Genomic DNA, 144,179 nt, shown 5'->3' on the forward strand with positions numbered 1-144,179 from the left:
TTGCGGTATCTCCTACAGGGAAAGTGCCAGGAGGGAATTGCGGAGCTTGTTCTCAGTGTCTCTGAGAATTGCTCTGATTATCTGTGTGACCTCTTTGCTAAGACGCTCCAGAGAGCCGTCCTCAAAACCAACACACATCTTGACATATCTCCCACATTGATCGCAGTGTCTCCAGAAACGGCATTCAAGGAGCCAGGAGGTTTTCTCCCTACACTGTCCATTGAGTTGTCCTCAAAACCAATATACATCCTGCTATATCTCCCACATGGAAAGTGCCAGGAGGGAGAAGTGGGGATTATGTTTAGACTTTCTCGGAACTGCTTCAAATCAACTAGATATCTTTGTGCTGTAAATCTCCCAACAGCCAAACGCAAAAGCAGCAAACATCTCGCTGTATGTCCCACATCCAAAGTGCCAAGAGAGAGCTTGCTCTCCCTGTCTTTGAGTACTGTTTTCACTGTCCCGGTTACCTCTTTGCTAACATTCTCTTCAGAGCTGCAGTGAAACCAGGAACCACGTGGAGAAGGCACCCACACTGAAAGTGCCTGGAGGGAACATTGGGGCTTCTTCTCAGTGTCTCTGACATAGGGTTTCACTGTCCCGGGAAAGTCTCTGCTAACACCGTGCAGAGCGCTGTGCCCAATATACGGAAACGTCTTGCGGTATCTCCTACAGGGAAAGTGCCAGGAGGGAATTGCGGAGCTTGTTCTCAGTGTCTCTGAGAATTGCTCTGATTATCTGTGTGACCTCTTTGCTAAGACGCTCCAGAGAGCCGTCCTCAAAACAAACACACATCTTGACATATCTCCCACATTGATCGCAGTGTCTCCAGAAACGGCATTCAAGGAGCCAGGAGGTTTTCTCCCTACACTGTCCATTGAGTTGTCCTCAAAACCAATATACATCCTGCTATATCTCCCACATGGAAAGTGCCAGGAGGGAGAAGTGGGGATTATGTTTAGACTTTCTCGGAACTGCTTCAAATCAACTAGATATCTTTGTGCTGTAAATCTCCCAACAGCCAAACGCAAAAGCAGCAAACATCTCGCTGTATGTCCCACATCCAAAGTGCCAAGAGAGAGCTTGCTCTCCCTGTCTTTGAGTACTGTTTTCACTGTCCCGGTTACCTCTTTGCTAACATTCTCTTCAGAGCTGCAGTGAAACCAGGAACCACGTGGAGAAGGCACCCACACTGAAAGTGCCTGGAGGGAACATTGGGGCTTCTTCTCAGTGTCTCTGACATAGGGTTTCACTGTCCCGGGAAAGTCTCTGCTAACACCGTGCAGAGCGCTGTGCCCAATATACAGAAACGTCTTGCGGTATCTCCTACAGGGAAAGTGCCAGGAGGGAATTGCGGAGCTTGTTCTCAGTGTCTCTGAGAATTGCTCTGATTATCTGTGTGACCTCTTTGCTAAGACTCTCCAGAGAGACGTCCTCAAAACCAACACACATCTTGACATATCTCCCACATTGATCGCAGTGTCTCCAGAAACGGCATTCAAGGAGCCAGGAGGTTTTCTCCCTACACTGTCCATTGAGTTGTCCTCAAAACCAATATACATCCTGCTATATCTCCCACATGGAAAGTGCCAGGAGGGAGAAGTGGGGATTATGTTTAGACTTTCTCGGAACTGCTTCAAATCAACTAGATATCTTTGTGCTGTAAATCTCCCAACAGCCAAACGCAAAAGCAGCAAACATCTCGCTGTATGTCCCACATCCAAAGTGCCAAGAGAGAGCTTGCTCTCCCTGTCTTTGAGTACTGTTTTCACTGTCCCGGTTACCTCTTTGCTAACATTCTCTTCAGAGCTGCAGTGAAACCAGGAACCACGTGGAGAAGGCACCCACACTGAAAGTGCCTGGAGGGAACATTGGGGCTTCTTCTCAGTGTCTCTGACATAGGGTTTCACTGTCCCGGGAAAGTCTCTGCTAACACCGTGCAGAGCGCTGTGCCCAATATACAGAAACGTCTTGCGGTATCTCCTACAGGGAAAGTGCCAGGAGGGAATTGTGGAGCTTGTTCTCAGTGTCTCTGAGAATTGCTCTGATTATCTGTGTGACCTCTTTGCTAAGACGCTCCAGAGAGCCGTCCTCAAAACCAACACACATCTTGACATATCTCCCACATTGATCGCAGTGTCTCCAGAAACGGCATTCAAGGAGCCAGGAGGTTTTCTCCCTACACTGTCCATTGAGTTGTCCTCAAAACCAATATACATCCTGCTATATCTCCCACATGGAAAGTGCCAGGAGGGAGAAGTGGGGATTATGTTTAGACTTTCTCGGAACTGCTTCAAATCAACTAGATATCTTTGTGCTGTAAATCTCCCAACAGCCAAACGCAAAAGCAGCAAACATCTCGCTGTATGTCCCACATCCAAAGTGCCAAGAGAGAGCTTGCTCTCCCTGTCTTTGAGTACTGTTTTCACTGTCCCGGTTACCTCTTTGCTAACATTCTCTTCAGAGCTGCAGTGAAACCAGGAACCACGTGGAGAAGGCACCCACACTGAAAGTGCCTGGAGGGAACATTGGGGCTTCTTCTCAGTGTCTCTGACATAGGGTTTCACTGTCCCGGGAAAGTCTCTGCTAACACCGTGCAGAGCGCTGTGCCCAATATACAGAAACGTCTTGCGGTATCTCCTACAGGGAAAGTGCCAGGAGGGAATTGTCGAGCTTGTTCTCAGTGTCTCTGAGAATTGCTCTGATTATCTGTGTGACCTCTTTGCTAAGACGCTCCAGAGAGCCGTCCTCAAAACCAACACACATCTTGACATATCTCCCACATTGATCGCAGTGTCTCCAGAAACGGCATTCAAGGAGCCAGGAGGTTTTCTCCCTACACTGTCCATTGAGTTGTCCTCAAAACCAATATACATCCTGCTATATCTCCCACATGGAAAGTGCCAGGAGGGAGAAGTGGGGATTATGTTTAGACTTTCTCGGAACTGCTTCAAATCAACTAGATATCTTTGTGCTGTAAATCTCCCAACAGCCAAACGCAAAAGCAGCAAACATCTCGCTGTATGTCCCACATCCAAAGTGCCAAGAGAGAGCTTGCTCTCCCTGTCTTTGAGTACTGTTTTCACTGTCCCGGTTACCTCTTTGCTAACATTCTCTTCAGAGCTGCAGTGAAACCAGGAACCACGTGGAGAAGGCACCCACACTGAAAGTGCCTGGAGGGAACATTGGGGCTTCTTCTCAGTGTCTCTGACATAGGGTTTCACTGTCCCGGGAAAGTCTCTGCTAACACCGTGCAGAGCGCTGTGCCCAATATACAGAAACGTCTTGCGGTATCTCCTACAGGGAAAGTGCCAGGAGGGAATTGTCGAGCTTGTTCTCAGTGTCTCTGAGAATTGCGCTGATTATCTGTGTGACCTCTTTGCTAAGACGCTCCAGAGAGCCGTCCTCAAAACCAACACACATCTTGACATATCTCCCACATTGATCGCAGTGTCTCCAGAAACGGCATTCAAGGAGCCAGGAGGTTTTCTCCCTACACTGTCCATTGAGTTGTCCTCAAAACCAATATACATCCTGCTATATCTCCCACATGGAAAGTGCCAGGAGGGAGAAGTGGGGATTATGTTTAGACTTTCTCGGAACTGCTTCAAATCAACTAGATATCTTTGTGCTGTAAATCTCCCAACAGCCAAACGCAAAAGCAGCAAACATCTCGCTGTATGTCCCACATCCAAAGTGCCAAGAGAGAGCTTGCTCTCCCTGTCTTTGAGTACTGTTTTCACTGTCCCGGTTACCTCTTTGCTAACATTCTCTTCAGAGCTGCAGTGAAACCAGGAACCACGTGGAGAAGGCACCCACACTGAAAGTGCCTGGAGGGAACATTGGGGCTTCTTCTCAGTGTCTCTGACATAGGGTTTCACTGTCCCGGGAAAGTCTCTGCTAACACCGTGCAGAGCGCTGTGCCCAATATACAGAAACGTCTTGCGGTATCTCCTACAGGGAAAGTGCCAGGAGGGAATTGTCGAGCTTGTTCTCAGTGTCTCTGAGAATTGCTCTGATTATCTGTGTGACCTCTTTGCTAAGACGCTCCAGAGAGCCGTCCTCAAAACCAACACACATCTTGACATATCTCCCACATTGATCGCAGTGTCTCCAGAAACGGCATTCAAGGAGCCAGGAGGTTTTCTCCCTACACTGTCCATTGAGTTGTCCTCAAAACCAATATACATCCTGCTATATCTCCCACATGGAAAGTGCCAGGAGGGAGAAGTGGGGATTATGTTTAGACTTTCTCGGAACTGCTTCAAATCAACTAGATATCTTTGTGCTGTAAATCTCCCAACAGCCAAACGCAAAAGCAGCAAACATCTCGCTGTATGTCCCACATCCAAAGTGCCAAGAGAGAGCTTGCTCTCCCTGTCTTTGAGTACTGTTTTCACTGTCCCGGTTACCTCTTTGCTAACATTCTCTTCAGAGCTGCAGTGAAACCAGGAACCACGTGGAGAAGGCACCCACACTGAAAGTGCCTGGAGGGAACATTGGGGCTTCTTCTCAGTGTCTCTGACATAGGGTTTCACTGTCCCGGGAAAGTCTCTGCTAACACCGTGCAGAGCGCTGTGCCCAATATACAGAAACGTCTTGCGGTATCTCCTACAGGGAAAGTGCCAGGAGGGAATTGTCGAGCTTGTTCTCAGTGTCTCTGAGAATTGCGCTGATTATCTGTGTGACCTCTTTGCTAAGACGCTCCAGAGAGCCGTCCTCAAAACCAACACACATCTTGACATATCTCCCACATTGATCGCAGTGTCTCCAGAAACGGCATTCAAGGAGCCAGGAGGTTTTCTCCCTACACTGTCCATTGAGTTGTCCTCAAAACCAATATACATCCTGCTATATCTCCCACATGGAAAGTGCCAGGAGGGAGAAGTGGGGATTATGTTTAGACTTTCTCGGAACTGCTTCAAATCAACTCGATATCTTTGTGCTGTAAATCTCCCAACAGCCAAACGCAAAAGCAGCAAACATCTCGCTGTATGTCCCACATCCAAAGTGCCAAGAGAGAGCTTGCTCTCCCTGTCTTTGAGTACTGTTTTCACTGTCCCGGTTACCTCTTTGCTAACATTCTCTTCAGAGCTGCAGTGAAACCAGGAACCACGTGGAGAAAGCACCCACACTGAAAGTGCCTGGAGGGAACATTGGGGCTTCTTCTCAGTGTCTCTGACATAGGGTTTCACTGTCCCGGGAAAGTCTCTGCTAACACCGTGCAGAGCGCTGTGCCCAATATACAGAAACGTCTTGCGGTATCTCCTACAGGGAAAGTGCCAGGAGGGAATTGCGGAGCTTGTTCTCAGTGTCTCTGAGAATTGCTCTGATTATCCCTGTGACCTCTTTGCTAAGACGCTCCAGAGAGCCGTCCTCAAAACAAACACACATCTTGACATATCTCCCACATTGATCGCAGTGTCTCCAGAAACGGCATTCAAGGAGCCAGGAGGTTTTCTCCCTACACTGTCCATTGAGTTGTCCTCAAAACCAATATACATCCTGCTATATCTCCCACATGGAAAGTGCCAGGAGGGAGAAGTGGGGATTATGTTTAGACTTTCTCGGAACTGCTTCAAATCAACTAGATATCTTTGTGCTGTAAATCTCCCAACAGCCAAACACAAAAGCAGCAAACATCTCGCTGTATGTCCCACATCCAAAGTGCCAAGAGAGAGCTTGCTCTCCCTGTCTTTGAGTACTGTTTTCACTGTCCCGGTTACCTCTTTGCTAACATTCTCTTCAGAGCTGCAGTGAAACCAGGAACCACGTGGAGAAGGCACCCACACTGAAAGTGCCTGGAGGGAACATTGGGGCTTCTTCTCAGTGTCTCTGACATAGGGTTTCACTGTCCCGGGAAAGTCTCTGCTAACACCGTGCAGAGCGCTGTGCCCAATATACAGAAACGTCTTGCGGTATCTCCTACAGGGAAAGTGCCAGGAGGGAATTGTCGAGCTTGTTCTCAGTGTCTCTGAGAATTGCTCTGATTATCTGTGTGACCTCTTTGCTAAGACGCTCCAGAGAGCCGTCCTCAAAACCAACACACATCTTGACATATCTCCCACATTGATCGCAGTGTCTCCAGAAACGGCATTCAAGGAGCCAGGAGGTTTTCTCCCTACACTGTCCATTGAGTTGTCCTCAAAACCAATATACATCCTGCTATATCTCCCACATGGAAAGTGCCAGGAGGGAGAAGTGGGGATTATGTTTAGACTTTCTCGGAACTGCTTCAAATCAACTAGATATCTTTGTGCTGTAAATCTCCCAACAGCCAAACGCAAAAGCAGCAAACATCTCGCTGTATGTCCCACATCCAAAGTGCCAAGAGAGAGCTTGCTCTCCCTGTCTTTGAGTACTGTTTTCACTGTCCCGGTTACCTCTTTGCTAACATTCTCTTCAGAGCTGCAGTGAAACCAGGAACCACGTGGAGAAGGCACCCACACTGAAAGTGCCTGGAGGGAACATTGGGGCTTCTTCTCAGTGTCTCTGACATAGGGTTTCACTGTCCCGGGAAAGTCTCTGCTAACACCGTGCAGAGCGCTGTGCCCAATATACAGAAACGTCTTGCGGTATCTCCTACAGGGAAAGTGCCAGGAGGGAATTGTCGAGCTTGTTCTCAGTGTCTCTGAGAATTGCGCTGATTATCTGTGTGACCTCTTTGCTAAGACGCTCCAGAGAGCCGTCCTCAAAACCAACACACATCTTGACATATCTCCCACATTGATCGCAGTGTCTCCAGAAACGGCATTCAAGGAGCCAGGAGGTTTTCTCCCTACACTGTCCATTGAGTTGTCCTCAAAACCAATATACATCCTGCTATATCTCCCACATGGAAAGTGCCAGGAGGGAGAAGTGGGGATTATGTTTAGACTTTCTCGGAACTGCTTCAAATCAACTAGATATCTTTGTGCTGTAAATCTCCCAACAGCCAAACGCAAAAGCAGCAAACATCTCGCTGTATGTCCCACATCCAAAGTGCCAAGAGAGAGCTTGCTCTCCCTGTCTTTGAGTACTGTTTTCACTGTCCCGGTTACCTCTTTGCTAACATTCTCTTCAGAGCTGCAGTGAAACCAGGAACCACGTGGAGAAGGCACCCACACTGAAAGTGCCTGGAGGGAACATTGGGGCTTCTTCTCAGTGTCTCTGACATAGGGTTTCACTGTCCCGGGAAAGTCTCTGCTAACACCGTGCAGAGCGCTGTGCCCAATATACAGAAACGTCTTGCGGTATCTCCTACAGGGAAAGTGCCAGGAGGGAATTGTCGAGCTTGTTCTCAGTGTCTCTGAGAATTGCTCTGATTATCTGTGTGACCTCTTTGCTAAGACGCTCCAGAGAGCCGTCCTCAAAACCAACACACATCTTGACATATCTCCCACATTGATCGCAGTGTCTCCAGAAACGGCATTCAAGGAGCCAGGAGGTTTTCTCCCTACACTGTCCATTGAGTTGTCCTCAAAACCAATATACATCCTGCTATATCTCCCACATGGAAAGTGCCAGGAGGGAGAAGTGGGGATTATGTTTAGACTTTCTCGGAACTGCTTCAAATCAACTAGATATCTTTGTGCTGTAAATCTCCCAACAGCCAAACGCAAAAGCAGCAAACATCTCGCTGTATGTCCCACATCCAAAGTGCCAAGAGAGAGCTTGCTCTCCCTGTCTTTGAGTACTGTTTTCACTGTCCCGGTTACCTCTTTGCTAACATTCTCTTCAGAGCTGCAGTGAAACCAGGAACCACGTGGAGAAGGCACCCACACTGAAAGTGCCTGGAGGGAACATTGGGGCTTCTTCTCAGTGTCTCTGACATAGGGTTTCACTGTCCCGGGAAAGTCTCTGCTAACACCGTGCAGAGCGCTGTGCCCAATATACAGAAACGTCTTGCGGTATCTCCTACAGGGAAAGTGCCAGGAGGGAATTGTCGAGCTTGTTCTCAGTGTCTCTGAGAATTGCGCTGATTATCTGTGTGACCTCTTTGCTAAGACGCTCCAGAGAGCCGTCCTCAAAACCAACACACATCTTGACATATCTCCCACATTGATCGCAGTGTCTCCAGAAACGGCATTCAAGGAGCCAGGAGGTTTTCTCCCTACACTGTCCATTGAGTTGTCCTCAAAACCAATATACATCCTGCTATATCTCCCACATGGAAAGTGCCAGGAGGGAGAAGTGGGGATTATGTTTAGACTTTCTCGGAACTGCTTCAAATCAACTCGATATCTTTGTGCTGTAAATCTCCCAACAGCCAAACGCAAAAGCAGCAAACATCTCGCTGTATGTCCCACATCCAAAGTGCCAAGAGAGAGCTTGCTCTCCCTGTCTTTGAGTACTGTTTTCACTGTCCCGGTTACCTCTTTGCTAACATTCTCTTCAGAGCTGCAGTGAAACCAGGAACCACGTGGAGAAAGCACCCACACTGAAAGTGCCTGGAGGGAACATTGGGGCTTCTTCTCAGTGTCTCTGACATAGGGTTTCACTGTCCCGGGAAAGTCTCTGCTAACACCGTGCAGAGCGCTGTGCCCAATATACAGAAACGTCTTGCGGTATCTCCTACAGGGAAAGTGCCAGGAGGGAATTGCGGAGCTTGTTCTCAGTGTCTCTGAGAATTGCTCTGATTATCCCTGTGACCTCTTTGCTAAGACGCTCCAGAGAGCCGTCCTCAAAACAAACACACATCTTGACATATCTCCCACATTGATCGCAGTGTCTCCAGAAACGGCATTCAAGGAGCCAGGAGGTTTTCTCCCTACACTGTCCATTGAGTTGTCCTCAAAACCAATATACATCCTGCTATATCTCCCACATGGAAAGTGCCAGGAGGGAGAAGTGGGGATTATGTTTAGACTTTCTCGGAACTGCTTCAAATCAACTAGATATCTTTGTGCTGTAAATCTCCCAACAGCCAAACACAAAAGCAGCAAACATCTCGCTGTATGTCCCACATCCAAAGTGCCAAGAGAGAGCTTGCTCTCCCTGTCTTTGAGTACTGTTTTCACTGTCCCGGTTACCTCTTTGCTAACATTCTCTTCAGAGCTGCAGTGAAACCAGGAACCACGTGGAGAAGGCACCCACACTGAAAGTGCCTGGAGGGAACATTGGGGCTTCTTCTCAGTGTCTCTGACATAGGGTTTCACTGTCCCGGGGAAGTCTCTGCTAACACCGTGCAGAGCGCTGTGCCCAATATACAGAAACGTCTTGCGGTATCTCCTACAGGGAAAGTGCCAGGAGGGAATTGCGGAGCTTGTTCTCAGTGTCTCTGAGAATTGCTCTGATTATCTGTGTGACCTCTTTGCTAAGACGCTCCAGAGAGCCGTCCTCAAAACCAACACACATCTTGACATATCTCCCACATTGATCGCAGTGTCTCCAGAAACGGCATTCAAGGAGCCAGGAGGTTTTCTCCCTACACTGTCCATTGAGTTGTCCTCAAAACCAATATACATCCTGCTATATCTCCCACATGGAAAGTGCCAGGAGGGAGAAGTGGGGATTATGTTTAGACTTTCTCGGAACTGCTTCAAATCAACTAGATATCTTTGTGCTGTAAATCTCCCAACAGCCAAACGCAAAAGCAGCAAACATCTCGCTGTATGTCCCACATCCAAAGTGCCAAGAGAGAGCTTGCTCTCCCTGTCTTTGAGTACTGTTTTCACTGTCCCGGTTACCTCTTTGCTAACATTCTCTTCAGAGCTGCAGTGAAACCAGGAACCACGTGGAGAAAGCACCCACACTGAAAGTGCCTGGAGGGAACATTGGGGCTTCTTCTCAGTGTCTCTGACATAGGGTTTCACTGTCCCGGGAAAGTCTCTGCTAACACCGTGCAGAGCGCTGTGCCCAATATACAGAAACGTCTTGCGGTATCTCCTACAGGGAAAGTGCCAGGAGGGAATTGTCGAGCTTGTTCTCAGTGTCTCTGAGAATTGCTCTGATTATCTGTGTGACCTCTTTGCTAAGACGCTCCAGAGAGACGTCCTCAAAACCAACACACATCTTGACATATCTCCCACATTGATCGCAGTGTCTCCAGAAACGGCATTCAAGGAGCCAGGACCTTTTCTCCCTACACTGTCCATTGAGTTGTCCTCAAAACCAATATACATCCTGCTATATCTCCCACATGGAAAGTGCCAGGAGGGAGAAGTGGGGATTATGTTTAGACTTTCTCGGAACTGCTTCAAATCAACTAGATATCTTTGTGCTGTAAATCTCCCAACAGCCAAACGCAAAAGCAGCAAACATCTCGCTGTATGTCCCACATCCAAAGTGCCAAGAGAGAGCTTGCTCTCCCTGTCTTTGAGTACTGTTTTCACTGTCCCGGTTACCTCTTTGCTAACATTCTCTTCAGAGCTGCAGTGAAACCAGGAACCACGTGGAGAAGGCACCCACACTGAAAGTGCCTGGAGGGAACATTGGGGCTTCTTCTCAGTGTCTCTGACATAGGGTTTCACTGTCCCGGGAAAGTCTCTGCTAACACCGTGCAGAGCGCTGTGCCCAATATACGGAAACGTCTTGCGGTATCTCCTACAGGGAAAGTGCCAGGAGGGAATTGCGGAGCTTGTTCTCAGTGTCTCTGAGAATTGCTCTGATTATCTGTGTGACCTCTTTGCTAAGACTCTCCAGAGAGCCGTCCTCAAAACAAACACACATCTTGACATATCTCCCACATTGATCGCAGTGTCTCCAGAAACGGCATTCAAGGAGCCAGGAGGTTTTCTCCCTACACTGTCCATTGAGTTGTCCTCAAAACCAATATACATCCTGCTATATCTCCCACATGGAAAGTGCCAGGAGGGAGAAGTGGGGATTATGTTTAGACTTTCTCGGAACTGCTTCAAATCAACTAGATATCTTTGTGCTGTAAATCTCCCAACAGCCAAACGCAAAAGCAGCAAACATCTCGCTGTATGTCCCACATCCAAAGTGCCAAGAGAGAGCTTGCTCTCCCTGTCTTTGAGTACTGTTTTCACTGTCCCGGTTACCTCTTTGCTAACATTCTCTTCAGAGCTGCAGTGAAACCAGGAACCACGTGGAGAAGGCACCCACACTGAAAGTGCCTGGAGGGAACATTGGGGCTTCTTCTCAGTGTCTCTGACATAGGGTTTCACTGTCCCGGGAAAGTCTCTGCTAACACCGTGCAGAGCGCTGTGCCCAATATACAGAAATGTCTTGCGGTATCTCCTACAGGGAAAGTGCCAGGAGGGAATTGTCGAGCTTGTTCTCAGTGTCTCTGAGAATTGCTCTGATTATCTGTGTGACCTCTTTGCTAAGACGCTCCAGAGAGCCGTCCTCAAAACAAACACACATCTTGACATATCTCCCACATTGATCGCAGTGTCTCCAGAAACGGCATTCAAGGAGCCAGGACCTTTTCTCCCTACACTGTCCATTGAGTTGTCCTCAAAACCAATATACATCCTGCTATATCTCCCACATGGAAAGTGCCAGGAGGGAGAAGTGGGGATTATGTTTAGACTTTCTCGGAACTGCTTCAAATCAACTCGATATCTTTGTGCTGTAAATCTCCCAACAGCCAAACGCAAAAGCAGCAAACATCTCGCTGTATGTCCCACATCCAAAGTGCCAAGAGAGAGCTTGCTCTCCCTGTCTTTGAGTACTGTTTTCACTGTCCCGGTTACCTCTTTGCTAACATTCTCTTCAGAGCTGCAGTGAAACCAGGAACCACGTGGAGAAGGCACCCACACTGAAAGTGCCTGGAGGGAACATTGGGGCTTCTTCTCAGTGTCTCTGACATAGGGTTTCACTGTCCCGGGAAAGTCTCTGCTAACACCGTGCAGAGCGCTGTGCCCAATATACAGAAACGTCTTGCGGTATCTCCTACAGGGAAAGTGCCAGGAGGGAATTGTCGAGCTTATTCTCAGTGTCTCTGAGAATTGCTCTGATTATCTGTGTGACCTCTTTGCTAAGACGCTCCAGAGAGCCGTCCTCAAAACCAACACACATCTTGACATATCTCCCACATTGATCGCAGTGTCTCCAGAAACGGCATTCAAGGAGCCAGGAGGTTTTCTCCCTACACTGTCCATTGAGTTGTCCTCAAAACCAATATACATCCTGCTATATCTCCCACATGGAAAGTGCCAGGAGGGAGAAGTGGGGATTATGTTTAGACTTTCTCGGAACTGCTTCAAATCAACTAGATATCTTTGTGCTGTAAATCTCCCAACAGCCAAACGCAAAAGCAGCAAACATCTCGCTGTATGTCCCACATCCAAAGTGCCAAGAGAGAGCTTGCTCTCCCTGTCTTTGAGTACTGTTTTCACTGTCCCGGTTACCTCTTTGCTAACATTCTCTTCAGAGCTGCAGTGAAACCAGGAACCACGTGGAGAAGGCACCCACACTGAAAGTGCCTGGAGGGAACATTGGGGCTTCTTCTCAGTGTCTCTGACATAGGGTTTCACTGTCCCGGGAAAGTCTCTGCTAACACCGTGCAGAGCGCTGTGCCCAATATACAGAAACGTCTTGCGGTATCTCCTACAGGGAAAGTGCCAGGAGGGAATTGTCGAGCTTGTTCTCAGTGTCTCTGAGAATTGCGCTGATTATCTGTGTGACCTCTTTGCTAAGACGCTCCAGAGAGCCGTCCTCAAAACCAACACACATCTTGACATATCTCCCACATTGATCGCAGTGTCTCCAGAAACGGCATTCAAGGAGCCAGGAGGTTTTCTCCCTACACTGTCCATTGAGTTGTCCTCAAAACCAATATACATCCTGCTATATCTCCCACATGGAAAGTGCCAGGAGGGAGAAGTGGGGATTATGTTTAGACTTTCTCGGAACTGCTTCAAATCAACTCGATATCTTTGTGCTGTAAATCTCCCAACAGCCAAACGCAAAAGCAGCAAACATCTCGCTGTATGTCCCACATCCAAAGTGCCAAGAGAGAGCTTGCTCTCCCTGTCTTTGAGTACTGTTTTCACTGTCCCGGTTACCTCTTTGCTAACATTCTCTTCAGAGCTGCAGTGAAACCAGGAACCACGTGGAGAAGGCACCCACACTGAAAGTGCCTGGAGGGAACATTGGGGCTTCTTCTCAGTGTCTCTGACATAGGGTTTCACTGTCCCGGGAAAGTCTCTGCTAACACCGTGCAGAGCGCTGTGCCCAATATACAGAAACGTCTTGCGGTATCTCCTACAGGGAAAGTGCCAGGAGGGAATTGTCGAGCTTGTTCTCAGTGTCTCTGAGAATTGCTCTGATTATCTGTGTGACCTCTTTGCTAAGACGCTCCAGAGAGCCGTCCTCAAAACCAACACACATCTTGACATATCTCCCACATTGATCGCAGTGTCTCCAGAAACGGCATTCAAGGAGCCAGGAGGTTTTCTCCCTACACTGTCCATTGAGTTGTCCTCAAAACCAATATACATCCTGCTATATCTCCCACATGGAAAGTGCCAGGAGGGAGAAGTGGGGATTATGTTTAGACTTTCTCGGAACTGCTTCAAATCAACTAGATATCTTTGTGCTGTAAATCTCCCAACAGCCAAACGCAAAAGCAGCAAACATCTCGCTGTATGTCCCACATCCAAAGTGCCAAGAGAGAGCTTGCTCTCCCTGTCTTTGAGTACTGTTTTCACTGTCCCGGTTACCTCTTTGCTAACATTCTCTTCAGAGCTGCAGTGAAACCAGGAACCACGTGGAGAAGGCACCCACACTGAAAGTGCCTGGAGGGAACATTGGGGCTTCTTCTCAGTGTCTCTGACATAGGGTTTCACTGTCCCGGGAAAGTCTCTGCTAACACCGTGCAGAGCGCTGTGCCCAATATACAGAAACGTCTTGCGGTATCTCCTACAGGGAAAGTGCCAGGAGGGAATTGTCGAGCTTGTTCTCAGTGTCTCTGAGAATTGCGCTGATTATCTGTGTGACCTCTTTGCTAAGACGCTCCAGAGAGCCGTCCTCAAAACCAACACACATCTTGACATATCTCCCACATTGATCGCAGTGTCTCCAGAAACGGCATTCAAGGAGCCAGGAGGTTTTCTCCCTACACTGTCCATTGAGTTGTCCTCAAAACCAATATACATCCTGCTATATCTCCCACATGGAAAGTGCCAGGAGGGAGAAGTGGGGATTATGTTTAGACTTTCTCGGAACTGCTTCAAATCAACTCGATATCTTTGTGCTGTAAATCTCCCAACAGCCAAACGCAAAAGCAGCAAACATCTCGCTGTATGTCCCACATCCAAAGTGCCAAGAGAGAGCTTGCTCTCCCTGTCTTTGAGTACTGTTTTCACTGTCCCGGTTACCTCTTTGCTAACATTCTCTTCAGAGCTGCAGTGAAACCAGGAACCACGTGGAGAAGGCACCCACACTGAAAGTGCCTGGAGGGAACATTGGGGCTTCTTCTCAGTGTCTCTGACATAGGGTTTCACTGTCCCGGGGAAGTCTCTGCTAACACCGTGCAGAGCGCTGTGCCCAATATACAGAAACGTCTTGCGGTATCTCCTACAGGGAAAGCGCCAGGAGGGAATTGCGGAGCTTGTTCTCAGTGTCTCTGAGAATTGCTCTGATTATCTGTGTGACCTCTTTGCTAAGACGCTCCAGAGAGCCGTCCTCAAAACCAACACACATCTTGACATATCTCCCACATTGATCGCAGTGTCTCCAGAAACGGCATTCAAGGAGCCAGGAGGTTTTCTCCCTACACTGTCCATTGAGTTGTCCTCAAAACCAATATACATCCTGCTATATCTCCCACATGGAAAGTGCCAGGAGGGAGAAGTGGGGATTATGTTTAGACTTTCTCGGAACTGCTTCAAATCAACTAGATATCTTTGTGCTGTAAATCTCCCAACAGCCAAACGCAAAAGCAGCAAACATCTCGCTGTATGTCCCACATCCAAAGTGCCAAGAGAGAGCTTGCTCTCCCTGTCTTTGAGTACTGTTTTCACTGTCCCGGTTACCTCTTTGCTAACATTCTCTTCAGAGCTGCAGTGAAACCAGGAACCACGTGGAGAAAGCACCCACACTGAAAGTGCCTGGAGGGAACATTGGGGCTTCTTCTCAGTGTCTCTGACATAGGGTTTCACTGTCCCGGGAAAGTCTCTGCTAACACCGTGCAGAGCGCTGTGCCCAATATACAGAAACGTCTTGCGGTATCTCCTACAGGGAAAGTGCCAGGAGGGAATTGTCGAGCTTGTTCTCAGTGTCTCTGAGAATTGCTCTGATTATCTGTGTGACCTCTTTGCTAAGACGCTCCAGAGAGCCGTCCTCAAAACCAACACACATCTTGACATATCTCCCACATTGATCGCAGTGTCTCCAGAAACGGCATTCAAGGAGCCAGGAGGTTTTCTCCCTACACTGTCCATTGAGTTGTCCTCAAAACCAATATACATCCTGCTATATCTCCCACATGGAAAGTGCCAGGAGGGAGAAGTGGGGATTATGTTTAGACTTTCTCGGAACTGCTTCAAATCAACTAGATATCTTTGTGCTGTAAATCTCCCAACAGCCAAACGCAAAAGCAGCAAACATCTCGCTGTATGTCCCACATCCAAAGTGCCAAGAGAGAGCTTGCTCTCCCTGTCTTTGAGTACTGTTTTCACTGTCCCGGTTACCTCTTTGCTAACATTCTCTTCAGAGCTGCAGTGAAACCAGGAACCACGTGGAGAAGGCACCCACACTGAAAGTGCCTGGAGGGAACATTGGGGCTTCTTCTCAGTGTCTCTGACATAGGGTTTCACTGTCCCGGGAAAGTCTCTGCTAACACCGTGCAGAGCGCTGTGCCCAATATACAGAAACGTCTTGCGGTATCTCCTACAGGGAAAGTGCCAGGAGGGAATTGTCGAGCTTGTTCTCAGTGTCTCTGAGAATTGCGCTGATTATCTGTGTGACCTCTTTGCTAAGACGCTCCAGAGAGCCGTCCTCAAAACCAACACACATCTTGACATATCTCCCACATTGATCGCAGTGTCTCCAGAAACGGCATTCAAGGAGCCAGGAGGTTTTCTCCCTACACTGTCCATTGAGTTGTCCTCAAAACCAATATACATCCTGCTATATCTCCCACATGGAAAGTGCCAGGAGGGAGAAGTGGGGATTATGTTTAGACTTTCTCGGAACTGCTTCAAATCAACTCGATATCTTTGTGCTGTAAATCTCCCAACAGCCAAACGCAAAAGCAGCAAACATCTCGCTGTATGTCCCACATCCAAAGTGCCAAGAGAGAGCTTGCTCTCCCTGTCTTTGAGTACTGTTTTCACTGTCCCGGTTACCTCTTTGCTAACATTCTCTTCAGAGCTGCAGTGAAACCAGGAACCACGTGGAGAAGGCACCCACACTGAAAGTGCCTGGAGGGAACATTGGGGCTTCTTCTCAGTGTCTCTGACATAGGGTTTCACTGTCCCGGGGAAGTCTCTGCTAACACCGTGCAGAGCGCTGTGCCCAATATACAGAAACGTCTTGCGGTATCTCCTACAGGGAAAGCGCCAGGAGGGAATTGCGGAGCTTGTTCTCAGTGTCTCTGAGAATTGCTCTGATTATCTGTGTGACCTCTTTGCTAAGACGCTCCAGAGAGCCGTCCTCAAAACCAACACACATCTTGACATATCTCCCACATTGATCGCAGTGTCTCCAGAAACGGCATTCAAGGAGCCAGGAGGTTTTCTCCCTACACTGTCCATTGAGTTGTCCTCAAAACCAATATACATCCTGCTATATCTCCCACATGGAAAGTGCCAGGAGGGAGAAGTGGGGATTATGTTTAGACTTTCTCGGAACTGCTTCAAATCAACTAGATATCTTTGTGCTGTAAATCTCCCAACAGCCAAACGCAAAAGCAGCAAACATCTCGCTGTATGTCCCACATCCAAAGTGCCAAGAGAGAGCTTGCTCTCCCTGTCTTTGAGTACTGTTTTCACTGTCCCGGTTACCTCTTTGCTAACATTCTCTTCAGAGCTGCAGTGAAACCAGGAACCACGTGGAGAAAGCACCCACACTGAAAGTGCCTGGAGGGAACATTGGGGCTTCTTCTCAGTGTCTCTGACATAGGGTTTCACTGTCCCGGGAAAGTCTCTGCTAACACCGTGCAGAGCGCTGTGCCCAATATACAGAAACGTCTTGCGGTATCTCCTACAGGGAAAGTGCCAGGAGGGAATTGTCGAGCTTGTTCTCAGTGTCTCTGAGAATTGCTCTGATTATCTGTGTGACCTCTTTGCTAAGACGCTCCAGAGAGCCGTCCTCAAAACCAACACACATCTTGACATATCTCCCACATTGATCGCAGTGTCTCCAGAAACGGCATTCAAGGAGCCAGGAGGTTTTCTCCCTACACTGTCCATTGAGTTGTCCTCAAAACCAATATACATCCTGCTATATCTCCCACATGGAAAGTGCCAGGAGGGAGAAGTGGGGATTATGTTTAGACTTTCTCGGAACTGCTTCAAATCAACTAGATATCTTTGTGCTGTAAATCTCCCAACAGCCAAACGCAAAAGCAGCAAACATCTCGCTGTATGTCCCACATCCAAAGTGCCAAGAGAGAGCTTGCTCTCCCTGTCTTTGAGTACTGTTTTCACTGTCCCGGTTACCTCTTTGCTAACATTCTCTTCAGAGCTGCAGTGAAACCAGGAACCACGTGGAGAAGGCACCCACACTGAAAGTGCCTGGAGGGAACATTGGGGCTTCTTCTCAGTGTCTCTGACATAGGGTTTCACTGTCCCGGGAAAGTCTCTGCTAACACCGTGCAGAGCGCTGTGCCCAATATACAGAAACGTCTTGCGGTATCTCCTACAGGGAAAGTGCCAGGAGGGAATTGTCGAGCTTGTTCTCAGTGTCTCTGAGAATTGCGCTGATTATCTGTGTGACCTCTTTGCTAAGACGCTCCAGAGAGCCGTCCTCAAAACCAACACACATCTTGACATATCTCCCACATTGATCGCAGTGTCTCCAGAAACGGCATTCAAGGAGCCAGGAGGTTTTCTCCCTACACTGTCCATTGAGTTGTCCTCAAAACCAATATACATCCTGCTATATCTCCCACATGGAAAGTGCCAGGAGGGAGAAGTGGGGATTATGTTTAGACTTTCTCGGAACTGCTTCAAATCAACTCGATATCTTTGTGCTGTAAATCTCCCAACAGCCAAACGCAAAAGCAGCAAACATCTCGCTGTATGTCCCACATCCAAAGTGCCAAGAGAGAGCTTGCTCTCCCTGTCTTTGAGTACTGTTTTCACTGTCCCGGTTACCTCTTTGCTAACATTCTCTTCAGAGCTGCAGTGAAACCAGGAACCACGTGGAGAAGGCACCCACACTGAAAGTGCCTGGAGGGAACATTGGGGCTTCTTCTCAGTGTCTCTGACATAGGGTTTCACTGTCCCGGGGAAGTCTCTGCTAACACCGTGCAGAGCGCTGTGCCCAATATACAGAAACGTCTTGCGGTATCTCCTACAGGGAAAGCGCCAGGAGGGAATTGCGGAGCTTGTTCTCAGTGTCTCTGAGAATTGCTCTGATTATCTGTGTGACCTCTTTGCTAAGACGCTCCAGAGAGCCGTCCTCAAAACCAACACACATCTTGACATATCTCCCACATTGATCGCAGTGTCTCCAGAAACGGCATTCAAGGAGCCAGGAGGTTTTCTCCCTACACTGTCCATTGAGTTGTCCTCAAAACCAATATACATCCTGCTATATCTCCCACATGGAAAGTGCCAGGAGGGAGAAGTGGGGATTATGTTTAGACTTTCTCGGAACTGCTTCAAATCAACTAGATATCTTTGTGCTGTAAATCTCCCAACAGCCAAACGCAAAAGCAGCAAACATCTCGCTGTATGTCCCACATCCAAAGTGCCAAGAGAGAGCTTGCTCTCCCTGTCTTTGAGTACTGTTTTCACTGTCCCGGTTACCTCTTTGCTAACATTCTCTTCAGAGCTGCAGTGAAACCAGGAACCACGTGGAGAAGGCACCCACACTGAAAGTGCCTGGAGGGAACATTGGGGCTTCTTCTCAGTGTCTCTGACATAGGGTTTCACTGTCCCGGGAAAGTCTCTGCTAACACCGTGCAGAGCGCTGTGCCCAATATACGGAAACGTCTTGCGGTATCTCCTACAGGGAAAGTGCCAGGAGGGAATTGCGGAGCTTGTTCTCAGTGTCTCTGAGAATTGCTCTGATTATCTGTGTGACCTCTTTGCTAAGACTCTCCAGAGAGCCGTCCTCAAAACAAACACACATCTTGACATATCTCCCACATTGATCGCAGTGTCTCCAGAAACGGCATTCAAGGAGCCAGGAGGTTTTCTCCCTACACTGTCCATTGAGTTGTCCTCAAAACCAATATACATCCTGCTATATCTCCCACATGGAAAGTGCCAGGAGGGAGAAGTGGGGATTATGTTTAGACTTTCTCGGAACTGCTTCAAATCAACTAGATATCTTTGTGCTGTAAATCTCCCAACAGCCAAACGCAAAAGCAGCAAACATCTCGCTGTATGTCCCACATCCAAAGTGCCAAGAGAGAGCTTGCTCTCCCTGTCTTTGAGTACTGTTTTCACTGTCCCGGTTACCTCTTTGCTAACATTCTCTTCAGAGCTGCAGTGAAACCAGGAACCACGTGGAGAAGGCACCCACACTGAAAGTGCCTGGAGGGAACATTGGGGCTTCTTCTCAGTGTCTCTGACATAGGGTTTCACTGTCCCGGGAAAGTCTCTGCTAACACCGTGCAGAGCGCTGTGCCCAATATACAGAAACGTCTTGCGGTATCTCCTACAGGGAAAGTGCCAGGAGGGAATTGTCGAGCTTGTTCTCAGTGTCTCTGAGAATTGCTCTGATTATCTGTGTGACCTCTTTGCTAAGACGCTCCAGAGAGCCGTCCTCAAAACCAACACACATCTTGACATATCTCCCACATTGATCGCAGTGTCTCCAGAAACGGCATTCAAGGAGCCAGGAGGTTTTCTCCCTACACTGTCCATTGAGTTGTCCTCAAAACCAATATACATCCTGCTATATCTCCCACATGGAAAGTGCCAGGAGGGAGAAGTGGGGATTATGTTTAGACTTTCTCGGAACTGCTTCAAATCAACTAGATATCTTTGTGCTGTAAATCTCCCAACAGCCAAACGCAAAAGCAGCAAACATCTCGCTGTATGTCCCACATCCAAAGTGCCAAGAGAGAGCTTGCTCTCCCTGTCTTTGAGTACTGTTTTCACTGTCCCGGTTACCTCTTTGCTAACATTCTCTTCAGAGCTGCAGTGAAACCAGGAACCACGTGGAGAAGGCACCCACACTGAAAGTGCCTGGAGGGAACATTGGGGCTTCTTCTCAGTGTCTCTGACATAGGGTTTCACTGTCCCGGGAAAGTCTCTGCTAACACCGTGCAGAGCGCTGTGCCCAATATACAGAAATGTCTTGCGGTATCTCCTACAGGGAAAGTGCCAGGAGGGAATTGTCGAGCTTGTTCTCAGTGTCTCTGAGAATTGCTCTGATTATCTGTGTGACCTCTTTGCTAAGACGCTCCAGAGAGCCGTCCTCAAAACAAACACACATCTTGACATATCTCCCACATTGATCGCAGTGTCTCCAGAAACGGCATTCAAGGAGCCAGGACCTTTTCTCCCTACACTGTCCATTGAGTTGTCCTCAAAACCAATATACATCCTGCTATATCTCCCACATGGAAAGTGCCAGGAGGGAGAAGTGGGGATTATGTTTAGACTTTCTCGGAACTGCTTCAAATCAACTCGATATCTTTGTGCTGTAAATCTCCCAACAGCCAAACGCAAAAGCAGCAAACATCTCGCTGTATGTCCCACATCCAAAGTGCCAAGAGAGAGCTTGCTCTCCCTGTCTTTGAGTACTGTTTTCACTGTCCCGGTTACCTCTTTGCTAACATTCTCTTCAGAGCTGCAGTGAAACCAGGAACCACGTGGAGAAGGCACCCACACTGAAAGTGCCTGGAGGGAACATTGGGGCTTCTTCTCAGTGTCTCTGACATAGGGTTTCACTGTCCCGGGAAAGTCTCTGCTAACACCGTGCAGAGCGCTGTGCCCAATATACAGAAACGTCTTGCGGTATCTCCTACAGGGAAAGTGCCAGGAGGGAATTGCGGAGCTTGTTCTCAGTGTCTCTGAGAATTGCTCTGATTATCTGTGTGACCTCTTTGCTAAGACGCTCCAGAGAGCCGTCCTCAAAACCAACACACATCTTGACATATCTCCCACATTGATCGCAGTGTCTCCAGAAACGGCATTCAAGGAGCCAGGAGGTTTTCTCCCTACACTGTCCATTGAGTTGTCCTCAAAACCAATAGACATCCTGCTATATCTCCCACATGGAAAGTGCCAGGAGGGAGAAGTGGGGATTATGTTTAGACTTTCTCGGAACTGCTTCAAATCAACTAGATATCTTTGTGCTGTAAATCTCCCAACAGCCAAACGCAAAAGCAGCAAACATCTCGCTGTATGTCCCACATCCAAAGTGCCAAGAGAGAGCTTGCTCTCCCTGTCTTTGAGTACTGTTTTCACTGTCCCGGTTACCTCTTTGCTAACATTCTCTTCAGAGCTGCAGTGAAACCAGGAACCACGTGGAGAAGGCACCCACACTGAAAGTGCCTGGAGGGAACATTGGGGCTTCTTCTCAGTGTCTCTGACATAGGGTTTCACTGTCCCGGGAAAGTCTCTGCTAACACCGTGCAGAGCGCTGTGCCCAATATACAGAAATGTCTTGCGGTATCTCCTACAGGGAAAGTGCCAGGAGGGAATTGTCGAGCTTGTTCTCAGTGTCTCTGAGAATTGCTCTGATTATCTGTGTGACCTCTTTGCTAAGACGCTCCAGAGAGCCGTCCTCAAAACAAACACACATCTTGACATATCTCCCACATTGATCGCAGTGTCTCCAGAAACGGCATTCAAGGAGCCAGGACCTTTTCTCCCTACACTGTCCATTGAGTTGTCCTCAAAACCAATATACATCCTGCTATATCTCCCACATGGAAAGTGCCAGGAGGGAGAAGTGGGGATTATGTTTAGACTTTCTCGGAACTGCTTCAAATCAACTCGATATCTTTGTGCTGTAAATCTCCCAACAGCCAAACGCAAAAGCAGCAAACATCTCGCTGTATGTCCCACATCCAAAGTGCCAAGAGAGAGCTTGCTCTCCCTGTCTTTGAGTACTGTTTTCACTGTCCCGGTTACCTCTTTGCTAACATTCTCTTCAGAGCTGCAGTGAAACCAGGAACCACGTGGAGAAAGCACCCACACTGAAAGTGCCTGGAGGGAACATTGGGGCTTCTTCTCAGTGTCTCTGACATAGGGTTTCACTGTCCCGGGAAAGTCTCTGCTAACACCCTGCAGAGCGCTGTGCCCAATATACAGAAACGTCTTGCGGTATCTCCTACAGGGAAAGTGCCAGGAGGGAATTGCGGAGCTTGTTCTCAGTGTCTCTGAGAATTGCTCTGATTATCTGTGTGACCTCTTTGCTAAGACGCTCCAGAGAGCCGTCCTCAAAACAAACACACATCTTGACATATCTCCCACATTGATCGCAGTGTCTCCAGAAACGGCATTCAAGGAGCCAGGAGGTTTTCTCCCTACACTGTCCATTGAGTTGTCCTCAAAACCAATAGACATCCTGCTATATCTCCCACATGGAAAGTGCCAGGAGGGAGAAGTGGGGATTATGTTTAGACTTTCTCGGAACTGCTTCAAATCAACTAGATATCTTTGTGCTGTAAATCTCCCAACAGCCAAACGCAAAAGCAGCAAACATCTCGCTGTATGTCCCACATCCAAAGTGCCAAGAGAGAGCTTGCTCTCCCTGTCTTTGAGTACTGTTTTCACTGTCCCGGTTACCTCTTTGCTAACATTCTCTTCAGAGCTGCAGTGAAACCAGGAACCACGTGGAGAAGGCACCCACACTGAAAGTGCCTGGAGGGAACATTGGGGCTTCTTCTCAGTGTCTCTGACATAGGGTTTCACTGTCCCGGGAAAGTCTCTGCTAACACCGTGCAGAGCGCTGTGCCCAATATACAGAAACGTCTTGCGGTATCTCCTACAGGGAAAGTGCCAGGAGGGAATTGCGGAGCTTGTTCTCAGTGTCTCTGAGAATTGCTCTGATTATCTGTGTGACCTCTTTGCTAAGACGCTCCAGAGAGCCGTCCTCAAAACCAACACACATCTTGACATATCTCCCACATTGATCGCAGTGTCTCCAGAAACGGCATTCAAGGAGCCAGGAGGTTTTCTCCCTACACTGTCCATTGAGTTGTCCTCAAAACCAATATACATCCTGCTATATCTCCCACATGGAAAGTGCCAGGAGGGAGAAGTGGGGATTATGTTTAGACTTTCTCGGAACTGCTTCAAATCAACTAGATATCTTTGTGCTGTAAATCTCCCAACAGCCAAACGCAAAAGCAGCAAACATCTCGCTGTATGTCCCACATCCAAAGTGCCAAGAGAGAGCTTGCTCTCCCTGTCTTTGAGTACTGTTTTCACTGTCCCGGTTACCTCTTTGCTAACATTCTCTTCAGAGCTGCAGTGAAACCAGGAACCACGTGGAGAAGGCACCCACACTGAAAGTGCCTGGAGGGAACATTGGGGCTTCTTCTCAGTGTCTCTGACATAGGGTTTCACTGTCCCGGGAAAGTCTCTGCTAACACCGTGCAGAGCGCTGTGCCCAATATACAGAAACGTCTTGCGGTATCTCCTACAGGGAAAGTGCCAGGAGGGAATTGTCGAGCTTGTTCTCAGTGTCTCTGAGAATTGCTCTGATTATCTGTGTGACCTCTTTGCTAAGACGCTCCAGAGAGCCGTCCTCAAAACCAACACACATCTTGACATATCTCCCACATTGATCGCAGTGTCTCCAGAAACGGCATTCAAGGAGCCAGGAGGTTTTCTCCCTACACTGTCCATTGAGTTGTCCTCAAAACCAATATACATCCTGCTATATCTCCCACATGGAAAGTGCCAGGAGGGAGAAGTGGGGATTATGTTTAGACTTTCTCGGAACTGCTTCAAATCAACTAGATATCTTTGTGCTGTAAATCTCCCAACAGCCAAACGCAAAAGCAGCAAACATCTCGCTGTATGTCCCACATCCAAAGTGCCAAGAGAGAGCTTGCTCTCCCTGTCTTTGAGTACTGTTTTCACTGTCCCGGTTACCTCTTTGCTAACATTCTCTTCAGAGCTGCAGTGAAACCAGGAACCACGTGGAGAAAGCACCCACACTGAAAGTGCCTGGAGGGAACATTGGGGCTTCTTCTCAGTGTCTCTGACATAGGGTTTCACTGTCCCGGGAAAGTCTCTGCTAACACCGTGCAGAGCGCTGTGCCCAATATACAGAAACGTCTTGCGGTATCTCCTACAGGGAAAGTGCCAGGAGGGAATTGTCGAGCTTGTTCTCAGTGTCTCTGAGAATTGCTCTGATTATCTGTGTGACCTCTTTGCTAAGACGCTCCAGAGAGACGTCCTCAAAACCAACACACATCTTGACATATCTCCCACATTGATCGCAGTGTCTCCAGAAACGGCATTCAAGGAGCCAGGACCTTTTCTCCCTACACTGTCCATTGAGTTGTCCTCAAAACCAATATACATCCTGCTATATCTCCCACATGGAAAGTGCCAGGAGGGAGAAGTGGGGATTATGTTTAGACTTTCTCGGAACTGCTTCAAATCAACTAGATATCTTTGTGCTGTAAATCTCCCAACAGCCAAACGCAAAAGCAGCAAACATCTCGCTGTATGTCCCACATCCAAAGTGCCAAGAGAGAGCTTGCTCTCCCTGTCTTTGAGTACTGTTTTCACTGTCCCGGTTACCTCTTTGCTAACATTCTCTTCAGAGCTGCAGTGAAACCAGGAACCACGTGGAGAAGGCACCCACACTGAAAGTGCCTGGAGGGAACATTGGGGCTTCTTCTCAGTGTCTCTGACATAGGGTTTCACTGTCCCGGGAAAGTCTCTGCTAACACCGTGCAGAGCGCTGTGCCCAATATACGGAAACGTCTTGCGGTATCTCCTACAGGGAAAGTGCCAGGAGGGAATTGCGGAGCTTGTTCTCAGTGTCTCTGAGAATTGCTCTGATTATCTGTGTGACCTCTTTGCTAAGACTCTCCAGAGAGCCGTCCTCAAAACAAACACACATCTTGACATATCTCCCACATTGATCGCAGTGTCTCCAGAAACGGCATTCAAGGAGCCAGGAGGTTTTCTCCCTACACTGTCCATTGAGTTGTCCTCAAAACCAATATACATCCTGCTATATCTCCCACATGGAAAGTGCCAGGAGGGAGAAGTGGGGATTATGTTTAGACTTTCTCGGAACTGCTTCAAATCAACTAGATATCTTTGTGCTGTAAATCTCCCAACAGCCAAACGCAAAAGCAGCAAACATCTCGCTGTATGTCCCACATCCAAAGTGCCAAGAGAGAGCTTGCTCTCCCTGTCTTTGAGTACTGTTTTCACTGTCCCGGTTACCTCTTTGCTAACATTCTCTTCAGAGCTGCAGTGAAACCAGGAACCACGTGGAGAAGGCACCCACACTGAAAGTGCCTGGAGGGAACATTGGGGCTTCTTCTCAGTGTCTCTGACATAGGGTTTCACTGTCCCGGGAAAGTCTCTGCTAACACCGTGCAGAGCGCTGTGCCCAATATACAGAAACGTCTTGCGGTATCTCCTACAGGGAAAGTGCCAGGAGGGAATTGTCGAGCTTGTTCTCAGTGTCTCTGAGAATTGCTCTGATTATCTGTGTGACCTCTTTGCTAAGACGCTCCAGAGAGCCGTCCTCAAAACCAACACACATCTTGACATATCTCCCACATTGATCGCAGTGTCTCCAGAAACGGCATTCAAGGAGCCAGGACCTTTTCTCCCTACACTGTCCATTGAGTTGTCCTCAAAACCAATATACATCCTGCTATATCTCCCACATGGAAAGTGCCAGGAGGGAGAAGTGGGGATTATGTTTAGACTTTCTCGGAACTGCTTCAAATCAACTCGATATCTTTGTGCTGTAAATCTCCCAACAGCCAAACGCAAAAGCAGCAAACATCTCGCTGTATGTCCCACATCCAAAGTGCCAAGAGAGAGCTTGCTCTCCCTGTCTTTGAGTACTGTTTTCACTGTCCCGGTTACCTCTTTGCTAACATTCTCTTCAGAGCTGCAGTGAAACCAGGAACCACGTGGAGAAAGCACCCACACTGAAAGTGCCTGGAGGGAACATTGGGGCTTCTTCTCAGTGTCTCTGACATAGGGTTTCACTGTCCCGGGAAAGTCTCTGCTAACACCGTGCAGAGCGCTGTGCCCAATATACAGAAACGTCTTGCGGTATCTCCTACAGGGAAAGTGCCAGGAGGGAATTGCGGAGCTTGTTCTCAGTGTCTCTGAGAATTGCTCTGATTATCTGTGTGACCTCTTTGCTAAGACGCTCCAGAGAGCCGTCCTCAAAACAAACACACATCTTGACATATCTCCCACATTGATCGCAGTGTCTCCAGAAACGGCATTCAAGGAGCCAGGAGGTTTTCTCCCTACACTGTCCATTGAGTTGTCCTCAAAACCAATATACATCCTGCTATATCTCCCACATGGAAAGTGCCAGGAGGGAGAAGTGGGGATTATGTTTAGACTTTCTCGGAACTGCTTCAAATCAACTAGATATCTTTGTGCTGTAAATCTCCCAACAGCCAAACGCAAAAGCAGCAAACATCTCGCTGTATGTCCCACATCCAAAGTGCCAAGAGAGAGCTTGCTCTCCCTGTCTTTGAGTACTGTTTTCACTGTCCCGGTTACCTCTTTGCTAACATTCTCTTCAGAGCTGCAGTGAAACCAGGAACCACGTGGAGAAGGCACCCACACTGAAAGTGCCTGGAGGGAACATTGGGGCTTCTTCTCAGTGTCTCTGACATAGGGTTTCACTGTCCCGGGAAAGTCTCTGCTAACACCGTGCAGAGCGCTGTGCCCAATATACAGAAACGTCTTGCGGTATCTCCTACAGGGAAAGTGCCAGGAGGGAATTGCGGAGCTTGTTCTCAGTGTCTCTGAGAATTGCTCTGATTATCTGTGTGACCTCTTTGCTAAGACGCTCCAGAGAGCCGTCCTCAAAACCAACACACATCTTGACATATCTCCCACATTGATCGCAGTGTCTCCAGAAACGGCATTCAAGGAGCCAGGAGGTTTTCTCCCTACACTGTCCATTGAGTTGTCCTCAAAACCAATATACATCCTGCTATATCTCCCACATGGAAAGTGCCAGGAGGGAGAAGTGGGGATTATGTTTAGACTTTCTCGGAACTGCTTCAAATCAACTAGATATCTTTGTGCTGTAAATCTCCCAACAGCCAAACGCAAAAGCAGCAAACATCTCGCTGTATGTCCCACATCCAAAGTGCCAAGAGAGAGCTTGCTCTCCCTGTCTTTGAGTACTGTTTTCACTGTCCCGGTTACCTCTTTGCTAACATTCTCTTCAGAGCTGCAGTGAAACCAGGAACCACGTGGAGAAAGCACCCACACTGAAAGTGCCTGGAGGGAACATTGGGGCTTCTTCTCAGTGTCTCTGACATAGGGTTTCACTGTCCCGGGAAAGTCTCTGCTAACACCGTGCAGAGCGCTGTGCCCAATATACAGAAACGTCTTGCGGTATCTCCTACAGGGAAAGTGCCAGGAGGGAATTGTCGAGCTTGTTCTCAGTGTCTCTGAGAATTGCTCTGATTATCTGTGTGACCTCTTTGCTAAGACGCTCCAGAGAGACGTCCTCAAAACCAACACACATCTTGACATATCTCCCACATTGATCGCAGTGTCTCCAGAAACGGCATTCAAGGAGCCAGGACCTTTTCTCCCTACACTGTCCATTGAGTTGTCCTCAAAACCAATATACATCCTGCTATATCTCCCACATGGAAAGTGCCAGGAGGGAGAAGTGGGGATTATGTTTAGACTTTCTCGGAACTGCTTCAAATCAACTAGATATCTTTGTGCTGTAAATCTCCCAACAGCCAAACGCAAAAGCAGCAAACATCTCGCTGTATGTCCCACATCCAAAGTGCCAAGAGAGAGCTTGCTCTCCCTGTCTTTGAGTACTGTTTTCACTGTCCCGGTTACCTCTTTGCTAACATTCTCTTCAGAGCTGCAGTGAAACCAGGAACCACGTGGAGAAGGCACCCACACTGAAAGTGCCTGGAGGGAACATTGGGGCTTCTTCTCAGTGTCTCTGACATAGGGTTTCACTGTCCCGGGAAAGTCTCTGCTAACACCGTGCAGAGCGCTGTGCCCAATATACAGAAACGTCTTGCGGTATCTCCTACAGGGAAAGTGCCAGGAGGGAATTGTCGAGCTTGTTCTCAGTGTCTCTGAGAATTGCTCTGATTATCTGTGTGACCTCTTTGCTAAGACGCTCCAGAGAGCCGTCCTCAAAACCAACACACATCTTGACATATCTCCCACATTGATCGCAGTGTCTCCAGAAACGGCATTCAAGGAGCCAGGAGGTTTTCTCCCTACACTGTCCATTGAGTTGTCCTCAAAACCAATATACATCCTGCTATATCTCCCACATGGAAAGTGCCAGGAGGGAGAAGTGGGGATTATGTTTAGACTTTCTCGGAACTGCTTCAAATCAACTCGATATCTTTGTGCTGTAAATCTCCCAACAGCCAAACGCAAAAGCAGCAAACATCTCGCTGTATGTCCCACATCCAAAGTGCCAAGAGAGAGCTTGCTCTCCCTGTCTTTGAGTACTGTTTTCACTGTCCCGGTTACCTCTTTGCTAACATTCTCTTCAGAGCTGCAGTGAAACCAGGAACCACGTGGAGAAGGCACCCACACTGAAAGTGCCTGGAGGGAACATTGGGGCTTCTTCTCAGTGTCTCTGACATAGGGTTTCACTGTCCCGGGAAAGTCTCTGCTAACACCGTGCAGAGCGCTGTGCCCAATATACAGAAACGTCTTGCGGTATCTCCTACAGGGAAAGTGCCAGGAGGGAATTGCGGAGCTTGTTCTCAGTGTCTCTGAGAATTGCTCTGATTATCTGTGTGACCTCTTTGCTAAGACGCTCCAGAGAGCCGTCCTCAAAACCAACACACATCTTGACATATCTCCCACATTGATCGCAGTGTCTCCAGAAACGGCATTCAAGGAGCCAGGAGGTTTTCTCCCTACACTGTCCATTGAGTTGTCCTCAAAACCAATATACATCCTGCTATATCTCCCACATGGAAAGTGCCAGGAGGGAGAAGTGGGGATTATGTTTAGACTTTCTCGGAACTGCTTCAAATCAACTAGATATCTTTGTGCTGTAAATCTCCCAACAGCCAAACGCAAAAGCAGCAAACATCTCGCTGTATGTCCCACATCCAAAGTGCCAAGAGAGAGCTTGCTCTCCCTGTCTTTGAGTACTGTTTTCACTGTCCCGGTTACCTCTTTGCTAACATTCTCTTCAGAGCTGCAGTGAAACCAGGAACCACGTGGAGAAAGCACCCACACTGAAAGTGCCTGGAGGGAACATTGGGGCTTCTTCTCAGTGTCTCTGACATAGGGTTTCACTGTCCCGGGAAAGTCTCTGCTAACACCGTGCAGAGCGCTGTGCCCAATATACAGAAACGTCTTGCGGTATCTCCTACAGGGAAAGTGCCAGGAGGGAATTGTCGAGCTTGTTCTCAGTGTCTCTGAGAATTGCTCTGATTATCTGTGTGACCTCTTTGCTAAGACGCTCCAGAGAGACGTCCTCAAAACCAACACACATCTTGACATATCTCCCACATTGATCGCAGTGTCTCCAGAAACGGCATTCAAGGAGCCAGGACCTTTTCTCCCTACACTGTCCATTGAGTTGTCCTCAAAACCAATATACATCCTGCTATATCTCCCACATGGAAAGTGCCAGGAGGGAGAAGTGGGGATTATGTTTAGACTTTCTCGGAACTGCTTCAAATCAACTAGATATCTTTGTGCTGTAAATCTCCCAACAGCCAAACGCAAAAGCAGCAAACATCTCGCTGTATGTCCCACATCCAAAGTGCCAAGAGAGAGCTTGCTCTCCCTGTCTTTGAGTACTGTTTTCACTGTCCCGGTTACCTCTTTGCTAACATTCTCTTCAGAGCTGCAGTGAAACCAGGAACCACGTGGAGAAGGCACCCACACTGAAAGTGCCTGGAGGGAACATTGGGGCTTCTTCTCAGTGTCTCTGACATAGGGTTTCACTGTCCCGGGAAAGTCTCTGCTAACACCGTGCAGAGCGCTGTGCCCAATATACAGAAACGTCTTGCGGTATCTCCTACAGGGAAAGTGCCAGGAGGGAATTGCGGAGCTTGTTCTCAGTGTCTCTGAGAATTGCTCTGATTATCTGTGTGACCTCTTTGCTAAGACTCTCCAGAGAGCCGTCCTCAAAACAAACACACATCTTGACATATCTCCCACATTGATCGCAGTGTCTCCAGAAACGGCATTCAAGGAGCCAGGAGGTTTTCTCCCTACACTGTCCATTGAGTTGTCCTCAAAACCAATAGACATCCTGCTATATCTCCCACATGGAAAGTGCCAGGAGGGAGAAGTGGGGATTATGTTTAGACTTTCTCGGAACTGCTTCAAATCAACTCGATATCTTTGTGCTGTAAATCTCCCAACAGCCAAACGCAAAAGCAGCAAACATCTCGCTGTATGTCCCACATCCAAAGTGCCAAGAGAGAGCTTGCTCTCCCTGTCTTTGAGTACTGTTTTCACTGTCCCGGTTACCTCTTTGCTAACATTCTCTTCAGAGCTGCAGTGAAACCAGGAACCACGTGGAGAAGGCACCCACACTGAAAGTGCCTGGAGGGAACATTGGGGCTTCTTCTCAGTGTCTCTGACATAGGGTTTCACTGTCCCGGGAAAGTCTCTGCTAACACCGTGCAGAGCGCTGTGCCCAATATACAGAAACGTCTTGCGGTATCTCCTACAGGGAAAGTGCCAGGAGGGAATTGTCGAGCTTGTTCTCAGTGTCTCTGAGAATTGCTCTGATTATCTGTGTGACCTCTTTGCTAAGACGCTCCAGAGAGCCGTCCTCAAAACCAACACACATCTTGACATATCTCCCACATTGATCGCAGTGTCTCCAGAAACGGCATTCAAGGAGCCAGGAGGTTTTCTCCCTACACTGTCCATTGAGTTGTCCTCAAAACCAATATACATCCTGCTATATCTCCCACATGGAAAGTGCCAGGAGGGAGAAGTGGGGATTATGTTTAGACTTTCTCGGAACTGCTTCAAATCAACTCGATATCTTTGTGCTGTAAATCTCCCAACAGCCAAACGCAAAAGCAGCAAACATCTCGCTGTATGTCCCACATCCAAAGTGCCAAGAGAGAGCTTGCTCTCCCTGTCTTTGAGTACTGTTTTCACTGTCCCGGTTACCTCTTTGCTAACATTCTCTTCAGAGCTGCAGTGAAACCAGGAACCACGTGGAGAAGGCACCCACACTGAAAGTGCCTGGAGGGAACATTGGGGCTTCTTCTCAGTGTCTCTGACATAGGGTTTCACTGTCCCGGGAAAGTCTCTGCTAACACCGTGCAGAGCGCTGTGCCCAATATACAGAAACGTCTTGCGGTATCTCCTACAGGGAAAGTGCCAGGAGGGAATTGCGGAGCTTGTTCTCAGTGTCTCTGAGAATTGCTCTGATTATCTGTGTGACCTCTTTGCTAAGACTCTCCAGAGAGCCGTCCTCAAAACAAACACACATCTTGACATATCTCCCACATTGATCGCAGTGTCTCCAGAAACGGCATTCAAGGAGCCAGGAGGTTTTCTCCCTACACTGTCCATTGAGTTGTCCTCAAAACCAATAGACATCCTGCTATATCTCCCACATGGAAAGTGCCAGGAGGGAGAAGTGGGGATTATGTTTAGACTTTCTCGGAACTGCTTCAAATCAACTCGATATCTTTGTGCTGTAAATCTCCCAACAGCCAAACGCAAAAGCAGCAAACATCTCGCTGTATGTCCCACATCCAAAGTGCCAAGAGAGAGCTTGCTCTCCCTGTCTTTGAGTACTGTTTTCACTGTCCCGGTTACCTCTTTGCTAACATTCTCTTCAGAGCTGCAGTGAAACCAGGAACCACGTGGAGAAGGCACCCACACTGAAAGTGCCTGGAGGGAACATTGGGGCTTCTTCTCAGTGTCTCTGACATAGGGTTTCACTGTCCCGGGAAAGTCTCTGCTAACACCGTGCAGAGCGCTGTGCCCAATATACAGAAACGTCTTGCGGTATCTCCTACAGGGAAAGTGCCAGGAGGGAATTGCGGAGCTTGTTCTCAGTGTCTCTGAGAATTGCTCTGATTATCTGTGTGACCTCTTTGCTAAGACGCTCCAGAGAGCCGTCCTCAAAACCAACACACATCTTGACATATCTCCCACATTGATCGCAGTGTCTCCAGAAACGGCATTCAAGGAGCCAGGAGGTTTTCTCCCTACACTGTCCATTGAGTTGTCCTCAAAACCAATAGACATCCTGCTATATCTCCCACATGGAAAGTGCCAGGAGGGAGAAGTGGGGATTATGTTTAGACTTTCTCGGAACTGCTTCAAATCAACTCGATATCTTTGTGCTGTAAATCTCCCAACAGCCAAACGCAAAAGCAGCAAACATCTCGCTGTATGTCCCACATCCAAAGTGCCAAGAGAGAGCTTGCTCTCCCTGTCTTTGAGTACTGTTTTCACTGTCCCGGTTACCTCTTTGCTAACATTCTCTTCAGAGCTGCAGTGAAACCAGGAACCACGTGGAGAAGGCACCCACACTGAAAGTGCCTGGAGGGAACATTGGGGCTTCTTCTCAGTGTCTCTGACATAGGGTTTCACTGTCCCGGGGAAGTCTCTGCTAACACCGTGCAGAGCGCTGTGCCCAATATACAGAAATGTCTTGCGGTATCTCCTACAGGGAAAGTGCCAGGAGGGAATTGCGGAGCTTGTTCTCAGTGTCTCTGAGAATTGCTCTGATTATCTGTGTGACCTCTTTGCTAAGACGCTCCAGAGAGCCGTCCTCAAAACCAACACACATCTTGACATATCTCCCACATTGATCGCAGTGTCTCCAGAAACGGCATTCAAGGAGCCAGGAGGTTTTCTCCCTACACTGTCCATTGAGTTGTCCTCAAAACCAATATACATCCTGCTATATCTCCCACATGGAAAGTGCCAGGAGGGAGAAGTGGGGATTATGTTTAGACTTTCTCGGAACTGCTTCAAATCAACTCGATATCTTTGTGCTGTAAATCTCCCAACAGCCAAACGCAAAAGCAGCAAACATCTCGCTGTATGTCCCACATCCAAAGTGCCAAGAGAGAGCTTGCTCTCCCTGTCTTTGAGTACTGTTTTCACTGTCCCGGTTACCTCTTTGCTAACATTCTCTTCAGAGCTGCAGTGAAACCAGGAACCACGTGGAGAAGGCACCCACACTGAAAGTGCCTGGAGGGAACATTGGGGCTTCTTCTCAGTGTCTCTGACATAGGGTTTCACTGTCCCGGGAAAGTCTCTGCTAACACCGTGCAGAGCGCTGTGCCCAATATACAGAAACGTCTTGCGGTATCTCCTACAGGGAAAGTGCCAGGAGGGAATTGCGGAGCTTGTTCTCAGTGTCTCTGAGAATTGCTCTGATTATCTGTGTGACCTCTTTGCTAAGACGCTCCAGAGAGCCGTCCTCAAAACAAACACACATCTTGACATATCTCCCACATTGATCGCAGTGTCTCCAGAAACGGCATTCAAGGAGCCAGGAGGTTTTCTCCCTACACTGTCCATTGAGTTGTCCTCAAAACCAATAGACATCCTGCTATATCTCCCACATGGAAAGTGCCAGGAGGGAGAAGTGGGGATTATGTTTAGACTTTCTCGGAACTGCTTCAAATCAACTCGATATCTTTGTGCTGTAAATCTCCCAACAGCCAAACGCAAAAGCAGCAAACATCTCGCTGTATGTCCCACATCCAAAGTGCCAAGAGAGAGCTTGCTCTCCCTGTCTTTGAGTACTGTTTTCACTGTCCCGGTTACCTCTTTGCTAACATTCTCTTCAGAGCTGCAGTGAAACCAGGAACCACGTGGAGAAGGCACCCACACTGAAAGTGCCTGGAGGGAACATTGGGGCTTCTTCTCAGTGTCTCTGACATAGGGTTTCACTGTCCCGGGAAAGTCTCTGCTAACACCGTGCAGAGCGCTGTGCCCAATATACAGAAACGTCTTGCGGTATCTCCTACAGGGAAAGTGCCAGGAGGGAATTGCGGAGCTTGTTCTCAGTGTCTCTGAGAATTGCTCTGATTATCTGTGTGACCTCTTTGCTAAGACGCTCCAGAGAGCCGTCCTCAAAACCAACACACATCTTGACATATCTCCCACATTGATCGCAGTGTCTCCAGAAACGGCATTCAAGGAGCCAGGAGGTTTTCTCCCTACACTGTCCATTGAGTTGTCCTCAAAACCAATATACATCCTGCTATATCTCCCACATGGAAAGTGCCAGGAGGGAGAAGTGGGGATTATGTTTAGACTTTCTCGGAACTGCTTCAAATCAACTCGATATCTTTGTGCTGTAAATCTCCCAACAGCCAAACGCAAAAGCAGCAAACATCTCGCTGTATGTCCCACATCCAAAGTGCCAAGAGAGAGCTTGCTCTCCCTGTCTTTGAGTACTGTTTTCACTGTCCCGGTTACCTCTTTGCTAACATTCTCTTCAGAGCTGCAGTGAAACCAGGAACCACGTGGAGAAGGCACCCACACTGAAAGTGCCTGGAGGGAACATTGGGGCTTCTTCTCAGTGTCTCTGACATAGGGTTTCACTGTCCCGGGAAAGTCTCTGCTAACACCGTGCAGAGCGCTGTGCCCAATATACAGAAACGTCTTGCGGTATCTCCTACAGGGAAAGTGCCAGGATTGAATTGTCGAGCTTGTTCTCAGTGTCTCTGAGAATTGCTCTGATTATCTGTGTGACCTCTTTGCTAAGACGCTCCAGAGAGCCGTCCTCAAAACCAACACACATCTTGACATATCTCCCACATTGATCGCAGTGTCTCCAGAAACGGCATTCAAGGAGCCAGGACCTTTTCTCCCTACACTGTCCATTGAGTTGTCCTCAAAACCAATATACATCCTGCTATATCTCCCACATGGAAAGTGCCAGGAGGGAGAAGTGGGGATTATGTTTAGACTTTCTCGGAACTGCTTCAAATCAACTCGATATCTTTGTGCTGTAAATCTCCCAACAGCCAAACGCAAAAGGAGCAAACATCTCGCTGTATGTCCCACATCCAAAGTGCCAAGAGAGAGCTTGCTCTCCCTGTCTTTGAGTACTGTTTTCACTGTCCCGGTTACCTCTTTGCTAACATTCTCTTCAGAGCTGCAGTGAAACCAGGAACCACGTGGAGAAGGCACCCACACTGAAAGTGCCTGGAGGGAACATTGGGGCTTCTTCTCAGTGTCTCTGACATAGGGTTTCACTGTCCCGGGAAAGTCTCTGCTAACACCGTGCAGAGCGCTGTGCCCAATATACAGAAACGTCTTGCGGTATCTCCTACAGGGAAAGTGCCAGGAGGGAATTGCGGAGCTTGTTCTCAGTGTCTCTGAGAATTGCTCTGATTATCTGTGTGACCTCTTTGCTAAGACGCTCCAGAGAGCCGTCCTCAAAACCAACACACATCTTGACATATCTCCCACATTGATCGCAGTGTCTCCAGAAACGGCATTCAAGGAGCCAGGACCTTTTCTCCCTACACTGTCCATTGAGTTGTCCTCAAAACCAATAGACATCCTGCTATATCTCCCACATGGAAAGTGCCAGGAGGGAGAAGTGGGGATTATGTTTAGACTTTCTCGGAACTGCTTCAAATCAACTAGATATCTTTGTGCTGTACATCTCCCAACAGCCAAACGCAAAAGCAGCAAACATCTCGCTGTATGTCCCACATCCAAAGTGCCAAGAGAGAGCTTGCTCTCCCTGTCTTTGAGTACTGTTTTCACTGTCCCGGTTACCTCTTTGCTAACATTCTCTTCAGAGCTGCAGTGAAACCAGGAACCACGTGGAGAAGGCACCCACACTGAAAGTGCCTGGAGGGAACATTGGGGCTTCTTCTCAGTGTCTCTGACATAGGGTTTCACTGTCCCGGGAAAGTCTCTGCTAACACCGTGCAGAGCGCTGTGCCCAATATACAGAAACGTCTTGCGGTATCTCCTACAGGGAAAGTGCCAGGAGGGAATTGCGGAGCTTGTTCTCAGTGTCTCTGAGAATTGCTCTGATTATCTGTGTGACCTCTTTGCTAAGACGCTCCAGAGAGCCGTCCTCAAAACAAACACACATCTTGACATATCTCCCACATTGATCGCAGTGTCTCCAGAAACGGCATTCAAGGAGCCAGGAGGTTTTCTCCCTACAATGTCCATTGAGTTGTCCTCAAAACCAATATACATCCTGCTATATCTCCCACATGGAAAGTGCCAGGAGGGAGAAGTGGGGATTATGTTTAGACTTTCTCGGAACTGCTTCAAATCAACTCGATATCTTTGTGCTGTAAATCTCCCAACAGCCAAACGCAAAAGCAGCAAACATCTCGCTGTATGTCCCACATCCAAAGTGCCAAGAGAGAGCTTGCTCTCCCTGTCTTTGAGTACTGTTTTCACTGTCCCGGTTACCTCTTTGCTAACATTCTCTTCAGAGCTGCAGTGAAACCAGGAACCACGTGGAGAAGGCACCCACACTGAAAGTGCCTGGAGGGAACATTGGGGCTTCTTCTCAGTGTCTCTGACATAGGGTTTCACTGTCCCGGGAAAGTCTCTGCTAACACCGTGCAGAGCGCTGTGCCCAATATACAGAAACGTCTTGCGGTATCTCCTACAGGGAAAGTGCCAGGAGGGAATTGCGGAGCTTGTTCTCAGTGTCTCTGAGAATTGCTCTCATTACCTGTGTGACCTCTTTGCTAAGACGCTCCAGAGAGCCGTCCTCAAAACCAACACACATCTTGACATATCTCCCACATTGATCGCAGTGTCTCCAGAAACGGCATTCAAGGAGCCAGGAGGTTTTCTCCCTACACTGTCCATTGAGTTGTCCTCAAAACCAATATACATCCTGCTATATCTCCCACATGGAAAGTGCCAGGAGGGAGAAGTGGGGATTATGTTTAGACTTTCTCGGAACTGCTTCAAATCAACTAGATATCTTTGTGCTGTAAATCTCCCAACAGCCAAACGCAAAAGCAGCAAACATCTCGCTGTATGTCCCACATCCAAAGTGCCAAGAGAGAGCTTGCTCTCCCTGTCTTTGAGTACTGTTTTCACTGTCCCGGTTACCTCTTTGCTAACATTCTCTTCAGAGCTGCAGTGAAACCAGGAACCACGTGGAGAAGGCACCCACACTGAAAGTGCCTGGAGGGAACATTGGGGCTTCTTCTCAGTGTCTCTGACATAGGGTTTCACTGTCCCGGGAAAGTCTCTGCTAACACCGTGCAGAGCGCTGTGCCCAATATACAGAAACGTCTTGCGGTATCTCCTACAGGGAAAGTGCCAGGAGGGAATTGCGGAGCTTGTTCTCAGTGTCTCTGAGAATTGCTCTCATTATCTGTGTGACCTCTTTGCTAAGACGCTCCAGAGAGACGTCCTCAAAACAAACACACATCTTGACATATCTCCCACATTGATCGCAGTGTCTCCAGAAACGGCATTCAAGGAGCCAGGAGGTTTTCTCCCTACACTGTCCATTGAGTTGTCCTCAAAACCAATATACATCCTGCTATATCTCCCACATGGAAAGTGCCAGGAGGGAGAAGTGGGGATTATGTTTAGACTTTCTCGGAACTGCTTCAAATCAACTCGATATCTTTGTGCTGTAAATCTCCCAACAGCCAAACGCAAAAGCAGCAAACATCTCGCTGTATGTCCCACATCCAAAGTGCCAAGAGAGAGCTTGCTCTCCCTGTCTTTGAGTACTGTTTTCACTGTCCCGGTTACCTCTTTGCTAACATTCTCTTCAGAGCTGCAGTGAAACCAGGAACCACGTGGAGAAGGCACCCACACTGAAAGTGCCTGGAGGGAACATTGGGGCTTCTTCTCAGTGTCTCTGACATAGGGTTTCACTGTCCCGGGGAAGTCTCTGCTAACACCGTGCAGAGCGCTGTGCCCAATATACAGAAACGTCTTGCGGTATCTCCTACAGGGAAAGTGCCAGGAGGGAATTGGTAGCTTGTTCTCAGTGTCTCTGAGAATTGCTCTGATTATCTGTGTGACCTCTTTGCTAAGACTCTCCAGAGAGCCGTCCTCAAAACCAACACACATCTTGACATATCTCCCACATTGATCGCAGTGTCTCCAGAAACGGCATTCAAGGAGCCAGGAGGTTTTCTCCCTACACTGTCCATTGAGTTGTCCTCAAAACCAATATACATCCTGCTATATCTCCCACATGGAAAGTGCCAGGAGGGAGAAGTGGGGATTATGTTTAGACTTTCTCGGAACTGCTTCAAATCAACTAGATATCTTTGTGCTGTAAATCTCCCAACAGCCAAACGCAAAAGCAGCAAACATCTCGCTGTATGTCCCACATCCAAAGTGCCAAGAGAGAGCTTGCTCTCCCTGTCTTTGAGTACTGTTTTCACTGTCCCGGTTACCTCTTTGCTAACATTCTCTTCAGAGCTGCAGTGAAACCAGGAACCACGTGGAGAAGGCACCCACACTGAAAGTGCCTGGAGGGAACATTGGGGCTTCTTCTCAGTGTCTCTGACATAGGGTTTCACTGTCCCGGGAAAGTCTCTGCTAACACCGTGCAGAGCGCTGTGCCCAATATACAGAAACGTCTTGCGGTATCTCCTACAGGGAAAGTGCCAGGAGGGAATTGCGGAGCTTGTTCTCAGTGTCTCTGAGAATTGCTCTCATTATCTGTGTGACCTCTTTGCTAAGACGCTCCAGAGAGCCGTCCTCAAAACCAACACACATCTTGACATATCTCCCACATTGATCGCAGTGTCTCCAGAAACGGCATTCAAGGAGCCAGGAGGTTTTCTCCCTACACTGTCCATTGAGTTGTCCTCAAAACCAATATACATCCTGCTATATCTCCCACATGGAAAGTGCCAGGAGGGAGAAGTGGGGATTATGTTTAGACTTTCTCGGAACTGCTTCAAATCAACTAGATATCTTTGTGCTGTAAATCTCCCAACAGCCAAACGCAAAAGCAGCAAACATCTCGCTGTATGTCCCACATCCAAAGTGCCAAGAGAGAGCTTGCTCTCCCTGTCTTTGAGTACTGTTTTCACTGTCCCGGTTACCTCTTTGCTAACATTCTCTTCAGAGCTGCAGTGAAACCAGGAACCACGTGGAGAAGGCACCCACACTGAAAGTGCCTGGAGGGAACATTGGGGCTTCTTCTCAGTGTCTCTGACATAGGGTTTCACTGTCCCGGGGAAGTCTCTGCTAACACCGTGCAGAGCGCTGTGCCCAATATACAGAAACGTCTTGCGGTATCTCCTACAGGGAAAGTGCCAGGAGGGAATTGGTAGCTTGTTCTCAGTGTCTCTGAGAATTGCTCTGATTATCTGTGTGACCTCTTTGCTAAGACTCTCCAGAGAGCCGTCCTCAAAACCAACACACATCTTGACATATCTCCCACATTGATCGCAGTGTCTCCAGAAACGGCATTCAAGGAGCCAGGAGGTTTTCTCCCTACACTGTCCATTGAGTTGTCCTCAAAACCAATATACATCCTGCTATATCTCCCACATGGAAAGTGCCAGGAGGGAGAAGTGGGGATTATGTTTAGACTTTCTCGGAACTGCTTCAAATCAACTAGATATCTTTGTGCTGTAAATCTCCCAACAGCCAAACGCAAAAGCAGCAAACATCTCGCTGTATGTCCCACATCCAAAGTGCCAAGAGAGAGCTTGCTCTCCCTGTCTTTGAGTACTGTTTTCACTGTCCCGGTTACCTCTTTGCTAACATTCTCTTCAGAGCTGCAGTGAAACCAGGAACCACGTGGAGAAGGCACCCACACTGAAAGTGCCTGGAGGGAACATTGGGGCTTCTTCTCAGTGTCTCTGACATAGGGTTTCACTGTCCCGGGAAAGTCTCTGCTAACACCGTGCAGAGCGCTGTGCCCAATATACAGAAACGTCTTGCGGTATCTCCTACAGGGAAAGTGCCAGGAGGGAATTGCGGAGCTTGTTCTCAGTGTCTCTGAGAATTGCTCTGATTATCTGTGTGACCTCTTTGCTAAGACGCTCCAGAGAGACGTCCTCAAAACAAACACACATCTTGACATATCTCCCACATTGATCGCAGTGTCTCCAGAAACGGCATTCAAGGAGCCAGGAGGTTTTCTCCCTACACTGTCCATTGAGTTGTCCTCAAAACCAATATACATCCTGCTATATCTCCCACATGGAAAGTGCCAGGAGGGAGAAGTGGGGATTATGTTTAGACTTTCTCGGAACTGCTTCAAATCAACTAGATATCTTTGTGCTGTAAATCTCCCAACAGCCAAACGCAAAAGCAGCAAACATCTCGCTGTATGTCCCACATCCAAAGTGCCAAGAGAGAGCTTGCTCTCCCTGTCTTTGAGTACTGTTTTCACTGTCCCGGTTACCTCTTTGCTAACATTCTCTTCAGAGCTGCAGTGAAACCAGGAACCACGTGGAGAAGGCACCCACACTGAAAGTGCCTGGAGGGAACATTGGGGCTTCTTCTCAGTGTCTCTGACATAGGGTTTCACTGTCCCGGGAAAGTCTCTGCTAACACCGTGCAGAGCGCTGTGCCCAATATACAGACACGTCTTGCGGTATCTCCTACAGGGAAAGTGCCAGGAGGGAATTGCGGAGCTTGTTCTCAGTGTCTCTGAGAATTGCTCTCATTATCTGTGTGACCTCTTTGCTAAGACGCTCCAGAGAGCCGTCCTCAAAACCAACACACATCTTGACATATCTCCCACATTGATCGCAGTGTCTCCAGAAACGGCATTCAAGGAGCCAGGAGGTTTTCTCCCTACACTGTCCATTGAGTTGTCCTCAAAACCAATATACATCCTGCTATATCTCCCACATGGAAAGTGCCAGGAGGGAGAAGTGGGGATTATGTTTAGACTTTCTCGGAACTGCTTCAAATCAACTAGATATCTTTGTGCTGTAAATCTCCCAACAGCCAAACGCAAAAGCAGCAAACATCTCGCTGTATGTCCCACATCCAAAGTGCCAAGAGAGAGCTTGCTCTCCCTGTCTTTGAGTACTGTTTTCACTGTCCCGGTTACCTCTTTGCTAACATTCTCTTCAGAGCTGCAGTGAAACCAGGAACCACGTGGAGAAAGCACCCACACTGAAAGTGCCTGGAGGGAACATTGGGGCTTCTTCTCAGTGTCTCTGACATAGGGTTTCACTGTCCCGGGAAAGTCTCTGCTAACACCGTGCAGAGCGCTGTGCCCAATATACAGAAACGTCTTGCGGTATCTCCTACAGGGAAAGTGCCAGGAGGGAATTGCGGAGCTTGTTCTCAGTGTCTCTGAGAATTGCTCTGATTATCTGTGTGACCTCTTTGCTAAGACGCTCCAGAGAGACGTCCTCAAAACAAACACACATCTTGACATATCTCCCACATTGATCGCAGTGTCTCCAGAAACGGCATTCAAGGAGCCAGGAGGTTTTCTCCCTACACTGTCCATTGAGTTGTCCTCAAAACCAATAGACATCCTGCTATATCTCCCACATGGAAAGTGCCAGGAGGGAGAAGTGGGGATTATGTTTAGACTTTCTCGGAACTGCTTCAAATCAACTCGATATCTTTGTGCTGTAAATCTCCCAACAGCCAAACGCAAAAGCAGCAAACATCTCGCTGTATGTCCCACATCCAAAGTGCCAAGAGAGAGCTTGCTCTCCCTGTCTTTGAGTACTGTTTTCACTGTCCCGGTTACCTCTTTGCTAACATTCTCTTCAGAGCCGCAGTGAAACCAGGAACCACGTGGAGAAGGCACCCACACTGAAAGTGCCTGGAGGGAACATTGGGGCTTCTTCTCAGTGTCTCTGACATAGGGTTTCACTGTCCCGGGAAAGTCTCTGCTAACACCGTGCAGAGCGCTGTGCCCAATATACAGAAACGTCTTGCGGTATCTCCTACAGGGAAAGTGCCAGGAGGGAATTGCGGAGCTTGTTCTCAGTGTCTCTGAGAATTGCTCTGATTATCTGTGTGACCTCTTTGCTAAGACGCTCCAGAGAGCCGTCCTCAAAACCAACACACATCTTGACATATCTCCCACATTGATCGCAGTGTCTCCAGAAACGGCATTCAAGGAGCCAGGACCTTTTCTCCCTACACTGTCCATTGAGTTGTCCTCAAAACCAATATACATCCTGCTATATCTCCCACATGGAAAGTGCCAGGAGGGAGAAGTGGGGATTATGTTTAGACTTTCTCGGAACTGCTTCAAATCAACTAGATATCTTTGTGCTGTAAATCTCCCAACAGCCAAACGCAAAAGCAGCAAACATCTCGCTGTATGTCCCACATCCAAAGTGCCAAGAGAGAGCTTGCTCTCCCTGTCTTTGAGTACTGTTTTCACTGTCCCGGTTACCTCTTTGCTAACATTCTCTTCAGAGCTGCAGTGAAACCAGGAACCACGTGGAGAAGGCACCCACACTGAAAGTGCCTGGAGGGAACATTGGGGCTTCTTCTCAGTGTCTCTGACATAGGGTTTCACTGTCCCGGGAAAGTCTCTGCTAACACCGTGCAGAGCGCTGTGCCCAATATACAGAAACGTCTTGCGGTATCTCCTACAGGGAAAGTGCCAGGAGGGAATTGCGGAGCTTGTTCTCAGTGTCTCTGAGAATTGCTCTGATTATCTGTGTGACCTCTTTGCTAAGACGCTCCAGAGAGACGTCCTCAAAACAAACACACATCTTGACATATCTCCCACATTGATCGCAGTGTCTCCAGAAACGGCATTCAAGGAGCCAGGAGGTTTTCTCCCTACACTGTCCATTGAGTTGTCCTCAAAACCAATATACATCCTGCTATATCTCCCACATGGAAAGTGCCAGGAGGGAGAAGTGGGGATTATGTTTAGACTTTCTCGGAACTGCTTCAAATCAACTCGATATCTTTGTGCTGTAAATCTCCCAACAGCCAAACGCAAAAGCAGCAAACATCTCGCTGTATGTCCCACATCCAAAGTGCCAAGAGAGAGCTTGCTCTCCCTGTCTTTGAGTACTGTTTTCACTGTCCCGGTTACCTCTTTGCTAACATTCTCTTCAGAGCCGCAGTGAAACCAGGAACCACGTGGAGAAGGCACCCACACTGAAAGTGCCTGGAGGGAACATTGGGGCTTCTTCTCAGTGTCTCTGACATAGGGTTTCACTGTCCCGGGAAAGTCTCTGCTAACACCGTGCAGAGCGCTGTGCCCAATATACAGAAACGTCTTGCGGTATCTCCTACAGGGAAAGTGCCAGGAGGGAATTGCGGAGCTTGTTCTCAGTGTCTCTGAGAATTGCTCTGATTATCTGTGTGACCTCTTTGCTAAGACTCTCCAAAGAGCCGTCCTCAAAACCAACACACATCTTGACATATCTCCCACATTGATCGCAGTGTCTCCAGAAACGGCATTCAAGGAGCCAGGAGGTTTTCTCCCTACACTGTCCATTGAGTTGTCCTCAAAACCAATATACATCCTGCTATATCTCCCACATGGAAAGTGCCAGGAGGGAGAAGTGGGGATTATGTTTAGACTTTCTCGGAACTGCTTCAAATCAACTAGATATCTTTGTGCTGTAAATCTCCCAACAGCCAAACGCAAAAGCAGCAAACATCTCGCTGTATGTCCCACATCCAAAGTGCCAAGAGAGAGCTTGCTCTCCCTGTCTTTGAGTACTGTTTTCACTGTCCCGGTTACCTCTTTGCTAACATTCTCTTCAGAGCTGCAGTGAAACCAGGAACCACGTGGAGAAAGCACCCACACTGACAGTGCCTGGAGGGAACATTGGGGCTTCTTCTCAGTGTCTCTGACATAGGGTTTCACTGTCCCGGGAAAGTCTCTGCTAACACCGTGCAGAGCGCTGTGCCCAATATACAGAAACGTCTTGCGGTATCTCCTACAGGGAAAGTGCCAGGAGGGAATTGCGGAGCTTGTTCTCAGTGTCTCTGAGAATTGCTCTGATTATCTGTGTGACCTCTTTGCTAAGACTCTCCAGAGAGCCGTCCTCAAAACAAACACACATCTTGACATATCTCCCACATTGATCGCAGTGTCTCCAGAAACGGCATTCAAGGAGCCAGGAGGTTTTCTCCCTACACTGTCCATTGAGTTGTCCTCAAAACCAATAGACATCCTGCTATATCTCCCACATGGAAAGTGCCAGGAGGGAGAAGTGGGGATTATGTTTAGACTTTCTCGGAACTGCTTCAAATCAACTCGATATCTTTGTGCTGTAAATCTCCCAACAGCCAAACGCAAAAGCAGCAAACATCTCGCTGTATGTCCCACATCCAAAGTGCCAAGAGAGAGCTTGCTCTCCCTGTCTTTGAGTACTGTTTTCACTGTCCCGGTTACCTCTTTGCTAACATTCTCTTCAGAGCCGCAGTGAAACCAGGAACCACGTGGAGAAAGCACCCACACTGAAAGTGCCTGGAGGGAACATTGGGGCTTCTTCTCAGTGTCTCTGACATAGGGTTTCGCTGTCCCGGGAAAGTCTCTGCTAACACCGTGCAGAGCGCTGTGCCCAATATACAGAAACGTCTTGCGGTATCTCCTACAGGGAAAGTGCCAGGAGGGAATTGCGGAGCTTGTTCTCAGTGTCTCTGAGAATTGCTCTGATTATCTGTGTGACCTCTTTGCTAAGACTCTCCAGAGAGCCGTCCTCAAAACAAACACACATCTTGACATATCTCCCACATTGATCGCAGTGTCTCCAGAAACGACATTCAAGGAGCCAGGAGGTTTTCTCCCTACACTGTCCATTGAGTTGTCCTCAAAACCAATAGACATCCTGCTATATCTCCCACATGGAAAGTGCCAGGAGGGAGAAGTGGGGATTATGTTTAGACTTTCTCGGAACTGCTTCAAATCAACTAGATATCTTTGTGCTGTAAATCTCCCAACAGCCAAACGCAAAAGCAGCAAACATCTCGCTGTATGTCCCACATCCAAAGTGCCAAGAGAGAGCTTGCTCTCCCTGTCTTTGAGTACTGTTTTCACTGTCCCGGTTACCTCTTTGCTAACATTCTCTTCAGAGCTGCAGTGAAACCAGGAACCACGTGGAGAAAGCACCCACACTGAAAGTGCCTGGAGGGAACATTGGGGCTTCTTCTCAGTGTCTCTGACATAGGGTTTCACTGTCCCGGGAAAGTCTCTGCTAACACCGTGCAGAGCGCTGTGCCCAATATACAGAAACGTCTTGCGGTATCTCCTACAGGGAAAGTGCCAGGAGGGAATTGTGGAGCTTGTTCTCAGTGTCTCTGAGAATTGCTCTGATTATCTGTGTGACCTCTTTGCTAAGACTCTCCAGAGAGCCGTCCTCAAAACAAACACACATCTTGACATATCTCCCACATTGATCGCAGTGTCTCCAGAAACGGCATTCAAGGAGCCAGGAGGTTTTCTCCCTACACTGTCCATTGAGTTGTCCTCAAAACCAAGATACATCCTGCTATATCTCCCACATGGAAAGTGCCAGGAGGGAGAAGTGGGGATTATGTTTAGACTTTCTCGGAACTGCTTCAAATCAACTAGATATCTTTGTGCTGTAAATCTCCCAACAGCCAAACGCAAAAGCAGCAAACATCTCGCTGTATGTCCCACATCCAAAGTGCCAAGAGAGAGCTTGCTCTCCCTGTCTTTGAGTACTGTTTTCACTGTCCCGGTTACCTCTTTGCTAACATTCTCTTCAGAGCTGCAGTGAAACCAGGAACCACGTGGAGAAAGCACCCACACTGACAGTGCCTGGAGGGAACATTGGGGCTTCTTCTCAGTGTCTCTGACATAGGGTTTCACTGTCCCGGGAAAGTCTCTGCTAACACCGTGCAGAGCGCTGTGCCCAATATACAGAAACGTCTTGCGGTATCTCCTACAGGGAAAGTGCCAGGAGGGAATTGCGGAGCTTGTTCTCAGTGTCTCTGAGAATTGCTCTCATTATCTGTGTGACCTCTTTGCTAAGACTCTCCAGAGAGCCGTCCTCAAAACAAACACACATCTTGACATATCTCCCACATTGATCGCAGTGTCTCCAGAAACGGCATTCAAGGAGCCAGGAGGTTTTCTCCCTACACTGTCCATTGAGTTGTCCTCAAAACCAATAGACATCCTGCTATATCTCCCACATGGAAAGTGCCAGGAGGGAGAAGTGGGGATTATGTTTAGACTTTCTCGGAACTGCTTCAAATCAACTAGATATCTTTGTGCTGTAAATCTCCCAACAGCCAAACGCAAAAGCAGCAAACATCTCGCTGTATGTCCCACATCCAAAGTGCCAAGAGAGAGCTTGCTCTCCCTGTCTTTGAGTACTGTTTTCACTGTCCCGGTTACCTCTTTGCTAACATTCTCTTCAGAGCCGCAGTGAAACCAGGAACCACGTGGAGAAAGCACCCACACTGAAAGTGCCTGGAGGGAACATTGGGGCTTCTTCTCAGTGTCTCTGACATAGGGTTTCACTGTCCCGGGAAAGTCTCTGCTAACACCGTGCAGAGCGCTGTGCCCAATATACAGAAACGTCTTGCGGTATCTCCTACAGGGAAAGTGCCAGGAGGGAATTGTGGAGCTTGTTCTCAGTGTCTCTGAGAATTGCTCTGATTATCCCTGTGACCTCTTTGCTAAGACTCTCCAGAGAGCCGTCCTCAAAACAAACACACATCTTGACATATCTCCCACATTGATCGCAGTGTCTCCAGAAACGGCATTCAAGGAGCCAGGAGGTTTTCTCCCTACACTGTCCATTGAGTTGTCCTCAAAACCAATAGACATCCTGCTATATCTCCCACATGGAAAGTGCCAGGAGGGAGAAGTGGGGATTATGTTTAGACTTTCTCGGAACTGCTTCAAATCAACTAGATATCTTTGTGCTGTAAATCTCCCAACAGCCAAACGCAAAAGCAGCAAACATCTCGCTGTATGTCCCACATCCAAAGTGCCAAGAGAGAGCTTGCTCTCCCTGTCTTTGAGTACTGTTTTCACTGTCCCGGTTACCTCTTTGCTAACATTCTCTTCAGAGCCGCAGTGAAACCAGGAACCACGTGGAGAAAGCACCCACACTGAAAGTGCCTGGAGGGAACATTGGGGCTTCTTCTCAGTGTCTCTGACATAGGGTTTCACTGTCCCGGGAAAGTCTCTGCTAACACCGTGCAGAGCGCTGTGCCCAATATACAGAAACGTCTTGCGGTATCTCCTACAGGGAAAGTGCCAGGAGGGAATTGTGGAGCTTGTTCTCAGTGTCTCTGAGAATTGCTCTGATTATCTGTGTGACCTCTTTGCTAAGACTCTCCAGAGAGCCGTCCTCAAAACAAACACACATCTTGACATATCTCCCGCATTGATCGCAGTGTCTCCAGAAACGGCATTCAAGGAGCCAGGAGGTTTTCTCCCTACACTGTCCATTGAGTTGTCCTCAAAACCAATATACATCCTGCTATATCTCCCACATGGAAAGTGCCAGGAGGGAGAAGTGGGGATTATGTTTAGACTTTCTCGGAACTGCTTCAAATCAACTAGATATCTTTGTGCTGTAAATCTCCCAACAGCCAAACGCAAAAGCAGCAAACATCTCGCTGTATGTCCCACATCCAAAGTGCCAAGAGAGAGCTTGCTCTCCCTGTCTTTGAGTACTGTTTTCACTGTCCCGGTTACCTCTTTGCTAACATTCTCTTCAGAGCTGCAGTGAAACCAGGAACCACGTGGAGAAAGCACCCACACTGAAAGTGCCTGGAGGGAACATTGGGGCTTCTTCTCAGTGTCTCTGACATAGGGTTTCACTGTCCCGGGAAAGTCTCTGCTAACACCGTGCAGAGCGCTGTGCCCAATATACAGAAACGTCTTGCGGTATCTCCTACAGGGAAAGTGCCAGGAGGGAATTGTGGAGCTTGTTCTCAGTGTCTCTGAGAATTGCTCTGATTATCCCTGTGACCTCTTTGCTAAGACTCTCCAGAGAGCCGTCCTCAAAACAAACACACATCTTGACATATCTCCCACATTGATCGCAGTGTCTCCAGAAACGGCATTCAAGGAGCCAGGAGGTTTTCTCCCTACACTGTCCATTGAGTTGTCCTCAAAACCAAGATACATCCTGCTATATCTCCCACATGGAAAGTGCCAGGAGGGAGAAGTGGGGATTATGTTTAGACTTTCTCGGAACTGCTTCAAATCAACTAGATATCTTTGTGCTGTAAATCTCCCAACAGCCAAACGCAAAAGCAGCAAACATCTCGCTGTATGTCCCACATCCAAAGTGCCAAGAGAGAGCTTGCTCTCCCTGTCTTTGAGTACTGTTTTCACTGTCCCGGTTACCTCTTTGCTAACATTCTCTTCAGAGCTGCAGTGAAACCAGGAACCACGTGGAGAAAGCACCCACACTGACAGTGCCTGGAGGGAACATTGGGGCTTCTTCTCAGTGTCTCTGACATAGGGTTTCACTGTCCCGGGAAAGTCTCTGCTAACACCCTGCAGAGCGCTGTGCCCAATATACAGAAACGTCTTGCGGTATCTCCTACAGGGAAAGTGCCAGGAGGGAATTGCGGAGCTTGTTCTCAGTGTCTCTGAGAATTGCTCTCATTATCTGTGTGACCTCTTTGCTAAGACTCTCCAGAGAGCCGTCCTCAAAACAAACACACATCTTGACATATCTCCCACATTGATCGCAGTGTCTCCAGAAACGGCATTCAAGGAGCCAGGAGGTTTTCTCCCTACACTGTCCATTGAGTTGTCCTCAAAACCAATATACATCCTGCTATATCTCCCACATGGAAAGTGCCAGGAGGGAGAAGTGGGGATTATGTTTAGACTTTCTCGGAACTGCTTCAAATCAACTAGATATCTTTGTGCTGTAAATCTCCCAACAGCCAAACGCAAAAGCAGCAAACATCTCGCTGTATGTCCCACATCCAAAGTGCCAAGAGAGAGCTTGCTCTCCCTGTCTTTGAGTACTGTTTTCACTGTCCCGGTTACCTCTTTGCTAACATTCTCTTTAGAGCTGCAGTGAAACCAGGAACCACGTGGAGAAGGCACCCACACTGAAAGTGCCTGGAGGGAACATTGGGGCTTCTTCTCAGTGTCTCTGACATAGGGTTTCACTGTCCCGGGAAAGTCTCTGCTAACACCGTGCAGAGCGCTGTGCCCAATATACAGAAACGTCTTGCGGTATCTCCTACAGGGAAAGTGCCAGGAGGGAATTGTGGAGCTTGTTCTCAGTGTCTCTGAGAATTGCTCTGATTATCCCTGTGACCTCTTTGCTAAGACTCTCCAGAGAGCCGTCCTCAAAACAAACACACATCTTGACATATCTCCCACATTGATCGCAGTGTCTCCAGAAACGGCATTCAAGGAGCCAGGAGGTTTTCTCCCTACACTGTCCATTGAGTTGTCCTCAAAACCAATAGACATCCTGCTATATCTCCCACATGGAAAGTGCCAGGAGGGAGAAGTGGGGATTATGTTTAGACTTTCTCGGAACTGCTTCAAATCAACTAGATATCTTTGTGCTGTAAATCTCCCAACAGCCAAACGCAAAAGCAGCAAACATCTCGCTGTATGTCCCACATCCAAAGTGCCAAGAGAGAGCTTGCTCTCCCTGTCTTTGAGTACTGTTTTCACTGTCCCGGTTACCTCTTTGCTAACATTCTCTTCAGAGCCGCAGTGAAACCAGGAACCACGTGGAGAAAGCACCCACACTGAAAGTGCCTGGAGGGAACATTGGGGCTTCTTCTCAGTGTCTCTGACATAGGGTTTCACTGTCCCGGGAAAGTCTCTGCTAACACCGTGCAGAGCGCTGTGCCCAATATACAGAAACGTCTTGCGGTATCTCCTACAGGGAAAGTGCCAGGAGGGAATTGTGGAGCTTGTTCTCAGTGTCTCTGAGAATTGCTCTGATTATCTGTGTGACCTCTTTGCTAAGACTCTCCAGAGAGCCGTCCTCAAAACAAACACACATCTTGACATATCTCCCACATTGATCGCAGTGTCTCCAGAAACGGCATTCAAGGAGCCAGGAGGTTTTCTCCCTACACTGTCCATTGAGTTGTCCTCAAAACCAATATACATCCTGCTATATCTCCCACATGGAAAGTGCCAGGAGGGAGAAGTGGGGATTATGTTTAGACTTTCTCGGAACTGCTTCAAATCAACTAGATATCTTTGTGCTGTAAATCTCCCAACAGCCAAACGCAAAAGCAGCAAACATCTCGCTGTATGTCCCACATCCAAAGTGCCAAGAGAGAGCTTGCTCTCCCTGTCTTTGAGTACTGTTTTCACTGTCCCGGTTACCTCTTTGCTAACATTCTCTTCAGAGCTGCAGTGAAACCAGGAACCACGTGGAGAAGGCACCCACACTGAAAGTGCCTGGAGGGAACATTGGGGCTTCTTCTCAGTGTCTCTGACATAGGGTTTCACTGTCCCGGGAAAGTCTCTGCTAACACCGTGCAGAGCGCTGTGCCCAATATACAGAAACGTCTTGCGGTATCTCCTACAGGGAAAGTGCCAGGAGGGAATTGTGGAGCTTGTTCTCAGTGTCTCTGAGAATTGCTCTGATTATCTGTGTGACCTCTTTGCTAAGACTCTCCAGAGAGCCGTCCTCAAAACAAACACACATCTTGACATATCTCCCACATTGATCGCAGTGTCTCCAGAAACGGCATTCAAGGAGCCAGGAGGTTTTCTCCCTACACTGTCCATTGAGTTGTCCTCAAAACCAATATACATCCTGCTATATCTCCCACATGGAAAGTGCCAGGAGGGAGAAGTGGGGATTATGTTTAGACTTTCTCGGAACTGCTTCAAATCAACTCGATATCTTTGTGCTGTAAATCTCCCAACAGCCAAACGCAAAAGCAGCAAACATCTCGCTGTATGTCCCACATCCAAAGTGCCAAGAGAGAGCTTGCTCTCCCTGTCTTTGAGTACTGTTTTCACTGTCCCGGTTACCTCTTTGCTAACATTCTCTTCAGAGCTGCAGTGAAACCAGGAACCACGTGGAGAAAGCACCCACACTGAAAGTGCCTGGAGGGAACATTGGGGCTTCTTCTCAGTGTCTCTGACATAGGGTTTCGCTGTCCCGGGAAAGTCTCTGCTAACACCGTGCAGAGCGCTGTGCCCAATATACAGAAACGTCTTGCGGTATCTCCTACAGGGAAAGTGCCAGGAGGGAATTGCGGAGCTTGTTCTCAGTGTCTCTGAGAATTGCTCTGATTATCTGTGTGACCTCTTTGCTAAGACGCTCCAGAGAGCCGTCCTCAAAACAAACACACATCTTGACATATCTCCCACATTGATCGCAGTGTCTCCAGAAACGGCATTCAAGGAGCCAGGAGGTTTTCTCCCTACACTGTCCATTGAGTTGTCCTCAAAACCAATAGACATCCTGCTATATCTCCCACATGGAAAGTGCCAGGAGGGAGAAGTGGGGATTATGTTTAGACTTTCTCGGAACTGCTTCAAATCAACTAGATATCTTTGTGCTGTAAATCTCCCAACAGCCAAACGCAAAAGCAGCAAACATCTCGCTGTATGTCCCACATTGAAAGTGCCAAGAGAGAGCTTGCTCTCCCTGTCTTTGAGTACTGTTTTCACTGTCCCGGTTACCTCTTTGCTAACATTCTCTTCAGAGCTGCAGTGAAACCAGGAACCACGTGGAGAAAGCACCCACACTGAAAGTGCCTGGAGGGAACATTGGGGCTTCTTCTCAGTGTCTCTGACATAGGGTTTCACTGTCCCGGGAAAGTCTCTGCTAACACCGTGCAGAGCGCTGTGCCCAATATACAGAAACGTCTTGCGGTATCTCCTACAGGGAAAGTGCCAGGAGGGAATTGCGGAGCTTGTTCTCAGTGTCTCTGAGAATTGCTCTGATTATCTGTGTGACCTCTTTGCTAAGACTCTCCAGAGAGCCGTCCTCAAAACAAACACACATCTTGACATATCTCCCACATTGATCGCAGTGTCTCCAGAAACGGCATTCAAGGAGCCAGGAGGTTTTCTCCCTACACTGTCCATTGAGTTGTCCTCAAAACCAATAGACATCCTGCTATATCTCCCACATGGAAAGTGCCAGGAGGGAGAAGTGGGGATTATGTTTAGACTTTCTCGGAACTGCTTCAAATCAACTAGATATCTTTGTGCTGTAAATCTCCCAACAGCCAAACGCAAAAGCAGCAAACATCTCGCTGTATGTCCCACATCCAAAGTGCCAAGAGAGAGCTTGCTCTCCCTGTCTTTGAGTACTGTTTTCACTGTCCCGGTTACCTCTTTGCTAACATTCTCTTCAGAGCCGCAGTGAAACCAGGAACCACGTGGAGAAAGCACCCACACTGAAAGTGCCTGGAGGGAACATTGGGGCTTCTTCTCAGTGTCTCTGACATAGGGTTTCACTGTCCCGGGAAAGTCTCTGCTAACACCGTGCAGAGCGCTGTGCCCAATATACAGAAACGTCTTGCGGTATCTCCTACAGGGAAAGTGCCAGGAGGGAATTGCGGAGCTTGTTCTCAGTGTCTCTGAGAATTGCTCTGATTATCTGTGTGACCTCTTTGCTAAGACTCTCCAGAGAGCCGTCCTCAAAACAAACACACATCTTGACATATCTCCCACATTGATCGCAGTGTCTCCAGAAACGGCATTCAAGGAGCCAGGAGGTTTTCTCCCTACACTGTCCATTGAGTTGTCCTCAAAACCAATATACATCCTGCTATATCTCCCACATGGAAAGTGCCAGGAGGGAGAAGTGGGGATTATGTTTAGACTTTCTCGGAACTGCTTCAAATCAACTCGATATCTTTGTGCTGTAAATCTCCCAACAGCCAAACGCAAAAGCAGCAAACATCTCGCTGTATGTCCCACATCCAAAGTGCCAAGAGAGAGCTTGCTCTCCCTGTCTTTGAGTACTGTTTTCACTGTCCCGGTTACCTCTTTGCTAACATTCTCTTCAGAGCTGCAGTGAAACCAGGAACCACGTGGAGAAGGCACCCACACTGAAAGTGCCTGGAGGGAACATTGGGGCTTCTTCTCAGTGTCTCTGACATAGGGTTTCACTGTCCCGGGAAAGTCTCTGCTAACACCGTGCAGAGCGCTGTGCCCAATATACAGAAACGTCTTGCGGTATCTCCTACAGGGAAAGTGCCAGGAGGGAATTGTGGAGCTTGTTCTCAGTGTCTCTGAGAATTGCTCTGATTATCTGTGTGACCTCTTTGCTAAGACTCTCCAGAGAGCCGTCCTCAAAACAAACACACATCTTGACATATCTCCCACATTGATCGCAGTGTCTCCAGAAACGGCATTCAAGGAGCCAGGAGGTTTTCTCCCTACACTGTCCATTGAGTTGTCCTCAAAACCAATAGACATCCTGCTATATCTCCCACATGGAAAGTGCCAGGAGGGAGAAGTGGGGATTATGTTTAGACTTTCTCGGAACTGCTTCAAATCAACTAGATATCTTTGTGCTGTAAATCTCCCAACAGCCAAACGCAAAAGCAGCAAACATCTCGCTGTATGTCCCACATCCAAAGTGCCAAGAGAGAGCTTGCTCTCCCTGTCTTTGAGTACTGTTTTCACTGTCCCGGTTACCTCTTTGCTAACATTCTCTTCAGAGCTGCAGTGAAACCAGGAACCACGTGGAGAAAGCACCCACACTGAAAGTGCCTGGAGGGAACATTGGGGCTTCTTCTCAGTGTCTCTGACATAGGGTTTCGCTGTCCCGGGAAAGTCTCTGCTAACACCGTGCAGAGCGCTGTGCCCAATATACAGAAACGTCTTGCGGTATCTCCTACAGGGAAAGTGCCAGGAGGGAATTGCGGAGCTTGTTCTCAGTGTCTCTGAGAATTGCTCTGATTATCTGTGTGACCTCTTTGCTAAGACTCTCCAGAGAGCCGTCCTCAAAACAAACACACATCTTGACATATCTCCCACATTGATCGCAGTGTCTCCAGAAACGGCATTCAAGGAGCCAGGAGGTTTTCTCCCTACACTGTCCATTGAGTTGTCCTCAAAACCAATATACATCCTGCTATATCTCCCACATGGAAAGTGCCAGGAGGGAGAAGTGGGGATTATGTTTAGACTTTCTCGGAACTGCTTCAAATCAACTAGATATCTTTGTGCTGTAAATCTCCCAACAGCCAAACGCAAAAGCAGCAAACATCTCGCTGTATATCCCACATCCAAAGTGCCAAGAGAGAGCTTGCTCTCCCTGTCTTTGAGTACTGTTTTCACTGTCCCGGTTACCTCTTTGCTAACATTCTCTTCAGAGCTGCAGTGAAACCAGGAACCACGTGGAGAAGGCACCCACACTGAAAGTGCCTGGAGGGAACATTGGGGCTTCTTCTCAGTGTCTCTGACATAGGGTTTCACTGTCCCGGGAAAGTCTCTGCTAACACCCTGCAGAGCGCTGTGCCCAATATACAGAAACGTCTTGCGGTATCTCCTACAGGGAAAGTGCCAGGAGGGAATTGTGGAGCTTGTTCTCAGTGTCTCTGAGAATTGCTCTGATTATCTGTGTGACCTCTTTGCTAAGACTCTCCAGAGAGCCGTCCTCAAAACAAACACACATCTTGACATATCTCCCACATTGATCGCAGTGTCTCCAGAAACGGCATTCAAGGAGCCAGGAGGTTTTCTCCCTACACTGTCCATTGAGTTGTCCTCAAAACCAATATACATCCTGCTATATCTCCCACATGGAAAGTGCCAGGAGGGAGAAGTGGGGATTATGTTTAGACTTTCTCGGAACTGCTTCAAATCAACTAGATATCTTTGTGCTGTAAATCTCCCAACAGCCAAACGCAAAAGCAGCAAACATCTCGCTGTATGTCCCACATCCAAAGTGCCAAGAGAGAGCTTGCTCTCCCTGTCTTTGAGTACTGTTTTCACTGTCCCGGTTACCTCTTTGCTAACATTCTCTTCAGAGCTGCAGTGAAACCAGGAACCACGTGGAGAAAGCACCCACACTGAAAGTGCCTGGAGGGAACATTGGGGCTTCTTCTCAGTGTCTCTGACATAGGGTTTCACTGTCCCGGGGAAGTCTCTGCTAACACCGTGCAGAGCGCTGTGCCCAATGTACAGAAACGTCTTGCGGTATCTCCTACAGGGAAAGTGCCAGGAGGGAATTGTCGAGCTTGTTCTCAGTGTCTCTGAGAATTGCTCTGATTATCTGTGTGACCTCTTTGCTAAGACGCTCCAGAGAGCCGTCCTCAAAACCAACACACATCTTGACATATCTCCCACATTGATCGCAGTGTCTCCAGAAACGGCATTCAAGGAGCCAGGAGGTTTTCTCCCTACACTGTCCATTGAGTTGTCCTCAAAACCAATATACATCCTGCTATATCTCCCACATGGAAAGTGCCAGGAGGGAGAAGTGGGGATTATGTTTAGACTTTCTCGGAACTGCTTCAAATCAACTAGATATCTTTGTGCTGTAAATCTCCCAACAGCCAAACGCAAAAGCAGCAAACATCTCGCTGTATGTCCCACATCCAAAGTGCCAAGAGAGAGCTTGCTCTCCCTGTCTTTGAGTACTGTTTTCACTGTCCCGGTTACCTCTTTGCTAACATTCTCTTCAGAGCTGCAGTGAAACCAGGAACCACGTGGAGAAGGCACCCACACTGAAAGTGCCTGGAGGGAACATTGGGGCTTCTTCTCAGTGTCTCTGACATAGGGTTTCACTGTCCCGGGAAAGTCTCTGCTAACACCGTGCAGAGCGCTGTGCCCAATATACAGAAACGTCTTGCGGTATCTCCTACAGGGAAAGTGCCAGGAGGGAATTGTGGAGCTTGTTCTCAGTGTCTCTGAGAATTGCTCTGATTATCTGTGTGACCTCTTTGCTAAGACTCTCCAGAGAGCCGTCCTCAAAACAAACACACATCTTGACATATCTCCCACATTGATCGCAGTGTCTCCAGAAACGGCATTCAAGGAGCCAGGAGGTTTTCTCCCTACACTGTCCATTGAGTTGTCCTCAAAACCAATATACATCCTGCTATATCTCCCACATGGAAAGTGCCAGGAGGGAGAAGTGGGGATTATGTTTAGACTTTCTCGGAACTGCTTCAAATCAACTAGATATCTTTGTGCTGTAAATCTCCCAACAGCCAAACGCAAAAGCAGCAAACATCTCGCTGTATGTCCCACATCCAAAGTGCCAAGAGAGAGCTTGCTCTCCCTGTCTTTGAGTACTGTTTTCACTGTCCCGGTTACCTCTTTGCTAACATTCTCTTCAGAGCTGCAGTGAAACCAGGAACCACGTGGAGAAAGCACCCACACTGAAAGTGCCTGGAGGGAACATTGGGGCTTCTTCTCAGTGTCTCTGACATAGGGTTTCACTGTCCCGGGAAAGTCTCTGCTAACACCCTGCAGAGCGCTGTGCCCAATATACAGAAACGTCTTGCGGTATCTCCTACAGGGAAAGTGCCAGGAGGGAATTGTGGAGCTTGTTCTCAGTGTCTCTGAGAATTGCTCTGATTATCTGTGTGACCTCTTTGCTAAGACGCTCCAGAGAGCCGTCCTCAAAACAAACACACATCTTGACATATCTCCCACATTGATCGCAGTGTCTCCAGAAACGGCATTCAAGGAGCCAGGAGGTTTTCTCCCTACACTGTCCATTGAGTTGTCCTCAAAACCAATATACATCCTGCTATATCTCCCACATGGAAAGTGCCAGGAGGGAGAAGTGGGGATTATGTTTAGACTTTCTCGGAACTGCTTCAAATCAACTAGATATCTTTGTGCTGTAAATCTCCCAACAGCCAAACGCAAAAGCAGCAAACATCTCGCTGTATGTCCCACATCCAAAGTGCCAAGAGAGAGCTTGCTCTCCCTGTCTTTGAGTACTGTTTTCACTGTCCCGGTTACCTCTTTGCTAACATTCTCTTTAGAGCTGCAGTGAAACCAGGAACCACGTGGAGAAGGCACCCACACTGAAAGTGCCTGGAGGGAACATTGGGGCTTCTTCTCAGTGTCTCTGACATAGGGTTTCACTGTCCCGGGAAAGTCTCTGCTAACACCGTGCAGAGCGCTGTGCCCAATATACAGAAACGTCTTGCGGTATCTCCTACAGGGAAAGTGCCAGGAGGGAATTGCGGAGCTTGTTCTCAGTGTCTCTGAGAATTGCTCTGATTATCTGTGTGACCTCTTTGCTAAGACGCTCCAGAGAGCCGTCCTCAAAACAAACACACATCTTGACATATCTCCCACATTGATCGCAGTGTCTCCAGAAACGGCATTCAAGGAGCCAGGAGGTTTTCTCCCTACACTGTCCATTGAGTTGTCCTCAAAACCAATAGACATCCTGCTATATCTCCCACATGGAAAGTGCCAGGAGGGAGAAGTGGGGATTATGTTTAGACTTTCTCGGAACTGCTTCAAATCAACTAGATATCTTTGTGCTGTAAATCTCCCAACAGCCAAACGCAAAAGCAGCAAACATCTCACTGTATGTCCCACATCCAAAGTGCCAAGAGAGAGCTTGCTCTCCCTGTCTTTGAGTACTGTTTTCACTGTCCCGGTTACCTCTTTGCTAACATTCTCTTCAGAGCTGCAGTGAAACCAGGAACCACGTGGAGAAGGCACCCACACTGAAAGTGCCTGGAGGGAACATTGGGGCTTCTTCTCAGTGTCTCTGACATAGGGTTTCACTGTCCCGGGGAAGTCTCTGCTAACACCGTGCAGAGCGCTGTGCCCAATGTACAGAAACGTCTTGCGGTATCTCCTACAGGGAAAGTGCCAGGAGGGAATTGTCGAGCTTGTTCTCAGTGTCTCTGAGAATTGCTCTGATTATCTGTGTGACCTCTTTGCTAAGACGCTCCAGAGAGCCGTCCTCAAAACCAACACACATCTTGACATATCTCCCACATTGATCGCAGTGTCTCCAGAAACGGCATTCAAGGAGCCAGGAGGTTTTCTCCCTACACTGTCCATTGAGTTGTCCTCAAAACCAATATACATCCTGCTATATCTCCCACATGGAAAGTGCCAGGAGGGAGAAGTGGGGATTATGTTTAGACTTTCTCGGAACTGCTTCAAATCAACTAGATATCTTTGTGCTGTAAATCTCCCAACAGCCAAACGCAAAAGCAGCAAACATCTCGCTGTATGTCCCACATCCAAAGTGCCAAGAGAGAGCTTGCTCTCCCTGTCTTTGAGTACTGTTTTCACTGTCCCGGTTACCTCTTTGCTAACATTCTCTTCAGAGCTGCAGTGAAACCAGGAACCACGTGGAGAAGGCACCCACACTGAAAGTGCCTGGAGGGAACATTGGGGCTTCTTCTCAGTGTCTCTGACATAGGGTTTCACTGTCCCGGGAAAGTCTCTGCTAACACCCTGCAGAGCGCTGTGCCCAATATACAGAAACGTCTTGCGGTATCTCCTACAGGGAAAGTGCCAGGAGGGAATTGTGGAGCTTGTTCTCAGTGTCTCTGAGAATTGCTCTGATTATCTGTGTGACCTCTTTGCTAAGACTCTCCAGAGAGCCGTCCTCAAAACAAACACACATCTTGACATATCTCCCACATTGATCGCAGTGTCTCCAGAAACGGCATTCAAGGAGCCAGGAGGTTTTCTCCCTACACTGTCCATTGAGTTGTCCTCAAAACCAATATACATCCTGCTATATCTCCCACATGGAAAGTGCCAGGAGGGAGAAGTGGGGATTATGTTTAGACTTTCTCGGAACTGCTTCAAATCAACTAGATATCTTTGTGCTGTAAATCTCCCAACAGCCAAACGCAAAAGCAGCAAACATCTCGCTGTATGTCCCACATCCAAAGTGCCAAGAGAGAGCTTGCTCTCCCTGTCTTTGAGTACTGTTTTCACTGTCCCGGTTACCTCTTTGCTAACATTCTCTTCAGAGCTGCAGTGAAACCAGGAACCACGTGGAGAAAGCACCCACACTGAAAGTGCCTGGAGGGAACATTGGGGCTTCTTCTCAGTGTCTCTGACATAGGGTTTCACTGTCCCGGGGAAGTCTCTGCTAACACCGTGCAGAGCGCTGTGCCCAATGTACAGAAACGTCTTGCGGTATCTCCTACAGGGAAAGTGCCAGGAGGGAATTGTCGAGCTTGTTCTCAGTGTCTCTGAGAATTGCTCTGATTATCTGTGTGACCTCTTTGCTAAGACGCTCCAGAGAGCCGTCCTCAAAACCAACACACATCTTGACATATCTCCCACATTGATCGCAGTGTCTCCAGAAACGGCATTCAAGGAGCCAGGAGGTTTTCTCCCTACACTGTCCATTGAGTTGTCCTCAAAACCAATATACATCCTGCTATATCTCCCACATGGAAAGTGCCAGGAGGGAGAAGTGGGGATTATGTTTAGACTTTCTCGGAACTGCTTCAAATCAACTAGATATCTTTGTGCTGTAAATCTCCCAACAGCCAAACGCAAAAGCAGCAAACATCTCGCTGTATGTCCCACATCCAAAGTGCCAAGAGAGAGCTTGCTCTCCCTGTCTTTGAGTACTGTTTTCACTGTCCCGGTTACCTCTTTGCTAACATTCTCTTCAGAGCTGCAGTGAAACCAGGAACCACGTGGAGAAGGCACCCACACTGAAAGTGCCTGGAGGGAACATTGGGGCTTCTTCTCAGTGTCTCTGACATAGGGTTTCACTGTCCCGGGAAAGTCTCTGCTAACACCGTGCAGAGCGCTGTGCCCAATATACAGAAACGTCTTGCGGTATCTCCTACAGGGAAAGTGCCAGGAGGGAATTGTGGAGCTTGTTCTCAGTGTCTCTGAGAATTGCTCTGATTATCTGTGTGACCTCTTTGCTAAGACTCTCCAGAGAGCCGTCCTCAAAACAAACACACATCTTGACATATCTCCCACATTGATCGCAGTGTCTCCAGAAACGGCATTCAAGGAGCCAGGAGGTTTTCTCCCTACACTGTCCATTGAGTTGTCCTCAAAACCAATATACATCCTGCTATATCTCCCACATGGAAAGTGCCAGGAGGGAGAAGTGGGGATTATGTTTAGACTTTCTCGGAACTGCTTCAAATCAACTAGATATCTTTGTGCTGTAAATCTCCCAACAGCCAAACGCAAAAGCAGCAAACATCTCGCTGTATGTCCCACATCCAAAGTGCCAAGAGAGAGCTTGCTCTCCCTGTCTTTGAGTACTGTTTTCACTGTCCCGGTTACCTCTTTGCTAACATTCTCTTCAGAGCTGCAGTGAAACCAGGAACCACGTGGAGAAAGCACCCACACTGAAAGTGCCTGGAGGGAACATTGGGGCTTCTTCTCAGTGTCTCTGACATAGGGTTTCACTGTCCCGGGAAAGTCTCTGCTAACACCCTGCAGAGCGCTGTGCCCAATATACAGAAACGTCTTGCGGTATCTCCTACAGGGAAAGTGCCAGGAGGGAATTGTGGAGCTTGTTCTCAGTGTCTCTGAGAATTGCTCTGATTATCTGTGTGACCTCTTTGCTAAGACGCTCCAGAGAGCCGTCCTCAAAACAAACACACATCTTGACATATCTCCCACATTGATCGCAGTGTCTCCAGAAACGGCATTCAAGGAGCCAGGAGGTTTTCTCCCTACACTGTCCATTGAGTTGTCCTCAAAACCAATATACATCCTGCTATATCTCCCACATGGAAAGTGCCAGGAGGGAGAAGTGGGGATTATGTTTAGACTTTCTCGGAACTGCTTCAAATCAACTAGATATCTTTGTGCTGTAAATCTCCCAACAGCCAAACGCAAAAGCAGCAAACATCTCGCTGTATGTCCCACATCCAAAGTGCCAAGAGAGAGCTTGCTCTCCCTGTCTTTGAGTACTGTTTTCACTGTCCCGGTTACCTCTTTGCTAACATTCTCTTTAGAGCTGCAGTGAAACCAGGAACCACGTGGAGAAGGCACCCACACTGAAAGTGCCTGGAGGGAACATTGGGGCTTCTTCTCAGTGTCTCTGACATAGGGTTTCACTGTCCCGGGAAAGTCTCTGCTAACACCGTGCAGAGCGCTGTGCCCAATATACAGAAACGTCTTGCGGTATCTCCTACAGGGAAAGTGCCAGGAGGGAATTGCGGAGCTTGTTCTCAGTGTCTCTGAGAATTGCTCTGATTATCTGTGTGACCTCTTTGCTAAGACGCTCCAGAGAGCCGTCCTCAAAACAAACACACATCTTGACATATCTCCCACATTGATCGCAGTGTCTCCAGAAACGGCATTCAAGGAGCCAGGAGGTTTTCTCCCTACACTGTCCATTGAGTTGTCCTCAAAACCAATAGACATCCTGCTATATCTCCCACATGGAAAGTGCCAGGAGGGAGAAGTGGGGATTATGTTTAGACTTTCTCGGAACTGCTTCAAATCAACTAGATATCTTTGTGCTGTAAATCTCCCAACAGCCAAACGCAAAAGCAGCAAACATCTCACTGTATGTCCCACATCCAAAGTGCCAAGAGAGAGCTTGCTCTCCCTGTCTTTGAGTACTGTTTTCACTGTCCCGGTTACCTCTTTGCTAACATTCTCTTCAGAGCTGCAGTGAAACCAGGAACCACGTGGAGAAGGCACCCACACTGAAAGTGCCTGGAGGGAACATTGGGGCTTCTTCTCAGTGTCTCTGACATAGGGTTTCACTGTCCCGGGGAAGTCTCTGCTAACACCGTGCAGAGCGCTGTGCCCAATGTACAGAAACGTCTTGCGGTATCTCCTACAGGGAAAGTGCCAGGAGGGAATTGTCGAGCTTGTTCTCAGTGTCTCTGGGAATTGCTCTGATTATCTGTGTGACCTCTTTGCTAAGACGCTCCAGAGAGCCGTCCTCAAAACCAACACACATCTTGACATATCTCCCACATTGATCGCAGTGTCTCCAGAAACGGCATTCAAGGAGCCAGGAGGTTTTCTCCCTACACTGTCCATTGAGTTGTCCTCAAAACCAATATACATCCTGCTATATCTCCCACATGGAAAGTGCCAGGAGGGAGAAGTGGGGATTATGTTTAGACTTTCTCGGAACTGCTTCAAATCAACTAGATATCTTTGTGCTGTAAATCTCCCAACAGCCAAACGCAAAAGCAGCAAACATCTCGCTGTATGTCCCACATCCAAAGTGCCAAGAGAGAGCTTGCTCTCCCTGTCTTTGAGTACTGTTTTCACTGTCCCGGTTACCTCTTTGCTAACATTCTCTTCAGAGCTGCAGTGAAACCAGGAACCACGTGGAGAAGGCACCCACACTGAAAGTGCCTGGAGGGAACATTGGGGCTTCTTCTCAGTGTCTCTGACATAGGGTTTCACTGTCCCGGGAAAGTCTCTGCTAACACCCTGCAGAGCGCTGTGCCCAATATACAGAAACGTCTTGCGGTATCTCCTACAGGGAAAGTGCCAGGAGGGAATTGTGGAGCTTGTTCTCAGTGTCTCTGAGAATTGCTCTGATTATCTGTGTGACCTCTTTGCTAAGACTCTCCAGAGAGCCGTCCTCAAAACAAACACACATCTTGACATATCTCCCACATTGATCGCAGTGTCTCCAGAAACGGCATTCAAGGAGCCAGGAGGTTTTCTCCCTACACTGTCCATTGAGTTGTCCTCAAAACCAATATACATCCTGCTATATCTCCCACATGGAAAGTGCCAGGAGGGAGAAGTGGGGATTATGTTTAGACTTTCTCGGAACTGCTTCAAATCAACTAGATATCTTTGTGCTGTAAATCTCCCAACAGCCAAACGCAAAAGCAGCAAACATCTCGCTGTATGTCCCACATCCAAAGTGCCAAGAGAGAGCTTGCTCTCCCTGTCTTTGAGTACTGTTTTCACTGTCCCGGTTACCTCTTTGCTAACATTCTCTTCAGAGCTGCAGTGAAACCAGGAACCACGTGGAGAAAGCACCCACACTGAAAGTGCCTGGAGGGAACATTGGGGCTTCTTCTCAGTGTCTCTGACATAGGGTTTCACTGTCCCGGGGAAGTCTCTGCTAACACCGTGCAGAGCGCTGTGCCCAATGTACAGAAACGTCTTGCGGTATCTCCTACAGGGAAAGTGCCAGGAGGGAATTGTCGAGCTTGTTCTCAGTGTCTCTGAGAATTGCTCTGATTATCTGTGTGACCTCTTTGCTAAGACGCTCCAGAGAGCCGTCCTCAAAACCAACACACATCTTGACATATCTCCCACATTGATCGCAGTGTCTCCAGAAACGGCATTCAAGGAGCCAGGAGGTTTTCTCCCTACACTGTCCATTGAGTTGTCCTCAAAACCAATCTACATCCTGCTATATCTCCCACATGGAAAGTGCCAGGAGGGAGAAGTGGGGATTATGTTTAGACTTTCTCGGAACTGCTTCAAATCAACTAGATATCTTTGTGCTGTAAATCTCCCAACAGCCAAACGCAAAAGCAGCAAACATCTCGCTGTATGTCCCACATCCAAAGTGCCAAGAGAGAGCTTGCTCTCCCTGTCTTTGAGTACTGTTTTCACTGTCCCGGTTACCTCTTTGCTAACATTCTCTTCAGAGCTGCAGTGAAACCAGGAACCACGTGGAGAAGGCACCCACACTGAAAGTGCCTGGAGGGAACATTGGGGCTTCTTCTCAGTGTCTCTGACATAGGGTTTCACTGTCCCGGGAAAGTCTCTGCTAACACCGTGCAGAGCGCTGTGCCCAATATACAGAAACGTCTTGCGGTATCTCCTACAGGGAAAGTGCCAGGAGGGAATTGTGGAGCTTGTTCTCAGTGTCTCTGAGAATTGCTCTGATTATCTGTGTGACCTCTTTGCTAAGACTCTCCAGAGAGCCGTCCTCAAAACAAACACACATCTTGACATATCTCCCACATTGATCGCAGTGTCTCCAGAAACGGCATTCAAGGAGCCAGGAGGTTTTCTCCCTACACTGTCCATTGAGTTGTCCTCAAAACCAATATACATCCTGCTATATCTCCCACATGGAAAGTGCCAGGAGGGAGAAGTGGGGATTATGTTTAGACTTTCTCGGAACTGCTTCAAATCAACTAGATATCTTTGTGCTGTAAATCTCCCAACAGCCAAACGCAAAAGCAGCAAACATCTCGCTGTATGTCCCACATCCAAAGTGCCAAGAGAGAGCTTGCTCTCCCTGTCTTTGAGTACTGTTTTCACTGTCCCGGTTACCTCTTTGCTAACATTCTCTTCAGAGCTGCAGTGAAACCAGGAACCACGTGGAGAAAGCACCCACACTGAAAGTGCCTGGAGGGAACATTGGGGCTTCTTCTCAGTGTCTCTGACATAGGGTTTCACTGTCCCGGGAAAGTCTCTGCTAACACCCTGCAGAGCGCTGTGCCCAATATACAGAAACGTCTTGCGGTATCTCCTACAGGGAAAGTGCCAGGAGGGAATTGTGGAGCTTGTTCTCAGTGTCTCTGAGAATTGCTCTGATTATCTGTGTGACCTCTTTGCTAAGACGCTCCAGAGAGCCGTCCTCAAAACCAACACACATCTTGACATATCTCCCACATTGATCGCAGTGTCTCCAGAAACGGCATTCAAGGAGCCAGGAGGTTTTCTCCCTACACTGTCCATTGAGTTGTCCTCAAAACCAATATACATCCTGCTATATCTCCCACATGGAAAGTGCCAGGAGGGAGAAGTGGGGATTATGTTTAGACTTTCTCGGAACTGCTTCAAATCAACTAGATATCTTTGTGCTGTAAATCTCCCAACAGCCAAACGCAAAAGCAGCAAACATCTCGCTGTATGTCCCACATCCAAAGTGCCAAGAGAGAGCTTGCTCTCCCTGTCTTTGAGTACTGTTTTCACTGTCCCGGTTACCTCTTTGCTAACATTCTCTTTAGAGCTGCAGTGAAACCAGGAACCACGTGGAGAAGGCACCCACACTGAAAGTGCCTGGAGGGAACATTGGGGCTTCTTCTCAGTGTCTCTGACATAGGGTTTCACTGTCCCGGGAAAGTCTCTGCTAACACCGTGCAGAGCGCTGTGCCCAATATACAGAAACGTCTTGCGGTATCTCCTACAGGGAAAGTGCCAGGAGGGAATTGCGGAGCTTGTTCTCAGTGTCTCTGAGAATTGCTCTGATTATCTGTGTGACCTCTTTGCTAAGACGCTCCAGAGAGCCGTCCTCAAAACAAACACACATCTTGACATATCTCCCACATTGATCGCAGTGTCTCCAGAAACGGCATTCAAGGAGCCAGGAGGTTTTCTCCCTACACTGTCCATTGAGTTGTCCTCAAAACCAATAGACATCCTGCTATATCTCCCACATGGAAAGTGCCAGGAGGGAGAAGTGGGGATTATGTTTAGACTTTCTCGGAACTGCTTCAAATCAACTAGATATCTTTGTGCTGTAAATCTCCCAACAGCCAAACGCAAAAGCAGCAAACATCTCACTGTATGTCCCACATCCAAAGTGCCAAGAGAGAGCTTGCTCTCCCTGTCTTTGAGTACTGTTTTCACTGTCCCGGTTACCTCTTTGCTAACATTCTCTTCAGAGCTGCAGTGAAACCAGGAACCACGTGGAGAAGGCACCCACACTGAAAGTGCCTGGAGGGAACATTGGGGCTTCTTCTCAGTGTCTCTGACATAGGGTTTCACTGTCCCGGGGAAGTCTCTGCTAACACCGTGCAGAGCGCTGTGCCCAATGTACAGAAACGTCTTGCGGTATCTCCTACAGGGAAAGTGCCAGGAGGGAATTGTCGAGCTTGTTCTCAGTGTCTCTGAGAATTGCTCTGATTATCTGTGTGACCTCTTTGCTAAGACGCTCCAGAGAGCCGTCCTCAAAACCAACACACATCTTGACATATCTCCCACATTGATCGCAGTGTCTCCAGAAACGGCATTCAAGGAGCCAGGAGGTTTTCTCCCTACACTGTCCATTGAGTTGTCCTCAAAACCAATATACATCCTGCTATATCTCCCACATGGAAAGTGCCAGGAGGGAGAAGTGGGGATTATGTTTAGACTTTCTCGGAACTGCTTCAAATCAACTAGATATCTTTGTGCTGTAAATCTCCCAACAGCCAAACGCAAAAGCAGCAAACATCTCGCTGTATGTCCCACATCCAAAGTGCCAAGAGAGAGCTTGCTCTCCCTGTCTTTGAGTACTGTTTTCACTGTCCCGGTTACCTCTTTGCTAACATTCTCTTCAGAGCTGCAGTGAAACCAGGAACCACGTGGAGAAAGCACCCACACTGAAAGTGCCTGGAGGGAACATTGGGGCTTCTTCTCAGTGTCTCTGACATAGGGTTTCACTGTCCCGGGAAAGTCTCTGCTAACACCCTGCAGAGCGCTGTGCCCAATATACAGAAACGTCTTGCGGTATCTCCTACAGGGAAAGTGCCAGGAGGGAATTGTGGAGCTTGTTCTCAGTGTCTCTGAGAATTGCTCTGATTATCTGTGTGACCTCTTTGCTAAGACGCTCCAGAGAGCCGTCCTCAAAACAAACACACATCTTGACATATCTCCCACATTGATCGCAGTGTCTCCAGAAACGGCATTCAAGGAGCCAGGAGGTTTTCTCCCTACACTGTCCATTGAGTTGTCCTCAAAACCAATATACATCCTGCTATATCTCCCACATGGAAAGTGCCAGGAGGGAGAAGTGGGGATTATGTTTAGACTTTCTCGGAACTGCTTCAAATCAACTAGATATCTTTGTGCTGTAAATCTCCCAACAGCCAAACGCAAAAGCAGCAAACATCTCGCTGTATGTCCCACATCCAAAGTGCCAAGAGAGAGCTTGCTCTCCCTGTCTTTGAGTACTGTTTTCACTGTCCCGGTTACCTCTTTGCTAACATTCTCTTTAGAGCTGCAGTGAAACCAGGAACCACGTGGAGAAGGCACCCACACTGAAAGTGCCTGGAGGGAACATTGGGGCTTCTTCTCAGTGTCTCTGACATAGGGTTTCACTGTCCCGGGAAAGTCTCTGCTAACACCGTGCAGAGCGCTGTGCCCAATATACAGAAACGTCTTGCGGTATCTCCTACAGGGAAAGTGCCAGGAGGGAATTGCGGAGCTTGTTCTCAGTGTCTCTGAGAATTGCTCTGATTATCTGTGTGACCTCTTTGCTAAGACGCTCCAGAGAGCCGTCCTCAAAACAAACACACATCTTGACATATCTCCCACATTGATCGCAGTGTCTCCAGAAACGGCATTCAAGGAGCCAGGAGGTTTTCTCCCTACACTGTCCATTGAGTTGTCCTCAAAACCAATAGACATCCTGCTATATCTCCCACATGGAAAGTGCCAGGAGGGAGAAGTGGGGATTATGTTTAGACTTTCTCGGAACTGCTTCAAATCAACTAGATATCTTTGTGCTGTAAATCTCCCAACAGCCAAACGCAAAAGCAGCAAACATCTCACTGTATGTCCAACATCCAAAGTGCCAAGAGAGAGCTTGCTCTCCCTGTCTTTGAGTACTGTTTTCACTGTCCCGGTTACCTCTTTGCTAACATTCTCTTCAGAGCTGCAGTGAAACCAGGAACCACGTGGAGAAGGCACCCACACTGAAAGTGCCTGGAGGGAACATTGGGGCTTCTTCTCAGTGTCTCTGACATAGGGTTTCACTGTCCCGGGGAAGTCTCTGCTAACACCGTGCAGAGCGCTGTGCCCAATGTACAGAAACGTCTTGCGGTATCTCCTACAGGGAAAGTGCCAGGAGGGAATTGTCGAGCTTGTTCTCAGTGTCTCTGAGAATTGCTCTGATTATCTGTGTGACCTCTTTGCTAAGACGCTCCAGAGAGCCGTCCTCAAAACCAACACACATCTTGACATATCTCCCACATTGATCGCAGTGTCTCCAGAAACGGCATTCAAGGAGCCAGGAGGTTTTCTCCCTACACTGTCCATTGAGTTGTCCTCAAAACCAATATACATCCTGCTATATCTCCCACATGGAAAGTGCCAGGAGGGAGAAGTGGGGATTATGTTTAGACTTTCTCGGAACTGCTTCAAATCAACTCGATATCTTTGTGCTGTAAATCTCCCAACAGCCAAACGCAAAAGCAGCAAACATCTCGCTGTATGTCCCACATCCAAAGTGCCAAGAGAGAGCTTGCTCTCCCTGTCTTTGAGTACTGTTTTCACTGTCCCGGTTACCTCTTTGCTAACATTCTCTTCAGAGCTGCAGTGAAACCAGGAACCACGTGGAGAAGGCACCCACACTGAAAGTGCCTGGAGGGAACATTGGGGCTTCTTCTCAGTGTCTCTGACATAGGGTTTCACTGTCCCGGGAAAGTCTCTGCTAACACCGTGCAGAGCGCTGTGCCCAATATACAGAAACGTCTTGCGGTATCTCCTACAGGGAAAGTGCCAGGAGGGAATTGTGGAGCTTGTTCTCAGTGTCTCTGAGAATTGCTCTGATTATCTGTGTGACCTCTTTGCTAAGACTCTCCAGAGAGCCGTCCTCAAAACAAACACACATCTTGACATATCTCCCACATTGATCGCAGTGTCTCCAGAAACGGCATTCAAGGAGCCAGGAGGTTTTCTCCCTACACTGTCCATTGAGTTGTCCTCAAAACCAATAGACATCCTGCTATATCTCCCACATGGAAAGTGCCAGGAGGGAGAAGTGGGGATTATGTTTAGACTTTCTCGGAACTGCTTCAAATCAACTCGATATCTTTGTGCTGTAAATCTCCCAACAGCCAAACGCAAAAGCAGCAAACATCTCGCTGTATGTCCCACATCCAAAGTGCCAAGAGAGAGCTTGCTCTCCCTGTCTTTGAGTACTGTTTTCACTGTCCCGGTTACCTCTTTGCTAACATTCTCTTCAGAGCTGCAGTGAAACCAGGAACCACGTGGAGAAAGCACCCACACTGAAAGTGCCTGGAGGGAACATTGGGGCTTCTTCTCAGTGTCTCTGACATAGGGTTTCACTGTCCCGGGAAAGTCTCTGCTAACACCGTGCAGAGCGCTGTGCCCAATATACAGAAACGTCTTGCGGTATCTCCTACAGGGAAAGTGCCAGGAGGGAATTGTGGAGCTTGTTCTCAGTGTCTCTGAGAATTGCTCTGATTATCTGTGTGACCTCTTTGCTAAGACTCTCCAGAGAGCCGTCCTCAAAACAAACACACATCTTGACATATCTCCCACATTGATCGCAGTGTCTCCAGAAACGGCATTCAAGGAGCCAGGAGGTTTTCTCCCTACACTGTCCATTGAGTTGTCCTCAAAACCAATATACATCCTGCTATATCTCCCACATGGAAAGTGCCAGGAGGGAGAAGTGGGGATTATGTTTAGACTTTCTCGGAACTGCTTCAAATCAACTAGATATCTTTGTGCTGTAAATCTCCCAACAGCCAAACGCAAAAGCAGCAAACATCTCGCTGTATGTCCCACATCCAAAGTGCCAAGAGAGAGCTTGCTCTCCCTGTCTTTGAGTACTGTTTTCACTGTCCCGGTTACCTCTTTGCTAACATTCTCTTCAGAGCCGCAGTGAAACCAGGAACCACGTGGAGAAAGCACCCACACTGAAAGTGCCTGGAGGGAACATTGGGGCTTCTTCTCAGTGTCTCTGACATAGGGTTTCGCTGTCCCGGGAAAGTCTCTGCTAACACCGTGCAGAGCGCTGTGCCCAATGTACAGAAACCTCTTGCGGTATCTCCTACAGGGAAAGTGCCAGGAGGGAATTGCGGAGCTTGTTCTCAGTGTCTCTGAGAATTGCTCTGATTATCTGTGTGACCTCTTTGCTAAGACTCTCCAGAGAGCCGTCCTCAAAACAAACACACATCTTGACATATCTCCCACATTGATCGCAGTGTCTCCAGAAACGGCATTCAAGGAGCCAGGAGGTTTTCTCCCTACACTGTCCATTGAGTTGTCCTCAAAACCAATATACATCCTGCTATATCTCCCACATGGAAAGTGCCAGGAGGGAGAAGTGGGGATTATGTTTAGACTTTCTCGGAACTGCTTCAAATCAACTAGATATCTTTGTGCTGTAAATCTCCCAACAGCCAAACGCAAAAGCAGCAAACATCTCGCTGTATGTCCCACATTGAAAGTGCCAAGAGAGAGCTTGCTCTCCCTGTCTTTGAGTACTGTTTTCACTGTCCCGGTTACCTCTTTGCTAACATTCTCTTCAGAGCTGCAGTGAAACCAGGAACCACGTGGAGAAAGCACCCACACTGAAAGTGCCTGGAGGGAACATTGGGGCTTCTTCTCAGTGTCTCTGACATAGGGTCTCACTGTCCCGGGAAAGTCTCTGCTAACACCGTGCAGAGCGCTGTGCCCAATATACAGAAACGTCTTGCGGTATCTCCTACAGGGAAAGTGCCAGGAGGGAATTGCGGAGCTTGTTCTCAGTGTCTCTGAGAATTGCTCTGATTATCTGTGTGACCTCTTTGCTAAGACGCTCCAGAGAGCCGTCCTCAAAACAAACACACATCTTGACATATCTCCCACATTGATCGCAGTGTCTCCAGAAACGGCATTCAAGGAGCCAGGAGGTTTTCTCCCTACACTGTCCATTGAGTTGTCCTCAAAACCAATATACATCCTGCTATATCTCCCACATGGAAAGTGCCAGGAGGGAGAAGTGGGGATTATGTTTAGACTTTCTCGGAACTGCTTCAAATCAACTAGATATCTTTGTGCTGTAAATCTCCCAACAGCCAAACGCAAAAGCAGCAAACATCTCGCTGTATGTCCCACATCCAAAGTGCCAAGAGAGAGGTTGCTCTCCCTGTCTTTGAGTACTGTTTTCAGTGTCCCGGTTACCTCTTTGCTAACATTCTCTTCAGAGCTGCAGTGAAACCAGGAACCACGTGGAGAAGGCACCCACACTGAAAGTGCCTGGAGGGAACATTGGGGCTTCTTCTCAGTGTCTCTGACATAGGGTTTCACTGTCCCGGGAAAGTCTCTGCTAACACCGTGCAGAGCGCTGTGCCCAATATACAGAAACGTCTTGCGGTATCTCCTACAGGGAAAGTGCCAGGAGGGAATTGTGGAGCTTGTTCTCAGTGTCTCTGAGAATTGCTCTGATTATCTGTGTGACCTCTTTGCTAAGACTCTCCAGAGAGCCGTCCTCAAAACAAACACACATCTTGACATATCTCCCACATTGATCGCAGTGTCTCCAGAAACGGCATTCAAGGAGCCAGGACCTTTTCTCCCTACACTGTCCATTGAGTTGTCCTCAAAACCAATATACATCCTGCTATATCTCCCACATGGAAAGTGCCAGGAGGGAGAAGTGGGGATTATGTTTAGACTTTCTCGGAACTGCTTCAAATCAACTAGATATCTTTGTGCTGTAAATCTCCCAACAGCCAAACGCAAAAGCAGCAAACATCTCGCTGTATGTCCCACATCCAAAGTGCCAAGAGAGAGCTTGCTCTCCCTGTCTTTGAGTACTGTTTTCACTGTCCCGGTTACCTCTTTGCTAACATTCTCTTCAGAGCTGCAGTGAAACCAGGAACCACGTGGAGAAAGCACCCACACTGAAAGTGCCTGGAGGGAACATTGGGGCTTCTTCTCAGTGTCTCTGACATAGGGTTTCACTGTCCCGGGAAAGTCTCTGCTAACACCGTGCAGAGCGCTGTGCCCAATATACAGAAACGTCTTGCGGTATCTCCTACAGGGAAAGTGCCAGGAGGGAATTGTGGAGCTTGTTCTCAGTGTCTCTGAGAATTGCTCTGATTATCCCTGTGACCTCTTTGCTAAGACGCTCCAGAGAGCCGTCCTCAAAACAAACACACATCTTGACATATCTCCCACATTGATCGCAGTGTCTCCAGAAACGGCATTCAAGGAGCCAGGAGGTTTTCTCCCTACACTGTCCATTGAGTTGTCCTCAAAACCAATATACATCCTGCTATATCTCCCACATGGAAAGTGCCAGGAGGGAGAAGTGGGGATTATGTTTAGACTTTCTCGGAACTGCTTCAAATCAACTAGATATCTTTGTGCTGTAAATCTCCCAACAGCCAAACGCAAAAGCAGCAAACATCTCGCTGTATGTCCCACATCCAAAGTGCCAAGAGAGAGCTTGCTCTCCCTGTCTTTGAGTACTGTTTTCACTGTCCCGGTTACCTCTTTGCTAACATTCTCTTCAGAGCTGCAGTGAAACCAGGAACCACGTGGAGAAAGCACCCACACTGAAAGTGCCTGGAGGGAACATTGGGGCTTCTTCTCAGTGTCTCTGACATAGGGTTTCACTGTCCCGGGAAAGTCTCTGCTAACACCGTGCAGAGCGCTGTGCCCAATATACAGAAACGTCTTGCGGTATCTCCTACAGGGAAAGTGCCAGGAGGGAATTGTGGAGCTTGTTCTCAGTGTCTCTGAGAATTGCTCTGATTATCTGTGTGACCTCTTTGCTAAGACTCTCCAGAGAGCCGTCCTCAAAACAAACACACATCTTGACATATCTCCCACATTGATCGCAGTGTCTCCAGAAACGGCATTCAAGGAGCCAGGACCTTTTCTCCCTACACTGTCCATTGAGTTGTCCTCAAAACCAATATACATCCTGCTATATCTCCCACATGGAAAGTGCCAGGAGGGAGAAGTGGGGATTATGTTTAGACTTTCTCGGAACTGCTTCAAATCAACTAGATATCTTTGTGCTGTAAATCTCCCAACAGCCAAACGCAAAAGCAGCAAACATCTCGCTGTATGTCCCACATCCAAAGTGCCAAGAGAGAGCTTGCTCTCCCTGTCTTTGAGTACTGTTTTCACTGTCCCAGTTACCTCTTTGCTAACATTCTCTTCAGAGCCGCAGTGAAACCAGGAACCACGTGGAGAAAGCACCCACACTGAAAGTGCCTGGAGGGAACATTGGGGCTTCTTCTCAGTGTCTCTGACATAGGGTTTCGCTGTCCCGGGAAAGTCTCTGCTAACACCGTGCAGAGCGCTGTGCCCAATATACAGAAACGTCTTGCGGTATCTCCTACAGGGAAAGTGCCAGGAGGGAATTGCGGAGCTTGTTCTCAGTGTCTCTGAGAATTGCTCTGATTATCTGTGTGACCTCTTTGCTAAGACTCTCCAGAGAGCCGTCCTCAAAACAAACACACATCTTGACATATCTCCCACATTGATCGCAGTGTCTCCAGAAACGGCATTCAAGGAGCCAGGAGGTTTTCTCCCTACACTGTCCATTGAGTTGTCCTCAAAACCAATATACATCCTGCTATATCTCCCACATGGAAAGTGCCAGGAGGGAGAAGTGGGGATTATGTTTAGACTTTCTCGGAACTGCTTCAAATCAACTAGATATCTTTGTGCTGTAAATCTCCCAACAGCCAAACGGAAAAGCAGCAAACATCTCGCTGTATGTCCCACATTGAAAGTGCCAAGAGAGAGCTTGCTCTCCCTGTCTTTGAGTACTGTTTTCACTGTCCCGGTTACCTCTTTGCTAACATTCTCTTCAGAGCTGCAGTGAAACCAGGAACCACGTGGAGAAAGCACCCACACTGAAAGTGCCTGGAGGGAACATTGGGGCTTCTTCTCAGTGTCTCTGACATAGGGTTTCACTGTCCCGGGAAAGTCTCTGCTAACACCGTGCAGAGCGCTGTGCCCAATATACAGAAACGTCTTGCGGTATCTCCTACAGGGAAAGTGCCAGGAGGGAATTGTCGAGCTTGTTCTCAGTGTCTCTGAGAATTGCTCTGATTATCTGTGTGACCTCTTTGCTAAGACGCTCCAGAGAGCCGTCCTCAAAACCAACACACATCTTGACATATCTCCCACATTGATCGCAGTGTCTCCAGAAACGGCATTCAAGGAGCCAGGAGGTTTTCTCCCTACACTGTCCATTGAGTTGTCCTCAAAACCAATATACATCCTGCTATATCTCCCACATGGAAAGTGCCAGGAGGGAGAAGTGGGGATTATGTTTAGACTTTCTCGGAACTGCTTCAAATCAACTAGATATCTTTGTGCTGTAAATCTCCCAACAGCCAAACGCAAAAGCAGCAAACATCTCGCTGTATGTCCCACATCCAAAGTGCCAAGAGAGAGCTTGCTCTCCCTGTCTTTGAGTACTGTTTTCACTGTCCCGGTTACCTCTTTGCTAACATTCTCTTCAGAGCTGCAGTGAAACCAGGAACCACGTGGAGAAGGCACCCACACTGAAAGTGCCTGGAGGGAACATTGGGGCTTCTTCTCAGTGTCTCTGACATAGGGTTTCACTGTCCCGGGAAAGTCTCTGCTAACACCGTGCAGAGCGCTGTGCCCAATATACAGAAACGTCTTGCGGTATCTCCTACAGGGAAAGTGCCAGGAGGGAATTGTGGAGCTTGTTCTCAGTGTCTCTGAGAATTGCTCTGATTATCTGTGTGACCTCTTTGCTAAGACTCTCCAGAGAGCCGTCCTCAAAACAAACACACATCTTGACATATCTCCCACATTGATCGCAGTGTCTCCAGAAACGGCATTCAAGGAGCCAGGAGGTTTTCTCCCTACACTGTCCATTGAGTTGTCCTCAAAACCAATAGACATCCTGCTATATCTCCCACATGGAAAGTGCCAGGAGGGAGAAGTGGGGATTATGTTTAGACTTTCTCGGAACTGCTTCAAATCAACTAGATATCTTTGTGCTGTAAATCTCCCAACAGCCAAACGCAAAAGCAGCAAACATCTCGCTGTATGTCCCACATCCAAAGTGCCAAGAGAGAGCTTGCTCTCCCTGTCTTTGAGTACTGTTTTCACTGTCCCGGTTACCTCTTTGCTAACATTCTCTTCAGAGCCGCAGTGAAACCAGGAACCACGTGGAGAAAGCACCCACACTGAAAGTGCCTGGAGGGAACATTGGGGCTTCTTCTCAGTGTCTCTGACATAGGGTTTCGCTGTCCCGGGAAAGTCTCTGCTAACACCGTGCAGAGCGCTGTGCCCAATATACAGAAACGTCTTGCGGTATCTCCTACAGGGAAAGTGCCAGGAGGGAATTGCGGAGCTTGTTCTCAGTGTCTCTGAGAATTGCTCTGAGTATCTGTGTGACCTCTTTGCTAAGACTCTCCAGAGAGCCGTCCTCAAAACAAACACACATCTTGACATATCTCCCACATTGATCGCAGTGTCTCCAGAAACGGCATTCAAGGAGCCAGGAGGTTTTCTCCCTACACTGTCCATTGAGTTGTCCTCAAAACCAATATACATCCTGCTATATCTCCCACATGGAAAGTGCCAGGAGGGAGAAGTGGGGATTATGTTTAGACTTTCTCGGAACTGCTTCAAATCAACTAGATATCTTTGTGCTGTAAATCTCCCAACAGCCAAACGGAAAAGCAGCAAACATCTCGCTGTATGTCCCACATTGAAAGTGCCAAGAGAGAGCTTGCTCTCCCTGTCTTTGAGTACTGTTTTCACTGTCCCGGTTACCTCTTTGCTAACATTCTCTTCAGAGCTGCAGTGAAACCAGGAACCACGTGGAGAAAGCACCCACACTGAAAGTGCCTGGAGGGAACATTGGGGCTTCTTCTCAGTGTCTCTGACATAGGGTCTCACTGTCCCGGGAAAGTCTCTGCTAACACCGTGCAGAGCGCTGTGCCCAATATACAGAAACGTCTTGCGGTATCTCCTACAGGGAAAGTGCCAGGAGGGAATTGCGGAGCTTGTTCTCAGTGTCTCTGAGAATTGCTCTGATTATCTGTGTGACCTCTTTGCTAAGACGCTCCAGAGAGCCGTCCTCAAAACCAACACACATCTTGACATATCTCCCACATTGATCGCAGTGTCTCCAGAAACGGCATTCAAGGAGCCAGGAGGTTTTCTCCCTACACTGTCCATTGAGTTGTCCTCAAAACCAATATACATCCTGCTATATCTCCCACATGGAAAGTGCCAGGAGGGAGAAGTGGGGATTATGTTTAGACTTTCTCGGAACTGCTTCAAATCAACTAGATATCTTTGTGCTGTAAATCTCCCAACAGCCAAACGCAAAAGCAGCAAACATCTCGCTGTATGTCCCACATCCAAAGTGCCAAGAGAGAGCTTGCTCTCCCTGTCTTTGAGTACTGTTTTCACTGTCCCGGTTACCTCTTTGCTAACATTCTCTTCAGAGCTGCAGTGAAACCAGGAACCACGTGGAGAAGGCACCCACACTGAAAGTGCCTGGAGGGAACATTGGGGCTTCTTCTCAGTGTCTCTGACATAGGGTTTCACTGTCCCGGGAAAGTCTCTGCTAACACCGTGCAGAGCGCTGTGCCCAATATACAGAAACGTCTTGCGGTATCTCCTACAGGGAAAGTGCCAGGAGGGAATTGTGGAGCTTGTTCTCAGTGTCTCTGAGAATTGCTCTGATTATCTGTGTGACCTCTTTGCTAAGACGCTCCAGAGAGCCGTCCTCAAAACAAACACACATCTTGACATATCTCCCACATTGATCGCAGTGTCTCCAGAAACGGCATTCAAGGAGCCAGGACCTTTTCTCCCTACACTGTCCATTGAGTTGTCCTCAAAACCAATATACATCCTGCTATATCTCCCACATGGAAAGTGCCAGGAGGGAGAAGTGGGGATTATGTTTAGACTTTCTCGGAACTGCTTCAAATCAACTAGATATCTTTGTGCTGTAAATCTCCCAACAGCCAAACGCAAAAGCAGCAAACATCTCGCTGTATGTCCCACATCCAAAGTGCCAAGAGAGAGCTTGCTCTCCCTGTCTTTGAGTACTGTTTTCACTGTCCCGGTTACCTCTTTGCTAACATTCTCTTCAGAGCCGCAGTGAAACCAGGAACCACGTGGAGAAAGCACCCACACTGAAAGTGCCTGGAGGGAACATTGGGGCTTCTTCTCAGTGTCTCTGACATAGGGTTTCGCTGTCCCGGGAAAGTCTCTGCTAACACCGTGCAGAGCGCTGTGCCCAATATACAGAAACGTCTTGCGGTATCTCCTACAGGGAAAGTGCCAGGAGGGAATTGCGGAGCTTGTTCTCAGTGTCTCTGAGAATTGCTCTGATTATCTGTGTGACCTCTTTGCTAAGACTCTCCAGAGAGCCGTCCTCAAAACAAACACACATCTTGACATATCTCCCACATTGATCGCAGTGTCTCCAGAAACGGCATTCAAGGAGCCAGGAGGTTTTCTCCCTACACTGTCCATTGAGTTGTCCTCAAAACCAATAGACATCCTGCTATATCTCCCACATGGAAAGTGCCAGGAGGGAGAAGTGGGGATTATGTTTAGACTTTCTCGGAACTGCTTCAAATCAACTAGATATCTTTGTGCTGTAAATCTCCCAACAGCCAAACGGAAAAGCAGCAAACATCTCGCTGTATGTCCCACATTGAAAGTGCCAAGAGAGAGCTTGCTCTCCCTGTCTTTGAGTACTGTTTTCACTGTCCCGGTTACCTCTTTGCTAACATTCTCTTCAGAGCTGCAGTGAAACCAGGAACCACGTGGAGAAAGCACCCACACTGAAAGTGCCTGGAGGGAACATTGGGGCTTCTTCTCAGTGTCTCTGACATAGGGTTTCGCTGTCCCGGGAAAGTCTCTGCTAACACCGTGCAGAGCGCTGTGCCCAATGTACAGAAACGTCTTGCGGTATCTCCTACAGGGAAAGTGCCAGGAGGGAATTGTCGAGCTTGTTCTCAGTGTCTCTGAGAATTGCTCTGATTATCTGTGTGACCTCTTTGCTAAGACGCTCCAGAGAGCCGTCCTCAAAACCAACACACATCTTGACATATCTCCCACATTGATCGCAGTGTCTCCAGAAACGGCATTCAAGGAGCCAGGAGGTTTTCTCCCTACACTGTCCATTGAGTTGTCCTCAAAACCAATATACATCCTGCTATATCTCCCACATGGAAAGTGCCAGGAGGGAGAAGTGGGGATTATGTTTAGACTTTCTCGGAACTGCTTCAAATCAACTAGATATCTTTGTGCTGTAAATCTCCCAACAGCCAAACGCAAAAGCAGCAAACATCTCGCTGTATGTCCCACATCCAAAGTGCCAAGAGAGAGCTTGCTCTCCCTGTCTTTGAGTACTGTTTTCACTGTCCCGGTTACCTCTTTGCTAACATTCTCTTCAGAGCTGCATTGAAACCAGGAACCACGTGGAGAAGGCACCCACACTGAAAGTGCCTGGAGGGAACATTGGGGCTTCTTCTCAGTGTCTCTGACATAGGGTTTCACTGTCCCGGGAAAGTCTCTGCTAACACCGTGCAGAGCGCTGTGCCCAATATACAGAAACGTCTTGCGGTATCTCCTACAGGGAAAGTGCCAGGAGGGAATTGTGGAGCTTGTTCTCAGTGTCTCTGAGAATTGCTCTGATTATCTGTGTGACCTCTTTGCTAAGACTCTCCAGAGAGCCGTCCTCAAAACAAACACACATCTTGACATATCTCCCACATTGATTGCAGTGTCTCCAGAAACGGCATTCAAGGAGCCAGGACTTTTTCTCCCTACACTGTCCATTGAGTTGTCCTCAAAACCAATAGACATCCTGCTATATCTCCCACATGGAAAGTGCCAGGAGGGAGAAGTGGGGATTATGTTTAGACTTTCTCGGAACTGCTTCAAATCAACTAGATATCTTTGTGCTGTAAATCTCCCAACAGCCAAACGCAAAAGCAGCAAACATCTCGCTGTATGTCCCACATCCAAAGTGCCAAGAGAGAGCTTGCTCTCCCTGTCTTTGAGTACTGTTTTCACTGTCCCGGTTACCTCTTTGCTAACATTCTCTTCAGAGCTGCAGTGAAACCAGGAACCACGTGGAGAAGGCACCCACACTGAAAGTGCCTGGAGGGAACATTGGGGCTTCTTCTCAGTGTCTCTGACATAGGGTTTCACTGTCCCGGGAAAGTCTCTGCTAACACCGTGCAGAGCGCTGTGCCCAATATACAGAAACGTCTTGCGGTATCTCCTACAGGGAAAGTGCCAGGAGGGAATTGTCGAGCTTGTTCTCAGTGTCTCTGAGAATTGCTCTGATTATCTGTGTGACCTCTTTGCTAAGACGCTCCAGAGAGCCGTCCTCAAAACAAACACACATCTTGACATATCTCCCACATTGATCGCAGTGTCTCCAGAAACGGCATTCAAGGAGCCAGGAGGTTTTCTCCCTACACTGTCCATTGAGTTGTCCTCAAAACCAATATACATCCTGCTATATCTCCCACATGGAAAGTGCCAGGAGGGAGAAGTGGGGATTATGTTTAGACTTTCTCGGAACTGCTTCAAATCAACTAGATATCTTTGTGCTGTAAATCTCCCAACAGCCAAACGCAAAAGCAGCAAACATCTCGCTGTATGTCCCATATCGAAAGTGCCAAGAGAGAGGTTGCTCTCCCTGTCTTTGAGTACTGTTTTCACTGTCCCGGTTACCTCTTTGCTAACATTCTCTTCAGAGCTGCAGTGAAACCAGGAACCACGTGGAGAAAGCACCCACACTGAAAGTGCCTGGAGGGAACATTGGGGCTTCTTCTCAGTGTCTCTGACATAGGGTTTCACTGTCCCGGGGAAGTCTCTGCTAACACCGTGCAGAGCGCTGTGCCCAATATACAGAAACGTCTTGCGGTATCTCCTACAGGGAAAGTGCCAGGAGGGAATTGCGGAGCTTGTTCTCAGTGTCTCTGAGAATTGCTCTGATTATCTGTGTGACCTCTTTGCTAAGACTCTCCAGAGAGCCGTCCTCAAAACAAACACACATCTTGACATATCTCCCACATTGATTGCAGTGTCTCCAGAAACGGCATTCAAGGAGCCAGGACTTTTTCTCCCTACACTGTCCATTGAGTTGTCCTCAAAACCAATAGACATCCTGCTATATCTCCCACATGGAAAGTGCCAGGAGGGAGAAGTGGGGATTATGTTTAGACTTTCTCGGAACTGCTTCAAATCAACTAGATATCTTTGTGCTGTAAATCTCCCAACAGCCAAACGCAAAAGCAGCAAACATCTCGCTGTATGTCCCACATCCAAAGTGCCAAGAGAGAGCTTGCTCTCCCTGTCTTTGAGTACTGTTTTCACTGTCCCGGTTACCTCTTTGCTAACATTCTCTTCAGAGCTGCAGTGAAACCAGGAACCACGTGGAGAAGGCACCCACACTGAAAGTGCCTGGAGGGAACATTGGGGCTTCTTCTCAGTGTCTCTGACATAGGGTTTCACTGTCCCGGGAAAGTCTCTGCTAACACCGTGCAGAGCGCTGTGCCCAATATACAGAAACGTCTTGCGGTATCTCCTACAGGGAAAGTGCCAGGAGGGAATTGCGGAGCTTGTTCTCAGTGTCTCTGAGAATTGCTCTGATTATCTGTGTGACCTCTTTGCTAAGACTCTCCAGAGAGCCGTCCTCAAAACAAACACACATCTTGACATATCTCCCACATTGATTGCAGTGTCTCCAGAAACGGCATTCAAGGAGCCAGGACTTTTTCTCCCTACACTGTCCATTGAGTTGTCCTCAAAACCAATAGACATCCTGCTATATCTCCCACATGGAAAGTGCCAGGAGGGAGAAGTGGGGATTATGTTTAGACTTTCTCGGAACTGCTTCAAATCAACTAGATATCTTTGTGCTGTAAATCTCCCAACAGCCAAACGCAAAAGCAGCAAACATCTCGCTGTATGTCCCACATCCAAAGTGCCAAGAGAGAGCTTGCTCTCCCTGTCTTTGAGTACTGTTTTCACTGTCCCGGTTACCTCTTTGCTAACATTCTCTTCAGAGCTGCAGTGAAACCAGGAACCACGTGGAGAAGGCACCCACACTGAAAGTGCCTGGAGGGAACATTGGGGCTTCTTCTCAGTGTCTCTGACATAGGGTTTCACTGTCCCGGGGAAGTCTCTGCTAACACCGTGCAGAGCGCTGTGCCCAATGTACAGAAACGTCTTGCGGTATCTCCTACAGGGAAAGTGCCAGGAGGGAATTGTCGAGCTTGTTCTCAGTGTCTCTGAGAATTGCTCTGATTATCTGTGTGACCTCTTTGCTAAGACGCTCCAGAGAGCCGTCCTCAAAACCAACACACATCTTGACATATCTCCCACATTGATCGCAGTGTCTCCAGAAACGGCATTCAAGGAGCCAGGAGGTTTTCTCCCTACACTGTCCATTGAGTTGTCCTCAAAACCAATATACATCCTGCTATATCTCCCACATGGAAAGTGCCAGGAGGGAGAAGTGGGGATTATGTTTAGACTTTCTCGGAACTGCTTCAAATCAACTAGATATCTTTGTGCTGTAAATCTCCCAACAGCCAAACGCAAAAGCAGCAAACATCTCGCTGTATGTCCCACATCCAAAGTGCCAAGAGAGAGCTTGCTCTCCCTGTCTTTGAGTACTGTTTTCACTGTCCCGGTTACCTCTTTGCTAACATTCTCTTCAGAGCTGCAGTGAAACCAGGAACCACGTGGAGAAGGCACCCACACTGAAAGTGCCTGGAGGGAACATTGGGGCTTCTTCTCAGTGTCTCTGACATAGGGTTTCACTGTCCCGGGAAAGTCTCTGCTAACACCGTGCAGAGCGCTGTGCCCAATATACAGAAACGTCTTGCGGTATCTCCTACAGGGAAAGTGCCAGGAGGGAATTGTCGAGCTTGTTCTCAGTGTCTCTGAGAATTGCTCTGATTATCTGTGTGACCTCTTTGCTAAGACGCTCCAGAGAGCCGTCCTCAAAACAAACACACATCTTGACATATCTCCCACATTGATCGCAGTGTCTCCAGAAACGGCATTCAAGGAGCCAGGAGGTTTTCTCCCTACACTGTCCATTGAGTTGTCCTCAAAACCAATATACATCCTGCTATATCTCCCACATGGAAAGTGCCAGGAGGGAGAAGTGGGGATTATGTTTAGACTTTCTCGGAACTGCTTCAAATCAACTAGATATCTTTGTGCTGTAAATCTCCCAACAGCCAAACGCAAAAGCAGCAAACATCTCGCTGTATGTCCCATATCCAAAGTGCCAAGAGAGAGGTTGCTCTCCCTGTCTTTGAGTACTGTTTTCACTGTCCCGGTTACCTCTTTGCTAACATTCTCTTCAGAGCTGCAGTGAAACCAGGAACCACGTGGAGAAAGCACCCACACTGAAAGTGCCTGGAGGGAACATTGGGGCTTCTTCTCAGTGTCTCTGACATAGGGTTTCACTGTCCCGGGAAAGTCTCTGCTAACACCGTGCAGAGCGCTGTGCCCAATGTACAGAAACGTCTTGCGGTATCTCCTACAGGGAAAGTGCCAGGAGGGAATTGTCGAGCTTGTTCTCAGTGTCTCTGAGAATTGCTCTGATTATCTGTGTGACCTCTTTGCTAAGACGCTCCAGAGAGCCGTCCTCAAAACCAACACACATCTTGACATATCTCCCACATTGATCGCAGTGTCTCCAGAAACGGCATTCAAGGAGCCAGGAGGTTTTCTCCCTACACTGTCCATTGAGTTGTCCTCAAAACCAATATACATCCTGCTATATCTCCCACATGGAAAGTGCCAGGAGGGAGAAGTGGGGATTATGTTTAGACTTTCTCGGAACTGCTTCAAATCAACTAGATATCTTTGTGCTGTAAATCTCCCAACAGCCAAACGCAAAAGCAGCAAACATCTCGCTGTATGTCCCACATCCAAAGTGCCAAGAGAGAGCTTGCTCTCCCTGTCTTTGAGTACTGTTTTCACTGTCCCGGTTACCTCTTTGCTAACATTCTCTTCAGAGCTGCAGTGAAACCAGGAACCACGTGGAGAAGGCACCCACACTGAAAGTGCCTGGAGGGAACATTGGGGCTTCTTCTCAGTGTCTCTGACATAGGGTTTCACTGTCCCGGGAAAGTCTCTGCTAACACCGTGCAGAGCGCTGTGCCCAATATACAGAAACGTCTTGCGGTATCTCCTACAGGGAAAGTGCCAGGAGGGAATTGTGGAGCTTGTTCTCAGTGTCTCTGAGAATTGCTCTGATTATCTGTGTGACCTCTTTGCTAAGACTCTCCAGAGAGCCGTCCTCAAAACAAACACACATCTTGACATATCTCCCACATTGATCGCAGTGTCTCCAGAAACGGCATTCAAGGAGCCAGGAGGTTTTCTCCCTACACTGTCCATTGAGTTGTCCTCAAAACCAATAGACATCCTGCTATATCTCCCACATGGAAAGTGCCAGGAGGGAGAAGTGGGGATTATGTTTAGACTTTCTCGGAACTGCTTCAAATCAACTAGATATCTTTGTGCTGTAAATCTCCCAACAGCCAAACGCAAAAGCAGCAAACATCTCGCTGTATGTCCCACATCCAAAGTGCCAAGAGAGAGGTTGCTCTCCCTGTCTTTGAGTACTGTTTTCAGTGTCCCGGTTACCTCTTTGCTAACATTCTCTTCAGAGCTGCAGTGAAACCAGGAACCACGTGGAGAAGGCACCCACACTGAAAGTGCCTGGAGGGAACATTGGGGCTTCTTCTCAGTGTCTCTGACATAGGGTTTCACTGTCCCGGGAAAGTCTCTGCTAACACCGTGCAGAGCGCTGTGCCCAATATACAGAAACGTCTTGCGGTATCTCCTACAGGGAAAGTGCCAGGAGGGAATTGTCGAGCTTGTTCTCAGTGTCTCTGAGAATTGCTCTGATTATCTGTGTGACCTCTTTGCTAAGACTCTCCAGAGAGCCGTCCTCAAAACAAACACACATCTTGACATATCTCCCACATTGATTGCAGTGTCTCCAGAAACGGCATTCAAGGAGCCAGGAGGTTTTCTCCCTACACTGTCCATTGAGTTGTCCTCAAAACCAATATACATCCTGCTATATCTCCCACATGGAAAGTGCCAGGAGGGAGAAGTGGGGATTATGTTTAGACTTTCTCGGAACTGCTTCAAATCAACTAGATATCTTTGTGCTGTAAATCTCCCAACAGCCAAACGCAAAAGCAGCAAACATCTCGCTGTATGTCCCACATCCAAAGTGCCAAGAGAGAGCTTGCTCTCCCTGTCTTTGAGTACTGTTTTCACTGTCCCGGTTACCTCTTTGCTAACATTCTCTTCAGAGCTGCAGTGAAACCAGGAACCACGTGGAGAAAGCACCCACACTGAAAGTGCCTGGAGGGAACATTGGGGCTTCTTCTCAGTGTCTCTGACATAGGGTTTCACTGTCCCGGGAAAGTCTCTGCTAACACCCTGCAGAGCGCTGTGCCCAATATACAGAAACGTCTTGCGGTATCTCCTACAGGGAAAGTGCCAGGAGGGAATTGTGGAGCTTGTTCTCAGTGTCTCTGAGAATTGCTCTCATTATCTGTGTGACCTCTTTGCTAAGACGCTCCAGAGAGCCGTCCTCAAAACCAACACACATCTTGACATATCTCCCACATTGATCGCAGTGTCTCCAGAAACGGCATTCAAGGAGCCAGGAGGTTTTCTCCCTACACTGTCCATTGAGTTGTCCTCAAAACCAATATACATCCTGCTATATCTCCCACATGGAAAGTGCCAGGAGGGAGAAGTGGGGATTATGTTTAGACTTTCTCGGAACTGCTTCAAATCAACTAGATATCTTTGTGCTGTAAATCTCCCAACAGCCAAACGCAAAAGCAGCAAACATCTCGCTGTATGTCCCACATCCAAAGTGCCAAGAGAGAGCTTGCTCTCCCTGTCTTTGAGTACTGTTTTCACTGTCCCGGTTACCTCTTTGCTAACATTCTCTTCAGAGCTGCAGTGAAACCAGGAACCACGTGGAGAAGGCACCCACACTGAAAGTGCCTGGAGGGAACATTGGGGCTTCTTCTCAGTGTCTCTGACATAGGGTTTCACTGTCCCGGGGAAGTCTCTGCTAACACCGTGCAGAGCGCTGTGCCCAATGTACAGAAACGTCTTGCGGTATCTCCTACAGGGAAAGTGCCAGGAGGGAATTGCGGAGCTTGTTCTCAGTGTCTCTGAGAATTGCTCTGATTATCTGTGTGACCTCTTTGCTAAGACGCTCCAGAGAGACGTCCTCAAAACAAACACACATCTTGACATATCTCCCACATTGATTGCAGTGTCTCCAGAAACGGCATTCAAGGAGCCAGGAGGTTTTCTCCCTACACTGTCCATTGAGTTGTCCTCAAAACCAATATACATCCTGCTATATCTCCCACATGGAAAGTGCCAGGAGGGAGAAGTGGGGATTATGTTTAGACTTTCTCGGAACTGCTTCAAATCAACTAGATATCTTTGTGCTGTAAATCTCCCAACAGCCAAACGCAAAAGCAGCAAACATCTCGCTGTATGTCCCACATCCAAAGTGCCAAGAGAGAGGTTGCTCTCCCTGTCTTTGAGTACTGTTTTCAGTGTCCCGGTTACCTCTTTGCTAACATTCTCTTCAGAGCTGCAGTGAAACCAGGAACCACGTGGAGAAGGCACCCACACTGAAAGTGCCTGGAGGGAACATTGGGGCTTCTTCTCAGTGTCTCTGACATAGGGTTTCACTGTCCCGGGAAAGTCTCTGCTAACACCGTGCAGAGCGCTGTGCCCAATATACAGAAACGTCTTGCGGTATCTCCTACAGGGAAAGTGCCAGGAGGGAATTGTGGAGCTTGTTCTCAGTGTCTCTGAGAATTGCTCTGATTATCTGTGTGACCTCTTTGCTAAGACTCTCCAGAGAGCCGTCCTCAAAACAAACACACATCTTGACATATCTCCCACATTGATTGCAGTGTCTCCAGAAACGGCATTCAAGGAGCCAGGACCTTTTCTCCCTACACTGTCCATTGAGTTGTCCTCAAAACCAATATACATCCTGCTATATCTCCCACATGGAAAGTGCCAGGAGGGAGAAGTGGGGATTATGTTTAGACTTTCTCGGAACTGCTTCAAATCAACTAGATATCTTTGTGCTGTAAATCTCCCAACAGCCAAACGCAAAAGCAGCAAACATCTCGCTGTATGTCCCACATCCAAAGTGCCAAGAGAGAGCTTGCTCTCCCTGTCTTTGAGTACTGTTTTCACTGTCCCGGTTACCTCTTTGCTAACATTCTCTTCAGAGCTGCAGTGAAACCAGGAACCACGTGGAGAAAGCACCCACACTGAAAGTGCCTGGAGGGAACATTGGGGCTTCTTCTCAGTGTCTCTGACATAGGGTTTCGCTGTCCCGGGAAAGTCTCTGCTAACACCGTGCAGAGCGCTGTGCCCAATATACAGAAACGTCTTGCGGTATCTCCTACAGGGAAAGTGCCAGGAGGGAATTGTGGAGCTTGTTCTCAGTGTCTCTGAGAATTGCTCTGATTATCTGTGTGACCTCTTTGCTAAGACGCTCCAGAGAGCCGTCCTCAAAACAAACACACATCTTGACATATCTCCCACATTGATCGCAGTGTCTCCAGAAACGGCATTCAAGGAGCCAGGACCTTTTCTCCCTACACTGTCCATTGAGTTGTCCTCAAAACCAATATACATCCTGCTATATCTCCCACATGGAAAGTGCCAGGAGGGAGAAGTGGGGATTATGTTTAGACTTTCTCGGAACTGCTTCAAATCAACTAGATATCTTTGTGCTGTAAATCTCCCAACAGCCAAACGCAAAAGCAGCAAACATCTCGCTGTATGTCCCACATCCAAAGTGCCAAGAGAGAGCTTGCTCTCCCTGTCTTTGAGTACTGTTTTCACTGTCCCGGTTACCTCTTTGCTAACATTCTCTTCAGAGCTGCAGTGAAACCAGGAACCACGTGGAGAAAGCACCCACACTGAAAGTGCCTGGAGGGAACATTGGGGCTTCTTCTCAGTGTCTCTGACACAGGGTTTCACTGTCCCGGGAAAGTCTCTGCTAACACCCTGCAGAGCGCTGTGCCCAATATACAGAAACGTCTTGCGGTATCTCCTACAGGGAAAGTGCCAGGAGGGAATTGTGGAGCTTGTTCTCAGTGTCTCTGAGAATTGCTCTGATTATCTGTGTGACCTCTTTGCTAAGACGCTCCAGAGAGACGTCCTCAAAACCAACACACATCTTGACATATCTCCCACATTGATCGCAGTGTCTCCAGAAACGGCATTCAAGGAGCCAGGAGGTTTTCTCCCTACACTGTCCATTGAGTTGTCCTCAAAACCAATATACATCCTGCTATATCTCCCACATGGAAAGTGCCAGGAGGGAGAAGTGGGGATTATGTTTAGACTTTCTCGGAACTGCTTCAAATCAACTAGATATCTTTGTGCTGTAAATCTCCCAACAGCCAAACGCAAAAGCAGCAAACATCTCGCTGTATGTCCCACATCCAAAGTGCCAAGAGAGAGCTTGCTCTCCCTGTCTTTGAGTACTGTTTTCACTGTCCCGGTTACCTCTTTGCTAACATTCTCTTCAGAGCTGCAGTGAAACCAGGAACCACGTGGAGAAGGCACCCACACTGAAAGTGCCTGGAGGGAACATTGGGGCTTCTTCTCAGTGTCTCTGACATAGGGTTTCACTGTCCCGGGGAAGTCTCTGCTAACACCGTGCAGAGCGCTGTGCCCAATATACAGAAACGTCTTGCGGTATCTCCTACAGGGAAAGTGCCAGGAGGGAATTGTGGAGCTTGTTCTCAGTGTCTCTGAGAATTGCTCTGATTATCTGTGTGACCTCTTTGCTAAGACTCTCCAGAGAGCCGTCCTCAAAACAAACACACATCTTGACATATCTCCCACATTGATCGCAGTGTCTCCAGAAACGGCATTCAAGGAGCCAGGAGGTTTTCTCCCTACACTGTCCATTGAGTTGTCCTCAAAACCAATATACATCCTGCTATATCTCCCACATGGAAAGTGCCAGGAGGGAGAAGTGGGGATTATGTTTAGACTTTCTCGGAACTGCTTCAAATCAACTAGATATCTTTGTGCTGTAAATCTCCCAACAGCCAAACGCAAAAGCAGCAAACATCTCGCTGTATGTCCCACATCCAAAGTGCCAAGAGAGAGCTTGCTCTCCCTGTCTTTGAGTACTGTTTTCACTGTCCCGGTTACCTCTTTGCTAACATTCTCTTTAGAGCTGCAGTGAAACCAGGAACCACGTGGAGAAGGCACCCACACTGAAAGTGCCTGGAGGGAACATTGGGGCTTCTTCTCAGTGTCTCTGACATAGGGTTTCACTGTCCCGGGAAAGTCTCTGCTAACACCGTGCAGAGCGCTGTGCCCAATATACAGAAACGTCTTGCGGTATCTCCTACAGGGAAAGTGCCAGGAGGGAATTGTGGAGCTTGTTCTCAGTGTCTCTGAGAATTGCTCTGATTATCTGTGTGACCTCTTTGCTAAGACTCTCCAGAGAGCCGTCCTCAAAACAAACACACATCTTGACATATCTCCCACATTGATCGCAGTGTCTCCAGAAACGGCATTCAAGGAGCCAGGAGGTTTTCTCCCTACACTGTCGGTTGAGTTGTCCTCAAAACCAATATACATCCTGCTATATCTCCCACATGGAAAGTGCCAGGAGGGAGAAGTGGGGATTATGTTTAGACTTTCTCGGAACTGCTTCAAATCAACTAGATATCTTTGTGCTGTAAATCTCCCAACAGCCAAACGCAAAAGCAGCAAACATCTCGCTGTATGTCCCATATCGAAAGTGCCAAGAGAGAGGTTGCTCTCCCTGTCTTTGAGTACTGTTTTCACTGTCCCGGTTACCTCTTTGCTAACATTCTCTTCAGAGCTGCAGTGAAACCAGGAACCACGTGGAGAAAGCACCCACACTGAAAGTGCCTGGAGGGAACATTGGGGCTTCTTCTCAGTGTCTCTGACATAGGGTTTCACTGTCCCGGGGAAGTCTCTGCTAACACCGTGCAGAGCGCTGTGCCCAATATACAGAAACGTCTTGTGGTATCTCCTACAGGGAAAGTGCCAGGAGGGAATTGCGGAGCTTGTTCTCAGTGTCTCTGAGAATTGCTCTGATTATCTGTGTGACCTCTTTGCTAAGACTCTCCAGAGAGACGTCCTCAAAACAAACACACATCTTGACATATCTCCCACATTGATCGCAGTGTCTCCAGAAACGGCATTCAAGGAGCCAGGACCTTTTCTCCCTACACTGTCCATTGAGTTGTCCTCAAAACCAATATACATCCTGCTATATCTCCCACATGGAAAGTGCCAGGAGGGAGAAGTGGGGATTATGTTTAGACTTTCTCGGAACTGCTTCAAATCAACTAGATATCTTTGTGCTGTAAATCTCCCAACAGCCAAACGCAAAAGCAGCAAACATCTCGCTGTATGTCCCACATCCAAAGTGCCAAGAGAGAGCTTGCTCTCCCTGTCTTTGAGTACTGTTTTCACTGTCCCGGTTACCTCTTTGCTAACATTCTCTTCAGAGCTGCATTGAAACCAGGAACCACGTGGAGAAGGCACCCACACTGAAAGTGCCTGGAGGGAACATTGGGGCTTCTTCTCAGTGTCTCTGACATAGGGTTTCACTGTCCCGGGAAAGTCTCTGCTAACACCGTGCAGAGCGCTGTGCCCAATATACAGAAACGTCTTGCGGTATCTCCTACAGGGAAAGTGCCAGGAGGGAATTGTGGAGCTTGTTCTCAGTGTCTCTGAGAATTGCTCTGATTATCTGTGTGACCTCTTTGCTAAGACTCTCCAGAGAGCCGTCCTCAAAACAAACACACATCTTGACATATCTCCCACATTGATTGCAGTGTCTCCAGAAACGGCATTCAAGGAGCCAGGACTTTTTCTCCCTACACTGTCCATTGAGTTGTCCTCAAAACCAATAGACATCCTGCTATATCTCCCACATGGAAAGTGCCAGGAGGGAGAAGTGGGGATTATGTTTAGACTTTCTCGGAACTGCTTCAAATCAACTAGATATCTTTGTGCTGTAAATCTCCCAACAGCCAAACGCAAAAGCAGCAAACATCTCGCTGTATGTCCCACATCCAAAGTGCCAAGAGAGAGCTTGCTCTCCCTGTCTTTGAGTACTGTTTTCACTGTCCCGGTTACCTCTTTGCTAACATTCTCTTCAGAGCTGCAGTGAAACCAGGAACCACGTGGAGAAGGCACCCACACTGAAAGTGCCTGGAGGGAACATTGGGGCTTCTTCTCAGTGTCTCTGACATAGGGTTTCGCTGTCCCGGGAAAGTCTCTGCTAACACCGTGCAGAGCGCTGTGCCCAATATACAGAAACGTCTTGCGGTATCTCCTACAGGGAAAGTGCCAGGAGGGAATTGTGGAGCTTGTTCTCAGTGTCTCTGAGAATTGCTCTGATTATCTGTGTGACCTCTTTGCTAAGACGCTCCAGAGAGCCGTCCTCAAAACAAACACACATCTTGACATATCTCCCACATTGATCGCAGTGTCTCCAGAAACGGCATTCAAGGAGCCAGGACCTTTTCTCCCTACACTGTCCATTGAGTTGTCCTCAAAACCAATATACATCCTGCTATATCTCCCACATGGAAAGTGCCAGGAGGGAGAAGTGGGGATTATGTTTAGACTTTCTCGGAACTGCTTCAAATCAACTAGATATCTTTGTGCTGTAAATCTCCCAACAGCCAAACGCAAAAGCAGCAAACATCTCGCTGTATGTCCCACATCCAAAGTGCCAAGAGAGAGCTTGCTCTCCCTGTCTTTGAGTACTGTTTTCACTGTCCCGGTTACCTCTTTGCTAACATTCTCTTCAGAGCTGCAGTGAAACCAGGAACCACGTGGAGAAAGCACCCACACTGAAAGTGCCTGGAGGGAACATTGGGGCTTCTTCTCAGTGTCTCTGACATAGGGTTTCACTGTCCCGGGAAAGTCTCTGCTAACACCCTGCAGAGCGCTGTGCCCAATATACAGAAACGTCTTGCGGTATCTCCTACAGGGAAAGTGCCAGGAGGGAATTGTGGAGCTTGTTCTCAGTGTCTCTGAGAATTGCTCTGATTATCTGTGTGACCTCTTTGCTAAGACGCTCCAGAGAGACGTCCTCAAAACCAACACACATCTTGACATATCTCCCACATTGATCGCAGTGTCTCCAGAAACGGCATTCAAGGAGCCAGGAGGTTTTCTCCCTACACTGTCCATTGAGTTGTCCTCAAAACCAATATACATCCTGCTATATCTCCCACATGGAAAGTGCCAGGAGGGAGAAGTGGGGATTATGTTTAGACTTTCTCGGAACTGCTTCAAATCAACTAGATATCTTTGTGCTGTAAATCTCCCAACAGCCAAACGCAAAAGCAGCAAACATCTCGCTGTATGTCCCACATCCAAAGTGCCAAGAGAGAGCTTGCTCTCCCTGTCTTTGAGTACTGTTTTCACTGTCCCGGTTACCTCTTTGCTAACATTCTCTTCAGAGCTGCAGTGAAACCAGGAACCACGTGGAGAAGGCACCCACACTGAAAGTGCCTGGAGGGAACATTGGGGCTTCTTCTCAGTGTCTCTGACATAGGGTTTCACTGTCCCGGGGAAGTCTCTGCTAACACCGTGCAGAGCGCTGTGCCCAATATACAGAAACGTCTTGCGGTATCTCCTACAGGGAAAGTGCCAGGAGGGAATTGTGGAGCTTGTTCTCAGTGTCTCTGAGAATTGCTCTGATTATCTGTGTGACCTCTTTGCTAAGACTCTCCAGAGAGCCGTCCTCAAAACAAACACACATCTTGACATATCTCCCACATTGATCGCAGTGTCTCCAGAAACGGCATTCAAGGAGCCAGGAGGTTTTCTCCCTACACTGTCCATTGAGTTGTCCTCAAAACCAATATACATCCTGCTATATCTCCCACATGGAAAGTGCCAGGAGGGAGAAGTGGGGATTATGTTTAGACTTTCTCGGAACTGCTTCAAATCAACTAGATATCTTTGTGCTGTAAATCTCCCAACAGCCAAACGCAAAAGCAGCAAACATCTCGCTGTATGTCCCACATCCAAAGTGCCAAGAGAGAGCTTGCTCTCCCTGTCTTTGAGTACTGTTTTCACTGTCCCGGTTACCTCTTTGCTAACATTCTCTTTAGAGCTGCAGTGAAACCAGGAACCACGTGGAGAAGGCACCCACACTGAAAGTGCCTGGAGGGAACATTGGGGCTTCTTCTCAGTGTCTCTGACATAGGGTTTCACTGTCCCGGGAAAGTCTCTGCTAACACCGTGCAGAGCGCTGTGCCCAATATACAGAAACGTCTTGCGGTATCTCCTACAGGGAAAGTGCCAGGAGGGAATTGTGGAGCTTGTTCTCAGTGTCTCTGAGAATTGCTCTGATTATCTGTGTGACCTCTTTGCTAAGACTCTCCAGAGAGACGTCCTCAAAACAAACACACATCTTGACATATCTCCCACATTGATCGCAGTGTCTCCAGAAACGGCATTCAAGGAGCCAGGAGGTTTTCTCCCTACACTGTCGGTTGAGTTGTCCTCAAAACCAATATACATCCTGCTATATCTCCCACATGGAAAGTGCCAGGAGGGAGAAGTGGGGATTATGTTTAGACTTTCTCGGAACTGCTTCAAATCAACTAGATATCTTTGTGCTGTAAATCTCCCAACAGCCAAATGCAAAAGCAGCAAACATCTCGCTGTATGTCCCACATCCAAAGTGCCAAGAGAGAGCTTGCTCTCCCTGTCTTTGAGTACTGTTTTCACTGTCCCGGTTACCTCTTTGCTAACATTCTCTTCAGAGCTGCAGTGAAACCAGGAACCACGTGGAGAAGGCACCCACACTGAAAGTGCCTGGAGGGAACATTGGGGCTTCTTCTCAGTGTCTCTGACATAGGGTTTCACTGTCCCGGGAAAGTCTCTGCTAACACCCTGCAGAGCGCTGTGCCCAATATACAGAAACGTCTTGCGGTATCTCCTACAGGGAAAGTGCCAGGAGGGAATTGTGGAGCTTGTTCTCAGTGTCTCTGAGAATTGCTCTGATTATCCCTGTGACCTCTTTGCTAAGACTCTCCAGAGAGACGTCCTCAAAACAAACACACATCTTGACATATCTCCCGCATTGATCGCAGTGTCTCCAGAAACGGCATTCAAGGAGCCAGGACCTTTTCTCCCTACACTGTCCATTGAGTTGTCCTCAAAACCAATATACATCCTGCTATATCTCCCACATGGAAAGTGCCAGGAGGGAGAAGTGGGGATTATGTTTAGACTTTCTCGGAACTGCTTCAAATCAACTAGATATCTTTGTGCTGTAAATCTCCCAACAGCCAAACGCAAAAGCAGCAAACATCTCGCTGTATGTCCCATATCGAAAGTGCCAAGAGAGAGGTTGCTCTCCCTGTCTTTGAGTACTGTTTTCACTGTCCCGGTTACCTCTTTGCTAACATTCTCTTCAGAGCTGCAGTGAAACCAGGAACCACGTGGAGAAAGCACCCACACTGAAAGTGCCTGGAGGGAACATTGGGGCTTCTTCTCAGTGTCTCTGACATAGGGTTTCACTGTCCCGGGGAAGTCTCTGCTAACACCGTGCAGAGCGCTGTGCCCAATATACAGAAACGTCTTGTGGTATCTCCTACAGGGAAAGTGCCAGGAGGGAATTGCGGAGCTTGTTCTCAGTGTCTCTGAGAATTGCTCTGATTATCTGTGTGACCTCTTTGCTAAGACTCTCCAGAGAGACGTCCTCAAAACAAACACACATCTTGACATATCTCCCACATTGATCGCAGTGTCTCCAGAAACGGCATTCAAGGAGCCAGGACCTTTTCTCCCTACACTGTCCATTGAGTTGTCCTCAAAACCAATATACATCCTGCTATATCTCCCACATGGAAAGTGCCAGGAGGGAGAAGTGGGGATTATGTTTAGACTTTCTCGGAACTGCTTCAAATCAACTAGATATCTTTGTGCTGTAAATCTCCCAACAGCCAAACGCAAAAGCAGCAAACATCTCGCTGTATGTCCCACATCCAAAGTGCCAAGAGAGAGCTTGCTCTCCCTGTCTTTGAGTACTGTTTTCACTGTCCCGGTTACCTCTTTGCTAACATTCTCTTCAGAGCTGCATTGAAACCAGGAACCACGTGGAGAAGGCACCCACACTGAAAGTGCCTGGAGGGAACATTGGGGCTTCTTCTCAGTGTCTCTGACATAGGGTTTCACTGTCCCGGGAAAGTCTCTGCTAACACCGTGCAGAGCGCTGTGCCCAATATACAGAAACGTCTTGCGGTATCTCCTACAGGGAAAGTGCCAGGAGGGAATTGTGGAGCTTGTTCTCAGTGTCTCTGAGAATTGCTCTGATTATCTGTGTGACCTCTTTGCTAAGACTCTCCAGAGAGCCGTCCTCAAAACAAACACACATCTTGACATATCTCCCACATTGATTGCAGTGTCTCCAGAAACGGCATTCAAGGAGCCAGGACTTTTTCTCCCTACACTGTCCATTGAGTTGTCCTCAAAACCAATAGACATCCTGCTATATCTCCCACATGGAAAGTGCCAGGAGGGAGAAGTGGGGATTATGTTTAGACTTTCTCGGAACTGCTTCAAATCAACTAGATATCTTTGTGCTGTAAATCTCCCAACAGCCAAACGCAAAAGCAGCAAACATCTCGCTGTATGTCCCACATCCAAAGTGCCAAGAGAGAGCTTGCTCTCCCTGTCTTTGAGTACTGTTTTCACTGTCCCGGTTACCTCTTTGCTAACATTCTCTTCAGAGCTGCAGTGAAACCAGGAACCACGTGGAGAAAGCACCCACACTGAAAGTGCCTGGAGGGAACATTGGGGCTTCTTCTCAGTGTCTCTGACATAGGGTTTCACTGTCCCGGGAAAGTCTCTGCTAACACCGTGCAGAGCGCTGTGCCCAATATACAGAAACGTCTTGCGGTATCTCCTACAGGGAAAGTGCCAGGAGGGAATTGTGGAGCTTGTTCTCAGTGTCTCTGAGAATTGCTCTGATTATCTGTGTGACCTCTTTGCTAAGACTCTCCAGAGAGCCGTCCTCAAAACCAACACACATCTTGACATATCTCCCACATTGATCGCAGTGTCTCCAGAAACGGCATTCAAGGAGCCAGGAGGTTTTCTCCCTACACTGTCCATTGAGTTGTCCTCAAAACCAATAGACATCCTGCTATATCTCCCACATGGAAAGTGCCAGGAGGGAGAAGTGGGGATTATGTTTAGACTTTCTCGGAACTGCTTCAAATCAACTAGATATCTTTGTGCTGTAAATCTCCCAACAGCCAAACGCAAAAGCAGCAAACATCTCGCTGTATGTCCCACATCCAAAGTGCCAAGAGAGAGCTTGCTCTCCCTGTCTTTGAGTACTGTTTTCACTGTCCCGGTTACCTCTTTGCTAACATTCTCTTCAGAGCTGCAGTGAAACCAGGAACCACGTGGAGAAAGCACCCACACTGAAAGTGCCTGGAGGGAACATTGGGGCTTCTTCTCAGTGTCTCTGACATAGGGTTTCACTGTCCCGGGAAAGTCTCTGCTAACACCCTGCAGAGCGCTGTGCCCAATATACAGAAACGTCTTGCGGTATCTCCTACAGGGAAAGTGCCAGGAGGGAATTGTGGAGCTTGTTCTCAGTGTCTCTGAGAATTGCTCTGATTATCTGTGTGACCTCTTTGCTAAGACGCTCCAGAGAGACGTCCTCAAAACAAACACACATCTTGACATATCTCCCACATTGATCGCAGTGTCTCCAGAAACGGCATTCAAGGAGCCAGGACCTTTTCTCCCTACACTGTCCATTGAGTTGTCCTCAAAACCAATATACATCCTGCTATATCTCCCACATGGAAAGTGCCAGGAGGGAGAAGTGGGGATTATGTTTAGACTTTCTCGGAACTGCTTCAAATCAACTAGATATCTTTGTGCTGTAAATCTCCCAACAGCCAAACGCAAAAGCAGCAAACATCTCGCTGTATGTCCCACATCCAAAGTGCCAAGAGAGAGCTTGCTCTCCCTGTCTTTGAGTACTGTTTTCACTGTCCCGGTTACCTCTTTGCTAACATTCTCTTCAGAGCTGCAGTGAAACCAGGAACCACGTGGAGAAAGCACCCACACTGAAAGTGCCTGGAGGGAACATTGGGGCTTCTTCTCAGTGTCTCTGACATAGGGTTTCACTGTCCCGGGAAAGTCTCTGCTAACACCGTGCAGAGCGCTGTGCCCAATATACAGAAACGTCTTGCGGTATCTCCTACAGGGAAAGTGCCAGGAGGGAATTGTGGAGCTTGTTCTCAGTGTCTCTGAGAATTGCTCTGATTATCTGTGTGACCTCTTTGCTAAGACGCTCCAGAGAGACGTCCTCAAAACAAACACACATCTTGACATATCTCCCACATTGATCGCAGTGTCTCCAGAAACGGCATTCAAGGAGCCAGGAGGTTTTCTCCCTACACTGTCCATTGAGTTGTCCTCAAAACCAATAGACATCCTGCTATATCTCCCACATGGAAAGTGCCAGGAGGGAGAAGTGGGGATTATGTTTAGACTTTCTCGGAACTGCTTCAAATCAACTAGATATCTTTGTGCTGTAAATCTCCCAACAGCCAAATGCAAAAGCAGCAAACATCTCGCTGTATGTCCCACATCCAAAGTGCCAAGAGAGAGCTTGCTCTCCCTGTCTTTGAGTACTGTTTTCACTGTCCCGGTTACCTCTTTGCTAACATTCTCTTTAGAGCTGCAGTGAAACCAGGAACCACGTGGAGAAGGCACCCACACTGAAAGTGCCTGGAGGGAACATTGGGGCTTCTTCTCAGTGTCTCTGACATAGGGTTTCACTGTCCCGGGAAAGTCTCTGCTAACACCGTGCAGAGCGCTGTGCCCAATATACAGAAACGTCTTGCGGTATCTCCTACAGGGAAAGTGCCAGGAGGGAATTGTGGAGCTTGTTCTCAGTGTCTCTGAGAATTGCTCTGATTATCTGTGTGACCTCTTTGCTAAGACTCTCCAGAGAGCCGTCCTCAAAACAAACACACATCTTGACATATCTCCCACATTGATCGCAGTGTCTCCAGAAACGGCATTCAAGGAGCCAGGAGGTTTTCTCCCTACACTGTCCATTGAGTTGTCCTCAAAACCAATAGACATCCTGCTATATCTCCCACATGGAAAGTGCCAGGAGGGAGAAGTGGGGATTATGTTTAGACTTTCTCGGAACTGCTTCAAATCAACTAGATATCTTTGTGCTGTAAATCTCCCAACAGCCAAACGCAAAAGCAGCAAACATCTCGCTGTATGTCCCACATCCAAAGTGCCAAGAGAGAGCTTGCTCTCCCTGTCTTTGAGTACTGTTTTCACTGTCCCGGTTACCTCTTTGCTAACATTCTCTTCAGAGCTGCAGTGAAACCAGGAACCACGTGGAGAAAGCACCCACACTGAAAGTGCCTGGAGGGAACATTGGGGCTTCTTCTCAGTGTCTCTGACATAGGGTTTCACTGTCCCGGGAAAGTCTCTGCTAACACCGTGCAGAGCGCTGTGCCCAATATACAGAAACGTCTTGCGGTATCTCCTACAGGGAAAGTGCCAGGAGGGAATTGCGGAGCTTGTTCTCAGTGTCTCTGAGAATTGCTCTGATTATCTGTGTGACCTCTTTGCTAAGACTCTCCAGAGAGACGTCCTCAAAACAAACACACATCTTGACATATCTCCCACATTGATCGCAGTGTCTCCAGAAACGGCATTCAAGGAGCCAGGAGGTTTTCTCCCTACACTGTCCATTGAGTTGTCCTCAAAACCAATATACATCCTGCTATATCTCCCACATGGAAAGTGCCAGGAGGGAGAAGTGGGGATTATGTTTAGACTTTCTCGGAACTGCTTCAAATCAACTAGATATCTTTGTGCTGTAAATCTCCCAACAGCCAAACGCAAAAGCAGCAAACATCTCGCTGTATGTCCCACATCCAAAGTGCCAAGAGAGAGCTTGCTCTCCCTGTCTTTGAGTACTGTTTTCACTGTCCCGGTTACCTCTTTGCTAACATTCTCTTCAGAGCTGCAGTGAAACCAGGAACCACGTGGAGAAGGCACCCACACTGAAAGTGCCTGGAGGGAACATTGGGGCTTCTTCTCAGTGTCTCTGACATAGGGTTTCACTGTCCCGGGAAAGTCTCTGCTAACACCGTGCAGAGCGCTGTGCCCAATATACAGAAACGTCTTGCGGTATCTCCTACAGGGAAAGTGCCAGGAGGGAATTGTGGAGCTTGTTCTCAGTGTCTCTGAGAATTGCTCTGATTATCTGTGTGACCTCTTTGCTAAGACGCTCCAGAGAGACGTCCTCAAAACAAACACACATCTTGACATATCTCCCACATTGATCGCAGTGTCTCCAGAAACGGCATTCAAGGAGCCAGGAGGTTTTCTCCCTACACTGTCCATTGAGTTGTCCTCAAAACCAATAGACATCCTGCTATATCTCCCACATGGAAAGTGCCAGGAGGGAGAAGTGGGGATTATGTTTAGACTTTCTCGGAACTGCTTCAAATCAACTAGATATCTTTGTGCTGTAAATCTCCCAACAGCCAAATGCAAAAGCAGCAAACATCTCGCTGTATGTCCCACATCCAAAGTGCCAAGAGAGAGCTTGCTCTCCCTGTCTTTGAGTACTGTTTTCACTGTCCCGGTTACCTCTTTGCTAACATTCTCTTTAGAGCTGCAGTGAAACCAGGAACCACGTGGAGAAGGCACCCACACTGAAAGTGCCTGGAGGGAACATTGGGGCTTCTTCTCAGTGTCTCTGACATAGGGTTTCACTGTCCCGGGAAAGTCTCTGCTAACACCGTGCAGAGCGCTGTGCCCAATATACAGAAACGTCTTGCGGTATCTCCTACAGGGAAAGTGCCAGGAGGGAATTGTGGAGCTTGTTCTCAGTGTCTCTGAGAATTGCTCTGATTATCTGTGTGACCTCTTTGCTAAGACTCTCCAGAGAGCCGTCCTCAAAACAAACACACATCTTGACATATCTCCCACATTGATCGCAGTGTCTCCAGAAACGGCATTCAAGGAGCCAGGAGGTTTTCTCCCTACACTGTCCATTGAGTTGTCCTCAAAACCAATAGACATCCTGCTATATCTCCCACATGGAAAGTGCCAGGAGGGAGAAGTGGGGATTATGTTTAGACTTTCTCGGAACTGCTTCAAATCAACTAGATATCTTTGTGCTGTAAATCTCCCAACAGCCAAACGCAAAAGCAGCAAACATCTCGCTGTATGTCCCACATCCAAAGTGCCAAGAGAGACCTTGCTCTCCCTGTCTTTGAGTACTGTTTTCACTGTCCCGGTTACCTCTTTGCTAACATTCTCTTCAGAGCTGCAGTGAAACCAGGAACCACGTGGAGAAAGCACCCACACTGAAAGTGCCTGGAGGGAACATTGGGGCTTCTTCTCAGTGTCTCTGACATAGGGTTTCACTGTCCCGGGAAAGTCTCTGCTAACACCGTGCAGAGCGCTGTGCCCAATATACAGAAACGTCTTGCGGTATCTCCTACAGGGAAAGTGCCAGGAGGGAATTGCGGAGCTTGTTCTCAGTGTCTCTGAGAATTGCTCTGATTATCTGTGTGACCTCTTTGCTAAGACTCTCCAGAGAGACGTCCTCAAAACAAACACACATCTTGACATATCTCCCACATTGATCGCAGTGTCTCCAGAAACGGCATTCAAGGAGCCAGGAGGTTTTCTCCCTACACTGTCCATTGAGTTGTCCTCAAAACCAATATACATCCTGCTATATCTCCCACATGGAAAGTGCCAGGAGGGAGAAGTGGGGATTATGTTTAGACTTTCTCGGAACTGCTTCAAATCAACTAGATATCTTTGTGCTGTAAATCTCCCAACAGCCAAACGCAAAAGCAGCAAACATCTCGCTGTATGTCCCACATCCAAAGTGCCAAGAGAGAGCTTGCTCTCCCTGTCTTTGAGTACTGTTTTCACTGTCCCGGTTACCTCTTTGCTAACATTCTCTTCAGAGCTGCAGTGAAACCAGGAACCACGTGGAGAAGGCACCCACACTGAAAGTGCCTGGAGGGAACATTGGGGCTTCTTCTCAGTGTCTCTGACATAGGGTTTCACTGTCCCGGGGAAGTCTCTGCTAACACCGTGCAGAGCGCTGTGCCCAATATACAGAAACGTCTTGCGGTATCTCCTACAGGGAAAGTGCCAGGAGGGAATTGCGGAGCTTGTTCTCAGTGTCTCTGAGAATTGCTCTGATTATCTGTGTGACCTCTTTGCTAAGACTCTCCAGAGAGCCGTCCTCAAAACAAACACACATCTTGACATATCTCCCACATTGATCGCAGTGTCTCCAGAAACGGCATTCAAGGAGCCAGGAGGTTTTCTCCCTACACTGTCCATTGAGTTGTCCTCAAAACCAATAGACATCCTGCTATATCTCCCACATGGAAAGTGCCAGGAGGGAGAAGTGGGGATTATGTTTAGACTTTCTCGGAACTGCTTCAAATCAACTAGATATCTTTGTGCTGTAAATCTCCCAACAGCCAAATGCAAAAGCAGCAAACATCTCGCTGTATGTCCCACATCCAAAGTGCCAAGAGAGAGCTTGCTCTCCCTGTCTTTGAGTACTGTTTTCACTGTCCCGGTTACCTCTTGGCTAACATTCTCTTTAGAGCTGCAGTGAAACCAGGAACCACGTGGAGAAGGCACCCACACTGAAAGTGCCTGGAGGGAACATTGCGGCTTCTTCTCAGTGTCTCTGACATAGGGTTTCACTGTCCCGGGAAAGTCTCTGCTAACACCGTGCAGAGCGCTGTGCCCAATATACAGAAACGTCTTGCGGTATCTCCTACAGGGAAAGTGCCAGGAGGGAATTGTGGAGCTTGTTCTCAGTGTCTCTGAGAATTGCTCTGATTATCTGTGTGACCTCTTTGCTAAGACTCTCCAGAGAGCCGTCCTCAAAACAAACACACATCTTGACATATCTCCCACATTGATCGCAGTGTCTCCAGAAACGGCATTCAAGGAGCCAGGAGGTTTTCTCCCTACACTGTCCATTGAGTTGTCCTCAAAACCAATAGACATCCTGCTATATCTCCCACATGGAAAGTGCCAGGAGGGAGAAGTGGGGATTATGTTTAGACTTTCTCGGAACTGCTTCAAATCAACTAGATATCTTTGTGCTGTAAATCTCCCAACAGCCAAACGCAAAAGCAGCAAACATCTCGCTGTATGTCCCACATCCAAAGTGCCAAGAGAGAGCTTGCTCTCCCTGTCTTTGAGTACTGTTTTCACTGTCCCGGTTACCTCTTTGCTAACATTCTCTTCAGAGCTGCAGTGAAACCAGGAACCACGTGGAGAAGGCACCCACACTGAAAGTGCCTGGAGGGAACATTGGGGCTTCTTCTCAGTGTCTCTGACATAGGGTTTCACTGTCCCGGGAAAGTCTCTGCTAACACCGTGCAGAGCGCTGTGCCCAATATACAGAAACGTCTTGCGGTATCTCCTACAGGGAAAGTGCCAGGAGGGAATTGTGGAGCTTGTTCTCAGTGTCTCTGAGAATTGCTCTGATTATCTGTGTGACCTCTTTGCTAAGACTCTCCAGAGAGCCGTCCTCAAAACAAACACACATCTTGACATATCTCCCACATTGATCGCAGTGTCTCCAGAAACGGCATTCAAGGAGCCAGGAGGTTTTCTCCCTACACTGTCCATTGAGTTGTCCTCAAAACCAATAGACATCCTGCTATATCTCCCACATGGAAAGTGCCAGGAGGGAGAAGTGGGGATTATGTTTAGACTTTCTCGGAACTGCTTCAAATCAACTAGATATCTTTGTGCTGTAAATCTCCCAACAGCCAAACGCAAAAGCAGCAAACATCTCGCTGTATGTCCCACATCCAAAGTGCCAAGAGAGAGCTTGCTCTCCCTGTCTTTGAGTACTGTTTTCACTGTCCCGGTTACCTCTTTGCTAACATTCTCTTCAGAGCTGCAGTGAAACCAGGAACCACGTGGAGAAGGCACCCACACTGAAAGTGCCTGGAGGGAACATTGGGGCTTCTTCTCAGTGTCTCTGACATAGGGTTTCACTGTCCCGGGAAAGTCTCTGCTAACACCGTGCAGAGCGCTGTGCCCAATATACAGAAACGTCTTGCGGTATCTCCTACAGGGAAAGTGCCAGGAGGGAATTGTGGAGCTTGTTCTCAGTGTCTCTGAGAATTGCTCTGATTATCTGTGTGACCTCTTTGCTAAGACGCTCCAGAGAGACGTCCTCAAAACAAACACACATCTTGACATATCTCCCACATTGATCGCAGTGTCTCCAGAAACGGCATTCAAGGAGCCAGGAGGTTTTCTCCCTACACTGTCCATTGAGTTGTCCTCAAAACCAATAGACATCCTGCTATATCTCCCACATGGAAAGTGCCAGGAGGGAGAAGTGGGGATTATGTTTAGACTTTCTCGGAACTGCTTCAAATCAACTAGATATCTTTGTGCTGTAAATCTCCCAACAGCCAAATGCAAAAGCAGCAAACATCTCGCTGTATGTCCCACATCCAAAGTGCCAAGAGAGAGCTTGCTCTCCCTGTCTTTGAGTACTGTTTTCACTGTCCCGGTTACCTCTTTGCTAACATTCTCTTTAGAGCTGCAGTGAAACCAGGAACCACGTGGAGAAGGCACCCACACTGAAAGTGCCTGGAGGGAACATTGGGGCTTCTTCTCAGTGTCTCTGACATAGGGTTTCACTGTCCCGGGAAAGTCTCTGCTAACACCGTGCAGAGCGCTGTGCCCAATATACAGAAACGTCTTGCGGTATCTCCTACAGGGAAAGTGCCAGGAGGGAATTGCGGAGCTTGTTCTCAGTGTCTCTGAGAATTGCTCTGATTATCTGTGTGACCTCTTTGCTAAGACTCTCCAGAGAGCCGTCCTCAAAACAAACACACATCTTGACATATCTCCCACATTGATCGCAGTGTCTCCAGAAACGGCATTCAAGGAGCCAGGAGGTTTTCTCCCTACACTGTCCATTGAGTTGTCCTCAAAACCAATAGACATCCTGCTATATCTCCCACATGGAAAGTGCCAGGAGGGAGAAGTGGGGATTATGTTTAGACTTTCTCGGAACTGCTTCAAATCAACTAGATATCTTTGTGCTGTAAATCTCCCAACAGCCAAACGCAAAAGCAGCAAACATCTCGCTGTATGTCCCACATCCAAAGTGCCAAGAGAGACCTTGCTCTCCCTGTCTTTGAGTACTGTTTTCACTGTCCCGGTTACCTCTTTGCTAACATTCTCTTCAGAGCTGCAGTGAAACCAGGAACCACGTGGAGAAAGCACCCACACTGAAAGTGCCTGGAGGGAACATTGGGGCTTCTTCTCAGTGTCTCTGACATAGGGTTTCACTGTCCCGGGAAAGTCTCTGCTAACACCGTGCAGAGCGCTGTGCCCAATATACAGAAACGTCTTGCGGTATCTCCTACAGGGAAAGTGCCAGGAGGGAATTGCGGAGCTTGTTCTCAGTGTCTCTGAGAATTGCTCTGATTATCTGTGTGACCTCTTTGCTAAGACTCTCCAGAGAGACGTCCTCAAAACAAACACACATCTTGACATATCTCCCACATTGATCGCAGTGTCTCCAGAAACGGCATTCAAGGAGCCAGGAGGTTTTCTCCCTACACTGTCCATTGAGTTGTCCTCAAAACCAATAGACATCCTGCTATATCTCCCACATGGAAAGTGCCAGGAGGGAGAAGTGGGGATTATGTTTAGACTTTCTCGGAACTGCTTCAAATCAACTAGATATCTTTGTGCTGTAAATCTCCCAACAGCCAAACGCAAAAGCAGCAAACATCTCGCTGTATGTCCCACATCCAAAGTGCCAAGAGAGAGCTTGCTCTCCCTGTCTTTGAGTACTGTTTTCACTGTCCCGGTTACCTCTTTGCTAACATTCTCTTCAGAGCTGCAGTGAAACCAGGAACCACGTGGAGAAGGCACCCACACTGAAAGTGCCTGGAGGGAACATTGGGGCTTCTTCTCAGTGTCTCTGACATAGGGTTTCACTGTCCCGGGGAAGTCTCTGCTAACACCGTGCAGAGCGCTGTGCCCAATATACAGAAACGTCTTGCGGTATCTCCTACAGGGAAAGTGCCAGGAGGGAATTGCGGAGCTTGTTCTCAGTGTCTCTGAGAATTGCTCTGATTATCTGTGTGACCTCTTTGCTAAGACTCTCCAGAGAGACGTCCTCAAAACAAACACACATCTTGACATATCTCCCACATTGATCGCAGTGTCTCCAGAAACGGCATTCAAGGAGCCAGGAGGTTTTCTCCCTACACTGTCCATTGAGTTGTCCTCAAAACCAATAGACATCCTGCTATATCTCCCACATGGAAAGTGCCAGGAGGGAGAAGTGGGGATTATGTTTAGACTTTCTCGGAACTGCTTCAAATCAACTAGATATCTTTGTGCTGTAAATCTCCCAACAGCCAAATGCAAAAGCAGCAAACATCTCGCTGTATGTCCCACATCCAAAGTGCCAAGAGAGAGCTTGCTCTCCCTGTCTTTGAGTACTGTTTTCACTGTCCCGGTTACCTCTTTGCTAACATTCTCTTTAGAGCTGCAGTGAAACCAGGAACCACGTGGAGAAGGCACCCACACTGAAAGTGCCTGGAGGGAACATTGGGGCTTCTTCTCAGTGTCTCTGACATAGGGTTTCACTGTCCCGGGAAAGTCTCTGCTAACACCGTGCAGAGCGCTGTGCCCAATATACAGAAACGTCTTGCGGTATCTCCTACAGGGAAAGTGCCAGGAGGGAATTGTGGAGCTTGTTCTCAGTGTCTCTGAGAATTGCTCTGATTATCTGTGTGACCTCTTTGCTAAGACTCTCCAGAGAGCCGTCCTCAAAACAAACACACATCTTGACATATCTCCCACATTGATCGCAGTGTCTCCAGAAACGGCATTCAAGGAGCCAGGAGGTTTTCTCCCTACACTGTCCATTGAGTTGTCCTCAAAACCAATAGACATCCTGCTATATCTCCCACATGGAAAGTGCCAGGAGGGAGAAGTGGGGATTATGTTTAGACTTTCTCGGAACTGCTTCAAATCAACTAGATATCTTTGTGCTGTAAATCTCCCAACAGCCAAACGCAAAAGCAGCAAACATCTCGCTGTATGTCCCACATCCAAAGTGCCAAGAGAGAGCTTGCTCTCCCTGTCTTTGAGTACTGTTTTCACTGTCCCGGTTACCTCTTTGCTAACATTCTCTTCAGAGCTGCAGTGAAACCAGGAACCACGTGGAGAAAGCACCCACACTGAAAGTGCCTGGAGGGAACATTGGGGCTTCTTCTCAGTGTCTCTGACATAGGGTTTCACTGTCCCGGGAAAGTCTCTGCTAACACCGTGCAGAGCGCTGTGCCCAATATACAGAAACGTCTTGCGGTATCTCCTACAGGGAAAGTGCCAGGAGGGAATTGCGGAGCTTGTTCTCAGTGTCTCTGAGAATTGCTCTGATTATCTGTGTGACCTCTTTGCTAAGACTCTCCAGAGAGACGTCCTCAAAACAAACACACATCTTGACATATCTCCCACATTGATCGCAGTGTCTCCAGAAACGGCATTCAAGGAGCCAGGAGGTTTTCTCCCTACACTGTCCATTGAGTTGTCCTCAAAACCAATAGACATCCTGCTATATCTCCCACATGGAAAGTGCCAGGAGGGAGAAGTGGGGATTATGTTTAGACTTTCTCGGAACTGCTTCAAATCAACTAGATATCTTTGTGCTGTAAATCTCCCAACAGCCAAACGCAAAAGCAGCAAACATCTCGCTGTATGTCCCACATCCAAAGTGCCAAGAGAGACCTTGCTCTCCCTGTCTTTGAGTACTGTTTTCACTGTCCCGGTTACCTCTTTGCTAACATTCTCTTCAGAGCTGCAGTGAAACCAGGAACCACGTGGAGAAAGCACCCACACTGAAAGTGCCTGGAGGGAACATTGGGGCTTCTTCTCAGTGTCTCTGACATAGGGTTTCACTGTCCCGGGAAAGTCTCTGCTAACACCGTGCAGAGCGCTGTGCCCAATATACAGAAACGTCTTGCGGTATCTCCTACAGGGAAAGTGCCAGGAGGGAATTGCGGAGCTTGTTCTCAGTGTCTCTGAGAATTGCTCTGATTATCTGTGTGACCTCTTTGCTAAGACTCTCCAGAGAGACGTCCTCAAAACAAACACACATCTTGACATATCTCCCACATTGATCGCAGTGTCTCCAGAAACGGCATTCAAGGAGCCAGGAGGTTTTCTCCCTACACTGTCCATTGAGTTGTCCTCAAAACCAATAGACATCCTGCTATATCTCCCACATGGAAAGTGCCAGGAGGGAGAAGTGGGGATTATGTTTAGACTTTCTCGGAACTGCTTCAAATCAACTAGATATCTTTGTGCTGTAAATCTCCCAACAGCCAAACGCAAAAGCAGCAAACATCTCGCTGTATGTCCCACATCCAAAGTGCCAAGAGAGAGCTTGCTCTCCCTGTCTTTGAGTACTGTTTTCACTGTCCCGGTTACCTCTTTGCTAACATTCTCTTCAGAGCTGCAGTGAAACCAGGAACCACGTGGAGAAGGCACCCACACTGAAAGTGCCTGGAGGGAACATTGGGGCTTCTTCTCAGTGTCTCTGACATAGGGTTTCACTGTCCCGGGGAAGTCTCTGCTAACACCGTGCAGAGCGCTGTGCCCAATATACAGAAACGTCTTGCGGTATCTCCTACAGGGAAAGTGCCAGGAGGGAATTGCGGAGCTTGTTCTCAGTGTCTCTGAGAATTGCTCTGATTATCTGTGTGACCTCTTTGCTAAGACTCTCCAGAGAGACGTCCTCAAAACAAACACACATCTTGACATATCTCCCACATTGATCGCAGTGTCTCCAGAAACGGCATTCAAGGAGCCAGGAGGTTTTCTCCCTACACTGTCCATTGAGTTGTCCTCAAAACCAATAGACATCCTGCTATATCTCCCACATGGAAAGTGCCAGGAGGGAGAAGTGGGGATTATGTTTAGACTTTCTCGGAACTGCTTCAAATCAACTAGATATCTTTGTGCTGTAAATCTCCCAACAGCCAAATGCAAAAGCAGCAAACATCTCGCTGTATGTCCCACATCCAAAGTGCCAAGAGAGAGCTTGCTCTCCCTGTCTTTGAGTACTGTTTTCACTGTCCCGGTTACCTCTTTGCTAACATTCTCTTTAGAGCTGCAGTGAAACCAGGAACCACGTGGAGAAGGCACCCACACTGAAAGTGCCTGGAGGGAACATTGGGGCTTCTTCTCAGTGTCTCTGACATAGGGTTTCACTGTCCCGGGAAAGTCTCTGCTAACACCGTGCAGAGCGCTGTGCCCAATATACAGAAACGTCTTGCGGTATCTCCTACAGGGAAAGTGCCAGGAGGGAATTGTGGAGCTTGTTCTCAGTGTCTCTGAGAATTGCTCTGATTATCTGTGTGACCTCTTTGCTAAGACTCTCCAGAGAGCCGTCCTCAAAACAAACACACATCTTGACATATCTCCCACATTGATCGCAGTGTCTCCAGAAACGGCATTCAAGGAGCCAGGAGGTTTTCTCCCTACACTGTCCATTGAGTTGTCCTCAAAACCAATAGACATCCTGCTATATCTCCCACATGGAAAGTGCCAGGAGGGAGAAGTGGGGATTATGTTTAGACTTTCTCGGAACTGCTTCAAATCAACTAGATATCTTTGTGCTGTAAATCTCCCAACAGCCAAACGCAAAAGCAGCAAACATCTCGCTGTATGTCCCACATCCAAAGTGCCAAGAGAGAGCTTGCTCTCCCTGTCTTTGAGTACTGTTTTCACTGTCCCGGTTACCTCTTTGCTAACATTCTCTTCAGAGCTGCAGTGAAACCAGGAACCACGTGGAGAAAGCACCCACACTGAAAGTGCCTGGAGGGAACATTGGGGCTTCTTCTCAGTGTCTCTGACATAGGGTTTCACTGTCCCGGGAAAGTCTCTGCTAACACCGTGCAGAGCGCTGTGCCCAATATACAGAAACGTCTTGCGGTATCTCCTACAGGGAAAGTGCCAGGAGGGAATTGCGGAGCTTGTTCTCAGTGTCTCTGAGAATTGCTCTGATTATCTGTGTGACCTCTTTGCTAAGACTCTCCAGAGAGACGTCCTCAAAACAAACACACATCTTGACATATCTCCCACATTGATCGCAGTGTCTCCAGAAACGGCATTCAAGGAGCCAGGAGGTTTTCTCCCTACACTGTCCATTGAGTTGTCCTCAAAACCAATATACATCCTGCTATATCTCCCACATGGAAAGTGCCAGGAGGGAGAAGTGGGGATTATGTTTAGACTTTCTCGGAACTGCTTCAAATCAACTAGATATCTTTGTGCTGTAAATCTCCCAACAGCCAAACGCAAAAGCAGCAAACATCTCGCTGTATGTCCCACATCCAAAGTGCCAAGAGAGAGCTTGCTCTCCCTGTCTTTGAGTACTGTTTTCACTGTCCCGGTTACCTCTTTGCTAACATTCTCTTCAGAGCTGCAGTGAAACCAGGAACCACGTGGAGAAGGCACCCACACTGAAAGTGCCTGGAGGGAACATTGGGGCTTCTTCTCAGTGTCTCTGACATAGGGTTTCACTGTCCCGGGAAAGTCTCTGCTAACACCGTGCAGAGCGCTGTGCCCAATATACAGAAACGTCTTGCGGTATCTCCTACAGGGAAAGTGCCAGGAGGGAATTGTGGAGCTTGTTCTCAGTGTCTCTGAGAATTGCTCTGATTATCTGTGTGACCTCTTTGCTAAGACGCTCCAGAGAGACGTCCTCAAAACAAACACACATCTTGACATATCTCCCACATTGATCGCAGTGTCTCCAGAAACGGCATTCAAGGAGCCAGGAGGTTTTCTCCCTACACTGTCCATTGAGTTGTCCTCAAAACCAATAGACATCCTGCTATATCTCCCACATGGAAAGTGCCAGGAGGGAGAAGTGGGGATTATGTTTAGACTTTCTCGGAACTGCTTCAAATCAACTAGATATCTTTGTGCTGTAAATCTCCCAACAGCCAAATGCAAAAGCAGCAAACATCTCGCTGTATGTCCCACATCCAAAGTGCCATGAGAGAGCTTGCTCTCCCTGTCTTTGAGTACTGTTTTCACTGTCCCGGTTACCTCTTTGCTAACATTCTCTTTAGAGCTGCAGTGAAACCAGGAACCACGTGGAGAAGGCACCCACACTGAAAGTGCCTGGAGGGAACATTGGGGCTTCTTCTCAGTGTCTCTGACATAGGGTTTCACTGTCCCGGGAAAGTCTCTGCTAACACCCTGCAGAGCGCTGTGCCCAATATACAGAAACGTCTTGCGGTATCTCCTACAGGGAAAGTGCCAGGAGGGAATTGCGGAGCTTGTTCTCAGTGTCTCTGAGAATTGCTCTGATTATCTGTGTGACCTCTTTGCTAAGACTCTCCAGAGAGCCGTCCTCAAAACAAACACACATCTTGACATATCTCCCACATTGATCGCAGTGTCTCCAGAAACGGCATTCAAGGAGCCAGGAGGTTTTCTCCCTACACTGTCCATTGAGTTGTCCTCAAAACCAATAGACATCCTGCTATATCTCCCACATGGAAAGTGCCAGGAGGGAGAAGTGGGGATTATGTTTAGACTTTCTCGGAACTGCTTCAAATCAACTAGATATCTTTGTGCTGTAAATCTCCCAACAGCCAAACGCAAAAGCAGCAAACATCTCGCTGTATGTCCCACATCCAAAGTGCCAAGAGAGAGCTTGCTCTCCCTGTCTTTGAGTACTGTTTTCACTGTCCCGGTTACCTCTTTGCTAACATTCTCTTCAGAGCTGCAGTGAAACCAGGAACCACGTGGAGAAAGCACCCACACTGAAAGTGCCTGGAGGGAACATTGGGGCTTCTTCTCAGTGTCTCTGACATAGGGTTTCACTGTCCCGGGAAAGTCTCTGCTAACACCGTGCAGAGCGCTGTGCCCAATATACAGAAACGTCTTGCGGTATCTCCTACAGGGAAAGTGCCAGGAGGGAATTGCGGAGCTTGTTCTCAGTGTCTCTGAGAATTGCTCTGATTATCTGTGTGACCTCTTTGCTAAGACTCTCCAGAGAGACGTCCTCAAAACAAACACACATCTTGACATATCTCCCACATTGATCGCAGTGTCTCCAGAAACGGCATTCAAGGAGCCAGGAGGTTTTCTCCCTACACTGTCCATTGAGTTGTCCTCAAAACCAATATACATCCTGCTATATCTCCCACATGGAAAGTGCCAGGAGGGAGAAGTGGGGATTATGTTTAGACTTTCTCGGAACTGCTTCAAATCAACTAGATATCTTTGTGCTGTAAATCTCCCAACAGCCAAATGCAAAAGCAGCAAACATCTCGCTGTATGTCCCACATCCAAAGTGCCAAGAGAGAGCTTGCTCTCCCTGTCTTTGAGTACTGTTTTCACTGTCCCGGTTACCTCTTTGCTAACATTCTCTTCAGAGCTGCAGTGAAACCAGGAACCACGTGGAGAAGGCACCCACACTGAAAGTGCCTGGAGGGAACATTGGGGCTTCTTCTCAGTGTCTCTGACATAGGGTTTCACTGTCCCGGGAAAGTCTCTGCTAACACCGTGCAGAGCGCTGTGCCCAATATACAGAAACGTCTTGCGGTATCTCCTACAGGGAAAGTGCCAGGAGGGAATTGTGGAGCTTGTTCTCAGTGTCTCTGAGAATTGCTCTGATTATCTGTGTGACCTCTTTGCTAAGACTCTCCAGAGAGCCGTCCTCAAAACAAACACACATCTTGACATATCTCCCACATTGATTGCAGTGTCTCCAGAAACGGCATTCAAGGAGCCAGGAGGTTTTCTCCCTACACTGTCCATTGAGTTGTCCTCAAAACCAATATACATCCTGCTATATCTCCCACATGGAAAGTGCCAGGAGGGAGAAGTGGGGATTATGTTTAGACTTTCTCGGAACTGCTTCAAATCAACTAGATATCTTTGTGCTGTAAATCTCCCAACAGCCAAACGCAAAAGCAGCAAACATCTCGCTGTATGTCCCACATCCAAAGTGCCAAGAGAGAGCTTGCTCTCCCTGTCTTTGAGTACTGTTTTCACTGTCCCGGTTACCTCTTTGCTAACATTCTCTTCAGAGCTGCAGTGAAACCAGGAACCACGTGGAGAAAGCACCCACACTGAAAGTGCCTGGAGGGAACATTGGGGCTTCTTCTCAGTGTCTCTGACATAGGGTTTCACTGTCCCGGGGAAGTCTCTGCTAACACCGTGCAGAGCGCTGTGCCCAATATACAGAAACGTCTTGCGGTATCTCCTACAGGGAAAGTGCCAGGAGGGAATTGCGGAGCTTGTTCTCAGTGTCTCTGAGAATTGCTCTGATTATCTGTGTGACCTCTTTGCTAAGACTCTCCAGAGAGACGTCCTCAAAACAAACACACATCTTGACATATCTCCCACATTGATCGCAGTGTCTCCAGAAACGGCATTCAAGGAGCCAGGAGGTTTTCTCCCTACACTGTCCATTGAGTTGTCCTCAAAACCAATAGACATCCTGCTATATCTCCCACATGGAAAGTGCCAGGAGGGAGAAGTGGGGATTATGTTTAGACTTTCTCGGAACTGCTTCAAATCAACTAGATATCTTTGTGCTGTAAATCTCCCAACAGCCAAACGCAAAAGCAGCAAACATCTCGCTGTATGTCCCACATCCAAAGTGCCATGAGAGAGCTTGCTCTCCCTGTCTTTGAGTACTGTTTTCACTGTCCCGGTTACCTCTTTGCTAACATTCTCTTCAGAGCTGCAGTGAAACCAGGAACCACGTGGAGAAGGCACCCACACTGAAAGTGCCTGGAGGGAACATTGGGGCTTCTTCTCAGTGTCTCTGACATAGGGTTTCACTGTCCCGGGAAAGTCTCTGCTAACACCGTGCAGAGCGCTGTGCCCAATATACAGAAACGTCTTGCGGTATCTCCTACAGGGAAAGTGCCAGGAGGGAATTGCGGAGCTTGTTCTCAGTGTCTCTGAGAATTGCTCTGATTATCTGTGTGACCTCTTTGCTAAGACTCTCCAGAGAGCCGTCCTCAAAACCAACACACATCTTGACATATCTCCCACATTGATCGCAGTGTCTCCAGAAACGGCATTCAAGGAGCCAGGAGGTTTTCTCCCTACACTGTCCATTGAGTTGTCCTCAAAACCAATAGACATCCTGCTATATCTCCCACATGGAAAGTGCCAGGAGGGAGAAGTGGGGATTATGTTTAGACTTTCTCGGAACTGCTTCAAATCAACTAGATATCTTTGTGCTGTAAATCTCCCAACAGCCAAACGCAAAAGCAGCAAACATCTCGCTGTATGTCCCACATCCAAAGTGCCAAGAGAGAGCTTGCTCTCCCTGTCTTTGAGTACTGTTTTCACTGTCCCGGTTACCTCTTTGCTAACATTCTCTTCAGAGCTGCAGTGAAACCAGGAACCACGTGGAGAAGGCACCCACACTGAAAGTGCCTGGAGGGAACATTGGGGCTTCTTCTCAGTGTCTCTGACATAGGGTTTCACTGTCCCGGGAAAGTCTCTGCTAACACCCTGCAGAGCGCTGTGCCCAATATACAGAAACGTCTTGCGGTATCTCCTACAGGGAAAGTGCCAGGAGGGAATTGTCGAGCTTGTTCTCAGTGTCTCTGAGAATTGCTCTGATTATCTGTGTGACCTCTTTGCTAAGACTCTCCAGAGAGCCGTCCTCAAAACCAACACACATCTTGACATATCTCCCACATTGATCGCAGTGTCTCCAGAAACGGCATTCAAGGAGCCAGGACCTTTTCTCCCTACACTGTCCATTGAGTTGTCCTCAAAACCAATATACATCCTGCTATATCTCCCACATGGAAAGTGCCAGGAGGGAGAAGTGGGGATTATGTTTAGACTTTCTCGGAACTGCTTCAAATCAACTAGATATCTTTGTGCTGTAAATCTCCCAACAGCCAAACGCAAAAGCAGCAAACATCTCGCTGTATGTCCCACATCCAAAGTGCCAAGAGAGAGCTTGCTCTCCCTGTCTTTGAGTACTGTTTTCACTGTCCCGGTTACCTCTTTGCTAACATTCTCTTCAGAGCTGCAGTGAAACCAGGAACCACGTGGAGAAAGCACCCACACTGAAAGTGCCTGGAGGGAACATTGGGGCTTCTTCTCAGTGTCTCTGACATAGGGTTTCGCTGTCCCGGGAAAGTCTCTGCTAACACCGTGCAGAGCGCTGTGCCCAATATACGGAAACGTCTTGCGGTATCTCCTACAGGGAAAGTGCCAGGAGGGAATTGCGGAGCTTGTTCTCAGTGTCTCTGAGAATTGCTCTCATTATCTGTGTGACCTCTTTGCTAAGACGCTCCAGAGAGCCGTCCTCAAAACAAACACACATCTTGACATATCTCCCACATTGATCGCAGTGTCTCCAGAAACGGCATTCAAGGAGCCAGGACCTTTTCTCCCTACACTGTCCATTGAGTTGTCCTCAAAACCAATAGACATCCTGCTATATCTCCCACATGGAAAGTGCCAGGAGGGAGAAGTGGGGATTATGTTTAGACTTTCTCGGAACTGCTTCAAATCAACTAGATATCTTTGTGCTGTAAATCTCCCAACAGCCAAACGCAAAAGCAGCAAACATCTCGCTGTATGTCCCACATCCAAAGTGCCAAGAGAGAGCTTGCTCTCCCTGTCTTTGAGTACTGTTTTCACTGTCCCGGTTACCTCTTTGCTAACATTCTCTTCAGAGCTGCAGTGAAACCAGGAACCACGTGGAGAAAGCACCCACACTGAAAGTGCCTGGAGGGAACATTGGGGCTTCTTCTCAGTGTCTCTGACATAGGGTTTCACTGTCCCGGGAAAGTCTCTGCTAACACCGTGCAGAGCGCTGTGCCCAATATACAGAAACGTCTTGCGGTATCTCCTACAGGGAAAGTGCCAGGAGGGAATTGCGGAGCTTGTTCTCAGTGTCTCTGAGAATTGCTCTGATTATCTGTGTGACCTCTTTGCTAAGACTCTCCAGAGAGCCGTCCTCAAAACAAACACACATCTTGACATATCTCCCACATTGATCGCAGTGTCTCCAGAAACGGCATTCAAGGAGCCAGGACCTTTTCTCCCTACACTGTCCATTGAGTTGTCCTCAAAACCAATATACATCCTGCTATATCTCCCACATGGAAAGTGCCAGGAGGGAGAAGTGGGGATTATGTTTAGACTTTCTCGGAACTGCTTCAAATCAACTAGATATCTTTGTGCTGTAAATCTCCCAACAGCCAAACGCAAAAGCAGCAAACATCTCGCTGTATGTCCCACATCCAAAGTGCCAAGAGAGAGCTTGCTCTCCCTGTCTTTGAGTACTGTTTTCACTGTCCCGGTTACCTCTTTGCTAACATTCTCTTCAGAGCTGCAGTGAAACCAGGAACCACGTGGAGAAAGCACCCACACTGAAAGTGCCTGGAGGGAACATTGGGGCTTCTTCTCAGTGTCTCTGACATAGGGTTTCACTGTCCCGGGAAAGTCTCTGCTAACACCGTGCAGAGCGCTGTGCCCAATATACAGAAACGTCTTGCGGTATCTCCTACAGGGAAAGTGCCAGGAGGGAATTGTGGAGCTTGTTCTCAGTGTCTCTGAGAATTGCTCTGATTATCTGTGTGACCTCTTTGCTAAGACGCTCCAGAGAGACGTCCTCAAAACAAACACACATCTTGACATATCTCCCACATTGATCGCAGTGTCTCCAGAAACGGCATTCAAGGAGCCAGGAGGTTTTCTCCCTACACTGTCCATTGAGTTGTCCTCAAAACCAATAGACATCCTGCTATATCTCCCACATGGAAAGTGCCAGGAGGGAGAAGTGGGGATTATGTTTAGACTTTCTCGGAACTGCTTCAAATCAACTAGATATCTTTGTGCTGTAAATCTCCCAACAGCCAAACGCAAAAGCAGCAAACATCTCGCTGTATGTCCCACATCCAAAGTGCCAAGAGAGAGCTTGCTCTCCCTGTCTTTGAGTACTGTTTTCACTGTCCCGGTTACCTCTTTGCTAACATTCTCTTTAGAGCTGCAGTGAAACCAGGAACCACGTGGAGAAGGCACCCACACTGAAAGTGCCTGGAGGGAACATTGGGGCTTCTTCTCAGTGTCTCTGACATAGGGTTTCACTGTCCCGGGAAAGTCTCTGCTAACACCGTGCAGAGCGCTGTGCCCAATATACAGAAACGTCTTGCGGTATCTCCTACAGGGAAAGTGCCAGGAGGGAATTGCGGAGCTTGTTCTCAGTGTCTCTGAGAATTGCTCTGATTATCTGTGTGACCTCTTTGCTAAGACTCTCCAGAGAGCCGTCCTCAAAACAAACACACATCTTGACATATCTCCCACATTGATCGCAGTGTCTCCAGAAACGGCATTCAAGGAGCCAGGACCTTTTCTCCCTACACTGTCCATTGAGTTGTCCTCAAAACCAATATACATCCTGCTATATCTCCCACATGGAAAGTGCCAGGAGGGAGAAGTGGGGATTATGTTTAGACTTTCTCGGAACTGCTTCAAATCAACTAGATATCTTTGTGCTGTAAATCTCCCAACAGCCAAACGCAAAAGCAGCAAACATCTCGCTGTATGTCCCACATCCAAAGTGCCAAGAGAGAGCTTGCTCTCCCTGTCTTTGAGTACTGTTTTCACTGTCCCGGTTACCTCTTTGCTAACATTCTCTTCAGAGCTGCAGTGAAACCAGGAACCACGTGGAGAAAGCACCCACACTGAAAGTGCCTGGAGGGAACATTGGGGCTTCTTCTCAGTGTCTCTGACATAGGGTTTCACTGTCCCGGGAAAGTCTCTGCTAACACCGTGCAGAGCGCTGTGCCCAATATACAGAAACGTCTTGCGGTATCTCCTACAGGGAAAGTGCCAGGAGGGAATTGTGGAGCTTGTTCTCAGTGTCTCTGAGAATTGCTCTGATTATCTGTGTGACCTCTTTGCTAAGACGCTCCAGAGAGACGTCCTCAAAACAAACACACATCTTGACATATCTCCCACATTGATCGCAGTGTCTCCAGAAACGGCATTCAAGGAGCCAGGAGGTTTTCTCCCTACACTGTCCATTGAGTTGTCCTCAAAACCAATAGACATCCTGCTATATCTCCCACATGGAAAGTGCCAGGAGGGAGAAGTGGGGATTATGTTTAGACTTTCTCGGAACTGCTTCAAATCAACTAGATATCTTTGTGCTGTAAATCTCCCAACAGCCAAATGCAAAAGCAGCAAACATCTCGCTGTATGTCCCACATCCAAAGTGCCAAGAGAGAGCTTGCTCTCCCTGTCTTTGAGTACTGTTTTCACTGTCCCGGTTACCTCTTTGCTAACATTCTCTTTAGAGCTGCAGTGAAACCAGGAACCACGTGGAGAAGGCACCCACACTGAAAGTGCCTGGAGGGAACATTGGGGCTTCTTCTCAGTGTCTCTGACATAGGGTTTCACTGTCCCGGGAAAGTCTCTGCTAACACCGTGCAGAGCGCTGTGCCCAATATACAGAAACGTCTTGCGGTATCTCCTACAGGGAAAGTGCCAGGAGGGAATTGTGGAGCTTGTTCTCAGTGTCTCTGAGAATTGCTCTGATTATCTGTGTGACCTCTTTGCTAAGACTCTCCAGAGAGCCGTCCTCAAAACAAACACACATCTTGACATATCTCCCACATTGATCGCAGTGTCTCCAGAAACGGCATTCAAGGAGCCAGGAGGTTTTCTCCCTACACTGTCCATTGAGTTGTCCTCAAAACCAATATACATCCTGCTATATCTCCCACATGGAAAGTGCCAGGAGGGAGAAGTGGGGATTATGTTTAGACTTTCTCGGAACTGCTTCAAATCAACTAGATATCTTTGTGCTGTAAATCTCCCAACAGCCAAACGCAAAAGCAGCAAACATCTCGCTGTATGTCCCACATCCAAAGTGCCAAGAGAGAGCTTGCTCTCCCTGTCTTTGAGTACTGTTTTCACTGTCCCGGTTACCTCTTTGCTAACATTCTCTTCAGAGCTGCAGTGAAACCAGGAACCACGTGGAGAAAGCACCCACACTGAAAGTGCCTGGAGGGAACATTAGGGCTTCTTCTCAGTGTCTCTGACATAGGGTTTCACTGTCCCGGGAAAGTCTCTGCTAACACCGTGCAGAGCGCTGTGCCCAATATACAGAAACGTCTTGCGGTATCTCCTACAGGGAAAGTGCCAGGAGGGAATTGCGGAGCTTGTTCTCAGTGTCTCTGAGAATTGCTCTGATTATCTGTGTGACCTCTTTGCTAAGACTCTCCAGAGAGCCGTCCTCAAAACAAACACACATCTTGACATATCTCCCACATTGATCGCAGTGTCTCCAGAAACGGCATTCAAGGAGCCAGGAGGTTTTCTCCCTACACTGTCCATTGAGTTGTCCTCAAAACCAATATACATCCTGCTATATCTCCCACATGGAAAGTGCCAGGAGGGAGAAGTGGGGATTATGTTTAGACTTTCTCGGAACTGCTTCAAATCAACTAGATATCTTTGTGCTGTAAATCTCCCAACAGCCAAACGCAAAAGCAGCAAACATCTCGCTGTATGTCCCACATCCAAAGTGCCAAGAGAGAGCTTGCTCTCCCTGTCTTTGAGTACTGTTTTCACTGTCCCGGTTACCTCTTTGCTAACATTCTCTTCAGAGCTGCAGTGAAACCAGGAACCACGTGGAGAAGGCACCCACACTGAAAGTGCCTGGAGGGAACATTGGGGCTTCTTCTCAGTGTCTCTGACATAGGGTTTCACTGTCCCGGGAAAGTCTCTGCTAACACCGTGCAGAGCGCTGTGCCCAATATACAGAAACGTCTTGCGGTATCTCCTACAGGGAAAGTGCCAGGAGGGAATTGTGGAGCTTGTTCTCAGTGTCTCTGAGAATTGCTCTGATTATCTGTGTGACCTCTTTGCTAAGACTCTCCAGAGAGCCGTCCTCAAAACAAACACACATCTTGACATATCTCCCACATTGATTGCAGTGTCTCCAGAAACGGCATTCAAGGAGCCAGGAGGTTTTCTCCCTACACTGTCCATTGAGTTGTCCTCAAAACCAATCTACATCCTGCTATATCTCCCACATGGAAAGTGCCAGGAGGGAGAAGTGGGGATTATGTTTAGACTTTCTCGGAACTGCTTCAAATCAACTAGATATCTTTGTGCTGTAAATCTCCCAACAGCCAAACGCAAAAGCAGCAAACATCTCGCTGTATGTCCCACATCCAAAGTGCCAAGAGAGAGCTTGCTCTCCCTGTCTTTGAGTACTGTTTTCACTGTCCCGGTTACCTCTTTGCTAACATTCTCTTCAGAGCTGCATTGAAACCAGGAACCATGTGGAGAAGGCACCCACACTGAAAGTGCCTGGAGGGAACATTGGGGCTTCTTCTCAGTGTCTCTGACATAGGGTTTCACTGTCCCGGGAAAGTCTCTGCTAACACCGTGCAGAGCGCTGTGCCCAATATACAGAAACGTCTTGCGGTATCTCCTACAGGGAAAGTGCCAGGAGGGAATTGTGGAGCTTGTTCTCAGTGTCTCTGAGAATTGCTCTGATTATCTGTGTGACCTCTTTGCTAAGACTCTCCAGAGAGCCGTCCTCAAAACAAACACACATCTTGACATATCTCCCACATTGATCGCAGTGTCTCCAGAAACGGCATTCAAGGAGCCAGGAGGTTTTCTCCCTACACTGTCCATTGAGTTGTCCTCAAAACCAATAGACATCCTGCTATATCTCCCACATGGAAAGTGCCAGGAGGGAGAAGTGGGGATTATGTTTAGACTTTCTCGGAACTGCTTCAAATCAACTAGATATCTTTGTGCTGTAAATCTCCCAACAGCCAAACGCAAAAGCAGCAAACATCTCGCTGTATGTCCCACATCCAAAGTGCCAAGAGAGAGCTTGCTCTCCCTGTCTTTGAGTACTGTTTTCACTGTCCCGGTTACCTCTTTGCTAACATTCTCTTCAGAGCTGCAGTGAAACCAGGAACCCCGTGGAGAAAGCACCCACACTGAAAGTGCCTGGAGGGAACATTGGGGCTTCTTCTCAGTGTCTCTGACATAGGGTTTCACTGTCCCGGGAAAGTCTCTGCTAACACCGTGCAGAGCGCTGTGCCCAATATACAGAAACGTCTTGCGGTATCTCCTACAGGGAAAGTGCCAGGAGGGAATTGTGGAGCTTGTTCTCAGTGTCTCTGAGAATTGCTCTGATTATCCCTGTGACCTCTTTGCTAAGACTCTCCAGAGAGCCGTCCTCAAAACAAACACACATCTTGACATATCTCCCACATTGATCGCAGTGTCTCCAGAAACGGCATTCAAGGAGCCAGGAGGTTTTCTCCCTACACTGTCCATTGAGTTGTCCTCAAAACCAATAGACATCCTGCTATATCTCCCACATGGAAAGTGCCAGGAGGGAGAAGTGGGGATTATGTTTAGACTTTCTCGGAACTGCTTCAAATCAACTAGATATCTTTGTGCTGTAAATCTCCCAACAGCCAAACGCAAAAGCAGCAAACATCTCGCTGTATGTCCCACATCCAAAGTGCCAAGAGAGAGCTTGCTCTCCCTGTCTTTGAGTACTGTTTTCACTGTCCCGGTTACCTCTTTGCTAACATTCTCTTCAGAGCTGCAGTGAAACCAGGAACCACGTGGAGAAGGCACCCACACTGAAAGTGCCTGGAGGGAACATTGGGGCTTCTTCTCAGTGTCTCTGACATAGGGTTTCACTGTCCCGGGAAAGTCTCTGCTAACACCCTGCAGAGCGCTGTGCCCAATATACAGAAACGTCTTGCGGTATCTCCTACAGGGAAAGTGCCAGGAGGGAATTGTGGAGCTTGTTCTCAGTGTCTCTGAGAATTGCTCTGATTATCTGTGTGACCTCTTTGCTAAGACTCTCCAGAGAGCCGTCCTCAAAACCAACACACATCTTGACATATCTCCCACATTGATCGCAGTGTCTCCAGAAACGGCATTCAAGGAGCCAGGACCTTTTCTCCCTACACTGTCCATTGAGTTGTCCTCAAAACCAATATACATCCTGCTATATCTCCCACATGGAAAGTGCCAGGAGGGAGAAGTGGGGATTATGTTTAGACTTTCTCGGAACTGCTTCAAATCAACTAGATATCTTTGTGCTGTAAATCTCCCAACAGCCAAACGCAAAAGCAGCAAACATCTCGCTGTATGTCCCACATCCAAAGTGCCAAGAGAGAGCTTGCTCTCCCTGTCTTTGAGTACTGTTTTCACTGTCCCGGTTACCTCTTTGCTAACATTCTCTTCAGAGCTGCAGTGAAACCAGGAACCACGTGGAGAAAGCACCCACACTGAAAGTGCCTGGAGGGAACATTGGGGCTTCTTCTCAGTGTCTCTGACATAGGGTTTCGCTGTCCCGGGAAAGTCTCTGCTAACACCGTGCAGAGCGCTGTGCCCAATATACGGAAACGTCTTGCGGTATCTCCTACAGGGAAAGTGCCAGGAGGGAATTGCGGAGCTTGTTCTCAGTGTCTCTGAGAATTGCTCTGATTATCTGTGTGACCTCTTTGCTAAGACTCTCCAGAGAGCCGTCCTCAAAACCAACACACATCTTGACATATCTCCCACATTGATCGCAGTGTCTCCAGAAACGGCATTCAAGGAGCCAGGACCTTTTCTCCCTACACTGTCCATTGAGTTGTCCTCAAAACCAATAGACATCCTGCTATATCTCCCACATGGAAAGTGCCAGGAGGGAGAAGTGGGGATTATGTTTAGACTTTCTCGGAACTGCTTCAAATCAACTAGATATCTTTGTGCTGTAAATCTCCCAACAGCCAAACGCAAAAGCAGCAAACATCTCGCTGTATGTCCCACATCCAAAGTGCCAAGAGAGAGCTTGCTCTCCCTGTCTTTGAGTACTGTTTTCACTGTCCCGGTTACCTCTTTGCTAACATTCTCTTCAGAGCTGCAGTGAAACCAGGAACCACGTGGAGAAGGCACCCACACTGAAAGTGCCTGGAGGGAACATTGGGGCTTCTTCTCAGTGTCTCTGACATAGGGTTTCACTGTCCCGGGAAAGTCTCTGCTAACACCGTGCAGAGCGCTGTGCCCAATATACAGAAACGTCTTGCGGTATCTCCTACAGGGAAAGTGCCAGGAGGGAATTGTGGAGCTTGTTCTCAGTGTCTCTGAGAATTGCTCTGATTATCTGTGTGACCTCTTTGCTAAGACGCTCCAGAGAGCCGTCCTCAAAACAAACACACATCTTGACATATCTCCCACATTGATTGCAGTGTCTCCAGAAACGGCATTCAAGGAGCCAGGAGGTTTTCTCCCTACACTGTCCATTGAGTTGTCCTCAAAACCAATATACATCCTGCTATATCTCCCACATGGAAAGTGCCAGGAGGGAGAAGTGGGGATTATGTTTAGACTTTCTCGGAACTGCTTCAAATCAACTAGATATCTTTGTGCTGTAAATCTCCCAACAGCCAAACGCAAAAGCAGCAAACATCTCGCTGTATGTCCCACATCCAAAGTGCCAAGAGAGAGCTTGCTCTCCCTGTCTTTGAGTACTGTTTTCACTGTCCCGGTTACCTCTTTGCTAACATTCTCTTCAGAGCTGCAGTGAAACCAGGAACCACGTGGAGAAAGCACCCACACTGAAAGTGCCTGGAGGGAACATTGGGGCTTCTTCTCAGTGTCTCTGACATAGGGTTTCACTGTCCCGGGAAAGTCTCTGCTAACACCCTGCAGAGCGCTGTGCCCAATATACAGAAACGTCTTGCGGTATCTCCTACAGGGAAAGTGCCAGGAGGGAATTGTGGAGCTTGTTCTCAGTGTCTCTGAGAATTGCTCTGATTATCTGTGTGACCTCTTTGCTAAGACGCTCCAGAGAGACGTCCTCAAAACAAACACACATCTTGACATATCTCCCACATTGATCGCAGTGTCTCCAGAAACGGCATTCAAGGAGCCAGGAGGTTTTCTCCCTACACTGTCCATTGAGTTGTCCTCAAAACCAATATACATCCTGCTATATCTCCCACATGGAAAGTGCCAGGAGGGAGAAGTGGGGATTATGTTTAGACTTTCTCGGAACTGCTTCAAATCAACTAGACATCTTTGTGCTGTAAATCTCCCAACAGCCAAATGCAAAAGCAGCAAACATCTCGCTGTATGTCCCACATCCAAAGTGCCAAGAGAGAGCTTGCTCTCCCTGTCTTTGAGTACTGTTTTCACTGTCCCGGTTACCTCTTTGCTAACATTCTCTTTAGAGCTGCAGTGAAACCAGGAACCACGTGGAGAAGGCACCCACACTGAAAGTGCCTGGAGGGAACATTGGGGCTTCTTCTCAGTGTCTCTGACATAGGGTTTCACTGTCCCGGGAAAGTCTCTGCTAACACCGTGCAGAGCGCTGTGCCCAATATACAGAAACGTCTTGCGGTATCTCCTACAGGGAAAGTGCCAGGAGGGAATTGTGGAGCTTGTTCTCAGTGTCTCTGAGAATTGCTCTGATTATCTGTGTGACCTCTTTGCTAAGACTCTCCAGAGAGCCGTCCTCAAAACAAACACACATCTTGACATATCTCCCACATTGATCGCAGTGTCTCCAGAAACGGCATTCAAGGAGCCAGGAGGTTTTCTCCCTACACTGTCCATTGAGTTGTCCTCAAAACCAATATACATCCTGCTATATCTCCCACATGGAAAGTGCCAGGAGGGAGAAGTGGGGATTATGTTTAGACTTTCTCGGAACTGCTTCAAATCAACTAGATATCTTTGTGCTGTAAATCTCCCAACAGCCAAACGCAAAAGCAGCAAACATCTCGCTGTATGTCCCACATCCAAAGTGCCAAGAGAGAGCTTGCTCTCCCTGTCTTTGAGTACTGTTTTCACTGTCCCGGTTACCTCTTTGCTAACATTCTCTTCAGAGCTGCAGTGAAACCAGGAACCACGTGGAGAAAGCACCCACACTGAAAGTGCCTGGAGGGAACATTGGGGCTTCTTCTCAGTGTCTCTGACATAGGGTTTCACTGTCCCGGGAAAGTCTCTGCTAACACCCTGCAGAGCGCTGTGCCCAATATACAGAAACGTCTTGCGGTATCTCCTACAGGGAAAGTGCCAGGAGGGAATTGTGGAGCTTGTTCTCAGTGTCTCTGAGAATTGCTCTGATTATCTGTGTGACCTCTTTGCTAAGACGCTCCAGAGAGACGTCCTCAAAACAAACACACATCTTGACATATCTCCCACATTGATCGCAGTGTCTCCAGAAACGGCATTCAAGGAGCCAGGAGGTTTTCTCCCTACACTGTCCATTGAGTTGTCCTCAAAACCAATAGACATCCTGCTATATCTCCCACATGGGAAGTGCCAGGAGGGAGAAGTGGGGATTATGTTTAGACTTTCTCGGAACTGCTTCAAATCAACTAGATATCTTTGTGCTGTAAATCTCCCAACAGCCAAATGCAAAAGCAGCAAACATCTCGCTGTATGTCCCACATCCAAAGTGCCAAGAGAGAGCTTGCTCTCCCTGTCTTTGAGTACTGTTTTCACTGTCCCGGTTACCTCTTTGCTAACATTCTCTTTAGAGCTGCAGTGAAACCAGGAACCACGTGGAGAAGGCACCCACACTGAAAGTGCCTGGAGGGAACATTGGGGCTTCTTCTCAGTGTCTCTGACATAGGGTCTCACTGTCCCGGGAAAGTCTCTGCTAACACCCTGCAGAGCGCTGTGCCCAATATACAGAAACGTCTTGCGGTATCTCCTACAGGGAAAGTGCCAGGAGGGAATTGTGGAGCTTGTTCTCAGTGTCTCTGAGAATTGCTCTGATTATCTGTGTGACCTCTTTGCTAAGACTCTCCAGAGAGCCGTCCTCAAAACCAACACACATCTTGACATATCTCCCACATTGATCGCAGTGTCTCCAGAAACGGCATTCAAGGAGCCAGGACCTTTTCTCCCTACACTGTCCATTGAGTTGTCCTCAAAACCAATATACATCCTGCTATATCTCCCACATGGAAAGTGCCAGGAGGGAGAAGTGGGGATTATGTTTAGACTTTCTCGGAACTGCTTCAAATCAACTAGATATCTTTGTGCTGTAAATCTCCCAACAGCCAAACGCAAAAGCAGCAAACATCTCGCTGTATGTCCCACATCCAAAGTGCCAAGAGAGAGCTTGCTCTCCCTGTCTTTGAGTACTGTTTTCACTGTCCCGGTTACCTCTTTGCTAACATTCTCTTCAGAGCTGCAGTGAAACCAGGAACCACGTGGAGAAAGCACCCACACTGAAAGTGCCTGGAGGGAACATTGGGGCTTCTTCTCAGTGTCTCTGACATAGGGTTTCGCTGTCCCGGGAAAGTCTCTGCTAACACCGTGCAGAGCGCTGTGCCCAATATACGGAAACGTCTTGCGGTATCTCCTACAGGGAAAGTGCCAGGAGGGAATTGCGGAGCTTGTTCTCAGTGTCTCTGAGAATTGCTCTCATTATCTGTGTGACCTCTTTGCTAAGACTCTCCAGAGAGCCGTCCTCAAAACAAACACACATCTTGACATATCTCCCACATTGATCGCAGTGTCTCCAGAAACGGCATTCAAGGAGCCAGGACCTTTTCTCCCTACACTGTCCATTGAGTTGTCCTCAAAACCAATAGACATCCTGCTATATCTCCCACATGGAAAGTGCCAGGAGGGAGAAGTGGGGATTATGTTTAGACTTTCTCGGAACTGCTTCAAATCAACTAGATATCTTTGTGCTGTAAATCTCCCAACAGCCAAACGCAAAAGCAGCAAACATCTCGCTGTATGTCCCACATCCAAAGTGCCAAGAGAGAGCTTGCTCTCCCTGTCTTTGAGTACTGTTTTCACTGTCCCGGTTACCTCTTTGCTAACATTCTCTTCAGAGCTGCAGTGAAACCAGGAACCACGTGGAGAAGGCACCCACACTGAAAGTGCCTGGAGGGAACATTGGGGCTTCTTCTCAGTGTCTCTGACATAGGGTTTCACTGTCCCGGGAAAGTCTCTGCTAACACCCTGCAGAGCGCTGTGCCCAATATACAGAAACGTCTTGCGGTATCTCCTACAGGGAAAGTGCCAGGAGGGAATTGTGGAGCTTGTTCTCAGTGTCTCTGAGAATTGCTCTGATTATCTGTGTGACCTCTTTGCTAAGACGCTCCAGAGAGCCGTCCTCAAAACAAACACACATCTTGACATATCTCCCACATTGATTGCAGTGTCTCCAGAAACGGCATTCAAGGAGCCAGGACCTTTTCTCCCTACACTGTCCATTGAGTTGTCCTCAAAACCAATAGACATCCTGCTATATCTCCCACATGGAAAGTGCCAGGAGGGAGAAGTGGGGATTATGTTTAGACTTTCTCGGAACTGCTTCAAATCAACTAGATATCTTTGTGCTGTAAATCTCCCAACAGCCAAACGCAAAAGCAGCAAACATCTCGCTGTATGTCCCACATCCAAAGTGCCAAGAGAGAGCTTGCTCTCCCTGTCTTTGAGTACTGTTTTCACTGTCCCGGTTACCTCTTTGCTAACATTCTCTTCAGAGCTGCAGTGAAACCAGGAACCACGTGGAGAAAGCACCCACACTGAAAGTGCCTGGAGGGAACATTGGGGCTTCTTCTCAGTGTCTCTGACATAGGGTTTCACTGTCCCGGGAAAGTCTCTGCTAACACCCTGCAGAGCGCTGTGCCCAATATACAGAAACGTCTTGCGGTATCTCCTACAGGGAAAGTGCCAGGAGGGAATTGTGGAGCTTGTTCTCAGTGTCTCTGAGAATTGCTCTGATTATCTGTGTGACCTCTTTGCTAAGACGCTCCAGAGAGACGTCCTCAAAACAAACACACATCTTGACATATCTCCCACATTGATCGCAGTGTCTCCAGAAACGGCATTCAAGGAGCCAGGAGGTTTTCTCCCTACACTGTCCATTGAGTTGTCCTCAAAACCAATATACATCCTGCTATATCTCCCACATGGAAAGTGCCAGGAGGGAGAAGTGGGGATTATGTTTAGACTTTCTCGGAACTGCTTCAAATCAACTAGATATCTTTGTGCTGTAAATCTCCCAACAGCCAAATGCAAAAGCAGCAAACATCTCGCTGTATGTCCCACATCCAAAGTGCCAAGAGAGAGCTTGCTCTCCCTGTCTTTGAGTACTGTTTTCACTGTCCCGGTTACCTCTTTGCTAACATTCTCTTCAGAGCTGCAGTGAAACCAGGAACCACGTGGAGAAAGCACCCACACTGAAAGTGCCTGGAGGGAACATTGGGGCTTCTTCTCAGTGTCTCTGACATAGGGTCTCACTGTCCCGGGAAAGTCTCTGCTAACACCGTGCAGAGCGCTGTGCCCAATATACAGAAACGTCTTGCGGTATCTCCTACAGGGAAAGTGCCAGGAGGGAATTGCGGAGCTTGTTCTCAGTGTCTCTGAGAATTGCTCTGATTATCTGTGTGACCTCTTTGCTAAGACTCTCCAGAGAGCCGTCCTCAAAACAAACACACATCTTGACATATCTCCCACATTGATCGCAGTGTCTCCAGAAACGGCATTCAAGGAGCCAGGAGATTTCTCCCTACACTGTCCATTGAGTTGTCCTCAAAACCAATATACATCCTGCTATATCTCCCACATGGAAAGTGCCAGGAGGGAGAAGTGGGGCTTATGTTTAGACTTTCTCGGAACTGCTTCAAATCAACTAGATATCTTTGTGCTGTAAATCTCCCAACAGCCAAACGCAAAAGCAGCAAACATCTCGCTGTATGTCCCACATCCAAAGTGCCAAGAGAGAGCTTGCTCTCCCTGTCTTTGAGTACTGTTTTCACTGTCCCGGTTACCTCTTTGCTAACATTCTCTTCAGAGCTGCAGTGAAACCAGGAACCACGTGGAGAAAGCACCCACACTGAAAGTGCCTGGAGGGAACATTGGGGCTTCTTCTCAGTGTCTCTGACATAGGGTTTCACTGTCCCGGGAAAGTCTCTGCTAACACCCTGCAGAGCGCTGTGCCCAATATACAGAAACGTCTTGCGGTATCTCCTACAGGGAAAGTGCCAGGAGGGAATTGTGGAGCTTGTTCTCAGTGTCTCTGAGAATTGCTCTGATTATCTGTGTGACCTCTTTGCTAAGACGCTCCAGAGAGACGTCCTCAAAACAAACACACATCTTGACATATCTCCCACATTGATCGCAGTGTCTCCAGAAACGGCATTCAAGGAGCCAGGAGGTTTTCTCCCTACACTGTCCATTGAGTTGTCCTCAAAACCAATAGACATCCTGCTATATCTCCCACATGGAAAGTGCCAGGAGGGAGAAGTGGGGATTATGTTTAGACTTTCTCGGAACTGCTTCAAATCAACTAGATATCTTTGTGCTGTAAATCTCCCAACAGCCAAATGCAAAAGCAGCAAACATCTCGCTGTATGTCCCACATCCAAAGTGCCAAGAGAGAGCTTGCTCTCCCTGTCTTTGAGTACTGTTTTCACTGTCCCGGTTACCTCTTTGCTAACATTCTCTTTAGAGCTGCAGTGAAACCAGGAACCACGTGGAGAAAGCACCCACACTGAAAGTGCCTGGAGGGAACATTGGGGCTTCTTCTCAGTGTCTCTGACATAGGGTTTCACTGTCCCGGGAAAGTCTCTGCTAACACCGTGCAGAGCGCTGTGCCCAATATACAGAAACGTCTTGCGGTATCTCCTACAGGGAAAGTGCCAGGAGGGAATTGTGGAGCTTGTTCTCAGTGTCTCTGAGAATTGCTCTGATTATCTGTGTGACCTCTTTGCTAAGACTCTCCAGAGAGCCGTCCTCAAAACAAACACACATCTTGACATATCTCCCACATTGATCGCAGTGTCTCCAGAAACGGCATTCAAGGAGCCAGGAGGTTTTCTCCCTACACTGTCCATTGAGTTGTCCTCAAAACCAATATACATCCTGCTATATCTCCCACATGGAAAGTGCCAGGAGGGAGAAGTGGGGATTATGTTTAGACTTTCTCGGAACTGCTTCAAATCAACTAGATATCTTTGTGCTGTAAATCTCCCAACAGCCAAACGCAAAAGCAGCAAACATCTCGCTGTATGTCCCGCATCCAAAGTGCCAAGAGAGAGCTTGCTCTCCCTGTCTTTGAGTACTGTTTTCACTGTCCCGGTTACCTCTTTGCTAACATTCTCTTCAGAGCTGCAGTGAAACCAGGAACCACGTGGAGAAAGCACCCACACTGAAAGTGCCTGGAGGGAACATTGGGGCTTCTTCTCAGTGTCTCTGACATAGGGTCTCACTGTCCCGGGAAAGTCTCTGCTAACACCGTGCAGAGCGCTGTGCCCAATATACAGAAACGTCTTGCGGTATCTCCTACAGGGAAAGTGCCAGGAGGGAATTGCGGAGCTTGTTCTCAGTGTCTCTGAGAATTGCTCTGATTATCTGTGTGACCTCTTTGCTAAGACTCTCCAGAGAGCCGTCCTCAAAACAAACACACATCTTGACATATCTCCCACATTGATCGCAGTGTCTCCAGAAACGGCATTCAAGGAGCCAGGAGATTTCTCCCTACACTGTCCATTGAGTTGTCCTCAAAACCAATATACATCCTGCTATATCTCCCACATGGAAAGTGCCAGGAGGGAGAAGTGGGGCTTATGTTTAGACTTTCTCGGAACTGCTTCAAATCAACTAGATATCTTTGTGCTGTAAATCTCCCAACAGCCAAACGCAAAAGCAGCAAACATCTCGCTGTATGTCCCACATCCAAAGTGCCAAGAGAGAGCTTGCTCTCCCTGTCTTTGAGTACTGTTTTCACTGTCCCGGTTACCTCTTTGCTAACATTCTCTTCAGAGCTGCAGTGAAACCAGGAACCACGTGGAGAAGGCACCCACACTGAAAGTGCCTGGAGGGAACATTGGGGCTTCTTCTCAGTGTCTCTGACATAGGGTTTCACTGTCCCGGGGAAGTCTCTGCTAACACCGTGCAGAGCGCTGTGCCCAATATACAGAAACGTCTTGCGGTATCTCCTACAGGGAAAGTGCCAGGAGGGAATTGTGGAGCTTGTTCTCAGTGTCTCTGAGAATTGCTCTGATTATCTGTGTGACCTCTTTGCTAAGACTCTCCAGAGAGACGTCCTCAAAACCAACACACATCTTGACATATCTCCCACATTGATCGCAGTGTCTCCAGAAACGGCATTCAAGGAGCCAGGAGGTTTTCTCCCTACACTGTCCATTGAGTTGTCCTCAAAACCAATAGACATCCTGCTATATCTCCCACATGGAAAGTGCCAGGAGGGAGAAGTGGGGATTATGTTTAGACTTTCTCGGAACTGCTTCAAATCAACTAGATATCTTTGTGCTGTAAATCTCCCAACAGCCAAACGCAAAAGCAGCAAACATCTCGCTGTATGTCCCACATCCAAAGTGCCAAGAGAGAGCTTGCTCTCCCTGTCTTTGAGTACTGTTTTCACTGTCCCGGTTACCTCTTTGCTAACGTTCTCTTCAGAGCCGCAGTGAAACCAGGAACCACGTGGAGAAGGCACCCACACTGAAAGTGCCTGGAGGGAACATTGGGGCTTCTTCTCAGTGTCTCTGACATAGGGTTTCACTGTCCCGGGAAAGTCTCTGCTAACACCCTGCAGAGCGCTGTGCCCAATATACAGAAACGTCTTGCGGTATCTCCTACAGGGAAAGTGCCAGGAGGGAATTGTGGAGCTTGTTCTCAGTGTCTCTGAGAATTGCTCTGATTATCCCTGTGACCTCTTTGCTAAGACTCTCCAGAGAGACGTCCTCAAAACAAACACACATCTTGACATATCTCCCACATTGATCGCAGTGTCTCCAGAAACGGCATTCAAGGAGCCAGGACCTTTTCTCCCTACACTGTCCATTGAGTTGTCCTCAAAACCAATATACATCCTGCTATATCTCCCACATGGAAAGTGCCAGGAGGGAGAAGTGGGGATTATGTTTAGACTTTCTCGGAACTGCTTCAAATCAACTAGATATCTTTGTGCTGTAAATCTCCCAACAGCCAAACGCAAAAGCAGCAAACATCTCGCTGTATGTCCCACATCCAAAGTGCCAAGAGAGAGCTTGCTCTCCCTGTCTTTGAGTACTGTTTTCACTGTCCCGGTTACCTCTTTGCTAACATTCTCTTCAGAGCTGCAGTGAAACCAGGAACCACGTGGAGAAGGCACCCACACTGAAAGTGCCTGGAGGGAACATTGGGGCTTCTTCTCAGTGTCTCTGACATAGGGTTTCACTGTCCCGGGAAAGTCTCTGCTAACACCGTGCAGAGCGCTGTGCCCAATGTACAGAAACGTCTTGCGGTATCTCCTACAGGGAAAGTGCCAGGAGGGAATTGTGGAGCTTGTTCTCAGTGTCTCTGAGAATTGCTCTGATTATCCCTGTGACCTCTTTGCTAAGACTCTCCAGAGAGACGTCCTCAAAACAAACACACATCTTGACATATCTCCCACATTGATCGCAGTGTCTCCAGAATCGGCATTCAAGGAGCCAGGACCTTTTCTCCCTACACTGTCCATTGAGTTGTCCTCAAAACCAATATACATCCTGCTATATCTCCCACATGGAAAGTGCCAGGAGGGAGAAGTGGGGATTATGTTTAGACTTTCTCGGAACTGCTTCAAATCAACTAGATATCTTTGTGCTGTAAATCTCCCAACAGCCAAACGCAAAAGCAGCAAACATCTCGCTGTATGTCCCACATCCAAAGTGCCAAGAGAGAGCTTGCTCTCCCTGTCTTTGAGTACTGTTTTCACTGTCCCGGTTACCTCTTTGCTAACGTTCTCTTCAGAGCCGCAGTGAAACCAGGAACCACGTGGAGAAGGCACCCACACTGAAAGTGCCTGGAGGGAACATTGGGGCTTCTTCTCAGTGTCTCTGACATAGGGTTTCACTGTCCCGGGAAAGTCTCTGCTAACACCGTGCAGAGCGCTGTGCCCAATGTACAGAAACGTCTTGCGGTATCTCCTACAGGGAAAGTGCCAGGAGGGAATTGTCGAGCTTGTTCTCAGTGTCTCTGAGAATTGCTCTGATTATCTGTGTGACCTCTTTGCTAAGACTCTCCAGAGAGCCGTCCTCAAAACAAACACACATCTTGACATATCTCCCACATTGATCGCAGTGTCTCCAGAAACGGCATTCAAGGAGCCAGGACCTTTTCTCCCTACACTGTCCATTGAGTTGTCCTCAAAACCAATATACATCCTGCTATATCTCCCACATGGAAAGTGCCAGGAGGGAGAAGTGGGGATTATGTTTAGACTTTCTCGGAACTGCTTCAAATCAACTAGATATCTTTGTGCTGTAAATCTCCCAACAGCCAAACGCAGAAGCAGCAAACATCTCGCTGTATGTCCCACATCCAAAGTGCCAAGAGAGAGCTTGCTCTCCCTGTCTTTGAGTACTGTTTTCACTGTCCCGGTTACCTCTTTGCTAACGTTCTCTTCAGAGCCGCAGTGAAACCAGGAACCACGTGGAGAAGGCACCCACACTGAAAGTGCCTGGAGGGAACATTGGGGCTTCTTCTCAGTGTCTCTGACATAGGGTTTCACTGTCCCGGGAAAGTCTCTGCTAACACCGTGCAGAGCGCTGTGCCCAATGTACAGAAACGTCTTGCGGTATCTCCTACAGGGAAAGTGCCAGGAGGGAATTGTGGAGCTTGTTCTCAGTGTCTCTGAGAATTGCTCTGATTATCCCTGTGACCTCTTTGCTAAGACTCTCCAGAGAGCCGTCCTCAAAACAAACACACATCTTGACATATCTCCCACATTGATCGCAGTGTCTCCAGAAACGGCATTCAAGGAGCCAGGACCTTTTCTCCCTACACTGTCCATTGAGTTGTCCTCAAAACCAATCTACATCCTGCTATATCTCCCACATGGAAAGTGCCAGGAGGGAGAAGTGGGGATTATGTTTAGACTTTCTCGGAACTGCTTCAAATCAACTAGATATCTTTGTGCTGTAAATCTCCCAACAGCCAAACGCAAAAGCAGCAAACATCTCGCTGTATGTCCCACATCCAAAGTGCCAAGAGAGACCTTGCTCTCCCTGTCTTTGAGTACTGTTTTCACTGTCCCGGTTACCTCTTTGCTAACGTTCTCTTCAGAGCCGCAGTGAAACCAGGAACCACGTGGAGAAGGCACCCACACTGAAAGTGCCTGGAGGGAACATTGGGGCTTCTTCTCAGTGTCTCTGACATAGGGTTTCACTGTCCCGGGAAAGTCTCTGCTAACACCGTGCAGAGCGCTGTGCCCAATGTACAGAAACGTCTTGCGGTATCTCCTACAGGGAAAGTGCCAGGAGGGAATTGTGGAGCTTGTTCTCAGTGTCTCTGAGAATTGCTCTGATTATCTGTGTGACCTCTTTGCTAAGACTCTCCAGAGAGCCGTCCTCAAAACAAACACACATCTTGACATATCTCCCACATTGATCGCAGTGTCTCCAGAAACGGCATTCAAGGAGCCAGGACCTTTTCTCCCTACACTGTCCATTGAGTTGTCCTCAAAACCAATATACATCCTGCTATATCTCCCACATGGAAAGTGCCAGGAGGGAGAAGTGGGGATTATGTTTAGACTTTCTCGGAACTGCTTCAAATCAACTAGATATCTTTGTGCTGTAAATCTCCCAACAGCCAAACGCAGAAGCAGCAAACATCTCGCTGTATGTCCCACATCCAAAGTGCCAAGAGAGAGCTTGCTCTCCCTGTCTTTGAGTACTGTTTTCACTGTCCCGGTTACCTCTTTGCTAACGTTCTCTTCAGAGCCGCAGTGAAACCAGGAACCACGTGGAGAAGGCACCCACACTGAAAGTGCCTGGAGGGAACATTGGGGCTTCTTCTCAGTGTCTCTGACATAGGGTTTCACTGTCCCGGGAAAGTCTCTGCTAACACCGTGCAGAGCGCTGTGCCCAATGTACAGAAACGTCTTGCGGTATCTCCTACAGGGAAAGTGCCAGGAGGGAATTGTGGAGCTTGTTCTCAGTGTCTCTGAGAATTGCTCTGATTATCTGTGTGACCTCTTTGCTAAGACTCTCCAGAGAGCCGTCCTCAAAACAAACACACATCTTGACATATCTCCCACATTGATCGCAGTGTCTCCAGAAACGGCATTCAAGGAGCCAGGACCTTTTCTCCCTACACTGTCCATTGAGTTGTCCTCAAAACCAATATACATCCTGCTATATCTCCCACATGGAAAGTGCCAGGAGGGAGAAGTGGGGATTATGTTTAGACTTTCTCGGAACTGCTTCAAATCAACTAGATATCTTTGTGCTGTAAATCTCCCAACAGCCAAACGCAAAAGCAGCAAACATCTCGCTGTATGTCCCACATCCAAAGTGCCAAGAGAGAGCTTGCTCTCCCTGTCTTTGAGTACTGTTTTCACTGTCCCGGTTACCTCTTTGCTAACGTTCTCTTCAGAGCCGCAGTGAAACCAGGAACCACGTGGAGAAGGCACCCACACTGAAAGTGCCTGGAGGGAACATTGGGGCTTCTTCTCAGTGTCTCTGACATAGGGTTTCACTGTCCCGGGAAAGTCTCTGCTAACACCCTGCAGAGCGCTGTGCCCAATATACAGAAACGTCTTGCGGTATCTCCTACAGGGAAAGTGCCAGGAGGGAATTGTGGAGCTTGTTCTCAGTGTCTCTGAGAATTGCTCTGATTATCCCTGTGACCTCTTTGCTAAGACTCTCCAGAGAGACGTCCTCAAAACAAACACACATCTTGACATATCTCCCACATTGATCGCAGTGTCTCCAGAAACGGCATTCAAGGAGCCAGGACCTTTTCTCCCTACACTGTCCATTGAGTTGTCCTCAAAACCAATCTACATCCTGCTATATCTCCCACATGGAAAGTGCCAGGAGGGAGAAGTGGGGATTATGTTTAGACTTTCTCGGAACTGCTTCAAATCAACTAGATATCTTTGTGCTGTAAATCTCCCAACAGCCAAACGCAAAAGCAGCAAACATCTCGCTGTATGTCCCACATCCAAAGTGCCAAGAGAGACCTTGCTCTCCCTGTCTTTGAGTACTGTTTTCACTGTCCCGGTTACCTCTTTGCTAACGTTCTCTTCAGAGCCGCAGTGAAACCAGGAACCACGTGGAGAAGGCACCCACACTGAAAGTGCCTGGAGGGAACATTGGGGCTTCTTCTCAGTGTCTCTGACATAGGGTTTCACTGTCCCGGGAAAGTCTCTGCTAACACCGTGCAGAGCGCTGTGCCCAATGTACAGAAACGTCTTGCGGTATCTCCTACAGGGAAAGTGCCAGGAGGGAATTGTGGAGCTTGTTCTCAGTGTCTCTGAGAATTGCTCTGATTATCTGTGTGACCTCTTTGCTAAGACTCTCCAGAGAGCCGTCCTCAAAACAAACACACATCTTGACATATCTCCCACATTGATCGCAGTGTCTCCAGAAACGGCATTCAAGGAGCCAGGACCTTTTCTCCCTACACTGTCCATTGAGTTGTCCTCAAAACCAATCTACATCCTGCTATATCTCCCACATGGGAAGTGCCAGGAGGGAGAAGTGGGGATTATGTTTAGACTTTCTCGGAACTGCTTCAAATCAACTAGATATCTTTGTGCTGTAAATCTCCCAACAGCCAAACGCAAAAGCAGCAAACATCTCGCTGTATGTCCCACATCCAAAGTGCCAAGAGAGAGCTTGCTCTCCCTGTCTTTGAGTACTGTTTTCACTGTCCCGGTTACCTCTTTGCTAACGTTCTCTTCAGAGCCGCAGTGAAACCAGGAACCACGTGGAGAAGGCACCCACCCTGGAAGTGCCTGGAGGGAACATTGGGGCTTCTTCTCAGTGTCTCTGACATAGGGTTTCACTGTCCCGGGAAAGTCTCTGCTAACACCGTGCAGAGCGCTGTGCCCAATGTACAGAAACGTCTTGCGGTATCTCCTACAGGGAAAGTGCCAGGAGGGAATTGTGGAGCTTGTTCTCAGTGTCTCTGAGAATTGCTCTGATTATCCCTGTGACCTCTTTGCTAAGACTCTCCAGAGAGACGTCCTCAAAACAAACACACATCTTGACATATCTCCCACATTGATCGCAGTGTCTCCAGAAACGGCATTCAAGGAGCCAGGACCTTTTCTCCCTACACTGTCCATTGAGTTGTCCTCAAAACCAATCTACATCCTGCTATATCTCCCACATGGAAAGTGCCAGGAGGGAGAAGTGGGGATTATGTTTAGACTTTCTCGGAACTGCTTCAAATCAACTAGATACCTTTGTGCTGTAAATCTCCCAACAGCCAAACGCAAAAGCAGCAAACATCTCGCTGTATGTCCTACATCCAAAGTGCCAAGAGAGAGCTTGCTCTCCCTGTCTTTGAGTACTGTTTTCACTGTCCCGGTTACCTCTTTGCTAACGTTCTCTTCAGAGCCGCAGTGAAACCAGGAACCACGTGGAGAAGGCACCCACACTGAAAGTGCCTGGAGGGAACATTGGGGCTTCTTCTCAGTGTCTCTGACATAGGGTTTCACTGTCCCGGGAAAGTCTCTGCTAACACCCTGCAGAGCGCTGTGCCCAATGTACAGAAACGTCTTGCGGTATCTCCTACAGGGAAAGTGCCAGGAGGGAATTGTGGAGCTTGTTCTCAGTGTCTCTGAGAATTGCTCTGATTATCCCTGTGACCTCTTTGCTAAGACTCTCCAGAGAGCCGTCCTCAAAACAAACACACATCTTGACATATCTCCCACATTGATCGCAGTGTCTCCAGAAACGGCATTCAAGGAGCCAGGACCTTTTCTCCCTACACTGTCCATTGAGTTGTCCTCAAAACCAATATACATCCTGCTATATCTCCCACATGGAAAGTGCCAGGAGGGAGAAGTGGGGATTATGTTTAGACTTTCTCGGAACTGCTTCAAATCAACTAGATACCTTTGTGCTGTAAATCTCCCAACAGCCAAACGCAAAAGCAGCAAACATCTCGCTGTATGTCCTACATCCAAAGTGCCAAGAGAGAGCTTGCTCTCCCTGTCTTTGAGTACTGTTTTCACTGTCCCGGTTACCTCTTTGCTAACGTTCTCTTCAGAGCCGCAGTGAAACCAGGAACCACGTGGAGAAGGCACCCACACTGAAAGTGCCTGGAGGGAACATTGGGGCTTCTTCTCAGTGTCTCTGACATAGGGTTTCACTGTCCCGGGAAAGTCTCTGCTAACACCCTGCAGAGCGCTGTGCCCAATGTACAGAAACGTCTTGCGGTATCTCCTACAGGGAAAGTGCCAGGAGGGAATTGTGGAGCTTGTTCTCAGTGTCTCTGAGAATTGCTCTGATTATCCCTGTGACCTCTTTGCTAAGACTCTCCAGAGAGCCGTCCTCAAAACAAACACACATCTTGACATATCTCCCACATTGATCGCAGTGTCTCCAGAAACGGCATTCAAGGAGCCAGGACCTTTTCTCCCTACACTGTCCATTGAGTTGTCCTCAAAACCAATATACATCCTGCTATATCTCCCACATGGAAAGTGCCAGGAGGGAGAAGTGGGGATTATGTTTAGACTTTCTCGGAACTGCTTCAAATCAACTAGATATCTTTGTGCTGTAAATCTCCCAACAGCCAAACGCAAAAGCAGCAAACATCTCGCTGTATGTCCCACATCCAAAGTGCCAAGAGAGAGCTTGCTCTCCCTGTCTTTGAGTACTGTTTTCACTGTCCCGGTTACCTCTTTGCTAACGTTCTCTTCAGAGCCGCAGTGAAACCAGGAACCACGTGGAGAAGGCACCCACACTGAAAGTGCCTGGAGGGAACATTGGGGCTTCTTCTCAGTGTCTCTGACATAGGGTTTCACTGTCCCGGGAAAGTCTCTGCTAACACCGTGCAGAGCGCTGTGCCCAATGTACAGAAACGTCTTGCGGTATCTCCTACAGGGAAAGTGCCAGGAGGGAATTGTGGAGCTTGTTCTCAGTGTCTCTGAGAATTGCTCTGATTATCTGTGTGACCTCTTTGCTAAGACTCTCCAGAGAGACGTCCTCAAAACAAACACACATCTTGACATATCTCCCACATTGATCGCAGTGTCTCCAGAAACGGCATTCAAGGAGCCAGGACCTTTTCTCCCTACACTGTCCATTGAGTTGTCCTCAAAACCAATCTACATCCTGCTATATCTCCCACATGGAAAGTGCCAGGAGGGAGAAGTGGGGATTATGTTTAGACTTTCTCGGAACTGCTTCAAATCAACTAGATATCTTTGTGCTGTAAATCTCCCAACAGCCAAACGCAAAAGCAGCAAACATCTCGCTGTATGTCCCACATCCAAAGTGCCAAGAGAGACCTTGCTCTCCCTGTCTTTGAGTACTGTTTTCACTGTCCCGGTTACCTCTTTGCTAACGTTCTCTTCAGAGCCGCAGTGAAACCAGGAACCACGTGGAGAAGGCACCCACCCTGGAAGTGCCTGGAGGGAACATTGGGGCTTCTTCTCAGTGTCTCTGACATAGGGTTTCACTGTCCCGGGAAAGTCTCTGCTAACACCGTGCAGAGCGCTGTGCCCAATGTACAGAAACGTCTTGCGGTATCTCCTACAGGGAAAGTGCCAGGAGGGAATTGTGGAGCTTGTTCTCAGTGTCTCTGAGAATTGCTCTGATTATCCCTGTGACCTCTTTGCTAAGACTCTCCAGAGAGACGTCCTCAAAACAAACACACATCTTGACATATCTCCCACATTGATCGCAGTGTCTCCAGAAACGGCATTCAAGGAGCCAGGACCTTTTCTCCCTACACTGTCCATTGAGTTGTCCTCAAAACCAATCTACATCCTGCTATATCTCCCACATGGAAAGTGCCAGGAGGGAGAAGTGGGGATTATGTTTAGACTTTCTCGGAACTGCTTCAAATCAACTAGATACCTTTGTGCTGTAAATCTCCCAACAGCCAAACGCAAAAGCAGCAAACATCTCGCTGTATGTCCTACATCCAAAGTGCCAAGAGAGAGCTTGCTCTCCCTGTCTTTGAGTACTGTTTTCACTGTCCCGGTTACCTCTTTGCTAACGTTCTCTTCAGAGCCGCAGTGAAACCAGGAACCACGTGGAGAAGGCACCCACACTGAAAGTGCCTGGAGGGAACATTGGGGCTTCTTCTCAGTGTCTCTGACATAGGGTTTCACTGTCCCGGGAAAGTCTCTGCTAACACCGTGCAGAGCGCTGTGCCCAATGTACAGAAACGTCTTGCGGTATCTCCTACAGGGAAAGTGCCAGGAGGGAATTGTGGAGCTTGTTCTCAGTGTCTCTGAGAATTGCTCTGATTATCCCTGTGACCTCTTTGCTAAGACTCTCCAGAGAGCCGTCCTCAAAACAAACACACATCTTGACATATCTCCCACATTGATCGCAGTGTCTCCAGAAACGGCATTCAAGGAGCCAGGACCTTTTCTCCCTACACTGTCCATTGAGTTGTCCTCAAAACCAATATACATCCTGCTATATCTCCCACATGGAAAGTGCCAGGAGGGAGAAGTGGGGATTATGTTTAGACTTTCTCGGAACTGCTTCAAATCAACTAGATACCTTTGTGCTGTAAATCTCCCAACAGCCAAACGCAAAAGCAGCAAACATCTCGCTGTATGTCCTACATCCAAAGTGCCAAGAGAGAGCTTGCTCTCCCTGTCTTTGAGTACTGTTTTCACTGTCCCGGTTACCTCTTTGCTAACGTTCTCTTCAGAGCCGCAGTGAAACCAGGAACCACGTGGAGAAGGCACCCACACTGAAAGTGCCTGGAGGGAACATTGGGGCTTCTTCTCAGTGTCTCTGACATAGGGTTTCACTGTCCCGGGAAAGTCTCTGCTAACACCCTGCAGAGCGCTGTGCCCAATGTACAGAAACGTCTTGCGGTATCTCCTACAGGGAAAGTGCCAGGAGGGAATTGTGGAGCTTGTTCTCAGTGTCTCTGAGAATTGCTCTGATTATCCCTGTGACCTCTTTGCTAAGACTCTCCAGAGAGCCGTCCTCAAAACAAACACACATCTTGACATATCTCCCACATTGATCGCAGTGTCTCCAGAAACGGCATTCAAGGAGCCAGGACCTTTTCTCCCTACACTGTCCATTGAGTTGTCCTCAAAACCAATATACATCCTGCTATATCTCCCACATGGAAAGTGCCAGGAGGGAGAAGTGGGGATTATGTTTAGACTTTCTCGGAACTGCTTCAAATCAACTAGATATCTTTGTGCTGTAAATCTCCCAACAGCCAAACGCAAAAGCAGCAAACATCTCGCTGTATGTCCCACATCCAAAGTGCCAAGAGAGAGCTTGCTCTCCCTGTCTTTGAGTACTGTTTTCACTGTCCCGGTTACCTCTTTGCTAACATTCTCTTCAGAGCCGCAGTGAAACCAGGAACCACGTGGAGAAGGCACCCACACTGAAAGTGCCTGGAGGGAACATTGGGGCTTCTTCTCAGTGTCTCTGACATAGGGTTTCACTGTCCCGGGAAAGTCTCTGCTAACACCGTGCAGAGCGCTGTGCCCAATGTACAGAAACGTCTTGCGGTATCTCCTACAGGGAAAGTGCCAGGAGGGAATTGTGGAGCTTGTTCTCAGTGTCTCTGAGAATTGCTCTGATTATCTGTGTGACCTCTTTGCTAAGACTCTCCAGAGAGACGTCCTCAAAACAAACACACATCTTGACATATCTCCCACATTGATCGCAGTGTCTCCAGAAACGGCATTCAAGGAGCCAGGACCTTTTCTCCCTACACTGTCCATTGAGTTGTCCTCAAAACCAATCTACATCCTGCTATATCTCCCACATGGAAAGTGCCAGGAGGGAGAAGTGGGGATTATGTTTAGACTTTCTCGGAACTGCTTCAAATCAACTAGATATCTTTGTGCTGTAAATCTCCCAACAGCCAAACGCAAAAGCAGCAAACATCTCGCTGTATGTCCCACATCCAAAGTGCCAAGAGAGACCTTGCTCTCCCTGTCTTTGAGTACTGTTTTCACTGTCCCGGTTACCTCTTTGCTAACGTTCTCTTCAGAGCCGCAGTGAAACCAGGAACCACGTGGAGAAGGCACCCACACTGAAAGTGCCTGGAGGGAACATTGGGGCTTCTTCTCAGTGTCTCTGACATAGGGTTTCACTGTCCCGGGAAAGTCTCTGCTAACACCGTGCAGAGCGCTGTGCCCAATGTACAGAAACGTCTTGCGGTATCTCCTACAGGGAAAGTGCCAGGAGGGAATTGTGGAGCTTGTTCTCAGTGTCTCTGAGAATTGCTCTGATTATCTGTGTGACCTCTTTGCTAAGACTCTCCAGAGAGCCGTCCTCAAAACAAACACACATCTTGACATATCTCCCACATTGATCGCAGTGTCTCCAGAAACGGCATTCAAGGAGCCAGGACCTTTTCTCCCTACACTGTCCATTGAGTTGTCCTCAAAACCAATCTACATCCTGCTATATCTCCCACATGGAAAGTGCCAGGAGGGAGAAGTGGGGATTATGTTTAGACTTTCTCGGAACTGCTTCAAATCAACTAGATATCTTTGTGCTGTAAATCTCCCAACAGCCAAACGCAAAAGCAGCAAACATCTCGCTGTATGTCCCACATCCAAAGTGCCAAGAGAGACCTTGCTCTCCCTGTCTTTGAGTACTGTTTTCACTGTCCCGGTTACCTCTTTGCTAACGTTCTCTTCAGAGCCGCAGTGAAACCAGGAACCACGTGGAGAAGGCACCCACACTGAAAGTGCCTGGAGGGAACATTGGGGCTTCTTCTCAGTGTCTCTGACATAGGGTTTCACTGTCCCGGGAAAGTCTCTGCTAACACCCTGCAGAGCGCTGTGCCCAATGTACAGAAACGTCTTGCGGTATCTCCTACAGGGAAAGTGCCAGGAGGGAATTGTCGAGCTTGTTCTCAGTGTCTCTGAGAATTGCTCTGATTATCCCTGTGACCTCTTTGCTAAGACTCTCCAGAGAGCCGTCCTCAAAACAAACACACATCTTGACATATCTCCCACATTGATCGCAGTGTCTCCAGAAACGGCATTCAAGGAGCCAGGACCTTTTCTCCCTACACTGTCCATTGAGTTGTCCTCAAAACCAATCTACATCCTGCTATATCTCCCACATGGAAAGTGCCAGGAGGGAGAAGTGGGGATTATGTTTAGACTTTCTCGGAACTGCTTCAAATCAACTAGATATCTTTGTGCTGTAAATCTCCCAACAGCCAAACGCAAAAGCAGCAAACATCTCGCTGTATGTCCCACATCCAAAGTGCCAAGAGAGAGCTTGCTCTCCCTGTCTTTGAGTACTGTTTTCACTGTCCCGGTTACCTCTTTGCTAACGTTCTCTTCAGAGCCGCAGTGAAACCAGGAACCACGTGGAGAAGGCACCCACACTGAAAGTGCCTGGAGGGAACATTGGGGCTTCTTCTCAGTGTCTCTGACATAGGGTTTCACTGTCCCGGGAAAGTCTCTGCTAACACCGTGCAGAGCGCTGTGCCCAATGTACAGAAACGTCTTGCGGTATCTCCTACAGGGAAAGTGCCAGGAGGGAATTGTGGAGCTTGTTCTCAGTGTCTCTGAGAATTGCTCTGATTATCCCTGTGACCTCTTTGCTAAAACTCTCCAGAGAGCCGTCCTCAAAACAAACACACATCTTGACATATCTCCCACATTGATCGCAGTGTCTCCAGAAACGGCATTCAAGGAGCCAGGACCTTTTCTCCCTACACTGTCCATTGAGTTGTCCTCAAAACCAATATACATCCTGCTATATCTCCCACATGGAAAGTGCCAGGAGGGAGAAGTGGGGATTATGTTTAGACTTTCTCGGAACTGCTTCAAATCAACTAGATATCTTTGTGCTGTAAATCTCCCAACAGCCAAACGCAAAAGCAGCAAACATCTCGCTGTATGTCCCACATCCAAAGTGCCAAGAGAGAGCTTGCTCTCCCTGTCTTTGAGTACTGTTTTCACTGTCCCGGTTACCTCTTTGCTAACATTCTCTTCAGAGCCGCAGTGAAACCAGGAACCACGTGGAGAAGGCACCCACACTGAAAGTGCCTGGAGGGAACATTGGGGCTTCTTCTCAGTGTCTCTGACATAGGGTTTCACTGTCCCGGGAAAGTCTCTGCTAACACCGTGCAGAGCGCTGTGCCCAATGTACAGAAACGTCTTGCGGTATCTCCTACAGGGAAAGTGGCAGGAGGGAATTGTGGAGCTTGTTCTCAGTGTCTCTGAGAATTGCTCTGATTATCCCTGTGACCTCTTTGCTAAGACTCTCCAGAGAGCCGTCCTCAAAACAAACACACATCTTGACATATCTCCCACATTGATCGCAGTGTCTCCAGAAACGGCATTCAAGGAGCCAGGACCTTTTCTCCCTACACTGTCCATTGAGTTGTCCTCAAAACCAATATACATCCTGCTATATCTCCCACATGGAAAGTGCCAGGAGGGAGAAGTGGGGATTATGTTTAGACTTTCTCGGAACTGCTTCAAATCAACTAGATATCTTTGTGCTGTAAATCTCCCAACAGCCAAACGCAAAAGCAGCAAACATCTCGCTGTATGTCCCACATCCAAAGTGCCAAGAGAGAGCTTGCTCTCCCTGTCTTTGAGTACTGTTTTCACTGTCCCGGTTACCTCTTTGCTAACATTCTCTTCAGAGCCGCAGTGAAACCAGGAACCACGTGGAGAAGGCACCCACACTGAAAGTGCCTGGAGGGAACATTGGGGCTTCTTCTCAGTGTCTCTGACATAGGGTTTCACTGTCCCGGGAAAGTCTCTGCTAACACCCTGCAGAGCGCTGTGCCCAATGTACAGAAACGTCTTGCGGTATCTCCTACAGGGAAAGTGCCAGGAGGGAATTGTGGAGCTTGTTCTCAGTGTCTCTGAGAATTGCTCTGATTATCCCTGTGACCTCTTTGCTAAGACTCTCCAGAGAGCCGTCCTCAAAACAAACACACATCTTGACATATCTCCCACATTGATCGCAGTGTCTCCAGAATCGGCATTCAAGGAGCCAGGACCTTTTCTCCCTACACTGTCCATTGAGTTGTCCTCAAAACCAATATACATCCTGCTATATCTCCCACATGGAAAGTGCCAGGAGGGAGAAGTGGGGATTATGTTTAGACTTTCTCGGAACTGCTTCAAATCAACTAGATATCTTTGTGCTGTAAATCTCCCAACAGCCAAACGCAAAAGCAGCAAACATCTCGCTGTATGTCCCACATCCAAAGTGCCAAGAGAGACCTTGCTCTCCCTGTCTTTGAGTACTGTTTTCACTGTCCCGGTTACCTCTTGGCTAACATTCTCTTCAGAGCTGCAGTGAAACCAGGAACCACGTGGAGAAGGCACCCACCCTGAAAGTGCCTGGAGGGAACATTGGGGCTTCTTCTCAGTGTCTCTGACATAGGGTTTCACTGTCCCGGGAAAGTCTCTGCTAACACCGTGCAGAGCGCTGTGCCCAATATACAGAAACGTCTTGCGGTATCTCCTACAGGGAAAGTGCCAGGAGGGAATTGTCGAGCTTGTTCTCAGTGTCTCTGAGAATTGCTCTGATTATCCCTGTGACCTCTTTGCTAAGACTCTCCAGAGAGACGTCCTCAAAACAAACACACATCTTGACATATCTCCCACATTGATCGCAGTGTCTCCAGAAACGGCATTCAAGGAGCCAGGACCTTTTCTCCCTACACTGTCCATTGAGTTGTCCTCAAAACCAATCTACATCCTGCTATATCTCCCACATGGAAAGTGCCAGGAGGGAGAAGTGGGGATTATGTTTAGACTTTCTCGGAACTGCTTCAAATCAACTAGATATCTTTGTGCTGTAAATCTCCCAACAGCCAAACGCAAAAGCAGCAAACATCTCGCTGTATGTCCCACATCCAAAGTGCCAAGAGAGAGCTTGCTCTCCCTGTCTTTGAGTACTGTTTTCACTGTCCCGGTTACCTCTTTGCTAACGTTCTCTTCAGAGCCGCAGTGAAACCAGGAACCACGTGGAGAAGGCACCCACACTGAAAGTGCCTGGAGGGAACATTGGGGCTTCTTCTCAGTGTCTCTGACATAGGGTTTCACTGTCCCGGGAAAGTCTCTGCTAACACCGTGCAGAGCGCTGTGCCCAATGTACAGAAACGTCTTGCGGTATCTCCTACAGGGAAAGTGCCAGGAGGGAATTGTGGAGCTTGTTCTCAGTGTCTCTGAGAATTGCTCTGATTATCCCTGTGACCTCTTTGCTAAGACTCTCCAGAGAGCCGTCCTCAAAACAAACACACATCTTGACATATCTCCCACATTGATCGCAGTGTCTCCAGAAACGGCATTCAAGGAGCCAGGACCTTTTCTCCCTACACTGTCCATTGAGTTGTCCTCAAAACCAATATACATCCTGCTATATCTCCCACATGGAAAGTGCCAGGAGGGAGAAGTGGGGATTATG

Source organism: Larus michahellis, unplaced genomic scaffold, assembly GCF_964199755.1.
Source record: "Larus michahellis unplaced genomic scaffold, bLarMic1.1 SCAFFOLD_57, whole genome shotgun sequence".
Lineage (NCBI taxonomy): Eukaryota > Metazoa > Chordata > Aves > Charadriiformes > Laridae > Larus > Larus michahellis.